This window comes from Platichthys flesus, chromosome 23 (genome assembly GCF_949316205.1).
Source record: "Platichthys flesus chromosome 23, fPlaFle2.1, whole genome shotgun sequence".
Classification (NCBI taxonomy): Eukaryota; Metazoa; Chordata; class Actinopteri; order Pleuronectiformes; family Pleuronectidae; genus Platichthys; species Platichthys flesus.
The window spans coordinates 9,082,932-9,221,304 of NC_084967.1; the positions used below are offsets into that span (position 1 = coordinate 9,082,932).

A 138,373-nucleotide genomic window follows, 5' to 3' on the forward strand; every position below is an offset into this window, starting at 1 on the left:
AGGGTCAATCCAAGGCAGAACCACTAGTGCAAATGTCTATTTGATAAATGGCCAACTGGCAGGACCTCTAGATGGTCATTCTAACAGGATGCAACATCTTCCTGATCCTATTTATTCTGGGTATGAAGCTTCTAATATCAGTTCCAGAAAATGTAACCCAAGGGAGTCCAGCCTGCACTCACTGATGGACAACATCGAAATAAAAACTGTGTCATAAATGCAAAATTGATTTTGGAACCCATGGACAATGCAGACACTTGGTCCAGTATGCTCCTTCTAGGGCCAAATAGTCCAGGAGCATGATGATAAAGGGGGCAAAGTTAACAACAAGTCCTTTGTCCGAGTTAAGAGGGAAGTCGTCCCGTCCTTCAAACCCGATGAAATGGTTCGGGAAGTGATTTAATGCATCACTGAGAGCTGGAGCCAACGTCAACAATGCTTTGAAGCAGACTTGTGAATGGCTGAAGAAGATAGATAGCTCCAGACTTACTGGTAAATGTAAGATTTGGCTGTCAAAATATTGCGGAATGCCCAAGAGTCTTTGGCTTTGGACACAGACTTCTCCATGACTGCTGCAGTGGCCATTCAAGGGACTAGAAGAAGGTCAGTGTATTTAGCGAGGACTTTCTAAACTCAAAGGGGAGATGAGGTCAACATGGGAAGGAGGCTGGAGGTGGTGTTCTGTATTATGGTCATCTAAAGATCGCACAATATTTCTAGTTGGGCTGACAGTGTCATGGGAGAAGGATGCAATAAGGAAAAAGGCCACAAGCTCCTGTCCCATAGCTTGGGAGTGCAAGGAGTGCACTCCCAAGCTGTCTGGTCCTTGAGATGTCTGGTCCTTGAGAAGATTGGTTGTAGAGGCTTCCCAGCCGAATGAGAAAGTTGTTATTTAGCAATTAGGAGTGTTGCTGGCCAAAAGTTAAGTTTTGTGAAGTAACCGGAAAAGGCCCCCCCCCAACAGGTTTATGCCACAAGAATGTATATCTATTTGTCTGAATATAAATTGCATCTCTTTTTGTTCATCATGGGAATTTAAGATTCCAGATTGTTTTCGAAGGCCTAAATATTTCAGAGGACTTCTCTCATTGCTGATTTTCTTAACAAGTAGTGTATCTGAGCTTTACTGAAATAGGATACTATTCTTGAACATAATACAATGATGTTTCCTTCCTTTACACATGATTAACTATGAGTCCATACTAAAAGCTTAAAAAAAGCCATATTCATTAACGTCCTAACTGCATTATGTTACCTATGTATAGTTCAGCTGTGATGCTCACGCTTCCGGCACAGTGTTCCATCTATCTGAATTATTACACAGGACTTCTGTCTCTATTACTTCATCCATGCATGCACCCAGTCCGGCCGGCAAACAGCAGTCGAGCCAGCCTAGGCGCTCAGCCAGTCCAGATGGGTGGTCCAAGCCAATCACGGCTGCTCTCCCATGCTTTGGCCTGCCAGAGTCCCTGCTGCCCTGACACCCTCCTCTTCTTTTTTTTCTTTCCTTGCTCTCCCTCCCCGGCTCATGCATTCCTCCTATTCCCTCTTCTCTCCTCCTTCACACCAGCCTCGATTAAAATCTTTACTCTGTTCCCAGGTATGTCTTTAAACTCTCTCTCCATTTCCACCCGTGCACAAGCAACGACATTAGCTCCTCTTTCTCAAAGTTGCTGACCTCTTTGAACCGAGAAAGGTTTTTCCAAAGCAAGACACTAATTTGATCCCACTTTGAAGTCCACCATCAAAAATTCCACCGCCCAAAAAGATGGGTCTCCACAGTTAAATGTTTTAAATTATGTTTTTCCGTAACAAGATTACATTTCATGGGCAGAATGCATTTGTCAAACCGTCGCAGTTGTCTTTGATTGTCACAGTACACGCTGTACTCGCTGGCGGACACTGAAGGCTTGTCTCTGTTTCCACCATGACTCACAGGCTCTGCCACGGATATTAGACAAACAAACCTTGAGTTGTGGTGTCTAGGTATTTACTCGCAACCTTAACAGCAGTTTCAGGACCCACCAGAACCCACACTTAGGTCCCGGGGAGTAAATTAAAGCAAACTTTATCACACTGAACCTTCAAACTCCAGAACTACATTTCCTTGGAGTCTCCACAGAAAGCAGACCATTTCTCCCTTATCCTGAAACACTGGGTGAATTCTGAAAGTTCAAATAATCTCCTTTCCCATCAACCTTCCCCTGACCCTGATTTTAAAGGTCAAAAGGTCAAGGAAAGAAGTGAAGGAGAAGCGCTGACAGTTATCACAAAGTTTCATGTCAAGAACACAATCATTACCAACTCACAGGGAATAAAAACAAGGGATTGAAGTGAAAATTAAAATAAAACTGAACTGAAATCTTGAAATAATATAATATTGTGAGGAATGTACTTGAAGTAAATTCCTTTTAATGAGCATTATTTACGTGGCTTTGTCGCCTGCTGCCACAAATAATTATGGGGCGGCATTTTCTCCTTTTATAAAGGATGCTCTGATGTTTCCTTTACCAAAGGAGCTAAGCAAGGAAGCATTGAAGCTCCTTTCCTTATCCTTTGGAGAATTTGAACAGCTCTTAATATGGCGGCCTCTGAAATACTTCTGGGTCATTTCACACAGTTAAGAATGGCTCCTAAGTAAAATGGATTATGTGAGGGCAGCCATTGGTCTTCAACACTTGAGGTCAAATAAAGGGCCAGAAAGTCAGAGGAGGAATTTACCCCCTTCTCGCCTCCACCTGCATCTACCTAACCACTCTTCCTCTTGTATTGGGGGGGGGGGGCATGTACCTTGAGGCATTTATTGAATGCACACACAGACATCACACACAAGAACAGCTTTAGCACATGAAAGGCCTCCTACAGAAGTGAAAAACATACTGCAACAATGCTTTGAAGTCTGTCAGTCATCCATCTAATGTAGGGATGTTTTCTGTTCCTCCTCCTCTGCAAGTCTGATTCATATCTCCCCTTCCCGAAGCTCCCTCTACCAAGCCGAAGGAGAGAGCCGATTTGGGAGTCATTTGGCTTTCCTCACAACAGCCCAGACGTATTGCAATCATACAAAATTCAGTCTCACTTTTGCATCAAAGCAATGCAGGAAAATAGATGTGATCTTTCAAAATCCCACATGAGGCCTGCAATAGCTGTGCAATCTATGTACAAGAGCGCACAACGGTAGGCCCACCTCGAGTGGCAGACAGTAATTGCAGCGGCTGGTTATGGCTCAGTGATCTGTCAGCATATTGTGTGTGTGGGTCTTTTTAGTTGCCTGGACAGTGGTGCTACGATCCCCAGAGACAGGATTTCAGAGAAATGACCCCTAACACACATTTTATTCAAATGAACAACAACAATATACCCACATTTCGGCTGGTGCTGTAATAACACACACACGTGTTGCCAGTGTTAGCAACAATTGAAAAGAGTAATATCAATAGCATTTTCTTCAGCAGTGATCACATCCTGATTTCATAGTTAGTTTCCATGGCCTTTATCCACCCACCTCCCTCCTCATATAAAGTCCGTAAAAGGCAAATTCTCCGGACTTTTCCGATTTTACCTGTTGTAGTTTACTCACAGGCCTCCTGACAGCAGTGATGAATAGACTACAGTGTGCCATTGATGTTGATGAGCGGAGGAGGTTCACCTGAAGAGGCCTGCTGGCTTTACGACCTGACTGGTGTTCACATTTATGAAAGCGGACCCATGTGATTGGGCTCCGTCATTAAACGTGACAATGATGTTAACATATTAAATGTTTCTAACCTGAAGGCTCAGTAATTACCTGTGATGAGGTGAGGGCTATTAGTAGGATGCATGTGGACAAGAAGAAGGGAAATAACCACATTTATGGTGTGTCTGTTAAACCAGAGGTGTTAGTTGTTTATGTTGTGCCCCCAGCTCTTTGTGTGATCGCCATATACATGTAACGGGGGGGGATTGAGGGGAACAAAGGGAGTTCAATGAAAGCATTCTGCTTTTGATCTTTAGGTTTTTAAGCATACATGTAAATGTAAACTAATATTTGAATATCACACAGGTGGAGACCTTTCTGTTTTCTGTAGACAAACCCTGAAACAAATGATCTGAAATGCATCTTTTTCTGCCGTGAGTAAATAGCTGAAAATAAATGTACCTGTCAGTGGAAGTAAAATGTTCCTGTTATATATGGTAATTTTGTTCCATGGCCCCTTGACCTCCCTTGGCTTTCCCACCATGATGTCGATATTTTCTGAATTTCAGTGGACTGTCTCAGATACTCAAGCGAAAACCTGATGCCATTCATGTTGCCCTGAGGATGAATTGTAGAAAATGTTCCTTTAAGTAAACATCTCATTAGTCGAGAATTTCAATCTTTTTAATATGAATTCATGAGTACATGTTTATTTCAAAGCACTTTAACATCAGCTGTGCTTTGTTGTTGTTCTTGCAAATGTTAGCATGCAAAACACACACATTTTAAGGTAGGGAAAATGTAATGCAAGTATTAGCATTAAGGCTAATATAAATATTGTTATTGTAAGGATGATAGCATGCACATTTAAGCATCTAGCTAGATGAAATGCTGTGTCAATGCAGAGCTGTATGACTGTAGACCCCGTTTTCCTGGTCGATGATTGAACGACCAATATTTGATCCTTATTTATAGATTTGTTTTCAACAGTCTGATGAGGTGTGACCATGATAATCTGTGTCTATTCCTACCTTCAAAGTGTTCTGAGATTGACGCCAGGCGCGGGACTGTGTTCTCTCGTAGCCTCCAACGTAGGCATACTGGGTTGGAGATTGGTGAGTGGCGCTGCCGGGATGAGGGTCACGGAACTGAGGCCAGATCTGTGGATATGGTGCTGAGTTGTACAAACGCTGTCTGCCATCTCTCGGGCTAATCTCCCACTGGTTGTTTGGGCCGGACCACGAGTGGAACATTTTCTTACAACCCAAAAACTGTAAGCCAAAAAAAAAAAAAAGAAGGAAATAACAATTAATTAGTAAGTTAACCAATTATGTAATGAAATTGTTTTATTATCTTTATTAAATCAAGATGTGCTCTTTAATTTCTCAGTGGATAACTGATTAAGGAGAGGGAAACGAGAGGGCAGAAGGGAGTTGCATGGCAGGATGTGTTTGTGTGTGTTTGTGTGTGTTTGCCTGGATGTTCATCGGTAAGAACTGTGTCCTGCAGTGTGTTGCAACGGTTGCCATAGTTTCCGGCTGCTAATTTTGGTAGCTGACCAGTTTCAATTAAACACAAGCGGAAACATCGGGAACATTGAAAATATCAAACTACATTAGTACACATTTATCACAGGGTGGCATGTCCATGTTACTTGAAAAGGATAATAGCAGGTTATTGTTTGGAGAATTCACAGGGAGCGAGTGGGAAGGCTGACAAAGTTTCTAACAGATGCTAAACTGAAATACCTTTGGATAAAAAATGTGTGTCATACACATCGAAGATACCAAATAAAACTTAGACAGTTAGCAAGATTTGAGAGCTTTGGAAGACAATGAGCAACGTCAGTGTCAAAATACAAAATGTCCCTCCTCCTGCATGCTCTATCCATATGCTATTCGGCACCTTAGCTAAGATCATTCTCTGTTTTGAATCTAGACAATCTCCTGCTACGTTCTTCATGTGTGAAAGGAAAAACCTTGGAGAATGAGCAGAACTATTTGTCTGTGCATTATCCAGAGTTCATGTCTATAGAGGGCTAAACTGGTGTATTCACCATCAATGGATAACCAAAGAAGTATAGTATCTACACAGACTGTGCCGTTAATTCCTCTTTTTGTTGGTACTTTCTCCAGGTAGCCTCACTGTCTGCTGTCAGGTTGGAGAACTTGGGGAGAAAAGAATGAACCAATTTCCAGAAGAAAGTGGCCTGGAGCTGCATTAGATGGCGAGAAGTCATCAATGGCCGATGGTCCCAGGGGGAAGCCAAGGACGCAAGTATGAAAGTAAGTACTTCACATCCAAGTTACAATGCTTGAGTGCAAATTAGCTGTCACTGTCACTGGTGTACTAATGGAGAGTACATGCGAAATAGGACACACAGAAGTGGTTGAACACGAAAGGAAGGTAGGTATAAAAAAAGAAAGAAAGAGGAGAACGTGTGTGATTATAATCTCGGTGTCCTAGTTTCTGCCCCTCTCTCTTCTTCTTTCCTCCTTCCCCTATGTGTGAGGTTAATTGGCAAGGCACATGGCTGCCAGGCTGTCTATGCACGGTGCAAACAGTGTTTAATTGCCTTTATTCTGTCACCAACAGTGCAGAATTCCTCCGCTGTACAATTCACCAGAGCCCTGGTTTGTCGATGTGGAGAAAGGGTTTTGTCCACCGAGCTGCATTCCTGCAAGAATTGTCAATTGGAACAACTGGATTGTTTGTGTGGGTTTACCCCTGAGTCTTTGTCTTGTTATGTGTGAGCTTCTCTGTCAGCCCATGAGCAAGGCATTTTCCTTAAATAACAACTGATTGTTTAGACACAAGAGGAGTGTTTTATGGGATTTGGAAAATGCCACTCGGCCGGACCCCTGTCATCCAGTTTGCCCCTGCACCATCACAAACCCTGTAATGTATTTAGGTAATGAAACAGACATAAAAAAGTCCCACCTTGAAGGATTATATTTGAATTTCACACGTCTGAACTTAAGCAATCGATATGTAGCTTTGGCCTCTAGGGGTCTTTCAATATTTAACAATTAAAAGGTTACTGGTAAAGACTATATGATGAATGTACACTAGGCCTAGTCTTTTTATAGACATGTTTTAATTTAGGGTTGTTGCGGTGTTATATCTGTAACTGCAATATTTACTTCCAAATTATCTTTTCATTAAATGCATCAATTCAGACACTAATCCGTCTGGTTATAGCGGCTGGAAGCTGAATGTGATTATTGTTGCTGATTTTCCTTTTTTTTTTGTAGCTGTCATCGTAATGACATTAAGTTTTTCTCATGTTTGGGGGACATAATACATCTTGACCTAATTGTCTGTGATTAGAATAATAAGACCAGTGTCCATGAAGAGGATCAAACTTACAGTATCTGACATGACTGGCTTGTGGAAAACTCTGAAAACAACTTCAGTAAAAAAAAAACAGTCTGGACTTTGTTATAATTAACAAAAAGGGGGCTTTTAAAAGAACCATAGTTTTAACTACTGGTTATTTATCATCTCCAGTGTAAAGCCTTGCAGTTTGCCTCGGTTTACTTCTAGTTCACTGTCTGGTGTGAGCAGTTAAACGCAGATGGCAACCTGAACCTGTGTTCATTATCTCACGTCGTACACAGGGGGATTGTGTGTGAAAGTGTTATAAGTGAGGAATGTTAATCCACTGTTGGCAGCACTGGAAGAGGCAGCTGCCTTCCAAATGTCATTTAGCCAATTCAAATCCTTTCTGGCGAGGGAATTTAGACGTCTTAACTTGAGTTACTTAAATTAAAGGTTTTAAATAGAGGAATTTCACCTTGTTTTTAATGGTACAGTCAAATTACACGTGCAGGAACTGTTTTTGTCTGCAGTTCTGTTTTTGCTTTAAGCTCTTTCTTGACAATTAGATCAACATCCCTTCACCACAGTGACTCTGTGTAGCTGTCAATACTTTGTTAAGTTTTTGAAGCATTCTGCATATAAATGTGTTTATTTCTGTTTCCATTGATTAGTCTGTCTTTACTTTTCTATTTTTTACCAAACTATGAGCCGCCGGTGATGGTCTCACATTACTTAGGTCACTTAGCACTTGTTGGAAATGATTTTCCACCAACAAGTGTGTGTGTGTGTGTTTTTGTCTGTCCTTTCGTCTCTCTGTGTGTGTCTGTTTTTGTGTGGCTGTGTGTGTCAGTCATTAAGTGATTGTCTGTTTGTACGTCACTCGGTGTGTGTGTGTGTGTGTGCATTTGTGTCTGTCTGTCTGTGTTTGTGTGTGGCTGTCTGTGTTTCTATGTGTGTGCCTGTCTGTCTATCTGTCTATAGGTGTGTGTGTACGTGCATGTGTTTTTGTCTGTTCTTCTGTCCATGTGTGTCTGTCTGTTTGTGTCTGTGTCTGTGTCTGTGTCTGTCTGTATACGTGTGTGGGTGTGTGTCTGTCTATGTCTGTCTGTCAGGGTTTGTGTGTGTGTGCGTCGGTCTGTATGTCTGCCACCCACAAGGAGACAGGAAGTTGAGAGTATCATTGGTGAGGACTTTCTGAGTGTCTGTGTCACAGATGAAAAAACACACTCTCACACACACACACACACTGACGTTGGCCTCATTAAAAGCTCTCCCATAGATGTACCACTTTGTACAGCTCTCCACTCATCATCACCTCCAATCCGCTCAGCCCTGCCTCCCTGAGAGCTCCACTATTTATTTTCATCAGGGCCTCTCTCTCTCCCCTCTTCTTTCTCCTCTGCCTCTCGCTCTCCCTCTCACCCACAGTGGACTTTGTTGCCGGGCCGTCATGTATTGAGCCTCCTATTTATTTGCTCTTTTTACTTTCCTCGCCGTTAATTCTCTCTCATTGTCCCTCCCGGTCGCTCCCCGGCGCGTCGGGAACAAGGCCGCCGCGAGAGCTTTTTGCTGCCTGCGCTCAAGACATGAGTCAGTGAGCCCAGATAATGATGAAGAGCTCAGACACACAGGAGACACACAGGAGATCCAGTCTCTATCACCGATCACACCACAAGTCTCCTCCGAACACCTGACACCTCTCACACAAGGTCATTATCCCAGAGAGCTTTCAGTGTGTGTGTGTGTGTGTGTCTGTGTGTGAGGAGCTGAGGTCATCACTGGAGCTGGACCAACACTGTGCGTCTTTACAAACGTTGTTAAATCCGACCTCACACTGTGCGACCAAATTGTCTGCGCTGAAAAGGCGATTTACGTGCTGTCACTGAACGCTCCGCTGGTCTGGCCCGACCTCACTGATCGCACAGTGCGTTGACGTCGGTTCCTCTGGACCTGTTTCCGATCAGTGCTTTGGCCGAAGAAGAAGAAGTCGAAGTTTGTTAAATAACAATTCTAACAAGGAGGAAAGATGCAGCCCTGATCATGTGGCATTTTAGCCATTTTCAGAGATGACTTGGACAAAATTAGGTCTGGACTTTCTGCGGAATTTTCCTTTCACTCGTGCACAATGCAGCAAGAGACTCTCTGCTCATTGTCACGTGTTTGATGAATCATCATTTTGTGTTCACACATACATCCCCTCTGGAGAAAGTCAGGAGGATCTCTAGAATTGAGTGCATTTCTGAAAGCAGCTTGTGTTTCAAAACAAAAAGAGGTATCAGCACATGGACACGCTGGTGCATTTGATCGTTCCTCGCCCCCCCTTGTTCACTGCACATCAACCTATCCTTTACCCTAACCCTGGAGAATCGATCCGTTGGTTTACAATGTTGCGGGACACACATGCAACGTGTTTTTTGTGCGTTGCCACAACGAGACAGTTTCTATATAACAGGTTCTGTACGCGTCTACTCCACAAGTCATTCAGATCTGCTCTGTGACTTCAAAGAGCATCTATCAGGAAGATGCCATTGAACCGTGGATGAACATTCATTTTCCCCTTTTCCTTGGTCAAGGGAGCACGCCACCGCTGAGAGGACGTAACCACCGTCTGACTTTGAAGTCAGGCCTCGGAGCAGACAGTGTTTACATTCTTCTTCCTGCCCACTGCGTCTTACACACATCCCTCTATCAGACTGGGGATAGTGGGAATGCTTAATACTGAAAACTGATATATTATTATTTTTTATTTTGATTATTACTATTATTATTATTAAGTAACAAATAAATGCACTTCTCGGGAAAGGGAAGCTGTCATTTCCAGGTTGGCCACAAGATGGTGCTGTAAACACCCATTCAACATCTTGAAAGACACGCGTTAATGCGTGTGTGTGTGTGCGTGTGTGTGTAAATATATGTGCGTGTGTGTGTGTGTCTGTGTGTGTGTGTGTGTGTATGTGTGCATGTGTGTGTGTGCATGCGTGTGTGCATGCATGTGTTTGTCATCTGATGTTAAATTACATCCTGTCGGGCCGTGACTCACACGAGATCTCTCACCATTGCAAAACTCTCGAAGTGCCCAGTGCACAAACCTTAATGTCAGAGTCCCACTGGGCACTTCCAGCTGCTGCACACTGCACCACTCGTTGCACCCCATCCTCTCATTATACAGCCGTAGACATGGCACAGAGAAAAATATATGTCTTAGTCATCGTGGCTGTGACTCATCGTCCTTTACACACGTCCACCCCAGCTCATTCTGTCTGCACGGTCCCCCTACCCCCCCACCCCAATCCCTGAGCCTGCACACGCTCCACTCTCCCGTGATGCAAGATTGGAGAAGTTCACAGGGTTGTTTGGTTTTTTTCCTCAGTATATTATAAATAATATCAGGTGACTCAAAATGAGGAAGTGCCCCATGAGGAACTCTGGAGATTTTATCCTGCTGTGTCATTCTGATCTTTAAAACAAACACAAACTCAATCAGCCCACTCCAGGAAGAGACATGTGCAGCTCAGTGGCAGCTAATGCAGCGTGGTGCTCTATTACAAATGTGACTAAATGAAATGCTGTTAGAGAATAGCCACACGCAATGACCTTTCATTTTATAGACATGCAAACATAAAGTAGCAAATTGATATGGCATCGATTGGGAAAACTATTGTTATATAGTGTTGGAAAAGAAAAATAACAAAGCAATATTTCAGATTCATTAAATGACAGATGTTTGTCTAAAATCTCCTAATCCAGAATCTCAAATATAGCATGTGTCCCACTGTGAGAAAAGTAGTTTCATTCCCTTTGCAAATTTTGCATTATATTGAAATTATTTAATGACAGTTGGAAAGCAATGCATATTTATAAATATATATATATATATATTTATATATATATATAAATTATACATATACACACTTTTTTTATTAGTAAATTAGATCTTTTTAGATAAATCAATCTCTATTTTCTTGTTTAATCCCTATTGGATGACTAGCAAAGTACGATTTTTATTGTATATTGCAACTCGTGCTTCTTCTGCACATATGACAACTAAGAATCTTGAATCTATATATATATATGCACTTCCTCATATATATATATATATATATGGGAAAAAAATATTTTGTCCAAAAACATCCCAACCTTGCAGTTATGTACTTCTTGTGGAAACAGGACGTTGGAGTATGGTGGTGAAGGGCACCTCATTGTAAATAGCAGCAGTTATAGTCACATTATAGCATTGCACATTGTATTTGACAGATAAAGTATAAATCTCAAATTCTCAATTACCTGCAGATTGGTGGTTAAAGAAGTCAGGCCCACTTGACACATGCACAGTTAAAGTTTGGTTCTGTGTCAAAGATCGATATTCAAATGAACCTGCTCGTGGATCTGCCTCCTCCTGATGCTCAATCCTTCCTTGAAGCCCAGGCGGCAGTGAAAGGCCTCCAGATTTAAAGCAAGTTGTGTTTCCTCTTTTCTCGCCCTGTAAGAGCGGGGTGCAAAGGGAAGCTTTCGTGTCAACGGCATGCTCCTATAACCAAAACAAAGATATATACACAGATTCTCGCAAGTCATCCTATTGCATCATCTGTGGGCTTGTAAGAAAGATTTGAATGTTTTTAAATGTTTAAAAAATAAGCTCTAGCCTTGAAATACAGTCCGTTGCATATAATTTTTGAATTTTGGACACTTAAGCTGATAACTGGACACTCAGGACTCGCACTTTCATGTTGTTTTCAAGGTCGATACTAAAAATACAGGCTTGACTTCAAGTGTGGCCTGAATGCTGCTAGTTTCATGTTCTTGAGACAGTTTGTCCGCACCTGATCAGCGCCGCTCAAAATCCCAAGAACAAAATACACACACACTCACAAGTGTTTTCGGTCAGCTTCATGGACCGGTGACATTTTTTTCCGTTCCAGTGGGGGGAAAGGTTCTCCGGTGCTGCATCCACGGTCACGCCGCAATCTGCATAATGACAATGATGAGCAAGCCTCCCGATTCCTCCTTCACACGCGCGTTGATTGTGTTTATTCGCGGCAGTTAGGCTGATGAGGGAGCAATATGGAGGAGGCTGGATGGACACTCGCCGCGCGTTACCGCTAAAATAGCAGACGTCTCTCGACAGTGAACAAACAGCGAAGGCCGGACGAAATCAAGGCGTCTGCGAAGGCTCTCAGGAATGCAAATTCAAAAGCACTTCATTACTTTCTCTTTCCCTGCAATCTCGTGTCTGAGAGACTGAACTAAGTGGTTAATCAAGCCAAGAAGGATAAAAACCCGTGTCTGAGGGGCCAGAGAGGAGACACCTCTGCAAGGCCAAGTGTGTGTGTTTGTGTGTGTGTGTGTGTGTGTGTGAGAGAGAGTGTGTGAGAGTGTGGAATGGGCACTTTGTGTGATTTCCCGAAATCTTTATTTTTATGTTTACAGGATTATATGTTTATTGTGCATGAGAAAATACACAATTGTGGTTTGGATATAGATCTTCACAGCTAACAGAGAAATTCCCACTCATGGTTAATCATTTTGAAAAGCAGAGCACATACCACCAACAGTAATGGTAAATGGACTGTATTTTAAAATGTGTTTTCCAGTCTCATCGACCCCTCGAAGCGGTTTACAGCGCAAGTTGCATTCGATCTTCTATCACACATCCCAACGCACATTCTCTCTTTACACAATACACAATATGTTTCCTCATTGTGACATATTTAGGAGCAGTTTAAATAGAAAAAGATTTATTGGGTGCAGGGTTTGTTTTTCAGTAGCTTTCAAATATACTGTTCAAATTAAACATTTGGTTCTAAACCATTTAAAAGGCACTCCTATAAAAAACCCATTGGTAGAAAAAGAAACACAAGATATTTAAAGGTAATAGCGTCATGAATACAGAATGAAAACATTCACCATCTGAGAGCTGAAGGGGTCGGAATGGGAACGTTACGAAGATCCAAACCAGCTGAATGGTTAAGGTAGCACAGAGGCCCTTTCACAAATAACACGACATTCCCTGGCATTAACTTAATAAATTGTCTGAACTATTCTGGTCGAGGCAGCAGCTTCTCTTGGCCTCTCTTGTTCGCAGAAGCAGGGCCCTAAACACAATTTCTCACTCTATGAGGCCATTGATGCACCAACACCCCAGCCACTGTGCTCTGTTTACCCAAATTAGATGCTTTTTCCATCCGTGTTGGCTGCTGTTGTGTATGTGGTGAGGCTTTTCTTGAGATTAGATAAGATAAAGAGGGCAAACCTCCGCCAAGGCCTCAACAGTGAAATGTAATCAACCGCGACAAATTTCACACACAAATAGATAATAGTTCCCTAAATGTGCTGGATTTCAACATCAAGATCCCAGTATCATGTCCTGGGAAATCAGTGAAAAGGTTACAAAATCCAGTATCTCAAAAATGTTCCCTGATTCACCCTTTGATCTGGACCTGGACCAAAATTTAAAAAGGGGGTTCCTTCCTGACCTGTATCGCATCCTTCCACCAAATTCCCTGGTAATCTGAAATTCGCTCGGGTAGTTTGTTCCTAATCCTTTCTACGACCAAACGGATAGGGGCGAAAACATAAACTCCTCGGTGGAGGTTATTTGATAAGAGACAATGCGATATGAAGATATGAGCTCTACAAAATAAAGAAGGGCGTGAATAACCTCAGCAAAGACCAAACCTCTGTCCTGCCACGATCTGTCCATTTATCCAGATCTGCTCCTGAGGCCATGTCACACCCCTCGGCAAAATAAATAAACAGCAATGGAAACATAACCACTTTGGCAGAGGTACGGATTCCCAGCTAGTATCGTATCATCACTGAAAACAGAGCAAACGTGCAACTATTAGCATTTTCGAGACTAGATCCAGTATTTCTTGTCATATTTGCCTAAAAAGATGAGACAGACAAATGATGGATTGTGAAAGTTGCTGCCGATAACCGTTATCAATGCACCACTGAATACGCAGCCTTGTAGTTTTAGCTCTAAATCAATTCTGTCTGTCTACCTAATCCAGATGTTGGTGGGATTGTTGTGGGTTTTTAAATAATAACTTTTCCCCGATGTCTGCTGGGCTCAGATCAGCCGACCGCTCCCGCCCTCCCTCTCCTCACTCGATGAACGTCCACGCTTTCTGCCCATGACGTAGGGATTTCTCTCCCTGATCTTGTTATTGTTCAGCAGACGGAATGTGCAGAATGCCGAGTGTGTGAGTGAACTCTGCGGGAGCTGACACTCGACATTAGTTTTACGGGTGGAGATTGTGACCCGGGGCGCTCTGGCGAGAAAGGGAGAGGAGGACGAGCGAAAGGCTGAGGCGCAGGAGAGGTGGAGGGAGAGAAAACGGGGAGAACAGAGCGGAGGCAGTGAAATGAAATGAGGTGTTTGATCTCGGCGGGACAGGTCAGGGCTCTCGCTGGCGCGGCGTCTGGTCTGATGTGCGGCCTGTGAACGGTTGGAGTGTTCATTATAATAGGAGGAGAGGAGAGCAGCTCTTTGTGATCTGTGTATTTATTTGTCACAGCATCATCTTCTCTGTATGTCGCACGTTTCCACCTTTTTATCCACCAGTTCTTTGAGAAAAAGTGGAAGAAGGCTCGCCTTTGATTGACACTTTCTGTCCTGAAGTTTCCTTGAGTGCCACATGGTTTTTCTCTGGGCCTCTGTTGTATCTTCAAAAGGTCGCCTCTCTCTCTTTCCCCTTGATTCTCGTCGATGCTCGCCGCTCAGTGAAACCTAGCAGCTACACCAGCAGTCACAGAAAAAGATCCTCCGGAATGCCCTCTCCCCCGTTTCCTTGTCTTTTTCAAGGTGCCGATTGTGTGTCGCTGTGTCTTGCGTCTGGTTTTACCTGCGGTCCTTTGATCATGACAGCATTTGATTCCTGGGATACTTTGACAGTTTGCAGGGCTGGCTAAAGAAAAAAAAAAAGAAGGGATTTGGGGTGTCTGAAGTCAGATCAGAGCGAGACGGGGCCCTGAAAAGCAGGCGTCCAGCTGGGAGAAGATCAGAAGAGACACAAACTTTAGCGGGAGCCATTGTGAGGTACACACAGTGGCTGCCGGCTCCAGGAACTTTTCTCCTTGTGTGTGTGTTTTTTTCCTCCCTCTCTTATCTGCCGCTCAGAGTGTTGAACGACTCAGTTTAAAGGTCTGTGAGGTTTTATCTGATTTAGATAAAAAAGAGAAAACCTTGTATTTGTCTCTCGGGGTTTAAGGGTACTTTTAGAATAGTGCAAGTGCACATTCAGAGCGTAAGCATTATTCCATAGGGAGAGTGGCAAACACCAATTAAATCAAGGAATTGAATCAGCAACATTTCACGCCACATGCTGGACAATGACCTAGTGTTTGTTCCAAAAGCCTTTTTTTCCACTATTAATAAAGGAAAGACAAATATTGATTCATGTGTGTGAGGTTTTAGGAGGTAAAGTGAAATAATGAATTCATCATTCATTTAAGTCACCGTAGATACTGGTCAAAATAGTTCATATATATCATTATTTGATCATGTTACTTCTCCGTCTCATTTCTGAGATTTGAGGAGGCAGGTAAGTGTGGTAATGGTGCCTCCTTGTGGTTCATTGGCAGAACTAACAAAAGTTTTGGCCTTCTGAATTTCAGCTCAACAAACAAGTGGAATCCAAGTTTTTTCCTTTTGATAATTCCATTTCCACAAATTATTTGTGTTTTATCGTGTATGTTTATATCATATATATTGTTATAGATTCCAAACATCACACAGCCATAAACCAGCCATACAGGGTAATAACATATGCTTTGCCAGGAACTTAAGAATGTGAAATTACCTTTGATTTTCTTAAAACTTCTTCTCACCCATTTATCGATCTTCCATAATAAGTATTATTAAATAAGCGATATTAAACGTGCATCGTTTGTTTGGGTCCTTTTTGTCCGTTCCCGGCACCTGTACCGTAACACCACGAATAGACGCGCGGCTGGTGTGGCGTTTATGTAGTGAGCACTTGACTCTTGCTCCCAGTCTCTCCCTCGTCCTCCGGAAAAATGGCTGCGACAGTGAAACTCAACACCGGTGCACATATGCCCACAGTCGGGCTCGGCACATGGAAGGTGCGTATTGATATCTTCATTAAACTCTCTAAATAGAATTAGCCGGTGAGCTAGGTAGCTGGACGCGAAGCTCCGAGTTAACGAACCAGTCGTCGAGGAATCTGTATTTTAATGGAAAATCACACGCAATTGCGTTGAATTTGACACGTTACGAGTGATGGACGTTTGACTTAATGGTAACAATAACTTCAGGCTGGATCTAAAACTGTGAAACCTTAATGAGTTTTTGCAACATGACTAAAGTTTCTTAAAATATCTCAGAAACCTGATGTTTCATGCTTTACGGGAAATAAGCGATTAGTATCAGCAGTATTATAGATAAGTATGTGTATAATAGTAAAAACTGGAAAGTGAATCTAAGCTGTAACATACAGGTTTGATACTAAAGGTATGATTGTGAAATCCCCTGCTTGGAGACAAAAGTAGAAAAACTTGATCCGGATCTGGATCCGCATCAAAACTGAATGTTGATATTCATATGGCTATTTCTGGAGCTGATCTGTCATTTGCTCTTTGATACTGAAACTATCAGTTTTCCCCCCGGACAAGTATTAAGTAACTAAACAAATGTCATGTCCTCGTTCAAGTGAATTATCCCTGGTCCTGAGCTGAGAAACACAATCACCAGGTCCCTTTCGAATCACAAGCATGTCACAATGTCGATGTGCCGCACAATCATGAAAAACACGCCACCAGGTACTAACCAGTCCTGTTGTTCCAGTCTGCCCCTGGTCAGGTGACAGAAGCAGTGAAAGCAGCCATCAAGGCAGGATACAGGCTCATCGATGGAGCGTTCATCTACAAAAACGAGGCGGAGGTGGGAGACGGTGTTGAGGCCATGATCAAGGATGGCGTGGTGAAGAGAGAGGATCTGTTCATTGTTAGCAAAGTGAGTTGTCGACGAGCAAATTATTCTTGTATATGTCTGGGTTTTTTAAACTGCTCTCCTTGACCGTGCATGCTCCGGCCTTTCACACTGCAGCTGTGGTGCACTTTCCATGAGAAGTCCGCGGTGAGGCCGGCTTGTGAGAAGACCCTCAGTGATCTCCGGCTGGAGTACATCGACCTCTACCTGGTGCACTGGCCCATGGGTCTCAAGGTAGTTTATAGTATGAAGCTCCCTGTCACGTCTGAGGGTGTAAAACCTCCTGCTCACATTCTGCTGGAAGCCTCAGTGTTTTTATTCTTCTGTCATGTTACAGCCCGGCGATGACGACTTTCCTCTGGACAGCGCAGGAAAGCTGATCAGTGGTAACACAGACCTACTGAAGACGTGGGAGGTGAGAGTTGATCAGAGAAACACACAAACAGTTCAAACTCCTTACAGACGTAATTCTTCATGGAAGATGTTTCGTCTTTTACTTTTATATTTTAGTTTCAAAACTGAACAAACAGTTTTAGCCTGTGAAAGTAACGGGAATCGACAACTAAGTGCAAGTTTGCAGCCTTAAGTTGTGCGTGCAATCTTTTGTCTATACTATGTTAAGATTAACAATATAGATTTCGTTTTCTAAAGATCTCATGTAATCTAAACTCAATGCGTCATCCCTCTTTTTATACAGTTTATAGTTTAGACTAGTACAAGCTCAAAATCTGACACCAGTGGGATGTTCACCATAGGAACAGAGTCAAAGTTAATTAAAGCTACGATATATTCAGGAGGTTTGGATGATTTTGACGGAACTGATATTGGTTTACATAGCCACAGTTGCTAAATGCTAAGTTTAGGTAATCCTAATTTCTTAATGGTTGTTTGTCTCAGGGGATGGAGGAGCTGGTTGACGCTGGTTTGGTGAAGGCCATCGGTGTCTCCAACTTCAACAAGGAGCAGATTGAAGCCATTCTCAACAAGCCCGGCCTCAAATACAAGCCGGCCAACAACCAGGTACGCTACAGGACCTCACATTGACATCACTGCTGGAGAACACCTTTTATTCTGCTTACTGTAGAGACGGCCTACATACGCAGCCTCTTTTAGAACTGACATGTTCGAGTCCGGGCTACTGGGAAGAAAGAAAACAGATGCCTTTAGAGATCACTCTTCTTAAAGGGCAACAGGCCATAATGCCATTATCTGTCCCCTGACGTCAGGTCCGAGAAACAATTGTCTTAATTCTTAAAAGGCCACAGCCGAGTCGCCTCGGGCCGGACCCATTAGCTGAGGGGACCTTACCTTTCTGCTGTTTACTCAGAACTTTTGTTCCCCATAAATCTCCTGATTTTGTTTGGTTGTGTTGTTTATTAGGTTACAGCAACATTATCCTCCTCCTCTTTGTAGCAGTACACAAAGAGCAAAACAATTGAACATCAGTGAGTTAATCCCTGAGAATTGCTCTATATTGTTGTTTTTATTGTTGTTGTTGTTGTTTTTATATTGTTGTTTGTAAAGTGCACCAACCACACCAAGGCAATTTCCTGTATGTGAAAATATACAAGGCAATAAAAAGAATTCTGATTCTGATTCTGATTCTGATTCTGAGAATGAAGCCAATGAACTGAAACCATTTCTGAGAACTTGTGGAACATGTCTAAATATAAGTACAAGAAGTAATAGATTAGTGAGAGTATTTTTTTAAACCACAAATTCAGCTTTAATTCTGACTGATGTTGCAGTTTGGAGCCGACAATACAAGAAAAGATATTGGAAAATATGCATTCAGACAAAAATGAGACACTGCACTTTCTCAGCTTGTCTCTGTACAAACTATATACTTCATAACTTCAGATCTGTTACTTTTGATCAAACACATTCATCAAATTAACCGATGGATACATGGACACCGGATACACTTTGAAGTTATTCTTTGGTTTAGGCGTCACTCCCTTGTTTCTGTACTGCTCCTTAAGAGCTGTGTGCTTTTGATCCACTAGGTGGAGTGCCACCCCTACCTGACCCAGGAGAAGCTGATCAACTACTGCCACTCCCAGGGCATCACAGTGACTGCGTACAGCCCGCTGGGCTCCCCTGACAGAGCTTGGTCAGTAACCTAATATCTCACCAATTAAAACGGTTAATGAGAAAGTGTTTAAGAGATTTTTGACATCATGACACCTATTCTTTTTATATTCATTTGTTTGCCATCTTCTGTTGCTATGAAAAAAACTCTTGTAAAGTTATTTGAGACCAGTTTCACAACAGTTCAGCTTAGAATAAAGTTGTGTGTTTTATCTTTAGATGATGAGGGATATGCATTTTTTTAATTACAGGGCTTCAGCAGATGATCCACCACTGCTGGAGAGTCCCATCCTGAAGGCCATTGCAGAGAAGTACAAGAAGAGCACAGCCCAGGTACAACTTTTACACTGGATTGAACAAATCACCAGGAAACTTGAAACAGTTCCATTTTTGTTGCGAAGTATGATTCTCATCAATAATCTGACTTTTATTGTCATCGTCCGTAGTAAGCATTAACAAGGATGCAAAAAAAAGAAGTGTGGTTGATTTGAAATTCTCTGTATCACTGTTATTACACTCAGACCTCTGATCACATTCACATGTCCTCCCCCCCCAGGTCCTGATCCGCTTCCACGTCCAGAGGAACGTGATCGCAATCCCCAAGTCCGTCACGCCTCAGCGCATTCAGGAGAATTTCCAAGTAATTAGCCGACAGAGTGTTGAGATGTTTTCTGGGATTAGCTGCTAGCCGAGCCCTTTACTTGCTCCGCCTGTTGGCTCGTGCGTGAAACTTTGGTTTGAATCGTTGCAGGTGTTCGACTTTGAACTGAGCGCAGAGGAAATGAAAACTATATCTGGATTCAACAGGAACTGGAGGGCCTGTCCCATGGAGTGGTGAGATTCTGTGCACTTACTGTAAATTCTGACCACTTAAATATGTATTCTCCTGATTTTCTGGATAAATTATTTTCCTGTTTTTCTCTACAGGGCCACGACCCACAAGGACTTTCCCTTCAAAGCTGAATTCTGAAAAGGACACGCTGGTTTTTCTCAAGGTTTGCATTGAAAGCTGGGGTTTGCTTTCTTTCAACTCCCTGAACCTTTAAAGCCACTTGAACTGTCGGTGCGGTCTTGTGTTAGATTTTAATTTTTATGTTACAGGAAATGCAAGGTATTTTCAGGTGCAATAATACATTTCTTTAGTCCCCGGTCTCATCTCCATGGTCAGTAGACGCACTTGCACTCAAGATGTTTCCACTCGTACAATGAGAGGTAACTGTCTTGTCATCGCATAGTCATTACACGTCAAGAGGCCATGCACAAACAACTGTTTAACCAGAGTTAGCGGTATAGCTATCTGCATTTCTCTTTAAAACTGTTACTTAAATGTAAAAGGAACAGATTGTCAAACTCAAAGATAAAACATTCAGGTCAAAATGTCTTTTAGTAGCACAGATGTAAGAATTCTGTTTTAACAAACACTCCTCATGGCCTGAAGCCTTCTTTCTCTCCAGATTAATTTTTTTCAAAACTCCAGTTGTAGCTTCCACTTTGTTTTTCTTTCTTTTCTTAAGTTTTATTTCTGTGACTTGGGCTGAGGTGTTCGTGACTGCACAATAGATTTCCCCAATCATGAATGACAAAAGTACTCCCCCCCCCCCCCCCCCCCATGTTGTCTAAGTCATGTGGCACTTTGTAACCATGTGTATTGATGTTGTTATGAAATAACCACTCTCACTTCCCCTGTCAGCTGTTTTTATTTTTAATAAAGTCCTGCGGCAGAAAAATAGTTGGTGCAAGTTTTTTTCAGATTCATCCAGCAGATACAGCAATGAGCTGCCGAAACCTGCAGTGGTGGGACCAACACACACGAAGGTATAAACATACACACAAATATAGCCAACATAAATGTAGTACGATAGGGAATGCTTCACTTTTAAGGCACATGAAATGTAGTTTAGAGGGCTGCATGTGTGAACGTAGAGATTAGTCATATTCTGCTGTATCTCCTAAGAGCCCCCAAAGAACTCCAGAGAATGTCCCAGCAAGTCCTTATGAGAACACAGCAGGAGATTACGTGGAGATGATTCTGTTGTGAACATTTCTGACCCAGAGAATCTCCTGCTGCGTTCTTCATATGTTTGGAGTTCATGTCTGAAAAGGTTTATCGGCAGAATGATCTTGAGACCCAAGCTTATGTCATGAAGACGTAGGAGCACAGATGGTTTAACCCCAAAAAATGTCATCGGCTCAAATACTTCATTTGTATTGCTGTAGTGGTATGGTCCAATTCAGATTTTAGGCAAGTTTATTATACTGCAAAATGCCTGCAGGAAGTTTTTTTTTTTACAGGAACTTCAAAAGATCAATTAATACAGCATAAGTACCGGAGTCTGACAGAATACTTGTGATAACAAAGGATGACCACCTATTAACAAGCGTAACAAATAATCTGATCTTCTTCTTAGCCCAAACTGTCAGGCTTTGATCATCACGATGCAGCTCACATAAACGGTCCACATTCCCAAATATGTGCACATCGCTCGTGTTACAAGCTTACAAAAAAGGGAAAGTTGTGAAAGTGTCATTCAATTTGTGTTTTACTTTTGTAGAGACAACTTCCACGCCCCGTTTGTCCCTTGTAAACCTAACCTACAACCATTTGATAATTTAATGAGAGAGGAGATCATAGATCCAGCTAAAGCTCAGTATAATTACGTCCTTCTTCAGTCTCTGTCTTTCTAAACAAGTTAGTTTGTTATCACAACACGTAACATCTGAATTATAAGAATAGATGCACAGCAGAAGGTGCCGTCCATTGTATTGCATGTTAGTATTCTGTATTCAGGGGGAAGTCTTTGTGTTTGGTCGCCCTGTAGGAAAAGAAAAAGGTTAATATGCTTTACCTGATAACGCATACCATCGTCTTACTGTTTACTTACCATGGCATTGGGAATCCTCTCCAATTCCTGTCCAAGCTCAGCATGGTCTTCATGTCTTCTTCGCTCAACTCAAAGTCAAACAACTGAAAAGAGAAGATGCATCTGAGCAGGTCAGGCAAACCAGAGGCAGACCAGACATAAAAAAAAGTAGCTCAAAGTTGAACAATCACATAAAAGCAGAGATGAGTAGAAGTTGACGCTCAATATACCTGGACATTTTCCTTGACTCGATGGGGCGTTACTGACTTTGCGATAACGATCACATTCCTCTGGGTGTGGAACCTCATGAGCACCTGGTTGGTAGACGGTGCAAACACTTTAGATGTTTTATTATGTCATCTCCTGTAACATTCCATCATATTTTGTGATTCACCCGATTCAAACAATGGCGTACTGTTAAAGTTGCCATGGTCCGTTTCGTAACACACATTTAAACACCATGGGACAGCAGTGGCTTTCTCCCTGTGGTTTCCTGTTATTTAACTTTATAAACAAAGCCATTTGGCTCATTTCTCTGTAGGTCATAAAACAATATCTGTTTGTTCACTTGTTCATGCTGACAACTTGTGCTGCTGCTATCTGGTATGGGATCTATGAATATCCAATATAAAGTGCCTTTTATAAAAGATTCAAATGGCAAACGGCATTTACTCATTTTATGCATTCTTCCTCAATTTTGAGAAGTTTAACGAAATTTAACATGTTTAAAGGTATAATATTTCCAGGGAAAAAGAGGAGGGGTGAGACATCACAAAGATGTGTCTTTCTCACCTGTGCTGGAGTCTTGTTGTACTTGTCAGCGATGGCCTTGATCTTCGGGTCCTCGAGCAGAGAGGCTTCTTCAGTTGAAGCCCTTTTGTAAATCAGAGCCACAAATGACAGATTACAGTTACAGATTGTTGACATGTAAAGCTGCCAATACCCGTTTGTATGATATGTGTTATTTCCCCTCACCAGGGTCTGTCAGGGGAACCCAGGGGGCTGTAGGCCGTCACTGAAATTCCCTTCGAGTGGCAGTAGTCGATCAGCTTCACTTGGGTCAAGTACGGGTGACACTCAATCTGGGGAAACACTCAAAGGCTTTATCTCAAATTTATTTATATTTTTTCCTCCCACTGGAAATCCTGTTTCTCACCTGGTTGTTGGCGGGCTTGTACTTGAGGCCTGGTTTGTTGAGCAAGGCTTCAATCTGGTCTTTGTTAAAGTTGGAGATGCCGATTGCTTTGACCAACCCAGCATCCACCAGCTCTTCCATAGCCTTAGTGACACATTGCACATTGGTATTAACGATGTATCTTCCATCGCATAGATCGTCCATTTGAAATGTCGATTGCAATTACCTCCCAAGTATCCAAGAAGTTGCTATCATCAGAAATGATCTGTTCGTGTTCATCTAAAGGAAAAAAGTTATCACCTGGCTGCAAAAAAGAAAAAAAACAACTAATATAAGCAAGGAAGCATTCTACCACACCAGAGCAAGATTGAGAACTGGAATCAACAAGGTATAAAGGAGAACCCAGTACACACTGGAGATCCCACCACCGAGGCTCCGAAAGCACGAGGACCTCCAATGTGTTAGAAACCACAGATGAGCACGCTATCCTCACTTTGACCATCGAGGTTTTTTGGGGAAGCCAAAATAACTGTTTATGCAATAGCTGTGAGTCCGATTTGCCATTTGCCTTTTACTATCAAAACATGCCACCATCATACTTGGATTAGCAAGTAAGACCTCATCCATCTGCCTAATGTGCATGGCAGAGTTGATTTCCCTTGGTGGGTAGGTCGTTACTGAAATGTCTTCACTCATGATCCCAAACAGGAAGGATTCTCTCAATAGCACAAGAGTGATCCTGTTTATTAACCTCCCCTTCACCTCCTCTCCTGCCCTGCAACACTACAGCCTTTATCCAACCTTCACTGGTGCACAAAGCCTTCCTCTTTACCCGTGCTTCGACATCGGGGCACATTTTACAAATTTGACCTCTTACCATGCCAATCAAAGACATTGGTTGACAACCCAGATTTTCTGGTTGTGCTTCCGTTGCTCTTTGCTTGTTTTCTGGTTTATGGTAGATTAACAAACCAACCGACAATACTGCCTATGTAAAAGCAAGTAAATGGACCAACTCTTAAACTATATCTGCCTTTTAGGCCAGTTAGGCTTGTTAAATGTGGCTTACACATTACTCAACAGAGATAAAAGTACATAAAATAGGCTACTGAACAGAATGGCAGGCGGAACCGGTCTCATGTAGCATCAAAGGATCGGTTGATCTAACATATCTCCCGAGGGCTATAAAGAGGACCTCAAATTCAGAGTTCATTTCAGTTCAAGCTCAATGTAAGATGAGAATGAGTAAGAATAAAATGAGGCACGGGACCAAACGGCTTCAGTAAGTGGGACGAGGCACAACCAGTAGCCGGACAAGAATCGTGCAACTGAAGAGACTGGTTGCTCTGCTTCATTGTGGTCCTCTCCACCTCTCCACCATTTCTAGAGGGGTTCAGACACTTCTGCTCTTCTTAAGGCTAATTTAAAAGTCTAAGTTCCCACACCCAGATCTTATTCACCTTAACTGATCGAAAATAGAAAATCCTTACTAGAAACAACACAAACTGGAAAAAAGGGTCATTCAAATTCCAAATGTCTGCGATTCGATGTGAGTTGGATTACTTTCTTTTTATGGGCATGAAAGGAAAGTGGTGTCCAAACCTTGGCTCCCATAGGGAAGTGCATGAGGTACAGGTCCACGTAGTCCAGTTTCAGGTCTCTCAGAGTCTTCTCACACCCTCCCTTCACAAGAGATGGAAGGTGGAAGGTGCACCACAGCTGTGGAAAACAAACACAACTACTGTGGGTGTGATGGGGGTGATAGTCGTACATGTGATGAATTACACAAGGGAGCAGGGGGGGGGATGAAACGTGAGGACCATTCAGGTCTAATCTGTTTCCCACATGTGGGCTTACACAACTCATGATGCCAAGAGTGAGCGGATGACTCAGCAGTTTCTGCACTGACCCACGTGTTTGTGGTGATTAAGAAGCCTCTGTGTGTGTGTTTGTTAGACTGCAGTTTGTACGGCACTTATTTGAATTGCTGCTCAAATACTTAACGATGTATGTCTCAGTCTTACACTACATCAATGCAGGGGCAGATAGGTGTTGGGTATGACCAGGCATGCACCGTACCTTGCTGACAATGAACAGGTCTTCCCTCTTGACCACTCCTTGATCAATCATTGCACGGATCCCAGCACCGACTTCCTCTTCATTCTGGTACACCAGGGCGCCGTCGATGTGCCTGTAGCCGGCGCTTATGGCCACTTTTACTGCCTCGACCACCTTTCCTTGTTCCGCCTGCGAAGATGGGGAGATACATAAAAAGAAAGAAATTGCACATGTAGATAAACATTAGATGTGCTGATCTAGTTTTACACTAACATTCATTCATCATTTAATGGTAGGGAATGCCCATCAGGGCAACTTGTAAAGCCACGACCACTCTAATCTTGTCAGGCAGAGGTCAGTGGACAGTAACATGTTAATATTTACCCTCAGGCAACAGGTAATGCTTTCAAAAGTCAACAATACACTTCATTGCACCACTTAAATACACAATCCCCAGTGACCTACACTGCAGGACCAGTGGATTCAGGCCTGTTAATTCTAACGCTACAGTCGACACACTGCTACAGCATCACAGCCCGGTCAGCTGTTATCTCACATCCAGTGAGGGGCGGGGGTCTGCCCGTCTGCACAGATCTGCTCCTTATTATAAAACTGCTGAGCCTCCTTACCCTCCAGGTTCCCAGACCCACAATGGGCATCTCCGCTCCGGTGTTGAGCTTCACCGCAGATATCATGTTGACGACGTTGCTCGTGCAGCCCCTCAGCAGGTCGTGGCAAGCGGACAAGTCCTTTCACTACACGGGGAAAGGAGGCAGCCTCTCCTTTAATAATAAATGCCACGGAGAGAGAGAGTGAGAGAGAGAGAGGAGGGGTTAGCGGGCAGAGAAGAGAGAGAGCCGCTGGCGGTTCGATTAGTCATGTCTTGCCTTGAAAGCCAGATGGTATCCAGGCCATGGAATTGTTTCAAGAGGCAGAGCGGCGATCAGCACAAATGTTGTGATTGTAACGGATGGGTTGTTACTTGGATTACAGTCTACAGAGGGGAACTAAGGGAGTATCGGACATAAGTAAATAACTGCTTTGATTCAGCTTGAGCAGATTTTCTAAAGACTGTGTGACTGGGAAAGAGTTAATGAGGCCTTCCCATTGGTGCAGACCAGGAATTTGCCCTTTCATCATGGGAATTATAAAACACACCAAAAGAATCAATAGATTTTACCAACATTAAAGGAAGTCAAACTTTAATATTACTCACTTTCACTCCAGCAAATGAATTTATCTTAAATGCAACCTTTGGTAAGGGCATTACATTCAGGTGGATTTCACTGAAACGTTTTACTTTTGTACATAAACGTGTCAAATATGTCAGAAAATGTAAAGTTACCATACAGATCAGTACGTACTGTAGATTATTAATCATTAGCACTGACATTGAATATAGGGACAATTAGATTAGAAATAGCAAAGACTATTATTAGTCTAGCTTTGATATGATAAGACTATTAATCCAGAAGGATATTCTGGTGCCGCCGGCTCTAAGGATCCATAACACAAAATACAATAGTTTACAGAGAATAGAGTATTACATCCAATGGAGTACAAAATATTATAATAAAATTAAAAAGTGTATTATGAGCTTAAATAAAAATACAAATGTTATCATAAGACATAAAACATGACATTAAAAGTTCACATACAGACAAGGACAACACAATAGCAATAAATTGCTGCATCACAGTGATACTTATTAAATCTTTGACTTTTGAGGCAGTATGCAGAAATTACACTCGTGCTGTCACAATGAAAAACATTATGCGTCATAGAAATTCTGAATACTCCCAAACCAGTGGAATATGCTCCCAGTCACTGAATAACTTGATATACTGTCCTCGTGTGCCCTCTGTATTACTCTGTCAGTTGCTCTATTCACAGAAGCCGAGAGGAGCATCATGAGCCGCCCCTCTCTCTCTGGATGAATTCTGGATTGAAGAGATGGTTGGAAGCTGTAAAAACATTATTACATTTATTGAGGTTTAAGTATGTTTTGATATACCGTGTGCATGTTATACAAATGTCCAACTATGCAGTACAGTGTTGTCTTTAGTCCATATTTCTGTTAACTGTGTGTCTGGTATTATGGTTTGCATGTTCTTACAATAGACTGCATATAAAGATGGACGTCACGTCTTCTCTCCCCACCCCCCATCATCCAAAAATGAAGCTGAAATTTCCTGGGTATGAACGCCGCCATCGAGGGATGGAGCGACGCGGTGGACCACTTTGAGCTGTCTATCAAGTCAGTTTGAAATAAACTTATAATTGTTGCAGGTGTAATGGTGATGATAGTAGTATTAGTGGCTTAAATAATGCATTGTATCCTACATAAACCAAACCACACACTATATAAGTCATAGTGAAGTACATGTGATGAACAGGCCCCAGTCGAGCAGAGGGCATTGGGAGTGAACCTGGATTGATGGTTTGCATGTCTCCGCACAAAATTCAACTTGATTAAATATTTGGAGCTGCACGACTCGTGAAGCAGCGCGCGACCTAGTCTGACCTCGGAAACAAGTTCCAGTAAAAACAGAAAATGAAGTATCCACATTTTTGGAAATTGTATTGCTCTGACAGACACAGTTGTTATGTTTTTAATAAGTCCCTGTGGGTCCATCTGATTGCATTTTGTACAGAGATTTTCCAGTTTAATTGATATTAATAGATTTAAACAATGACCGTACACATTCATACACTGAAGATGCAACATCAGGAGTGTTCCATATTTGCTGGCCTGATGTGCAATGCGTACATCTATTCTTTCACTGATCTGATCATGTTGAAGTCTGACATTCTTTTTTAAGTATACATATTCATACATATAAAGTAGGTATGATAACTAGACCCCATCTGACATATAAATTGCAATCTTATTATTTTATTTTTAGCAACTTAGCCTTGTCCCTGTCATGTGCTTTTCACCTAAAGGTTGAGAGTGAATGTTGCAGATGAACACTCCTCATCTTAATCCTGCCCTTCCAAACATGAGAGAGAACCTGTGGTAGCCTTCAGTTGTCATCAAAACTCAAAAGATGTTTAGTTTGTCTGGGATACTGTAACAAACATGGTGGCCTTCGAAGCGAGGACCTACTATAGATATAAATATAAAGTATTTAAATATAAAGGGACCTTTCTCAGGTAAAGAAAACAATTCATCCAATTTAGACGAAATACACAAGTGAAACATCACTAGGGTTATTTTATATAAACTTTTTGCCAAAAGATCGCTTATACCTAAATCTTAAATCTGAATCACACTGAACCTTTAAACTAAGCCCTGTCTTTTGATATTTCGCCCTCTACTGGTTGTTAATGTGAACAATAGCCTCCTTTAAGACGGGTGAAAATCACTGCTGACGTGGGGCTGACAAAATAAGTTACTTTTTAAATTGAGAATTAGGGGGAGTTTATTCAGTTCTGTGTAAAGAGTTGTAAGTTTTACGCTATCAGCAACTCCATATATACATATGTACACCATATTTCATACTTTGTCGCATTATGTTGTCTTCTGAGGAGCATGACAACCCCCACAAGACCTATGTCACTGTATACTATGTGTTTAACATTAATATTTAGATTATGGCCCGGAGGCAAATTTCCATTTCATACTCTTATTTATTTCTCACAATATTCTAACTAAAGGGTAAATATCAACTTTACCTGAAATAATAATTCATAGTTCTGAGACTAAATGATCAAAAATAAACACACCTTTTTGCAGTCGTAACTTTTTTTAATTGTTCTCCCAACATTGTGAGGCAAATCAACATTCAGGGTCTCTCATCACACGCACACATACACACACACACACACACAAAGTGCGGCCATCAGACAATGACATTATCATAGCACTGTCTATGAAAGATAGGCATCATGAAGAGCAAAAGGTTAGTAAATATTGCACATTATTATTGTCAGTTCAGGAAACTTTTCCGACCCTTCGGCCTCACTGGTAGACTACGCCAGGATTTTGTGACAGTCAAATACAACTGGTCAAAGAGCTGAGATCGAGCGAGAGCACACAGACGCTGCCTGCGGCTGCCCTGACTGAGAGAGAAGGTAGATGCAGCTCTGTAGAAAGAAACAGAAAAACGAGGTAACAGTTGATTACGTCCAACCTGCGCACATCTCGGGATGTGAAGGTTCCTTTTCACAGCAAAATTTGATACAAGTGCTACAAATCCAAATGTGTGTAATTTAATCATTAAGATGATGATCAAAAGCAAAGAAGACTCTTCAGCATGTTCTTATATCGGCAAGATGTTGTTGTACAGTATGGCCTAATAAGCTGCAGAACTAATGTTGCACGAGTTTATTACTGATGTTTGATCAATCTTATTGCCTCACTGCTCACAAAAGAAGAAGTCATCTTTTGACTTTAGGCCATACCTGAGTCTCGTCAATCAGGAAACAAATGAATAAGTAAACAAAATGAAACTGGCAAGCTAAATAATAGGGAGGTATCTGGGTGAGACGAATACTAATGCTTGTTATTGCTTGCATGGAAGCAGCTTGGATATTTGTTCCTTACATACGGGAAATTACACAAAAAAAGCCACACAAAACCATTCTCTATTCCACCGAGTGATAAATTAGCAATCAATTCAAAAAACCACAAGTAAACGCCCAGCAGTGTTCTGAACGGCTGCCGTCTGTGAGCAAGCCGTGTTCAGCCCGCCTCAGGAGCAGTCAGTGTAGGTGGTCACCATGTTCCCCCTCCGCTCCGTCACTGTCCTGCAGTGCTGCTTCCCCGCGCTCTGGAATCCGCCGTCAGTCCTGGCGCCGTGGGCGTTGAAGGAGAACATCTTCTCCAAGTCCTCAAACATGTCATCGAAGAGTCCTTCGCCGAAGGCCTCCTGCTGCTGGAACTGTCTATTGTGCCTGTTCATGGCCTCGTGGTGGGCCTGGAAGTGGCTGTCAAAGTGTCTCTTCTGGTGCTCTTGGTTTTGAGCGAAGTTGTGCGAGTGGAAGTGTTGCTGCTGATGATGCTCGTGATGCTCTTTGAAAAGGTCGTCAAAGTTGAAGGACTGGTAGTGCTGTTTGAAGTTGTAGGCGCCTCCTCCTCCTCCTCCGCCGCCTCCTCTTCCATGGCTCTCCCCTGCTGATGGGCCATGGCCAAACTGGTCATACTCTCGCCGCCTCTTATCATCAGACAATGTCTCATAGGCTGGAGGAAACAAAGACACATGACGTCACATGTTGGTTGCCATGACCCTGGCTTTGTTCACACATGCTAGTTACACCCCTACTGTGAGATGCATGGTGGACAGCATTAAGGAAACACCTGGCATTAAAATGTTCTGAATGTGTTCCCTGTGACCACTGATCAGAGCTCTCTTCCTGTTCTCTTAACAATTAATCACAACTGTCATTTGTGTTTGAGAAGACCAGCCTGTGTGAGACATCATGTACAAGTAGGCTGTCGCTCCTGTGTTGCCTCGGACACATTAACCTTCACAGAGCTAAAGAATGTGGCCAGACAGCTTCCCAATTATATTTGAGTGATCGGATTTCAGGACCCATTCATGACACATTCAGGTGTGTTCAGACCTGTACTCCATGGTGACCACTTGTGATTGGATCCCTCAGGACAGATGCTAATACCAAGTTCGAATGGGGGTCACTGATGCACATTTCTAGTTCAACTTTACGAAATTAAGCAATGTTTGTCATCTATTCATTGTCAACAAAAGCTGGGAACCACGATCAGTTTCATTTCCATGTATAAGCTTTCCCAGGGTGGCCTTGTGATCGCAGGACGTGTCTATAAATAGCCTCTTGAACATGTTCCTTCAGGTTTTTAACACAACAAATGTCACCTGACAAAACAAACAGGACAGGTTGTTACAGGTGTGAATGTGAGGATCGTCTTTCAGAGATTAACAGAGAGACGCTCCTATTGAAGGTTTTATCCTGAAAAACTGGCTTTTCTTTAGTTATTGAACTTTATTCCTAAAAAAAAAAAAAAATCAATAATGTTACATCACAGGAGAGATATGATGTTTAAAATCTAACGGGGTGTACCCAATCAGTAAAGTGACTTGAATATCTGCCCCACATTGTTTAGAAATGATGCACATGTCGGTCGCACATACCCTCCGCTATGTCTCTGAACTTGTCCTCGGTGTCCTGGCCCTTGTTGCGGTCCGGGTGGTACTTGAGGGCCAGCTGGTGGAAGGCCTTCTTGATCTCGCGGCTGGTGGCCTCTCTGGGAACCCCCAGGATGTCGTAGTAGTCCCTCTTGGCCAGGATGAACTCGGAGATCAGGAGGACGTGCACCGCTAGCAGCAACACGGACTGAGCTGCGGCCATACTGCTGAGTTCTCTCTTTTCTTTTGGCACCTCTGCAACTGTGAGGAGAGCAGTTTGACACCTCGGTTAGGGGACTGGTCCCACACCTCTGACACAAAAACGGTTCTAAAGCTAGATAGTGGGTTCCAAAACAGCCTGGATGTATGATAGGGAGCTTTGCTTGTTAGCATTACTTTGTCAGCAAATACAACTAGATAGTGGATTCAAAAAAAGAGATAGTGGGTCATATAGCTTTACTTGTTAGCATTACTTACCATCTTATAGAACGAGATAATGGCTCCAATAACAGCCAGAATATACAGTATATGGTTTATTTGTTACCATTACTTTACTAGCAAATAAAACTATACAATGGGTTCAAAAACAGCAGCAATGTGATTATAGAGCTTTATTTTGTATTATTACTTTCCTAGCGAATTAAGCTATATAGCTATACATATATATATACAGGGTTTGATAACAGAATGTAGAATGTATGATTTATAGCTCAATTTGCTTCCATAACTTTACGAGTAACGAGACAATGTTTTCAATGACAGACATAATATGTGACTCATAGCGTTACTTTGCTGGCGCGTCTAACAAACAAGCAGAAACAGGCGACAGCTCGGGATAAAGGCCACTCACCGTTTGGAAGCAGCTTCCCTCAGCTCTGCCTCGTCAGCGGACCTTCAGCTGGTAGATGTGCGCTCGACGACATGGATGTTGAACGTCCAGCAAAACGTCAGCTCACCTGGAAGAGGGTCCTGCACTGTCTCTGCGGCTCCAGCTGATCCGAGGCTGACGCTTGTTGACGAGTCGCATTCCACAGCCCGAACACCACGACTCGCAACGCGATTGGTCCGCTCGCCGGCAGCAGTGATTCGCGTCGCGCTCATTGGAGGAGCCGGCGGAGCATGTTGAGGGCGGGAAGTGGGGCGCGGTGAAACACGAGCGAGAGGACGAGCCGCGCTTTACTTCCGCCTTCGCTTTTCATTGGAGGCGCGGCACTAAAACATCGTTTTCCGTTTTGTTTGCAAACTTAAGCCCCATTCCCTAACTCCTTTTCATGAAATTCATTGTGAAGGATTAAAAAACGATGCGTAACTAATGTTATTTCACGTAATCGCTCACATTCCGTGCATCCTTAAAAGAGTCGTGGCGAGCATGTTAACGCTCTTGACGACAGAAATCACTTCCCTTTAGGGGGGGCTACAAACCGGAAGTGTTAGTATTTTGAAGCTATTTGTGTGTGGACGTATTTCTCGATACAGACGTGCGAGAATCAGGTGTTTTCATGCGGTTCGGCTGCAGACATGCCGCGGTACTGCGCTGTGAAGGCTTGCAGAAACCGCGGGGGGAGCTGGTCCAGACAAGACAACAGGAGAATTAGCTTCTACCCGTATGTGTTTGCGTCTCAAGATAATATTGATCATCGAGGAGTTAATATTATGTTAGTGGAATGAAACATCTTAGCTATAATGGGATAGCATCTTCCTGAAGAGTGCCAGGAGATTTATCTCTACAATCATTGTAGAAGTTTGTACTCTCTGTTGGAAAGTGCTCTACAAACAAGCTTGGAAATCCCTGTGTTACAGCAGCAAGGGACAGGCAGTGAACACACTGAACAAAATATACAAACCAAAGATCATACCCCATTTAAACCATTCAAAATATTCGGAATAAGAATGTACTAGAAAATCTTTGTTTTAGTTTTCATTTTATCAGAACTTTACTTTACACTTCTCTTTCTTCACCCCCCCCCCCCTCCAGATTCCCATTACATGACAAGCCCAGGCTCCAGAGATGGGTGGATAACATGAGGCGGGAGGAGTGGGCCCCGAGTCGACACCAGTGCCTGTGCAGCGAGCACTTCACAGAGGACTGCTTCGATATCCGGTGGGGCATCCGCTACCTGAAGAGCACGGCAGTACCGACTGTTTTTCCTTCCACTGAAGAGGTGTGCACCTGCTGTCTTCTTTAGTCCGGGTCCACTCTTTCTCTTGCAGGAAAAAGTCAAGACGTTGTTAGTATGGAACAAGTCTGTCCTGAATTTTCCATTCTCTTGCATAGCTTGTGATTCTGCAGCGTCTGTCACAGTTGTACAGCTTTCTTTATCTTTTTCGCTTGTTAGTTTTTTTTGCCTATGGTGCACTTTGCTGACTTTTGCATTGTCTCATTTAATAAACTGTCCCTTTTGTTTTTATTCTAAGGATGGTGAGAAAAAAGTGCGGAGCCCCAAGACCAGTCCCGGGACCTTGGACGCTGCCATTGAGCCCACAGGGTTTGACTCCGCTCCCAGTAGGAAGCCACTCATTTTGAGGAGAACCAGCACAAACTTTGAGTCAAAACCAACAAACAACAATCTGTGTGTTGTAGAACACACAGAGATGATATTTGATCTGCCAGACACTGGCATATCATGCCACGCAGACCTGTCAGAGAAACAGGAAGCTGCTTGTGTGGCACCAGGTGACAGCGAAATGCCAACAGCGTCTTGCCTCGCTGTGCCTCCATGTGACCAGACCCACGCTGAAGAGCCAGGTGACGCTGCTGTGACTGTGTTCTGCTGCGAGGCGCTGAGCTCTTTCTCAGATGGAGAGGCAGCGGCCCTCCAAGCAGCTTTGGGCCAGGTTTTCAGCTTCGCTACAGTGGAAATGGTTAAGGACAAACCCACGAGCTGCTCATTGGAGGAGAGGGGACCCGATGAGGGAGAGCACGTTTCCGTTGACGAGCACTCGTACTGCAGACTGGACACGGACGAAGATCAGCTCTGGAGCAGGATCCTGAGTTTGCATGCAAAGATCTTGGAGCTGGATCGCAGGGAGGAGAGCACTATGGCTAAGATCCACGCTCTGGAGACGGAGGTGGGGCTCCTGAAGAGGGACGAGGGGGTTTTCAAAGAGAAGCAGAAAGTTTTAGAAAGTTATATTTCCTCCACGTTGCTCTGATTTTGGACAGATATTGTGGATGTGTATGCACTTACATTGTTACCATTAAGTCCCTTTTGCAAACATGTTGCACCTGCTTCTATAGGTGCCATTCACAAAACACAGAAATACTGATTGTACCTCTTTTTTATACAACTTTATTGATACCTGTTGGTCTGTGACATTTTCCCTGATTATCTTATGTCCACATGATGGCACTGTATGCCCCCTTTATTGTTTCAAATCTTATTTCCAGTGGCTTGTTGCTATGTATTCCTGACTTTCTGGACTGTGGTGTGATCGCCACCATGTCCTTTCTTATCGAAGGCTCTTTTGCTGGTTTCCTTTAGCAGTTCCATCTGTTGTATTTCATCGTCATTGATGGATTTTCAGTGATCTGTTTCAATTTGTGACGCCTATCCTGATTTATGTTCTATGAATTGATCAACTCCACATCTTATTAACCGAAAGGCTATTTTGCAGTTTTTGTTATGCATTGTCGTCCGTGGTGTTTTATAGACTTCGCCTTTGTTACCCAGTCGATAATGTGTCATGTTGTTGTGACGTCATAAATGTCAATTTTATGATATGTTTATGTCACCAACCTCTGCCCAGGTAAAATATCATGTAGCTTTGACTGTATTGATTGACTGATGAACTAGAGTCGTGAAAAACTCATCTTTACCACATCTTATAGAGCACATATTGGGGATTACTACGACCACAAAGGAGGGCATGTTTTCATCAGCGGTTTTCTTTTTGTTAGTTTGCAGCATTGCACAATGGTTTACTGTGAAACTTGATGAAAGGCTGTAGTATGGTTCAGGAAAAAAAACAATTCAATATTTGTGTGGATCCAGATCCGGGTAGGGATCCAAGATTGTATTTAACCCTTCTCTTTAGGGCGTATTGTGACATTCTCACAGAATTCATGGATATTGATGGGGAAAATAAAACAGACATGTTGAGGATATTCATGAGTTGGCGCAGATCCAGATAACAGTGGGCGAATAATAATGCAGAATTCATGGGCTCAGACTGTTTTCAATACAAATATGTTTGGTTAATTATAAAGTTGTTTGTCGACATCTAGTGGCACAAACAAAACATCGCCCCGTAAAACAGACCTATCGCGTCACTTCCGGTCTACTTCCTGTTTATGTTCTACGTGCAGCACCTCATAGAATGAAATATTTCGGCTACGGTCTGAGTCGTGAAAGGTAAGAAGAAGTGTAGTTTCACAAGTGATATTGCTTAGAGAACACCGCATTCATTCACGAGACTAGCAGCGGACAATTAGCATGGGCTAGGATTTGTTAGCCGTGTGGTTAGCAGGCTACCATCAAAACGTCACGCTTGAGTGCTGTGTCATTTAAATACGCTTGTACGTAAATCTAAAATGTGTCTGTCCATGAATACGGTTGGTGGGAAACTGTTGGGGAGCTCGCTAACATTTGACGGTTCAGTAAACGCGAGGGAAACAACTCAGAAGCTATGGCAGCCAGCTGGTCCTCATCATGTCAACAGAGTACTGGTTTGAGCTAACACTTGCTAGCTGGATTTGGCTCTCCGGGCTGATCAAGGTGCATCTGTCGCATGTCGCAGGGCAGTCTTGCTCTCGATCACCTCCGCCAGCCACTTCTCTGTGAACCGGGTGGCTCCGGGCGTGTGCACCAGCTTGTTCGACTCCACCAAGAAGCCCACTTGCACGGCCTGATCCCGGGCTTCGACCTTAGACTCGCACATGACGAAGTAGACGGAAGCCGTCCCCTGGATCGGCCTGTCCGCCGTCGGGCCGCTGAAGCGGGCCTGGTAGTGGTGGAAGGTGTGCCGCTGCTCCTCGGTCGTGCAGAGGAAGTACAGGCTGTGGAGCCAGCGGGGCGGCAGCTCCCAGGATCGGATGTACTCCCCGATCTGTCGCTCCCCCTCGTCGACCGTGAAGTCCTCGCTCGACACCCAGTCCACCCTCCTCGTCACGGGGCTTCCCTCCTGGTCCCCGGCGACGGTGCGTCTCTTCAGAAGGATTTTCACAAGCCGAGCTGACTCTGCTGTGAGACACACATCGGACGGCGATGCGAGGTTTTCCATATTCAGATCCAGCGACTTATTTCTGATCTGCTCTGTGGAAGCTGGTGTCACCATCCGTTTGTGTTGCTAGGCGTTTCTATGGTTACCCAGGCTATCCGATGGAGCCGTCTGTTGGTTCTAGTTCCACTTGCACTGTAGAAAGAGATCCAGCTGTTTGGTTCTTATGTGATGAGAGAAACTGGATTTACTGAAAGACTGTGTGCACCTGCAGTGTGATGCAGCATGTTAGATGAGAGACCACATGAGAAGACAGCAGTGAGGTCGTGTAAGGAGGTATGAGACCAGTTAAGGCCTTATTGATAAGGGCAAGCTCAAATCGTGGCAGCGGTAGCTCGTAGAGGCACTTACACGTCAACAGAAACTGCCACCGACATGTAAAGACAGCTGCCTTTGTTGACAGACTGTTTAAAGGCAGCTGCCTCTCTCCAAGGACTCTTAATTAAATACACAACATCCTTACGAAAAAATTACTGTTATTTTTTAAATGCAGTTAAAAAAACATAATTATTAAGAAATATGGGTAAACAATACTTTAGAGAAAAGAGGAACATCTTTACCGTGGGTAGCCCAAGGGCTCAGCTACATTATGGGCTCACTAGTTAACTTTTTTTTTCCATGGAGACTGGATTTCTTTGGTTTTTACGAGGAGCAGGTCAGGAATATGGCCCATTCGGACCGACAACCCAACCCATGTTGCTCTGTTCCAAATCATCTTTGCCTCCTCAAGTGCTCAACATACCATCACAGACATTACAGGGCAAGTCTCTGCTCCATCTAGAGCTTGGCACATAAACAAAAACACTTAGTCCACATGGCAGGTAGGCATTTAAGAGAATTTGATTTAATTATCACTTTTAGCTCGACACAACATAACATCGCTTTTATTGTGTTATTGTTTTTATTGATAATGCGTGTTTTGTCTTCTTTTACTTGCCCTAAACCAAATTGCCTTGGGTAAAGTTGTAGCTATGGAAAGATCAATAATCATAATTACCTTCCAAACTGATTTGACACTGTAAACCTCTTATTGTTCCCAGTGAGCAAACGCATGTCTCGGATCAGGACCACGCTGGACAGCGTAACCAAGGCAGTAGGCAGCACCGACCTCATCTCCAAGTTCTCCCGCCTCAAGCCTGGTGGCGTCGCAGTCGGTAGCACCAATGCGGAAAAAGCCGAACCCGTTATGAAAGAGCAGGACGGAGGTGAGAAGAACACAGCAGAGGAAGAGTTGGACAAGCAAAGTCACCAAGTCATAGAAGGTCCTTTTGTTGCCACCAATAAGTCAGCATCCGGTTTAGCTAAAGTGTCTGCCCCAGGCTCGTCCACCACTGGGGCCAAACCATCTACGCAGCTGTTTCACCCGACTGGTCTTTCAACCAACATGGACGAGACCTACAACACTCTGGCGCAGCACATCAATAGTTACTTTGGCACCAACACACAGGGAGAGGATGAAGAACACACACCAGTGCAGCAGGACAGAGGAGGCGATGTTCCCGTCTCCGAGCCTGTTCCTCACCCTGCCCCTCGGAGAACAGGGGAACACACTCTTATTTTGTCTCCGGTGGCGGAGGCCAAGAACATTGAACCACTAACTACCTCTCCATCAGAAAAGCACAGTCCACCAGTGGGGGTGCACTCCTCTGACACCCCTGCAACAGAAAACATAGCTCAACCCATCCCAGTGCCAACTACCTCTGCTAAAAAGGGCTTCACCCGCTACCTGTCCTACCCTCGGCCCAGCGTTCAGGCTTTTGTTGGCAACTACATTGCACCACTGGTCCCAAAATTTAGAAGTGAGTCCAAAAGCGCTGCAGCCGAGAAAGAAAAGGCTGCGGCAGTCGCTGTGGGAGAACCCGCTGCTGAGAAAAGAGAGGAGAAGACAGATGTTGAGGAGAAAACGGAGGAAAGGAAGCAGGAGCTGTTGACTCAGAGGCAGAAGGTAAGAGGCACTGATGCTGAGAAGAGTCCAAAATGTTAAAACATCAGCAATATCAAAATTCTTTCAAAAGGCTCATAGGTAAATAAGTGAGGTCCCTTAAGTAAAATGTGCTGGAGGCTTAATATCTATAAGATGTGTCTATTTTTTGTTCATGCTGTGTATTTGTCATGCAGATAATTGCCAGGGTTAGTGTAGACAACAGGACCAGAACTCTGGTGAAAGGCCTGCAGAGGGTCACGGACGCCAAACTCCTTACCAATCGCGTGGAGGAACTCAGCCATCATCTCCAGGAGTTCCCGGAGACACGAGGTGTAGCTATCAAGGTTAGTGAGAGTTCCGTGAGATGTAATGGGGTTCACAGTCCTTAAATGTTTTTACAAAGTTGGAAATGCAGTTGACACCATGTTTGTCCTTTAGGCGAGTGCGTTGCCCTGCCTGCTGCGATTGCGCCAGGCCAGAGACCTTCCTCTCCAGTCTGCTGTGAGAGAAGCTCTGGCTCTGGTCGGCTACACAGAACCAGTCAAAGGCAGAGGAATCAGAGTCCTGGCCATCGATGGAGGAGGGACCAGGTACAGCTTCTGAGACATTCCCCATCTAAATCGATATGACAAACAAACCCTCTACAGATTAATATAAAATGACACAACCTTCCTTTGCAATCTTTACTTGGGCTACAGAAAAGAGATGTTGACCATTTTGCCGGGGTGTGCACTACTGAAAATATTAAAGCAAGACTATGCAGTTTTTTAACCTTACAACAGCAGCTTCAAAATTTGTTTGATGATTCACAGACTTGAAGTTGTGTACCACTCCTCACCCTGAATGTCTGTTCTCTCTCTGTAACTTTGGTGAGTGGGTATGATCTCCTCTGAGCAGTATTGACTGTAGGTTGGAGCATAAATTGTCTGAATAAGATCAAGCAAGTTCAAGAGTAACTGAACAGTGGATCAGTTAAAAAGAAAACATTTTTATAATATCAAAAATTTAAAACAGAGTTTTGAGCAGGGGATCATGGGTAATATCTACTTTTTCAGTTCAGTGAGTGGGACTAGGCTTTATCTCTTCTGGACCTGAAAACCACTTAATCGCTTTGACCAACACATGTCTGCAGAGGGCGCTGTTGCTCAGTAAAATGTAGTGTGTTGCTTAAAACTAATGGGGTTCTATTGCACCAGAGAAAAATTAACTAATTAATTGCTATTTTAAACAAAACAACTCAGCAATCACCACATGTTTATTAGTTCTAATGCAATATTATTATTTGTTTACAGGGGACTGTTGGCACTTCAAACTCTACGTAAATTGCAGGACATGACCGGGAAACCAGTCCACCAGCTCTTCGACTACATCTGTGGAGTCAGCACAGGTAAACTGGCACTGCTTAGTAATCTGTTGAGTTTAATTATTTTACTGTCTTTGATTCCACATTTAATTTAATGTGAACTTCCCTTTGTACAAAAATTCTTCTTCTTTCCTTTAGGTGCCATCTTGGCCTTCATGTTGGCCATGTATCGAATCCCCCTAGACGAGTGCGAGGAGCTGTACAGGAAGTTGGGCTCGGATGTGTTCAAGCAGAACGTAATCGTCGGAACCGTCAAGATGGGCTGGAGCCATGCTTTCTACGACAGTGAAATCTGGGAAAACATCCTCAAGTTAGTCTGCAAGACTTGTTTTTCATGTCATGACATCTCCTCCCTGCTGCTCAAATTAAGTCATTCAAATAGCTGCATGCTGGGGTAGTTTGAATTCTGCTCATTTCTAATCAATGCTTGTGTTTTCTCCAGGGAACGGATGGGTGAGGGGCATATGATTGAGACTGCCAGGGACCCAGACTGCCCAAAAGTAAGTCACAACTGTTTATCTTCACTCTGTTCAGACAAATACTAATTGTGCATGGGTTAATTGTGTTTGTGTTTATTTTATATGAACATACAGATGTTTAAACCCATTTTATTTCAGGTGTTAAAATGTATTTTTTTACCACTAGGTGTCAGCAGTGAGCACCATTGTTAACAGGGGATTACCTCTGAAGGCCTATGTGTTCAGGAACTACAGACTCATGCCCGGAGTGAGGTCCCACTACCTTGGAGACTGCCAACACAAAATGTGGCAGGCCATCAGGGCCTCGTCCGCTGCTCCGGGCTACTTCCAGGAATTTGTCCTGGGAAAAGACCTTCACCAGGTACAACACAAAGCAGAGCACTCTGGGAGAGGTATCCAGGGATGTTAATTTAAATAATAAGGCTTTAAAAAATAGAAGAGGTTGCAGAGTCGAAAAAAGCAGAGCAGTAACATCATTGGTCACCATGGTAATCTGGGAAGTCAAATCTATGCAACCACTATTCTTCTTCACAATGAGGCCGTGTCATTGAAATAACTGGTGCCAAGGGGCAGAGAGGCCCTGTGTGTCTGATGTCAGAATTACATAGATGTTTAATATGTGATTTTAGTTGGACAGTTTAGTTTAAAGTAGCGGTTGCATTATGAGAACACAGAGTATTATATAATTATTGTTGCTGTTGAGTCACAGAGACGGACTATAAACTGAATATAAAGATGGATGAGACTGGTTCCCGATTCGTCCTCAATGGCTCAATCCTCCCTTGGGTACTGTTTATACTGTATAAGTTCAGAGAATGGTAGATTAGGGTTAAATCAGTGGTCAGTGAATGACAACCAGGCTGCTGCTGTTCCTTTACTGTTGCAGTGACTACAAGTCATTCTGGACAAAAGTGTCTGAAGTAATAAAGCACTTTACTTGTGTCCACTATGATCTTTATATTCCTCTTGGGTTTGCCTTTCAGGAGCTGCTCACACAGTCGGCTTAATGTGTTATTTGATAAAGTTCGATTATTAGGTCAGATATCTTTAGATGGTCTTTATGAGCAGCAATTATCCTCAAGGCTTAGCTTCATTTTGATAACCTACTTAGACTAAATTAGACTTATCCCTACTTCTTACCAGTATAACTCTCCCCTTCCATTTCCTAAGGCCAGACGACGGCCCATAGCCCGGTTTTAATCAATAACAGAACCTTAATCTCTAATCCCACTCTGCATATTTATCTACTTTAGCTACGATTCTGCTGAATCAGATTTAAAATAAATGACCCAAGAGTTTTTTTTGTGTCTGAGAGGCCATTATTTCCATTTGCTTGCATTATATGAGCTGGTATCTCTGCCATTTTTCCTGCAGACTCGGTGATGACAGGACAGCATGGAATGAAAAGATGGGGCATGAATGAGTCGTGTGTGTGTTGTTATCCTCTTTTTATCGTCAGTTTGCGCTACCGTCTCCACCCGCCGGTCTCACTCCTACTCTAGTTTTCAGCTGTAGCAGCGGTATTTCTCAGGACAAAATTTCCCATGCACGGCACCAAAAATACACACACACATTCTGTACATAAATACAGCGACGATAGAAATTGAGCTCAGCAGCATGAATTGTCAAAATCGTTTTCTAAAAAGAAGCCAAAAACTATATAACCACCCAAGCTACACTTACCACAGGCTATAGGAGATGGTGAAATGCTCCTGTACAAGCCACAGGTCCATATGAAAGGAACTGCCTACAATCGTTAATTACAACGTCTCTGATTGGTGGAGCTATGATAGGATGGTTACCCTAACCACAGAAGAACCATTATTTGCCTCTTTACCATACTGCAGTTGTGGAGAAGAGTCGGAAGGGATGAAAACTTCACGGGGGAAGTCATTGGAAAGGGATCATTCTATATGGTTTATGGGATGCATAGTTCCTTCACTTTTAAGATAATGCAACTCAAATGTGTTAAGTTCACGATTCACCTCGTAGCTGGTCGGCCAGGCCTTTTTTTCGTATGGATTTTTTCTGTAATGTCAATAGAGAAAATGTATTTCCGGATCCACAGCCCTTCTAAAAGTGGGCGCTCACTGTTTAGCTCCATTCACTTCAATAAGTTTCTCTGTTTTGCAGGCATTTTGTTTACCAATCAATCATTGTGCAACTACGCAATGATTTTCCTGCATTTGATTATTGATATAATATACACACAGACACACACACACACACACACAGTAAAGACCCCTTAGAGAGCCCCCTTTAAGGGCGAGAGGTTGAGGGTCAGCACTCAGCAGCAGCTGGGTAATTAACCTGCTGTCTCAAGAGTGAACACACACATTATGCCAAATAATGCTCCATTGTTCCAGTAGCGTTCACCTGAGGGTAGAAACAGCCTCGTAATCAGCAGAAGAACGATGCTTTAGTTTTGCTGTATTGTCCAGAAAAGATCCCGGAGGACAAAGACAGAAGCATGAAGCCAAAAGAAGTCTCTCAGAGCTAAATGTTAAAGCTATGCAGGTGTTTGTAACTGCATGATCTTGCATTTAATTCATAAAAACAGACATTTTCTACTGCCCTGCCCCTCCCCCCCAGGGGCATGAAAACGACCTTTACCCCAGCTCTGCTCTGCAGCATCAGACCTCTTGTGTGCCACACTCTCCATCTCCGCTACTCCTCGCCAAAAGCACTTCAGCGGTTGGAGAAGTTCCAGCGCAGAACTGGGGGGGAAAGACTTAGGAGTGTTTAGCTCTAAATCAGTTCCCGGGCATCTATTCAGCCTGATTGTGCCTCTCTCTCTCTTCGTTGTCGGCATCGTTTAGGTCAGAAACACTGTTCAGTGAAAACGACCGCACATGACCAATTAAAAGAATAATTAATGGAAAGCGTCTAAATTGAATCAGTCAGGATTAGAATGGGAAAATGCAATATCACATTTCGCTCAAGCTGGGTCGCAGCTATTATATTCATTATATAGGTCAATCCTGGGCCAAATTACCCCCCCGCGCAAAAAGAGGTATTTTAGCTGCTGATTCACGTTTTTCTAACTTGTTTACTCCTGAATAAACAGAGCTGTTTGCCAGCGCAGCACATCTCTGGCCCCTGGAGTTTCTTTTCCTCCGGCCTGAAGCTGTGTAGCTCAGGGACAGCGTGTCCTCCTCACCCTCATTTGTCCCCTGCAGGCTGTCACAACCAATATATTCAAACCAGAGGCAAAGTTGGCCTTTTATGCGATGATGTGAGTAAACGTATTTTCGTGAAGAGATGCTGAAGGTGTGTCTCTGTTTGTCTTCAGGATGGAGGACTCTTGATTAACAACCCCACAGCGTTGGCCATCCACGAGTGCAAGTGTCTGTGGCCCAACACGCCTCTGCAGTGCGTGTTGTCTCTGGGCACCGGACGCCACGAGACGGCGGGCAAGAACAACACGACCTACACCAGCCTGAAGACCAAGCTGTCCCACGTCATCAGCAGCGCCACAGATACAGAGGGTAGGTCCACAATATGCAACAATTCTATATTCAAATGTCTAAAATCAAGTACACTTATGTTATATATTATTGTGTACTTACATTATCCAAAATGTTTCCAACAATGTTTCATTAGAGAAATCTACAATTTTATTCATGGCAACAGGATGTTTAATTTTCGTGGCCTTTGAAATTCTGTTATATCTGCTTCACCCATCTCGGCTATAACATCTGTGGTACAGAAAAATAAACTGCGGGCCAGTAAGCCGTTTTTAGCTTTCACTGGTTTTATTGGTCACTTTGTGTAACGTGAATACAACAACTCCCATGATCACTGCTTCGTGGTGCATCATACTAGGGCTGCGTCTCAATTCTCGTGCTGCATCCTTTGGAAGACCACTTGCGCCACAGCGTCAGGACTTAGCTGTCCCATATCGAAGACTTTGTTAAATGCGGGAGAACAATGCGTTCATCCATTCCCAAGAAGCGAAGGGTCCAACGGGTGTATCCTTCCCAGACCAACCTATCCCAGGGTTCATTGTGGCGAACCCCATTGGGTTTTCAAGAGCCAAAGGCCCGGAAACGTCGAGACATGCAAACAGCTAACAATACACATGTTAACCAGGCAGCCTTAAGTCCTTAATTGTTGTTTTCATAGAAAAAACCCTAGAGGTGAAAGTTATGTATTGTATGTAGACCAATAATGGACATTTAAAAATGGCCTGTGATTAGTTTTGGATTTTGACAGCTTTAAAACTCCCCTTGCATCCTGGTTGCAGAGGTGCACACCATGCTGGACGCCCTCCTGCCCCCAGACACCTACTTCCGCTTCAACCCCTACATGAGCGAGGACATCCCGTTGAACGAGAGCCGCAGCGAGAAGCTGAACTTCCTCAAGGGGGAGGGCGAGCGCTACCTGGAGAGAAACGAGGCCAAGCTGAGGAAGGCGGCGAGCGTGCTCTGCCAGGAGAAGGGCACTATCCAGAGGCTGGCCGAGTGGGCCAAGCTGAAAACCGACATGTACGAGGGTCTGCCCTTCATCTCCAAGCTGTAGTGGTTAGCCTGGCAACAGAAAGACCACATAAGCGTTTTTAAAGGTAGGAGGACCCAGAGTGTCAAAACACTACCAATAAACAAAAGGACCTGAGCTGGATTTATTATTTTTTTATTTCAATGGGAATCAAAAATGAAATCTGTAAATATTTAATTTCCCAAACACTAAAAGATGATATTCATAGACAATTCAAACGGTAGTAATAATAATATTGTGAAAATGTCTAAAAAATATATAATTTATTGTTTGTAAGATCGAATGTAGCAGGTTGGAGCTGGTGCACGATCCAACCACATTTATCGTTGTGAAAACTTTATGCCAATTTTGTAAAGACTGATGCTCTTTCATTTCATGTAGTTTAACCCTTGATTGCACAGTGAGAACAGAAACGTGACTGCCTGTTTCTTTACACTGTACAGTAGAAAGACCTCATGCACTTTTCTTAACTTCCAAAATGTAAATAATATTTGAAATAATATTGAATTTTATGAGTGTTATTGTGAGGAATGGAGATTAAGATGGAAGAAATGCATTATTCTGTATTGACACATACACCCACGCTGAAATCTGCATAATAAACTATTAGAATATAATCCATGTCATCCTCGTGTGACAAATCTAATCTGTAGATTAATATGTTACTTAGTGTTTTTTCGATTAAGCCTAAATTCATTTTTGATGCCACACCCTTTGTAAATTTGACACATGTTCTAAAAAAGATTCTCCCCTCCCTCATTCATTTGTGGAATGCAAAATAAAAAAAGTGTCATGAAATAATAAAACTTGATCTCAAATGCGATGACAAATTCTGTTCTTTTGATTTCTTAACTGTAATATGTATAAAAATGTGAGGGATGATAATATAATTAAATATTTCATTTTGCTCATCTTTATCTGCTTTTATATTCGTCTGCATCGCAAAGCGTTCCACAATAGAGTTGCCACATATGAATGCCAAGGGTCTTCCTATGATTAATTGCCCGTCCCCCTCCCCCTCAATTGCACACAATGTTTTTCTGCTTTATTGTTTTGATCCCACTGAAGATCAAACTAGAATTCCATCCCGTCATTCCAATAAGTGACACTCGTCGTTGCCCCAATCAACGTGAACAATATGCCACGTTGGCTCTCGCCCACATGCCACCACGACACATGTCAGAAGAAACACAAAACAATATGTCGAGCGTTTCACATGACTGGTGCCTCGCTCCCGTCAGTCTTACAACTGGTTTGACTGAGAGATTGATGGACCAGGCTTTTTTCCACCCACCAATGCCAGCAGGAGCTTCACCCGCCCAGCGGTCAGTGTTTTGGCTACCTACACTTGGATTTGCCCTCATCAGGTCTTTTTAGTGAGTCAACTGAGACTGAGGGGTCGAATCGCTCAAATCAATCTGTTGCAGTGTGACTGGAAATATTTCTTCAAATTTCTTAGATGAAGATGTGTGTGAGAGTTTTTTTTATTTGCCGTTGCCATGGGAATCAAAAAACATTAGTAAAACACAATGCACCAGGTAGCCAATGAATTCCTCAAAAAGGTCACCATTTAAATGCATTAGTTAAGCATTTGTCATAGAAACTGTGGTTTTGTACGATCTTTATTAGATGACTTGATTAATTCGCTGTTCAAAATTGAATTAAATGACTTCTATAAACCAAATTAACAATCCAGAAAAGATGTGCATTCATGTTTTAAATCCACCAAAAAAGTTCTACATATTTGGTTTTACTGTTTGTGTTTTCTTTTTGATAAGATACAATGTATTCAAAACTGTTGTGTTTAGTGCTAAACATGAGTCATTGAGCCTGAAATCCAATTAAGCCATGAAATTGCTAAGACATATCTCAGTTTTTGGCCAATTATTTAAAGTGACTTATTACAATGTTTATGCTTAGGAGTAATCTCTAGTAAATATGTTTAGGCCCCCAAAAAATCTACCCCGGTTGGACTCTTACACCAGCAGAAGATAAACACTCTGGCCTGCTTCACACTGGGAACCAGGATGAACATGGCCAAAGTGTTTGACGGTTAAGTGAAGCCTGTCGGACTGTGATGACATGAAGGAGTGACGAATACGTATACATATAGAGAGAGGGCGATACCGGAGATAGTTTGTGCCGCTGCGTGTTATTAGTTGCTTGTTGTGGCAGGAGCTGTCCGTCTCCTCCTCCTCCTCTTCCTGCTCCTCCTCCTCCTCCTCCTCCTCCTCCTGCTCAGAATTAGATAGTCTGGTCTCACGGTGTTCCCTAGCAACCATTATAGTTGCCTTCTCGTTTATAATCTTCCCGATGTGTGTGAGCCAACATTTGCCTAAATTTATCCCCGATCCTGTAGACGTGTTACACAATTGACCTAAAAAAAGTGATCACATTGAACTTTCCTATCGAGCGCTGTGTGTTTGTTTTCGTGCTCCCGCAGTTGGCACACACACAGACACCCACCATCAGCCTAGCGTGTGTCATCTTTCGTGCACAAACAGTAAAGGGCACGAGGAGAAGTTCACACAAGTTCTCATTCCTTGTGTCTGATATTAATTTTGTAATATCTGTGCCCGGACTGAATGTGATGGGTTGCAGCTGCAAATATGGAAACACGGTTACATAAGAAGAGCCATCGAACAGGTCATTGCAACCAAGGAAAAGGTCACTCAGGGGTTAGAAGTGTGTGTGTATGTGTGTGTGTGTGTGTGTGTGTGTGAGAGAGAGAGAGAGAGACGCTCACTCAGGAATAAAAACGAAGGCGAAGGAACTGATTCATACGTCTCCATCTGTCACTGCAGAGGGCTCAAGGAGGATTCACATATAATGAAAACCTTACTGATCCTCCCCCCCTCCTTCCTGCCTGGGTCATACCAGGAGAAGTTGTGCGTGAGAAACCTGTCAGTTTGCAACATCCCTCGTTAGATAGGCTGTTGTGCAAACAATAACAGTATCTGGTTGTTATCAGAGAGGCCATGTCTCGCCAAGGTAAACTCCGGCCTTTATGAACTGGTTTTAAAGTACACAGCTCCCAAGAGAAGCAATAGAGTGGATCCTAAAGATGTAAACTCTGGAACATGATGAGGTTTTTTTACACAATATCTTTTAAATTTTGCTTTGAGTAACAATGTGGGGATGAGAGAGACAGAAGACTCACTGTTTCTTGAAAATATGTCCAAAGCGCTGGGGAGTATTTCACACTCCACAGCGCCATGTTGGTAATGTCACGGAGCCAGAAAAACATCTGTCTGTAGTCACGCCAAGGAATGGAAAAGCAACGGCTGAGCAGTTTGCACAGTGGTGTGGCTCTCCACAGGTCCCTGCCAGTCGGTTAGCGAGGGGACACACACACACACACACCTGCACACACAACCCTCCAACTGCCCTGCATAGAGTCCTTTATAGCAACGTCTGTGCATCATCTTGCACATGCATGTACAGATCGTATCAATACTGCCTATTCTTTAAAGGTAGGGTTGGTAAGTAGATTCTGCTGATAGCCAGTGATAAATAAAGTTGTCTGGAATATTAAAGCCGGTGTCTGTAGCCCACTGTCAATCACTGCCATGCACCGGCGAAGCAGAGACAAGGGCCATAAGTAAGCCAGCCAATCAGGGAAATGTGGGCTTCTGCCATTGTTTGCTTAGGGGGCTGAACTTTGACATGAAGGCATGGTTGGGATGTTTCGGTTACATTCTGTTTAGCCGGCTCTTGCTTTTCCAGGATAACTAATCCTATCACCAACTGTTAATAGTTACAAAATACTATATCATTTATTTTGTAATCCTATTATTGGCTCTGTGTTTCCCCATCATCTTGTACATACATATACAGAACCCCCATCACATTGTTTATCTGGTGTGAAAGAGCACGTGCAATGACCAGAGCTCCGTCTCCCAGCTTTGTTTTGGCCTTGTCACCATTACTCCCAGCAAACACCACATGACTCACTTGTGAACGCTCCTGCCCCTCGGCCTGGACGAGTGCTACTTCATGCATTTATCATGTGCAGAAGCAGTTTGTGTTTATACCCTCTTTTTTTCACACACACTGTGTCGGTGAAAACGCCTCACAGGGAGACTCCAAGCCCTAAAAGCCAAGCACACACATTTTTGACGCTTGACATTTTTCAACGAAATGAATGGTGGCGAATGTGCGGCTGCAGTGTAAACACAAGCCTGTGAGTCGTGGCAGACGAGGAGAGTGGAAACAGCGTATTGATGACTTGATGGATGGATGACAACGTGCGTGGAGGCACCCCCGGCCTGTCACAGGTTGTGAGTAATGAGGGGGTGAGGGGGCGCTGACACACGGCTGACATGTGAGATGAAGGTTCTGCAGTTCACAACGGGATGGAGTCGGGTGTTTGGAAAAGAAGCCCCTGTCTCTTTGCCATCGGGAAATGTTTCGATCAGATGTTACCCCTCAGGTAGGTAACATTTAGCAAAATGAAAAATCTTGTGGAAGCATCACCATCACATTTCTTGTCTTTATCAAGTTCAGATGTGCAATGCTCTTATTTACCTTCCATCTAGAACAGGCAATAATGAATAAGTATTCGCAAGTGAATAAGCTAATTATCAATAACACGTCAATCAACCACGTATAAGATGACATCAGCAAATCAAAGGAACGTATTGGTTTTATATATGTACAAGTACAAGTGTAAAGACAAAAGAAAACGCTACGCTGACAAACTTTGCTCCAGGCGACTTTATTTTGAAACACGTTAACAGCGTTGTGCAGGTCTATTGTTTATTTCAGTGGGTGCAGGTGGACCTGCTGCAACTCATCTAAACACCCCCCCACCCACCCCTCCTTTTTCTTCCTGCACTGGATTGGAAGCACACATAGATATGGGGTGAAAAAGAAAGAGGTCTCACTCTGATGGTTTTTTTCATCCAACCCACTACAAGTATCTTAATATAGTGGAGGGACAAGAACAAAAATCAATGTTTGACTAATTGATTTAAAGAATAACTGTTGTGTTAATTGGTTTTTGTAAACCAAATTTCATGCAAAAATTTGAAACATTCACTGTTTCGTGCATTTCTGGATCTTTATCACTGACAAATTAATTTTATATCATATCGTTGGCTTTTGGTTTCTTTGAACATCGAAATTCTTCATTGATCAACATTTTTACATGGATATTAATTAATAAAGAAACAAAAGTGAGTCGCAGCCCTAGTCGTCTTCTCAGTATAACAATGATGAAACTATTTCAAACAAAGATCGATCACATGATGGCTCGCAAAGTATGACCCAACTAAACTTTCGCTTCAATTGTGAAAAGTGAGAGGAAGTGGAGATATGTCGTCCATCCGTATATGTCAGGAACAATTAGACAAGAATTCACTAGTTCAAGCATTCATTGCTTTTCTTCTACATATATTTTCATATAGGGCCATGATATCTTATCATTTTCATATCTTTAGCTTTTTTATGATTCTTGATGCAGAACAAGAAACTGCTTCTCTGTGACTTGTCAATTAATTCCTCTGCAATTTATCAATAACTAAAATAACAGGCACATCTGTCCTTTCAGTGGATCAAAGATGGAAGCAGTGTATTATACTCTATGGTCTTCACTCCAAATAAATCCCATGCGTTAATGCCACATGCATGCAAGCAATGAACCCCGCCACCCCCCTGCGCATGCGCTCTGACTTAGCCCACGGTGGCGCAGTCCCCTCCCGCAGCAGAGTGGGCGCTCTTCACCGGGGCATAGACGATCTCGGGCCGGAGCTGGTTTTGACAGCAGCGGGGAGCTGGTGAGGAGGAGAGCCGAGGATCCGTGTGGACCACAGCTTGCTGCTGCAGCGGCTGAGGGGGACGGACACACATACTCACACACTCACACCGGGCACGGCCAGTCAAGACACGCACATACACACACCTCATCGTTCTCTACAGCATCTACACACACACACACACTCACACACACAGTCAGTGCTGCTGCTGGGGGAGGAAACAGGAGCCGGTTTGCAGACGGTGAGTTTGATCTTTTCTCTTTGTAAAGATGGAGGGATCTGATTTGTGTACTCCTCAGTCATCATGTGTGGTTTGAGGAGAACGCTGCAGTGCACGAGTGGGAAATCGGTGCGGTTTTTTCCCTTCACCGCGGCAGCCCGGTGGTGGTGGTGGTGATGATGATGATGATGATGATGATGGTGACCAGGTGCAAATAAAGCAGCAACATGGAGGCGCCTGTCGCGTTTTCCTCTCTATTTTCCTTTGATCCCGCTGAGCGTCAAACGCGGTGGGAGCGCTGCAGCCCGAGCGTCTCCCTGCACCGCGCCGCATCCCGAGGAGCGAGCATCGGGGCAGAGCGATGTGTTGTGTGCTGATGCATTGGATCGGGTTTGTTCAGTTGCAGCAGCAGCAGCAGCAGCAGGGTTATTGTTGCTGGTGCCGGCCGGTGCAGGCAGGCAGGCGGGCAGGCCCCTCGGCTCAGAGGATCGCTGGATGTCTGCCGGTGATGAAGCAGTGGAACAGACTTGCAGGCAGGTTGAAAGGACAACCTGCTGCAGGGCCTTGTTTTCACATATTCAGATTCAGATATGCAGATAGGCCGGTCAGCAGGTGTCTATTGATTAGCAGGGGGGGGGGGGGGGGGGGGTGCATGCAGCAGCCTCTTTTCTTTATTGTTATTGATCAACATCTCTCATTAATTGTTGCATAAAATATAACTCAGGGAGATAAAATGGTGTTTTTCCTTCCTTCAAATGTTGCCAAACCCTGAATAAGCTGTTTGTCATCGAGGGGGAAAACAACCATGTGTCTAGATGAGCAGGAGGAGGAGAGAGAGGAGAGGACAGCATCTGAAGACTTGGTCGCCTTTGGATTGGTTAGCAATTCAGAATGGCTTTATCTGTCACCCTCTTTAATACATGTTGCCGCATACGTGGAAGGCCATAGTCCACAGACCAGGGTCAGAATCAAAAACATCATAAGACCCTATCCATGTAACATAAGAAGGTTAATAACATAAGAAAAGGGAGCAGCGTTAAAAACCTAGAATCGGATTGGGGATGTGTATTTTAGATATTAAATGAACAAAAATCCCAATTATTCGCAGTCAAGAGTAGAGTCAAGGCAGTTATTTGATAAATTGATTGATGAAACAAACGACAAATCTTGTCATGATGGTGAGAAGGGCAATTTCACTATTACTATTTACTAATTTTACTTACCATTTTAGACCAAATTAAATCATTTTGAGTATCAGTGCATAGTGATGTCCACCCATTCAGCTCACAATATGAATGTGTTTCAAAGAAACTGGAAATGAGGTCACATATGATGCCATCTGCACTGGTGTTTCCCAGGTTAGGTGTTGGGACTCATAAGGTGAGTTCCAGAAACACAAATACAATAAAAAAAAAAATCATAATTCTATACTGTACATCATATTTTACCTTTACTTTGATGACCTGTCCAGTATGTGCCCCATCTCACGCCTCCAGGTAAAAAGTGTCACAAAAGCTTAAACAAAATGCTAACCATTCAAATAATCACCAGCCGTCTGGTTTTCTTTGTCTCCACATGAGCCCTGAGGTGATAACAGATTAGTGACAGCATTGGTTACAGCAGGTTCATTTACAGCACCACAGGAAACTTGCTACATGAGCATGCTGGTGGTTTATTTTATGTTTTTGTAAACTGGCTCAACATCCTTTGGGATAATGGGGCTCACAAGGATCTGGCCCAGTTATTTTGGAGGTTGTGGATAAAACGCTTGGGAAACCCTGATCTAAAGTTTAGTGGAATACCTTGTGTGTGTGTGTAGGTGAATGTGTGTGTTTGTGTGTGTGAGGGAATATAGTGGGTAAAGCTCCCACATGTTCCCACATTGTGATTTTAATGAAATGTTAAATGCATAGTTGCATTGTCCTGGGTAGCTTGTTGTTTATTTCCCATTGGGCCCACTAGTCACTGTGATACAAACTGCCTTGTGTTGTGTTGTTTGCAGTGTAGCCAGCTTCCCACCTGACAAAGGGACAGTGAGTAGGAAGAGTCAATATGACGGAATGACAGTGTTATTGTGCGTTACTTTATGCAGTGATAATATTTGCAGTCAGCATCTGCTGCTGTTGTAACACAATGTAATGAGTTCAGTCTGAGCCTCATCAATCATTGCAAGTAATTAGACCTTACATTATTTATCGTTCACAGATATATTCCATGTAATGTTGTGATATTTTTCTAGGTAACACAGAACACATCTGCACTACATCAGGAAAGCTGCTGTTTGCGCGGCACGAACCTCGAGCTGCACGAGAACATTTCTGCCCATTAACCTACATTTTTTAAAGTAGCTGTCAGCGTCTGGTACCTTGTTCTTTAGTTTACAGGAACACAGCGAGAGCCGAGACGAGACAGTCCACCCATCTCGCCGGCTCCCTCTGATTTCTATCTGTTCCTGTCTGAGAAACCTTTAGATGATGATGATGATGATGATGATGATGTGTGGACCGTCTGCCACAGAGAAACCAATTATAACGAGACATCAAAAGGCATTTAATCAGCAGGGCGGTGAAACAATATCAATGATTATCGCAATGTAATTGTCATTAAAAGCAATATAACAATTGTTTGATGCACAGGGAGGAGGTGTAACACAGCATTGATCAACCTCAGATTTGTAAAATGTCCATAAAGAAGAGGTTAAAACCACCGACCTCACCCAAGAGCAAAAATCGGAAAAAATTATTCGGAGGTTGACTTTATCGCCACCTACTGGCCCTGCACGCATGCTTTTAGCCTATAATAAAAAGCCTATTATTCCATGACCCTAATTTAACTAATTGTATCCAATTAAGAAAAAATATGAATATTAATCGTTGAAATAAATGACACTCCAGAATTGACACTTTAACAAGCCAAATTATCAGGATTTTAAACATGAGGAGTCATTTTCTAAAACACATACAATTTTTTAAAGAAATAATTTACCACGATGTCATTCTGTGGCATGTCATGTCATGGCAGCCAACTCGACTGCTGCTGTTGCAATGACTCGAGTGTCCTGTGACGACTCCGCAGACTGCCGGCGCAGGGCTAGCGCCGAGCCATTACTCACGCCGGATGCGGTGTCATCGTCACTCTCCCACTTATCCACGGCCCATTAGACACGAGTCAGGTGATGGAAATTGTGACCGCTTTAGGTGCATTCTCTCTCTGCCCACTGTCGCCTGAAGTGAGGGCACGGTATTAAGATAAGTTCTGTTTTTGGGATCAGGGGTTGAAGTCAGCTCTTGTGCCTTATCGCTCCTTTAACTACTTTTAGGCTGTTTTCAGACATTTAATGAAGTGGAATGAATTAAAAAAAAGCGAGGCCATAAGCGTAGAAGACGTCTACAGAATGTAAACTTGGACAGATGATGAGATTAAAGAGCTTTAGGTTATAAGGGCTGACACCAGTAACGACATGCTGGAAACAATAACACTGGATTTACAGTCAACAAAAGCTGTAAATATCTGCAAATCCTCTAAATATAATCAGCTTTTAAAAACGTTTCAATATTTTTTACCGCAGATGCTGTGTAGCATCGTTAATGTGAGAAAATGTGTTTGCACATCTGCATTCACCCAGTTACATAATGTTATTTATTTCTTTTACCTTGCATACTTTACTGCTCACGTATGGTTTAGATTCTCGATCTCCTCGTCACTCTGCTTCGGGGCACAACAAGGAAACAAAGCTCTTTTATTGAGACTCATCCCCAGAGGTCGATAAGCATGAATTGATGAAACCACAACAGGAGCATTCTCCGTATGTAGATTTATAAACTCCTGCCTGACATCTGGTCAATTTCAGACGTGAACTCCAGAAAATGAACCCTAGACACGGATCTAGTTCATGTCTGGAGACATGAGCTCCAGAAAACAGTTTGGAGTTTTTCTTTCTCTCCTCTGTGCACGTCTGAAATCTGCTAATGAGAACACAGCAAGGGCCTCATGCTTCAGGGTCAACAGCCTCAGCACCCTGACTGTACCCCCCCGACTCCCAGCTGGACATGTTTGTTCTGCGGTTTTCCTTGAAGGTGCGGGGACGTGTTAAATTAACATGGATGGCTGGACGATTGATGAATTGGAAACGGGGGGGAGCGTTAAAGCTGAGGCTGCGGTGTGACATTCTGCTGCTGCTGCCGGCTGATTCCTCAGAAAGCAGATGCTGTTGTTCTACCACAGGAGACAGATGGTTTTTTGTTATGGTGGGTTGATTCTCTCTTCGAGGTGATATTATTGGTTAAAGATAGAAAAGACCCAGTTTTTGGCACAATGAAGCGAGATGAGACGTCTTGTGTAAGTCGCACAGATTTGATTTCAACATGACAGTTTAATCTCCGCGTCATACTGCTACAGCTAATTGAATATGAGTCATGGACGGGTATTTAAATAACATGTTTTTTGTGGGTTTTTGATTGTTGTTTGAAAAAACATTCAACTTGAATATGTAATTTTGGACTCTCTGAAGTTGAATGTACATTTTTTCGATGATTTACAAAATAATTGTCCTAGGAATCATCTATAATAATATAACCTTTTGGATCTTGTCTCATTGTTAGAGTGTGTGCTGTCTTGATGGAAGGAAAGGAAAGCACAGGAAATATGGGTAATGGTAAAACAGGGAAAAGGAAGGAAATGAGAGAAGTAAATTAATGAAAGGTGAGGGAGGGGAGAAGGAGAGGGTAAGAATAGAGATGAGGAAAGTAAATGAACAGAAAATTAGATACAGAAAGGAAAGAGGGAGAGTTTAAGGAAAGGAAAGAAGTAGAGGGTAAGGATAGACAATAGGAACGAAGAGAAGCGTAGTGTAAGTATAAAAGAAAGGGGGATGAGTGAAAAGAAAGGGAAGGAAAGATTAGAAGAGGGGATAAAGGGACTGATTAAAGCTATAGGAAAGAAAAGGGAAGGGGAGGAAAGTGGAGTGAAGCAAAGGGGGAAAGAAGAGGGAGAAGAAAGAGCAGAGCTTGGGGGGAGAGGAGGAGAAAAATGAAAGCACGATGTTGGAGAGAAGTCCAGAGGAGTGGGTTAGGAGGAGAGAACACTTAGTTAAACCTTTATTCATCTAACATCAGGCTTTTCCTTTTGATTGTAACATCTGTATGTTTGCGTGAACGTAGCCTGTTTGTAAAGATGGACGACATGAAGCCAGATTGTTTCAGTCGCCCCCTGTTGGCTGGCGGCAGTATAGGTCATAAAACCACCTCCTCCATGTTAGCAAATGGACCAAACTAGAATGCAGATCACATACGTTTTTTTCTCAGTTTCTGTCATTTGAGGTGGCTTTTGTAAGTTTTACGTTTTACCGTAAAATATGGTTTTAATAAGTTGTTTGTGTATATTCTATATATTTAAGTTTGCTTGACTGATTTTAACACCGCCTCAGACTGGGGAAACCGATCTGACAGAGGATGACGTTTGACTATTTGCCAACATGCATATGGTCTTATCCTTTACATCCTCCTTTTCTATAGGGAAACAAAGGAGGAATGTTCAAATCCCAGCGGTGGGAGCTTAACTCGTTGTACAGTAAGGCTTAAAAATAATATTCCCCCCCATCCGCCTCAATCTTTGTCACAGCTCTAACGTGATTAGTGAGGATTTAGGTCAAAGAAGCCATTAAAGAGCTGCTCTTATCACACAAGCATCCGATTGGTTCACGGCGCCAGTGTCACATGACGGATGGGAACCAACAAGCTTTAACAACCATTACTAAAGATGTTTTCCCAGCATGAAATTGGACCTGGCAGCTATGATTGACTTTTTAAAAAACTTTGTATGCTGCTGAGGAGTTGCTTATTTTGTAAGAATCACAATTATCTTGCCCAGAATTGAGATCACTACTTTCTCTCATGATTTCTTTTTCCAAATAAATGTTTATTGGACTCATGTCACGGCAAATGGAAGCGATAAAAAGTATGATCGTGCCCATTTGTGTTATCACCTGACATTTTCTGTGGCCTTTACATCTTCAGTCTTCTTGCTCTTTGTGATGAAGTCTTTAATATCAATTTGTGGCCATGTGTCAGGAGCAGAGTAACACAAACTCAGTACAGTTTAGATGATCTGCATCGTGGTTGGCTTTGGTTCAGACGCAAAGAATTGGATATCTATTGGTTTCCGGTCGGGCCAAGTTTTCTCCTGGCTTGAGACTTAAAACCTCTTCTCCGCTTTCTTTCACACGCTCCAATTCCCTGTCAGTTTTATGCTGCTTGGCGTCATGTGGGCCAACGCTGCATTGTCACTGGTTGGGGGAGAAAGCAGAAGCACTTTTATTGATACAGCCGAGGTCCCTATTTAAAATGCAGCAGAATGGTTGCCAGTTAGGAAAGATATTGCATATGGTTGGGAATCGAGATCACAACTTTAATACGACTAATCATGCAGCCCTAGTTCATACTACACTTAACTGGTCATTGACAGATTGGCGTCAAATTGATCGTATTAAGTGTAAAAGAAATAATGATAGACTGTATCATTATCACTGTCTGTTCATCATCAACATGTGCATGGAGTGGGAATAGCGGCTCCAGTTCAATGGAGCCTCGACGTCTGGGTCCCGAGTGAGGGCTCCCTCGGGGGCTGGCCCAACTTCAACCAGAGCCCTCCGCTCCCACTGAAAGAACCCTGTTGTTGGAAAGAGAAACTGTCCAGTGATCAGATGAGGAGCACGGACAACAGAAGCAGTTCTGTGTGGAGAAGTCATCAATCTGCCCAAGATGTGTCTGCTCGCTGATAAACCACTTACAGGCAGATGTTTATGGGCCTTGAAGATTGAACGTGGGATAAAACATCCGCCTCGTTAATCGTGGTTTAATTTGCGGTTTATTCCGACTTGTAATTTTTATTTGAACTGTGTGATCCACATGCTCACATGCCCCCACTGTGTGCTGCAGGGGAAACGGAAACCCCCGCATGGAACAACTCAGATCTTTCATTGTCGACACTGTAACCCACATAAAAGCCTTTTTATTCGCAACTATAATACACATTTCACATTTTTATCAGATATATCATTAAAGATAATAACATTGAGCTGCTTAAGAGTCATGTTAATGATGCATGTTACTTATGATCCCATTAAATATACAGCTTCCAAATGTTAACATATCGGAAATATAAATTTCGGTCAATTTCTGTTTTTCTAGCCAATTCAAGAAATAATTATTCAAAGCAAGGAAATTCTTATTTCCTTATGAATCTACCAAGCGTTGTCAATAATTTACAGTAATTTTGGGAATGTTAACCGAACCTATAATATATTGGATTTTATTGGACAACACAATACAATGTGTAGTCCGTCTTTTTATAGTGTACCTATGGTTAGGAGATAATGAAAAAAACGAAACAAGTGTGTGTGTTTTGGGATTGAAACGACAGAACATGAACCCATTCCAACGTTGCTCAGCACGTGTCGCGCTAGACTCAGACCAGGCTGCAGGGATGATGACTTACTGTGAGAACTACTCACTTCCTGTTTGTTCTTACTCAGCATCATTTCATGCTTCTGGATGGCGGCCCATAAAAGTCAATGGGGTTTAACATCAGTGATAAAGCCCCTCCCTGTCACCCTGTCCTCTCTTGCCCTTGCTCCCTCTCTTTCACCCTTTAAACTGCTGAGCTGGGCTTTTTGGAGGCGACCACACTCTCTGTATTGTCCCGTCAGAGCCAGATGCTGCTTCACTCATCTTGTCTGTAGCACTTCAGCTTATTACGGTTTGAGGTGAGATGCTAGACAAGTGCATTTCAGTAGAAGATGTAGATTATCTCTCAAGAGCACTCCTCTGTAATCATAGTGGTGAAAGGAAAAAGTGTGTAAAAGCAACTTTCTTTCCTATCCTCTTCGAGTTGATTGTTCCCACTCAGTCAATTCTGTGGTGGGCCATTTTCACCACAGGATAATGGATCAGCTCAAAAGAGGTATTTTCCAAAGGAAATATACAGTATTATGTCCATATTCAAGTTCATAATTTTAATTTGGATCATTACCTCCTTTTAGATGTGCATTATGCAAATGTGAGGCGTTATGATGTTATGTGACATCACATTTCCAGGAAGTTATCAGCTGCCCTTCTGACCTCTTTCAGAAGCTTCAGGAGTAGCTTTCTGTGGGAGGAGAGGAGCTTCCTCCTGCCTTGGACTTTTTAACTTTGCAGACCTTTGACATAGACAAATACTATATAACACTCCAGAGGAGGAAAACTGAGAGAGTATAATAGGTCTCCTTAAAAACTGTCCCACATTTTTAGAATAATATCTAAACTATTGTGTCATGAGGCGAACTGTATTATTAACAGCTATTGCTTTTTGGATTTAAAACAAGCATCTATCTCCAGAAAGCAGGAGCGTTACACTCATGTCCAAATCTCAGTTAACATAGTATATTTGCATATTTCACTTAACCCTTTTTTCTTAATAATAGAACGGTTTCCTCCCAGCTTCCTCCACAGGCGCACAGATAATTAACTGCTTTAATGACTTGGCCGGGAGCCATTAGCTATAGTTTAGGCGAGACAGTCGTATGATGAGCATTGACTCCTTCCTCTTCTCGTGGAAGTACACGGTGAAGGAGAGGATTTGTCCGGGGTGTGAGTTTTTCTTTTTACGTTTTTTTTTGGGGATTGAAACGCTATGGACGCAAACTTGTTGTGCAATAAAACTGTTATTTACAAACATGACATTTAAACACATCCACAACATTTGAATTGTAATCTCATCGGAAGGCTCTTATTACCCCCCCATCTGTGTCCTTCCCATTATTTTCCCACCGTGCCCACAATCCACTCATCCCTCCTCAGCTCTGATCCATGAATCACAAAGTCCATTTAACCTTTACCCAGCTTGATGCAAGACAGCACTCACTTGCTTCCCACTCGCCATGGGACGGATCTAGGTTTTTTATAAATCGAGGGGCCACAAAGGGGCCACAATTTACACAGAGGAGCCATTTATATGTCCAGGATCCATGCACAATTCCTGATTCAGAAGGGTACAAGTTTCATTCATCGTATACTGTTAGCTCTATAGCTTCACCCCTTAAGACCAGATGTGATGTAGGTGAAATGCATTATAGGAGATGTAGTTTGTAATAAATTTCATGTCTCTTTCTGCTTCAGAGGTTGAGAAATTAAAGTTTTTGGAAACATTGGCCAGCCTGTCAGCTCTTCAGAAAATCCCTTGTGTTTTAAGTGGTGGTTTTTTAAACAACGCTGAAGGGCTCAATTGGTTAAGGGGCCAATCGGATTTAAGCTGGGGCCCCTTCCCCTAGATCCGCCCCTGCACTTGTTGTCAGTATTGACGATTTTGTTGTTTCTGCTAGTTATTATAGAATTGTTGGGGAATATGACTCTTTGTCTTCTTGGTCTATTTCATGTACTTACCTGATTTCTCTTTTTTTCAACCTGTAGTCCCTGTACGTCTTTATGTATGTGCTGTGTTACATTAACCCTGACACACCTTAAGATGAGAAACAACACTGAGGCTGTAAGACCCCCCCTTGTTTTGACTGCAGTGCCCTTTCCAAAGCACAGGAAACTCTGTCACACTATTCATTCAAGCCACTCATCCATTACAGCTCGGTTACGTGATATATACACGCTGCCAGATATTCACTCCACAAAAGATCCATTAATTTTAAGTTCTGCTGAAACGGGTCTGGAACACTTTTCCCACGCTCACATAACCTGGTAACACAAGCTATCAGGTGTCACGGCGAGGGAGTGTCCCGCACTATCAGAGCACATAACTCGTTTGGTCAGCAATTGTGAAGTGAATGCTCACTCTGGTGTTTTCCTGCATTTTGAATGTGTGTGGTTTCCTCATACACTCTCACACACACACATACTTGTCTGATTAATGTGGCAACTGCAGGTTATGTGCGACTTCTTCTCTGATACTGTATAATACACTCTTTCCGTACATCAGTCTCTATCACCCTCTCCTCTGGGACCAGAGATTTCAGGGATGAATGTGTGTGAGCTGCTACATTAAAAGTAGTAAATCAAACAGAATATAACATAGGCTGCATCTTTTCTCCTGTGCCCTGGAGGCTGCATGTTGTCTCATGAAATGTTATGATGCTCATAAGTCATCCTTCTCTTACCTCTGTCTTCATCTCTTCTCTTTCTGTGCACAACAAAGTGCAACACAAAGCACTTATTTTCCAATGTGTGAAACCACATCATAACCATTTCATCCTGCCGGTTTGGAATGGGCTGTCTGTTTGGCCTTGTGGTGATGATGGTGGCAGGACAGAAGCCTGCAGCTGCTACTCTATTACTCCGATTTCTCTCTCCACTGAGATTGAATAAATCCAGATTTGGGCCCTGGCTCAAGGTCTGTGATGTTGGTGTAAATCCAGGTTAAGATAATGCATCTTATTGGACTGCCGGGTCTTTTCAGCCATGAGAAATGATACAATTCTGGATTATTAACATCCTCTTACTTATATATGCCAAAACGTTTCGTATGTCTTTTTCCACCACTGCTTTGGTGCATCAAATCCAGGCCATAAAATATGAATTATTGAGTGCTTTGCCCCTCTTGTCACTTGCACTCACAATCTCATGTGGAGCAGGGTTGAATTTGGGATAATTGGGGGATGTGCTCTCCTTGATCTGTCGGAGGATGGGGAGGGGGATGCAGGCGCAAAAAATGAAGGTTTTGGATTTGTTTCTAGTCGTTTCATCATCTTTTCTGCATCACCTTTTTTACGTTGTTGAATTTTCCCAAACGTGTGTTTTGTCTTTCTAGACGGACACCGAGCATTCGCATTAACCCACTGATTGATAGTGGGTGTATCAGGTATCACAAATCCATACGCGTCAGCTCAGGGGGTTGAATTGACACGGAGATTATTGATCCAGGGGATTAGTGCTGGGGGAACCCTGAGGGCGTCTGTGTCACAGAAAGCTAAAAGAATCCCCCCCCCCCCCCCCCCCCCCGTATATTTTTTAAGACAGCTGCGTGATCCCTCACAAGCTCATTAACTCGAGCGGGATGGAGTCGCGTGGGTTAAGTGCGTTTATCTTTGCAGAATCTCAAGATAGAGATAAAAACTAAATGCACCCTACCAGGCCATAAAGACTTACTTTTACCTAAATTGAATAACCGGTTTGTGTTGGCTTGAATGTATAATAGTAGATAATAGAGTGGTGGACTGTCCCAATGTAAACCCAGGGCCTGCTGTGCTGCTAGGTACATTCATTAGCTCAGACAGCATCTGTTTTTAGAAGCACCAGAGAGAGTGCTGAGCGGGGCCTTTTGTACAGAGATAGCTACAGCCTCTGTTTTCCAGCTGGGCCTGTGCGCTCTGCCAAGAGCTCAGCACCACTAACCAACAAGGCAGAAGAAGCCTGTGGGCAGCAGTGAATGGAGTTTGTCCATGCATGAAGACAGATCGCAATGAGCGAGAGCGAGCTGCTAGGGTCTGCTGCTTCGGTGGCTCCATTACAGAGACTCGCTTTACATCTGAACGTGTGGTTTTCTTCTCACTGTCAGTGTGCTTGGCTTTGATTCATGACCTTGGCCTAGGTTAGGTCTTTGTCTGTTAGTTTTCAAGATTGCGGAAAAAACAACCGGATGGATTACGCAAAAATGCTTGGTGGAAGGATGATGGTGGGTCAGGAAAGAACAGTCCAAATTATGGTTCAGAATGAATCAGACATGTCAGAATGAAAATCCAGATCTAGTGGATTTAGATGTGGTTTCACAAGGGGATTGAACAATTATGCATTCTTCTTCTAGAAAGTACGGAGGAAAATCCGTTAAGTGACACTCCTGCAGGATTTAATGCGTTAGCTCCTCACATCATCCAGATCTATGGTTGGCTATTAGCCCTGTGGCTGGAGAGGTGACTCTTTCCTTTCACTGCAGAGGAACCAAGCCTTAGGTGATGACCTTAACTGAAGAAACAGGGAAATGCTCAAGTTGATAGGAATGTAATGACCTTCTGTAAATCACAGCAGGATGCTAAATAAGTGATGGGACTGGATTCAGCCCAAATGATTTGTCGGTGGTGTGACGAAAAAATACTGTATTATTGGACCATATAGCTTAGGAAAAAGAAAACTCCTATACCTCTATGGCTGTTGGTGGTTTGTATCATTTTTAACCATTTGAGTGTTTTGGCAGATTATAATTTCAGACATTGTGATTGTCACTCGCCAGAGATGAAGAGAGGTCGTGTTGTTGATAAATGGTGTCAATTCTCGTGATGGGTGTCAAATAATAAGGTTTTTGGGCCACAATATTAGCATAAGAGCAGATGTTTGTATCCACTGGGTTGTAGAAGTATGATAGTAGCATGTTGTAAACCTGAGATCTTTGCTGCTGATGCTGTGGTCGGTTTTGTTTGCGTGATTGTCCTGCACGCAATGTTCTTTCATTGTCGATTTGTTTAATGAAAATCAGGGCAAAGATGGGAGGCAAATAATGGTGTGCGTGTGGGTGTGTGTGTTTAAACGGCACTATTTAGATCCCTGTGTGTCGGCTCCTGCCCACCGCAGCACGGAAACAGCATCATCCTGCGTCACCGAACCGTGACATCATCCAAATGGGTCCGACCACGCTTTCTATCCTCTTCAGGCGAGGGTCATGAATCACGGGTGTCACATAACACTGCGAGGCCTCTGGAACATTTGCACGCTGCCGCCGATGCATCACGAAGGCCTCCTTTTTTAGCCTGCAGAATGTAGCCGAGCGAAACGCCACGCGATGCGTTATTGAGTGTTTGCTTGACCTCGAGGGCCAAAAACAAATATGAAGCACTTACAGATGCAAAAAAGCGAAGCTCAGGAGGACGTTCATTCAGACAACACGAGAACTACAAGCGCACAATGCTGTTGTTTGGATAGCGCTCCATTCTTTTTCTACTCTTAGCCTCGAGTTCACACAGAAGTGGACTGTAAATGTCACGTTTGAGCCAGTGGAGTGAAGTGCGCGGTTCAGAGCTTTCACTTTCAATCTAGTGGGAATTCAGAGGGGAAAGTAATTAGTCACTTGGAGTCAGGCAGGCACATCTGACTCACAATCGTGCACATTTGAGAATGTGTTGAGGACCGTCCTCTAAATAATGTATCAATATGGCACGGATTAGCTTTTTCGAGATTGGATCTTCTTTTCCAGTGAGTTTGATTTGGAGATACTGCTCCAAAGTTACTGGGAGGAGATTGAAGTCCAGAGCGCTTCAAGGCCTTTTGGGGGCCCAGCATCAAGCCAAACCAAGCCCAAGAAAGAAATGATACTAGCCACATTACAGAGCTTTTGGCAGAAGGCTAGTTGTATGGGGCCTTGTACTGGGTTTCCAAATAAGCTGAGCCACGACCCAAACACCACAGGAATTCTGTTATGTGTCTGAACGCGACCTGAACCCCATGTTTTCCCCCATAAAAGGCACATGCAGCATAAAAATAAACATTAAAGCTGAACCCTATCCAATTTCAAAAATGTTATACTAATGGAAACTACTAGCAATTTGTTAAAACATAGAAAGAAAAAAATCGACCAAATCAGACCAAAATCTTACATTAGGTCCATAAGGCCAATGTGTGCTGCAGGTTATTGCACAGCTTTATGGCCAAATTTGATGCATGATTTAGAATTAATGAACATTCATATCCAGTCATTTTAATCAGCTTTCATATTTCATACAAATCTTTTTGTTTTACTGTTTTACTGCCAACTAGGTTGGATTAGGATATACATTTCAGAAGAAAGTGTTGGATATCCAGGCGACATACTGAACTTTGAAAAGATGGTTTCCACTAAGTTTGAAACCATTTCTTTGTTTTGTAGAACCATTAAAAATAAAAATGTTGGTTAGTGTAAGAGGGCTTATTCTGTGTAATATTGTAAAAATGTAATATTTGGTGTAAAAATATATGGATCACATTGGCTTTCTTAGCGATGCACTGACTGTTGCTTCAAATAGAGGCTCTGTCTTTGGGGCATCCCTGGTGTGGTCTGGACGGTAATCAGCCCGTGTAGCAAGGTCATACTTTATGTGAAATTACTCCCTTTCATCACATGTGTCTGAGGGAGGCTCACCTTGGGCTAACCTCATTAACTTTGATCAGAATCCTGACTCGAAGTATCGCGATTAAATCTGATCTGATCCACATCGGCGCGCCTTTCCCCCCTGAGGGAAGCTTGTAGACGGAGAGCACAATGAAAACTCTGATATGTTCTAAAAATAGCAAACCCCGCCATGACATCTCCTGCTCATTCCCAGTTCTGATCTCCGTTCACAGCGTCCCACAACTCGCACAGCTGTGAGGTGCGAGACGAGTGGAGGAGTAAAGAAATAAGAAGAAGTGTCGTCCTTTGTGTGGCGAAGCTGCAATCTGGCTTCACATTTCAAGCTGAGGCTTTGTTGAACCATTAAGGGAAAAAGTGAGATCCTCTTCCCAGTAATCTCACTGGGTTTACAGCGACACATGCTTAACATGCTGCCGTGAGTGTGCTATCAGTCCTGCGGCGCCTGTGCAGCCTTTGTACTGTATTTGCTCGTCTCTGCCTCATCACAGCTTAAAGCCTGAGAACCATGTTTTCTGAGGAGTCTCAAATGTAATGAGATCACAGGGAGAAATCCCTCTCCTGGCATCGTTTATATCAGGAGGCCTCGATCTGTATGCAGTCAATATTAGACGTCTCCCAGGCGTCCTATAGCTCCGTATACCCTGCGCTGTTTGCCCTCCCTTGTCAACAGCCTCCTTTTGTTCCTCGCACTCATTTCCACTTTTCTCTTTCTCTCATTGCGGTCGTCCTCGTCTTTGTCTTTCCCTCGCCTGTCCCTTTGTGCTGCTGCTTCAGATAGGGCGATCTCACAGGCATTTTGCAGCGTGTTTCTGACATGTGTATGTCACAGGCAGCCAAGCGCTCTGGACATTATTCTGCTGCTCGACTCGTTCTCAAAAAAGTGGCAGCCACTCAGATCTTGGTTACTCCAGTTTCTTTGGCAACGTAGGGAAACCTCAGGTTGTTGTAATAAAGATCGAGGCTTGGATCAAACAACTCCCATGATCCCACGCTGCTTCATGACATCAAACTAGGTTTTTTTGTTATAGTTTTGATTGAGAGATCCCTAGTAGCCAAGGTTGCATATTATATGTCCCCTATTGAAGCCACGTTTAAATTCAAGAGATCCAGATTTTTATTTGGATCTTCATTTGGATCTGTCCCCTAAATATGCCTGATTGTTTTTCCTCAAGATCCATGAATTGTGGCAAATCTGAATATGTTAAAAGAAAGGTTCCAATGTTAAAAAGGGTAAAATTGCTTTAAATCCACCCCCAAAATGTTGAGGGTTCAAATCTGCTCAGTAGTTATTGCGTAGTCCAAAAAATTAAAAACAGAAAGGGGTAAAAACATAAACTCCAGTATAAGGCCAGTGCCACTATAGGCGCCAAACAGTGTGTGTATTGCATATTTGTGTTAAATGAGGTTTCCTAGTCCACTCCCCCCGCCACCAGTGTAACCTTGGGTGTCATCCCCGTGCACAGCCTGCACAAATCCTGCATTAACATAGAAATCAAACTCCATGTCGGGCTTCTCTCTCTCTCTCTCTCTCTCACAGTGACTGACTTAATGGAGCCGAGTATCATATACAGTGTATATATATATAAATAAAAGTATTTCATCTGCACTGTCCCTCTCAGTCATCAGCTATTTCTGCAAACAGTCTGTTCTTCATCTTGTTCCTCCAGACCTCCAACTCTACTGCTGGTTGCTGTCCTTCTCAAGTTTCCTCTCTCTTTCATATCCGAGTTGAAGCTGTAGAATGAGGAGCTCTCACTCAAATCTTGATTTTTACAACACCCTCCTTTCCCCTTCAGTTGTAGAGGATCAGAAGCAGAGGAATGCTGTTTCCTACTGTTACTTAATCTGGATCCCTCTCGCTCGGCCCGTCTCTGCGTGCACGAGTGAAACTCCAAATGACTCCATTGTGCAGTGGAGACTGGGAACAAGGGGGTCGGGAGAATCGTCCCTTTTAACCTCTGGAGGGGAAGAAAAAACAACTTTCGGGAGGCAGTAAATCTCTTTGATTAAACCCAGCTCTGTCTGACTGCTCTTTTTTGTGTGGGACGACCCTGTGTGTGTGTGTCTGTGTGTGTGTGTGTGTGTCTGTCCTCTGAAGGATGCTCAAACCTTGGAATAGCCACGGCAACCAACCCCCCCCCCCCCCCCCTCTCAATCTCTGTCTCCAACACACACACAGTCAGACACGTATACAAACATCAGAAGGGAATGTATGGGTTTAGACCGCTCAGCTGGAGAGGCTGCAATAAACTTGTGGCCTTTTACAGTCGAGAAAAAAAAAGGTTCTGCAGTTAAGAAGTGTGAAAACTAGTAAGTTTATTAAACCTGAGCGAGGGCTGTGAGCTTTTTTAAATTTCAGTGAAGCCAGGGATGTTTAGAGCAACTCAAGGACTCAGTCCAGGGACATTCAACTAGAATGGCCCTCAGAGCCTTTCAGAGGAGTTTTTAGAGATTGTCTCATTGTGTGCAAAACATTGTCTCCACTTTTCAATCTATCATTCAGTCTAGTGGGATTTTAATTTCAACACGCCAAGGGATTTGTAATGGCAGAGGAAGGTTGTATCTATACAACACAATGACACGGTGCAATAAACCCAACCTGGCGACCATCTTAATTAGGCCATTTGTCATTTGGTGTGACTATAGGAACATGTAGACAGATGAACATGAGCACACACACACGCACACACAAACACACACACACACGCCTTGTGATAAATAACCCTAAGGCCTGCAAAGAAACCTTGATACACAGATGGTTTGTCTGATTCTTGATGAACAACCTTCAGGCCCGCAGACAGGTCCAGGTGGTGCCGTCTCCATCAGGGAAAGCCTGGATGTCGTGGTCGTGCGTTGCTACTCCGCCAAAAACATTTACATTTTTGAAATGCAGAGCCCGGTTGTGTGCTTCCTCTTTTGTTTAAGTGCTGCTGATCACTCAGAGAAACCTTTTTTGCCCGAGTGTTGCTTTGTGTTTTCTGCTGTTTGCACGGCCCCAGCTCCAGGGCAACTGGTGTGTAGAAATCTAACGTGGTCTCAGGAGGGAGAAGCCCAGACCTCATTCACGGCAAACCGGGCTCGGAGCGAAAACAAGCAAACATCCTGGAGACATGGGTTCTCTGTTGCAAGGACAGAATGGGCAGAGAAATGAGGGAAGAGGCCGTTCAAGGTGGCAACTCACACCCGCTAATAAGTGAGCAGACGTTCAGGGCTCCAGCTGGAACACATGATTTGTTTAAAAGCTGCTTCTCTTAATGATGGCAGTAAAACCATCAAAGCTACAGGAGACAGCAGAATGTGTTGTTCTACAATACACTGACTGTAATAAAAGAAACATTCACTTGTATTTATTATACTTTTATTTTAAAAGGCTTTAACATTACTTTTCTTCCTGATAGTCTTCAAATTGTCCTTGTCCGCCCCAGGGAGGTTATGTTGTCGCCCCTGTTTGTTGGTTTATTTGTTTGTAAGCAATATTGATTTATCTATTAAAAACTCCTGGACTGATTACCATGAAACTTGCCGCAAAGATAGCATATGGCATGAGTAATTTTCCACTCTAATGTTACAAGAAAGGGTGTTTTTTGGCATTTTCACTGATTTTCCATGGGGATAATTCATTCATCTTAATGAAATAACACTTTGAGTAAGGGTGAGACAGAGGAAGAAAGAAAGAAGCCATTCATTCTTGGTGTGAACCTGGTCAACCATGAACATTGAACATGAACGTCAATCAACTTGAATTACAGTTGTTTGTCTTTTCAACCCAGTTTGAAAGTCATGTCCGATTACGTGTGTATTAATCCGCGAATGCACAGCTGGGCGAAGGGGTTTGTTTGAAATGTACCAGTATGTGTGTGGTAAAGCATTGGTGGAATCAGATGAGGTTAGAGGTGGAGGCCTATGTGTGTGTGTGTTCAGTGTTATTCGTGCAGCTGCTACTGTGGCTGATCACCGAGGTGCCTCAGCCTCGAGGGATCACCGCGCACACACACGTGCATCCACATTTCTATTCATGCCTGGGGTCAGTTATTCTATCGTTGTCTGCCTGCCCCTCCCTCCCTCACCCACCCACCCACTGAAACATTCAGACTCACCATGTCCCAGTGGATGCATAAGCTCTGGCAGCTAATTGAAACAGGACAGAGATAGTAAATCACCAGGCTTTGGGAGACACAGACAGTGATCAAACAGTAGTGGACATTTAGAGTAACGTGCACAGGCCCAATTTATCCAGATCTTCACATTCACACTCTTACTTTAGTTTCTCGTGACATTAACAGTTCAGATGTATTTTTGCAGCATGAATTGCTTATTTAAAACTCCATACATTTTTCCAATAGAGTGAAATAACACTTTCTGACAGTTCGACCCCAGCCCAGTCCAAACCACGCCATGGCCACTGTTCCGAAACAAAGCCAGCAAGCTTGAATCAATATGCCTCATGCATGGTTTGTATTCGAACGCATCAAAATTAACTCACAAGCGCAGCAGTTAAACACTTTGCTCGCTGGTGGATTTTTTTTACTTTTGCCGCTGCTGATTTAGCTGTGAAAAGCTGTGTTAGACTGCCACTGCCTCTCTGTGACCCCTGGGAGTGAAAGACAAATGTTTAGTGTTTTTTTTCATCAGTGAAAAAGGGGCTTTACTGTTGTGTTGGGTCGTTGGCGAGACAGCACCCACGTCCATGTGGGAAGTTCAATGAAAAAGACCATCCTCTCTCTCATCTTTGTTTTTTTACATTATACTGTGAGTTCAAACGGCTCGACCTCGGCTTATTAATGGCTGCCCACAGGATCGGCTGCCTTTCTCCTCTGAGCCAACTACGGGTTTAAATGACCTCGCGTATAAACGAGCCCGGTGTTTCTTTTGTCCCTTGCATTTGTTTTGCTAATGGAAGATGAATGGAGCACCTCTCTCTGGAGATTATCATAATGCATTCACCGGCACGGAGGGAAGGAAGCTCGTCTACCGGGTGGAGGGGTGGGCTCCCTTCTGTCTGTGGGCCTAAAAGTAATAAAAGTGACCCGAGACATTTTGGTTATTGATTGAAGGCGTTGTGTTCAAGCACGACACATTCATTTACCGCGTGTTCCCTGGAGATTTATTTAGATAGAACCATGAATTCATTGCTGTGACATTGGGTTGATATGCTGGATGAATTAATGTCTTTTAGCTCTAAGGGCTGATTATGTCCATTTATCAATTCTGTTTTGAATATCGCATGCCGCTGCTTTTGAGAATAATTTCCATCTCATTATTTTGCTCGACCAAGGGCCAGTGCTTAATGTGGTGGTATAAGTTGGACCTTCAATGGCAGAGGGGGGCTGTCCCTGAATGTTATCAGATCGAGCTTGTTACTCATCACGCAAAGTGAAAACACGTGTTATCCAAGGATGTAGACTTCCTGTCAGGGCGCGATGCCCAAGTGTGATGAAAAGATGAACAGCTCTTGAGATATGTGAGCCACATACACAGAATTCTGGAGTTAGTAGATTTACGTGTCATTTATCTGCATCCATGTCCTGTTTCACCTGATGCTTAATGAGAGGACACTGCTCCAGGTCTGCACGAATAAAAGCTGTGCAAGCCTCTGCCAAACGAGTTGTTATAAAAATGTCATCGCTACATAATATCACAGGAGATAAAGCAGTGGTAAAACAGCTTGGAACTATTAAATGAGATTATCCCTCATCTTTATCCCTTTGCGTAGTAGCGTGGTTTTCAGAGCAGCCTCATTAATGGCTCGTCCTCTTCTCTCTGATGCAGGTTTCAACTACCTTCTGAGGACCGACAGTGGCTGAAGTTAAATCCTCAGAGGTAAGTGACAGACGCTAATGAACCTCCTCTGTCTGATTTAATTCAACCCTTATTTCACTCTCGGTAAAACACTAGATGAGGATTTTTAACTGTTTTGTGCTGATTGTAAATGACTCTGAATAAAAGCAATGATGTCATTTTAGTGCATGTGCACAAGGCACCAATCGATAACAACAACATGTGACCTTGTGCAGTGTGTATGCAGCTACTCAGTGATACACAGCACGTGCACTATATGCACACTCTCTGGTTGGATTCAGTTGTGCTCTGAACTGTTTGTGACAAAACTTCAAATATCCCTGTATTCGAAATAGCACTTGGGGAAAAAAGCCATTCTGTGAATATAAGAACCTTGTGTCAGTGTGTGTGTATGAGGGGGCGGGGCAGCCGAGGAGATGAGACACACAAGCTAAATATTTGAGGCACTGATGCGGCCAAGGAACCTTTTTAGTCACACTCCACAGATTTAAATTGTCGCAGTCTGAAGCATAAGAGGAGTATTGCTATAATAATATTCTACTTTTCTCTCAAAATCCCACGAGCACATGTGGACACCATTTGGGAACCACTGCCCTAGAGGTTCCATTCAGTATCACCCATAGTAGTAGGCATAAGATGTGAAGAATCAAAACTGCCATGACTCTGGACTCTTGGATAAAGGGTTACTGTTTTTCTTGACTCTTTAGTTCATGGACTTTTACCTGTGTGTCCTTGTGTTGAGGTTTTTGTTCAGTTGAGTTCTCAGTTTCCTGCTCCTCGTGTGTCTCTAGCTTGACTTCCTGTCTTTGTCCTGCTTCCCGCACCTGTGACTGTCTGCACCTGTTCCTCATGTGGTTCACCTATGTTTAATCTACCCTGCCTCCCCCCCTCCCTTGTTTGCAAGTCTCTGTGTTTCTCTTTGTCAGTTTGTCGTCTTTCACCCGTCATCGTTGGTTTGTCATGTTCCCAGTGTCTACCTGTTCGTTGTGTTTTCTATGTTTTTTTAGTTCAGCCTTGTGTGAGTCATTCCATTGTTTTTTTTCTGTTTTTGTACTTTGGGCTTTTTGTTAGTACCTTTTATAAAGGAGACTTTTTGTTGTCTTAATGGCTCAATAATGCAGCTGTGGATAAAAAGCATATATCCGACGTGGTTGCTATGTTTAATTCCTTGTTGCAAAACATAACTCAAGGAGAAGAGATATTATTGGTTCGACATGTATAAGCTGGAACATATTTGTAAGAGTTCTTTTATGTATATTACTTCATACTAAAATCCTTAAACCTACATTTAAAAACTAAAGTTGAAAGTAACATGTCCGCTCCCAGAGAGGTCGATAAAATGACCCAGCATGTGTTTGGTCAGGACTTAGTTTGAATGTGAGTGGAAAAATAGGAGCCACATGACCTGGCATCACCTGCTGCTGAAAACACACACGCACACACAAACAGGGGGAGGAGGGAAACAGATTTAATAGACTCAGATGTTGTAGGTTATATTGCATATTTTGTGCACGACTAGAAATCAATGCACAAGTTTTGCAGAGATCTAAAAATACAGAGCTTTTATATCATCACACTTGTCAGAGAACCTAGAGAGGAGCGACATTATACACACACACACACACTCTGGCACTGCTGTAGACCTTTTTCCATTTGAATACCGAGCGGCCACACACATAAAGACTGTAATAATGTGCACAGATTGCAGGCCAGAATCACTCAGCATGCTGCATCTGCTTGGTGGGAAGACCCATAAACCATATTTGTCTGTAGGGAGCAATGTCTTAGTAGCTGGAGCAAGCCAGCGTGTGCAGCAGCACAGTGTTGCATAACAAACCACTACAATCTTTCCAGCGCTCTTTACCATCATCGCTACCTGAATAGCGCCACGAGAGCACTTCACGTTATTACCCTGAACCATGATTTTAGCGGTGAGTCATTATCCCGACAGTTTATTGAAGTGAAATCAGTTATCGTAGGTTGTCATGACAAATGTTTTCTCCTCCCTCAGTCCTTGCCCTCCTACCGTTCCCCCTCTCCTCCTCTCTGTGATTAATCCCGACGAACAGATGGGTGGAGGAGAGAAAAGGGGACGTGCCAGCTTTTTGCCGGTGCTGTAACACCGTCAATCAGGCCCCTCCCCCCCACTCTCACCTCCCGCCCCTCTCCCATCATGCCCGTCTCTCTCCTGTCACCGCTTCAGCCCGCTCTCCCTCAGCGTTACATCCCTCCATCAATTGGTCCGACCATCCCTGTCTGCTTTAATATTCATCAGTAGCATGTTAAATAGTAAGTGTACATTCAGGGTCCCAGGACAACAAACTATTGCTAGTTCTGACACCACATGAGCTTCCTGTATGGAAAATGCAACAACAGGATCTTCAGAGATGCATCAGGACTAATTAAATGGAACCATAAAGGTATAATAGTCCTTCCTCTAGGAAACACAAACAGGCTTGCTCTGACACACACACACATACAGACACACACCGTAACTCATGTCACAGTAAAGCTCAGAATCGTGTACCAAGGCCTTGTGCATGCATCTCCTCATCAATACCTTTTACCTTGAAATAGGATCCAGGAATACCAATGAGGCTGGGCTCGTTTACAAGCCCGGCTGGATTTACGGTCACCTGGTTTCACTTTATGAGGATGACTCTTCAATGACTGTTATTGCAAGGTCCATTTATCATAACATGCATCGTGTTCCATTCCAAACACTTCAGCGCATCTTGAGGGGTTATTTATGCTGCGTTTAGGAGATGCGTCCATTTCAAGCGTCACGGCTTCCTCGCGTCCTTTACGTTGGCATGGTTGTTAAGCAATATATCCACTAGAGGGCAGCAGGGAGTCTAGAGCTTTGGACAACAACAAACTTGGCGAAAGCGGCTTTTTGTTCACATGCAAAAGTTGTTTCTTCTTGTCCTATGGTCGTCTCTCTTGAACTTTGGCAACAGAAAAAAATAAATAAAGTGATAGGACGAAGGGTTTAGAGGAAAATGAGTGGATAACTATAAGGCTATGGAGAATGTGGGAGAGTAGCCGATATTAAGTTAGTATATAGTTCCGCAATTCAGTTTTTTTTATAATTTCAGATTGTCCACCAGTCTCCTCTGTTTCCGTTGATTATTCTTCCACGTTTGCACAAATGCAGCCACACAAACACATGCCCTTATGGATTTAACCAGCATGTCCCTCTTCTCTGGCTGAGCCCACAGCTTTTGATGAGATGGCCTTAGACAGGCGAGGCATGCGGCTACACACAACCAACCCACAGACACACACATACAGAAACATTCATGGGCACACACCCAACACCCAGTCCAGCCCCCGGTAGAAGACAAGCCGGGGCGTACGCCTGGCAAAATCTGTGCAATCGTCCATATATCACAGCTTTTTAGTTGGACGTCAGATGGAGCAAAATTAGAAATGGCTTTTGACGACTTACACACGGCTGGTTCCAGTGCTTTGTTTGAGAATTAGTAGCAGCTATAGTGTAATTGTGTTCTCTTGAAGGCTTAAGCTCAACCAGAATTAAAAATTTGAGTCGCTGAATTTTATCAAATGTTCACCACCCATATTTTAGATAATACATTGCATTTTTTGTGTGTGTTTTCAACCAGTTGAGAATAACAGTTAGTGTCAGTAGTTCTTTAGAGGCAGCAGGTGTGACGCCTCAGACAGAGGTACCGACCCTTCACGCTCTCTCACCTTCTGAGAGAGACTCGCTCTGTTACCCGATTGTGCCTGGAGCAGCGCTGTTAAGATTCAGTTCAGATAAAGGCTGGGATGCTCTCTTTTCCCTGAACAGGGAATAAAGGGAAAAAGGAGAAGAGGAAATGACAATAAGCAAAGTCTGCATCGAGGTATTCATATCAGGGATTTAAGAGTGCATGGAGAAGCATGGGAATTCACTGCAGGGGTGTTGGTTAGAAACAAATGCAGTTATAAAAACAATATTCAGTATGTAGTATTCATATGCAATTTAGAGCTACACCCAGTCGAACTGTTGTTGCGTCTCTCATCATCGGACGTGTCACCTTGTGTAGACCACCCCTGCCGTGTCAGCATTATCGCAGCGGTAAACAACATGAAGGACAATGGCCCCCCATTGGGTGGCGGTGGAGGAGCGACTGGCCGGGGCACATGCTGACTATCAGCACTTCACAAAGCCTCAGAGAAAAGCACGCGCTGGGGGATTCTGCGGATGGTGCGAGAAAAACCGACCCCCCGAAATGGGAAGCCCCCCACCCCCTCTCGTGTGTGTACGTGTGCTAGCAAAAAGTGGTTTGTTTTGATTAGGGGGCTGTGTGTGATCCGGTTTGGGGGTTATTGGACACAAAGAAGCTGCCAGTGCCGTATTTTCCCTGCAAAGAAGTGGTGTTTGTGTAAGAGAAAAGAAAAGCTCCTCTTAGAATAACTTCCAATGTAGTTGGCAGGTTCATGATGGAGTCAGCAGTTGAATCATGAGGCACACTAAAATGAAGCAGTTAGAACCCGTGGCTGGAGAGTTGCGGGCTCCAATGCTCCCAAGGAAACTTGGGAAGGAGTCTTCACAGGCAAGCGTCAAACGGTTTCTTGGTCTGGAATGTAGTGTAACATATCCCTGGAAATAACAAAAGTAACACAAGTATGCTATTACCTCATCCATACTAGAGCTTATTGTTCTTTTTGTTGTTTTTTTACACAATGAACTCCACACCTCTCGTCTGCATTTCCAAGTGTACGACAGAAAACACCTTACACCCTGCACAGATTCACTTTAGCTTGAGTGTACGCTTTATTCCTGTTCCTCATATAAAGTGTCCCCTTCCCTTCAAAGGTAATGAAAAGCGCAACATTATCCCCCTATTGTCTGCAGCATAGTTGTCCTTAAGTAAGTAATACTTAACTCAGTACAAAGATATGATCCCCATCGATCACAGCGGATTGGGCGAGGCTATGCAACCCCTTAGTTTTCCGTCCTCATCAAAAAGTGAAGTCAAGGCTTTGCCCCAAAGATGTAGGGCCATTTTCTCACCTTACAATGAGCTTTGTTCACCTCAGACTCGCCACACAGGGTGAGGGAAAGACAAGAGGAAGAGAAAACAGAGCAGTAGGCCTATAAAGTGATCAAGTGGACAGATTCATAGACAAAGGCTGAGAGAAGAGGTTGGAGTTTAGCTCACAGGGTCAGAGCCCTTTCTTCCACGTGTTTACACAGAGGAGTGGGACATTACATAGATGGCCTGTGCTTTACATTCTGCATTCCTTCGCTCTGTGTTCGGCTCCCAGTCCCAACTTGTGTCTCAGTTATACACCAATTTAATGCGCTCATAATAGTTAATATTTCTATATAGATCCCATGACTTTTTTTATGTGAAAGTGGTCACTGAAGAAGTTTTCAGACATTAACCTTTTGGGGTCGGGTGTTTGCCTTTCACACGTGAACGATTGCCGAGGATATCTTCCAGGCCAGACGCGTTGACTACAGGAAAATGTCCAGAACATTCAGACGAGTGGTGGGGCCTGGGTAGAGCATGCATTAGAGAAGGATTTGATGTTTGCTTTCTGCACAATGTTTTGTTCACAGCACATCGACACCGGTGTCAGCCCTCGTCACCAAAAGCTCACAAATGTCGTCCTTTCAAATTTGATATCGATGTCAGCGTCTCCTACGTGTATCGCATGATACTGAGATATTTGTATTCTTTCAGTTTCCCACCCGTCGCTACATGCCCACTCACTTCACTTAATGTATTGGACAGCAACCTGACCATATTGGTTCACTCCTACGGTTCTCATCAGTGTTGTTATTGTCATATTAGGAAGCTGTTCTGCAATGGTCTGTGTGTGTTGCCTGCTCTGTGTTGTCAGGTTTTCCTTTACTACTGTGTTCACCTTTCAGCTTCTTGGGCTCTTTTGTTTCGACTATCATGTCAGCGGGCAGATTCCTCTCCCTTGAAAACTCACAGTGGAACAACAAATGGGTAAAGTCTGCCTCCTCAAATGCAAGCGGTCGTTCCAGTGGCCTCACATTTTGGCTGCACCTCTTCTCTCCGTGCGTCTGTGGGAACTCTCATGGCTCACAGCTCCTATTCTAGTGACCTGGTTACTAGAGACGCTCAAAATTGCAAGAAGCCAACTGGAGATCTTGCACAGTAAGTCATTGTGGTATTTTTATGTATAAAGTAGTGTTCTGTGCGTGCGCCCGGATGCAAGAGAGCGCTCAGTCTGTTGTCTCAGAAACCTCTGTCACTGTGATTTGATGTGACTGCAGATGACAGTTTAACCCCCCCCCCCCCCCCTGCTCTCCTCCTGCCTCGTCCCTCAGCTGTCATCCCTCAGTGTGACTCAAGGCTGCGGAGTGTCCAACCTGGCACTCTGCTGCAGGGTTTGCAAACTGAGAGGAAAGGAGAACTGAGTGTGTCGATGGACTTCTCTTCACTCTGTGTCTTGTTGGCTCTGGATTAGTTTCCACTTTTATTGATGTTGCTGCTCCGGAGCAGTTTAGCCGTTTCCATGGTGCTTTTCCTTGTTTACTTCGCAAGACTGAAAACCCAGAAGTAAACCTGAAGTTACCCCAATAACACAAATCCCACTTTGTAGTACAGGCCTTCGGTCTTTTGTTATTGTTTTGACTGAGAGAGCCCTGGAGGCTGAAATCCCATATTGTATGTTTAAATGTAAAAAGCAGCTGTGTGCGTGAGATAACAGCAAATTCTCATTCAGAACTTCATATCTATTAATGAGCCTCAAACTAAGGACATGTGCCCAAAGACAGACAGACTTCACAGAGCTGTGGTTTCTTTTCACACACAAACCCTGATACACTCTCACTCACACAGTAAAATGACATAAGAATTTCAAGGTTTGATTGAGTGTAATAGCCCCTCAGCCCCTGAGTGGTCGGCTCAGTCCATTTCCACTCTGAATTACTTTAATAGGGGCCTTTATGTGTGCAGTTTTAAGGCTTTTATTGATTCATCCTTTATTGAAGACTAAGTATATGATTGCTAACTCCCACTGTCTGCCATTAGGGTGCATTAAAATATCATTTTTAAAACTGAAAACCTCGATAGCTCTGCAGAAAGTGAGCGTGTGATCAGTGCGACAGCCAGACTGCGTTTGGTTTGAGGGTGAATCACAAAACGACTGAGTGAAATTGATGAGGTAAGGCAGGAAGTAAGATAAAGAAGACTGGACTTGCTATCTGACTCCATCAGAGCTGCAGGCCAAGTCGTTGACCTCTGGGCTTTGACCCCTGAGTCAGTGAGAAAGAAGAGCAAGGAGGATGAGAGATGTCCTGCCCAGTAGCCAAAGTCATCCCACTCATCCTCCCTTGGCCGTCATCATTTCTGTTTTGTTCATCTGTGCCCTGCAAGTAGGGAAATGGTTGTTACATATTTAGCTCTGGGACAAATGTAAGGCTGGGTGGGTAATTGTGCTTCTATTCCATGAAAGTGGTGGAAGGACCAACAGACTGATGCGAAGATACATCTGGCTTCAAAATACTAAAATTCAACATTAGCAATGGCCCTCAAAACTGAATATTATCCAGGTTTATTTGTGTACATGCTGAGTCAGCATTCACCTGCATCACCTGCATTCCATTTATTTTGGTGCAACTCTCCACCTCTGACAGAAAATCACCAATTTTCATCAAAACACATCAAAACGAAAAGTCTACATATTTTAATTTTTTTAGATGTGAAATTCAAGCTGAATGTGAAATTCAAGCTGAACATAAGAAAAGCAGAATTAGCAGAAGTCTGTCTGTCCTTCACACTAGAAGCTCCCTGGGAAGCCTCTGAACTTCGTTTTCAAGAAGTTTATTCTCACAGACAACTCTGTCATCTCTCGAAGAGTTTGCCTCTCTGATCTTTTATCATTTCGCATCGCAATATTTCTTGTGGAGCCGAGGTTTCACCATCACATTTTTCTTTGTTTTGCAGACATCCTGACCGTGTCGACCACCGTACCTGCTGTTAGGATCTGGAAAAAAGGGTCTTCACCACGATGCATCCGACCACGGACAGAAACAGGAAGTGGCTGCCTGGCTTTGGAGCTATGCTGTTGGTGCTCTTGAGTCGAGTGACTTCAGCGCTAGAAGTGCCTCTTGATCGTAAGTACCATATTTAATCTCCAAAATAAGACTTCCTTCAATTAGCTTCAAGCGTTGTGGAAATTACGTTGAACTTTTGTGGGGGCACAATGAATTTTTAGCTTCAGTGGCTTAAGACGTTATATTTTCGCATGTGTCAGCATGGGTTTGGTTGTTTTTCAGTAAAGAAATTCAATTAAACTTTGGACATACTCTGTTTATTTTGATATTTCAGCTACTTTTCTTGCATTTATTGCACCTGCCTCAGTCGGGCAGGCCAAATAAAATGCTTAAGAAGTACCTGAAAGCTAACAGTACCTGAACCTGCTGTTTTTTTTCCTCCTCCACAAAAAACTAACACCTTCTCCTCAATATTCTACCACTGTGGTACGGCGTGTCATGATGGACAAAAAAGCTAAAGTACTGGAAGGATGTAAGTTGGCCGTTGACTTCTAGTGTGGAGTTTTTGCTCTTTGTATGGAATGGATTATTATGATTTAGATGTGCATGCAGTTTTCTGTTGCCACATGCTTGTTTTGGAATAAGTTTTGTCCGTCTACGGATGGGGGGGGGGAGGGGGTTAGGTATTTGTTTCGTGGTTTTGTTTGCAGTGTGTGTTTCTATGTGGAATGAGATTCAAATGAACTTTGTGCGTGTGTGACCTTTGCTCTCGGTTCATGTTTCTCCAGTGCCCCAGCCCCCCACTATAACGCTACAGTCCCCGAAGGACTACATCTTTGATCCGCGGGAGAACATCGTCATCCACTGTGAGGCCAAGGGGAAGCCGAGTCCCAGGTGAGACAACCGCTTCGAGTCATGTTATCAGAACACGTGCAAAAGGTCCATAAAGTACGTGGACGTCTGTCTCCGTTAACCACCACGTTAGCATAGTACAATGATTTCTTCTCCGACAGCTCCTGAAACCCCAAAACATTTTAAGTATAAACTGAGTCAGGAGTCAAGAGCAAACATTGCCACGCTCCCTCTGTGAAATTATAGATCTGTTTCCGGAGGGCAACTACACCCGGAGCGGTGCTGAAATATGGATCACCATAGCAACCGTATTCATGGAGCGCGGCCGCTTGAGAGACAGCTGGCAGAGTGAATTAGCCACAGTTTGGATTTGCCGACAGTCTCTGAGTCAAAGGAGTTACAATCAGACAAAGTCCTGCAATAGAATCAGTGATCCACATCAGTCTGCACAAATAGTGCACAATTAGTTGCAGTTTTAGAAGTAGCCACTCACCTGTATAGTTTAGTTAGTTGTGATAATGGTCTACGATAATATGATTATCATGATTGTTAGTTGCTCTGCTTGATGCTAGCTTCTCCTGGACGAGAAACGGCACACACTTTGACGTGGAGAAAGACTCCAAAGTCCTGATCAAGCCCGGCTCAGGAACCCTCGTCATCGACATCAGCGGCGAAAAGGCGGAGGCTTACGAGGGAACGTATCAGTGCACAGCCCATAATGAGCACGGCACGGCTGTATCCAACAACATCGTCATCAGACAGTCCAGTAAATCTTCATCATATTTGATCACTTTATTTCCAATTGGGTTTTTTCCTTCTAATAACTATTTGTTATCAATTATTAGCAGGTGCTGGAACAAATTAAACCAAAATGAAAAACCTTGTTTGTGACTCACAGGGTCCCCCCTCTGGTCGAAGGAGAGAAATGAAGCCATCACTGTGCAGATTGGGGTCTCCGTGGTGCTGCAGTGCCGGCCCCCTGCTGGGCTGCCCCCTCCTGTCATCTTCTGGATGGATAACAGTGAGTCTTCTGCTCGTGTGCAAATCTGCACTAATCATGTAAATACAAGGATTTCATAGTCACAAACACATGTACATATCGTGTATGACCACTTTTAACCGTGACTTTAACTTTGAGTGTACATCTGTGAATAGATTTAATAGAAAATGTTTAATGGAAACCAGAAACCATTTTCCAAGTCACGTTTAAATCTGATAAATTGTTTATCATTTCCACTTCTGACACTCTCTCCCACGTCTTTTAGATTTCCAGAGGCTGCAGCTGGACAAGCGAGTGTCCCAGGCCCTGAATGGAGATTTGTACTTTTCCAACGTTCTCCAAGAAGACACCAGGAGTGACTACATCTGCTACGCCCGCTTCCCCCACACGCAGACGATCCAGCAGAAACAGCCCATCTCAGTCACCGTGCTCAACAGTAAGAAATAAACCTCTGCCTTTTACTTCTGGTTCTAAATTCTAGTTTTTCCCCCCGAAATTATACAAATTTCAATCCAAATTTTTTTTTCACAAATTTATATTTCCAGGTTTATATAAGTTTGTTTTTATGTTTCTCGTACTAAACTGTCTGAAGTTTCTTTGTTCTTCCTTTACTCCAGCCATCCTGAGCTCTATGAACCATAAATAGAAATGTTTGATTATTACAGTGGTTGTATGTCAGTGTCCCTATGACGTTACTGTATATATACAAATGCATTTTCACAAACTAATGCATTTGTATAAACACAGGGGGGTTAAGCTATTGTAAAGTAAACCATTGCCTGTTTGTTTCCTTGGTTTGCATGTTCACAATTTTCTGTTATATTACAGTGGAAACAATGAATGAGACTGTGGCTGCTTTATACAATATCACTGAGTTCTATAGTGGTGAGTGCTGCTGAATTCCCATCAGCCCCTTCAGTGTAATCCCAGTCCTGTTTTTACCCTTTGGCATAACCGCACACTCACCTGTAACTCGGCCTCTACCCAGTCCTCTATGGTATTTTAACATAAATGTCCTGTGTGTGTTGGTTCATTTGTTCCCTGCACCAGGTTATGTTCTCATTCTTTGTTTAAACTTGGAAGAATTATGCAAGAACTGCTAAAGTGATTTCTAACAAACATGTTTGAGGGAATGTGGGGGAGGAATAATCACGATTTTGATTTCCGTGGGCTGATAGATCTGTACGAGTGTCAGTTCAGCTGTCTCCATTAATTGCCTGTATCCCATTAAGCTCCGAGCTGCCTGAAAAGCAACATAACATTAAATATCGGCTGGCTGCATCTCCCCTGGCATCACACACACAAACACACGCCGATCTCACCAAGGGATTATCCAAGATGGCTGCCTCGTATGTCATATTATTTTAACATCAGTTTAGCTCCACGTTCTACAGCAGCTAGACTTTCTGAGGAATGTGTGTACGCTGAATTTTGTGGCTGCAGGGCTGCTTTCAGCTGAGTGCACCCATGTTGCCATTGCAACCGCGCTTGGGGAGATTCCTCCTGCAACTTTACTCTCGTCCGTGCTCACGCTGTATGTGATGAGGCGAAACAGAAACATGTCCCATTACATTGAGTCTAGTCATCAGTCATCCATTTTCGATCCCTTCTCTCCACTAAACAAATCCCTTGATAAACTGTGTATCTTTGACTCCGTCCCCCTGTTCTCTACCCCGACCTGAACTCCACTCGGGGAACTCAAACCCTTCAGTCCTTATATTGCGGCCTGGTTCTGATCTGGTCCCGTGTGGTTGTGTGTTCAGACAGCCCACAGGGGGAGCGTCGTCCAGGGTTCATGATGCCTCCAGGCCCCACCAGTACCAAGATGGTCCTGAGAGGAGAGACTCTGGAGCTGGAGTGCATCGCCGAGGGCTTGTAAGTTCTGCTGCAATTTGTCAGTTTCTCATATTCAAGGTCTTTACTTTAGTTATTGTTCAATATGGATTTTATGCCTCTGCCCTTGCCATCAGTGTGCTTCAGAAATATGCCACGACCTAACTGCAGAGTTAAAACAAACATATCTCACCCAGCTGATCTGTAATGGCTTCTATAACAGGCCCACTCCAGAGATGTCGTGGCAGAAGGACGGAGGTGAGCTGCCAGGCAGCAGGACGTCCTTTCAGAACTTCAAGAAAACGCTGAAGATTTCCGACGTGAATGAATCAGACGGAGGCAACTACCGCTGTACGGCGGAAAACAACCTGGGCACTGTACACCACATCATCAAGGTCACTGTCAAAGGTATGAAGATCGACAGTGATTTGGCCACTTTGAAATCAAGTGCACGTGTTATTCCTTACTTAAAAAATATTTGAAGTAAATGATTTTATACTTAAAGTTCTGACTCATCAGCATATACCATTTTTGCAGACCATATTCACAATTAATAAGGCTTAACAAGGTGCGACATCCCTTGTCCCAAATCTTCAACTAGAATTAGGAAAAAGTCCCATTTACAGTGGGACAAAAAAACTGAGGTTAGCTTTTACAAAGAACTGTTTTGTTCTTGTTCGTCCCCAGCGGCTCCTTTCTGGGTCAGCGCTCCCAGGAACCTGGTCCTCGCCCCGAATGAGACCGGCATCCTGACCTGCCGTGTCAGTGGAGAACCCAAACCCCAAATCAGCTGGTTTGTCAACGGAGTCCCAATAGAAAGTGAGTCAAATGATAAATCCCCTTTAGCTTAGTGTTCCTAAAGGTTTGAATAATGCAAAAGTATTGTTATGTGCAAGTTTCATCATATGTCTTATGGTGCTGTTGTAGAACTAGCATTGTTATTAAGCCTGCTGATAACAGTGGGGCAATCTGGATACCTAAGCATGCAGATTACAGTTAAGAGGTCATGGTACAAGTGTGCAGGCTTTATTTTGTGGTTACTGTTGTAGAAGTTACCAGTATATGTTGGACAATGTGTCCTGTCCCGCGCTAGATGCTCCTGAGGACCACACTCGGAAGGTGGAGGACGACACCGTGATCCTCAGCAATGTGCAGTCAGGATCCAGCGCCGTCTACCAGTGTAACGCATCCAATGAGTTTGGCTACCTGATGGCCAACGCTTTTGTCAGTGTCCTCGGTGAGTTAGACCTGTAGCTGGAAATATATCACCCCCTGCTTTTCCTCAGGTAAAATGCGGCCCCTTTCCAAATTGTCAGTGTATAAACTGGCACTGTTTACGAGGCGTAGTGAGCGATACTCGAGACAGAAAGTGCAGATTTGAATAATATTTGGCTTCCTCCCGCAGCTGAAGCACCGAGAGTACTCACTCCCCCCAACCGAGTGTACCAGGTCATCACCAACAACCCTGCACTGCTTCACTGTTCCTCCTTTGGCTCGCCAATACCAACCATCACATGGTAAGATTGACATCCGCTCGTTCGGCCAATCCTCTTTCTCTGAAAAACCATGTTGTCACAATGCCAAAAAAGCGATATCAGTAATGTGACAGCTCAACCAGCAGGGGGCAGAGAATGTAAGAATTCTTTACATGTTCGGTCTTGTTTTTCGTTTTCACTCAGGTTCAAAGACAGTCAGACCAGCATTAAAAATGGCGACCCGTATGTGATCCATGAGAACGGCACGCTGGAGATCCACGTGGCCCAGCCGCTCGACAGCGGGAAGTACACCTGCATTGCCACCAACAACCTGGGGATCAAGGAGAACCACGTGTTCCTGGAGGTTAAAGGTCAGATAAGGACCAATCGCATCTCAGACAATGAGATAGACAGTTCCACTCTTAGCTTGGTAATAGTTCTGATACAGCTCCTAAAGAGAAGAGATGCTTGGTCCATATGTCCCAAAGTAAGTATGTGGTCATCAAGCCGTTTTTTTTCTCTTCCCCCACCCCAGTTTCAACTCGTATCCTGAAGCAGCCGGAGTACAAGGTTGTGCAGAGAGGAAAGAGCGCTGTGTTCGAGTGTAAAGTCAAACACGACCCCTCCCTCATTCCCACCATGACCTGGCTCAAAGACAACGGAGAGCTGCCAGATGACGAGAGGTACAACACGATATCTTCCATTCAGCCTGTGTCATACTAGCTTCAGACAGACTGAGTAGAAACGTTCTGAGCACGCTGCTGTCGCCAAACCAAGTCAGAATAACTCATATTCTTTTATGCCGTTTTAGGTTTGAGGTGGACACAGACAGTCTGACCGTCAATCATGTGACCGACGAAGACGAGGGCACCTACACCTGCATCATGAACACGACCCTGGACCGGGACTCTGCCAGTGCCATGCTGACTGTCGTCGGTAGGTTCACACGCTTACTATTAGATATATAGATTTTGCATGTTGATGGGACACGGTGGACGTAGAAATGATACAAGTGACTTAGGTTGAATCTAGTTTTTTATCTTCTTTTACAAAAGGTGAAAATAAATCTGTCCTTTTCTCCACTGTCCTAAAAACCTCTCTTTGCTCCTGCTCTTCTTCTGAAACCCCTAACTGTTTGGATTTTCCTGCTTCTCTGCTGTTTGTATCAAATGCCTGTCACTGACTTTTAACCCTCTTCTTGAACTCTACTCTTGCTTCTCGCCGGGCACAGAGGCAACGCCTGCTCCGGCTATTGTCCACGGTAAAAAACTAAAACAAGTGTAGCATTCATTTATTTATTTTTTTCGCCCTCGTCTTGAACCATAAATTCTGTTTGTGAAACCTGTGGCCTCCATTTCATTTCCTTTCTTTTGTTTCATGCCTGTTCTCTGTAGTTTGTTCAATGTCAGCCACGAGTGATGACTCCTTAGCTTCTTCTCTTAACACTCCACATACTCCCTGCTCTGTTTTCATTTAAATATTATTAAATGAACAGAAATAAGACACTAAAGAAAAAGGAAACTAGATGACCTTGACCTTTGAAATCTTAACAGTAAGTCAAAGGGAATTGTGCCAGATGGAATGAAATTGTCTTGACCTTTGACTTCCAGGAAGCAAAATCGAATCAGTACGAAAACTACATATCCTGTAGTGTAATTTTGTTGGAGAATGAAAAGTTCCTGCAAAAAGTGCTTGACTTTCTGTAAAAAACAGATGTAACAGGCGAGAGGATTCAGTTCTTTTTGGTCTGACAGTATCATCGTGTTTGCAGAAAAACCAGACGCTCCGACCGACCTGGAACTGACCGACCAGACGGACAGAAGCGTTCAGCTCAGCTGGATCCCTGGAGATGAACACAACAGTCCCACACAGAGTAGGACATATTTATGGTCACTGCAGCATTTCAAAATACCTTTTGCCCACTGCCAAACTCAAACCTGGACCAATGGATGTCAATGGTAGCTGGCATGATGTGCCATGATGGGCAAATATACTCATAAACATTGATTTAACCCATGGAAGTTATAAGAAATCTTTATTATTTTAACTCTTCGATCTTTCTTCATCTTCCGTAGAGTTTCTGATCCAATACGAGGATCTGCTCCACCAGCCGGGACTGTGGATCAACCTGACGGAGGTTGCAGGCACTGGCACAACAGCCCAGTTGAAGCTTTCCCCGTTCGTCTACTACTCTTTTAGGGTACTGGCTCAGAACCTCGTGGGTTACAGCGAGCCCAGCCAGCCTTCGCGCCAATATAGGACCAACCCAGCAGGTAAGAGAATTTGAACACCCAGGCATTTCATCAAATGATCGGAAATAGTCGGATTGAGCTTCGTTCTTCGGTTTTGACAGCTCCTGATGAAAATCCATCGGATGTTCAGGGAGTAGGAACAGAATCTGACAACCTGGTCATCTCGTGGACAGTGAGACATCTTTGTTTTTTGTATTTAGCTGGAGTATACTGTTAACATGCCATCCACAGTGTTGTACCTCTGTGTCCTGCACTTTTATTCTGTCTGGAAGAACCATATTGGGGTTGGGGTATTAAAAATGTAAATATACAATTTGTCTCCTTGCAGCCACTGACTGGTTTCCAGTCCAATGGGCCAGGTTTGGAGTACAAAGTGCTGTGGAGACAGAAGGACATGGACGGGGAGTGGTCGTCGAAGAACGTGGCCAACGTCTCCCGTTTCGTTGTGACGGGAATCCCAACGTTTGTGCCGTTTGAAATTAAAGTTCAAGCGATTAACGATTACGGCAGCGGACCTGAGCCCGAAGTGTTGATGGGGTACTCAGGAGAAGACAGTGAGTGGGACCATTATTACTTTACTGGTCTCCTTCAAAACACTTAGTAATCGTTGGTCAAAATAACTACGCTAAATAACAGAATCATTTAGCGGCTCTGTCAATATGAATTTACCTTTTGTGATGGAAAAATTCACATTTTCCACTTTAAACCAACATTTGACTCAGGTCCTTTTCAGTTGTCTATACATTTTAATGAACGGGTGCAACAGCTTTTACATCTAGTCACTTCACGATCATTGTAGGATTTGGTCATTCATTTTTCTTTGTCTGACAAATGTAGCATTGCCATTACTATCTCAAACTTTTTCTGTTTCTTTGGTTTTGCAGTGCCGCTGTCTGCTCCTGAGAGCGTGCAGGTCATGGTTCACAACAGCACGCTAGCAGAAGTGCATTGGGAGCCTGTGTCTTTCCCTTCAGTAAGAGGGAAACTACAGGGATACAAGGTATTGTTTGATTTGAAGTGTTTCTGTTGTTGCAACCCTCTTTCATGTTCCAGCTTTTGCAACCACACAGTAAAATGCATAAACAGCTGAACTAAACATTCTCCCCTCCAAGCAAATGTTCCCCCATTCAGTGTCTTTTACAGAATGAGCACTATCACTGCCTTTATATACCCCCCACAAAATGGCTGCCACTTTAGGTGATCATCCAATCAGGAGTAAACAATGGAGGCCAGCTTCCTGGGGACATCAAAATAAAAGAGCAAGGCATAAGGGGACAACACAAACTCTAACTACAACCAACAATTTACAGTCAAACAATGCGAGGAAATTAAAAGAACATAAGAAAGGTCTTACTGGACGAGTGAATGCATATATTTCAGTAAAAAGCAAAGCATAAAAACAAAGAATGCTTTACTATGGCATGTCTGTCTTGTTACTCGAGCTACCTAAGGGGTTGGCCATGTATGTGTTGACTTCTCATTGGCTAATTGCTAAAGAGTGCGCCATTTTCAAGGTGAGTATAAATAGGCAGTGTTGGTGCTCACCCTGTAAAATCTGTGTTGAGGGAAGCATTTTGAAGTTGGGGAAAGTGCTCAGTTCTTTGTTGGTGCTTTTGAGTGGGGGGTATTTAGATGCATGACCAGTTGTGTGCGTCTTTGTGTGAAGAGGAGTGTATCATCAAGCAAGATTAAGTTAAATCTGTTTTATTTTTCGGGAGTTTTGTGCATGAACTGTTTTTAGATAAATGCAACCCAAGTATCCAATCCAAATATATCTCTCCTGAAGCCTGGTCCCTTACAAGACTTACGCCAGATGTTTATTATTAAGTATAACCCAAAGTTTGTGGAAACAATTTTATTTTATTATACTATCTCAGTGTAACGTGATCTGCGCTTGTCCATATCTGTATTTTGAAGATCTGATAAGTTTACACGTATATGACCAAACTGTCATACGTTCTATGTTTACTGTCATATCAGCCTGAAATTATCAGACTCACTCAATTCCAACTCCAACTGTGCGTTACCATGTCTGTGAGATAAGATCAAACGTGTCAGCGTGTCAACACCACCCTGTGTCTGCTCCAGGTGTACTATCAGCGCGAGCGCGGCTTGCATGAGACCGAGAAGACAACGGATGAAGAGGAGCAGGTTCTGACGTTCAGTGGGAACCGTACCGAGGGGCGTCTCCCGGGCCTGCAGCCGTACAGCCTCTACAGACTCTTCATCAGGGTCGTCAATAGCAGAGGAGAGGGGCCTCAGAGTCCAAGCAAGACATTTGAGACTCCCGAGGGAGGTGTGTATGTCAGGAGAGGTGTTGGCTGACATGGTTGGGGGATTGTCACTGCAAAACTGTAGTCTGGTTCATTGAGAATAAAGCCAAGACCAAAAACTTTCTCCCCGGAGGTATTTTTAATTACCTCCGGGGAGAACGTTTAAGGTACCAGAAACCTGAGTTAATCTTTTACATATGAAGAACAAAGTGAATTGTTGGGGTCACAACATGACAATGTCTAGCATACAGGCGAGGGTTAGAGCTTTTTCAGGCCCACTTGCTTACTGTATCTAATGTCGGAACTACTGTGCATGTGTGAAAGCAGCTTTAAAGATTTCTTATGAAGGGGCATTTTGGAAACAGACCCTGACTTGGCTCTGGTTTTTGATTTTCAGTCCCAGGTCCTCCTTCTTTTCTGAAAGTCCTGAACCCCAGTCTGGACTCTCTCACCCTGGAGTGGGGCCCCCCAATGAACAATAATGGACGCCTCGCTGGATTTACGCTGAAGTTCCAACCAGGTAGTTTAAACAACAGCAGGCGCACAACCTGTACTGGGGAACAGTATTATGCACAGTTTGCTGAAAAGGAAATTAAATATTGTGCATTCCTAACTCTGTCCGTGCAGTCAACACCACCAATGAACTGGGACCAGTCAAGATCGTGACGCTCCTGGCCAACGAGACCACGATCACCCTGAGCAGCCTGAACTCCAGCATGCTCTACAAGTTTTACTTAAGTGCAAAGACAATCAAAGGCTCTGGCCCCTTCATCACAGAAGAAGCCTTCACAGTCATGGACACAGGTGAGTCAAAGTTTCATGCGCAGCAAGCCACAAGCACAACATCCAATAATCGAATGATGGCAATAATGGCTGTTAGCTCTGAGCTGTCAAATGTTTTTTCACCTTGAAATGTGGTCACAGGTCTGGGTTTCTAAACCTGGACCATAGCAGTATGACATTATTCTGCTCATAACTGAATTTGAGATTCCCACCCTTACCGCCTTGAGGAAAATGGCAGCCGTGGTTATATAGGTCAAAAGAAAGAAAGAAAAGGTCAAAGTCATAAGCAACCAGAACACAGAGTGCAGTGGTGAGAATGACACTGCCCTGACAGATATGAAGGACTCACTCAATCTCTATCTCTTTCTCTTTTCTCTTAAGCTCATTCTCAGCCCGCTGTAGAATCGGGCAAAGGTAACGCAAGTTTGCCACTGGAAGACCCTGCATGCTAATTATATATTTACATCATATATAATTAGCCTAGCATGGATATTAGCATTTATCCTACTTTTTCCTGCATGTTACGGGTTGGCATGTTTACATACTCCCGACGAGTAGACTTCCATGGTATTAGCAAGCAGCTAAGCTTGTATCCTATTCAGATGGAATAGGCTGTGGAATAGGCTAAAACTTAGGATGCTTGTGCATTAGAATCAGCTGATTTGTTTTTATTAGACCCCTACCATGATGCTTGTGAATGCGTTTATGTGGAACTAACACATTTTATTTACCCCCTGATCCTATAAACCGATGAACTGTGCATATAAGTTAAAGTAGAGTTTGGTTTGAACCAAATAATAAGCATGCTGCAGTGATGTGATGTATTTTTTGGGGGGCCCATCTCCTATTGTGCTTTAAACTCCAGCATGTCGGCAGCACATGTCTATGTCAACAACAGCTCTTCTGCTCTTGACTTTGCTTTGGCTAATGTTGGTGTGTGTGTGTATCCTGTCTCACTCTTTTCCGTGTTCTTTTCAGGCCCCACAGAGCCCCCCACAGAGCCCCCCACAGAGCCCCCTCACCCAACTATCCCCATCACTCAGTCTGTGCCTCCCCCGTTTCACAAGGGTACAAGCAACAACTGCGCCTCCTTAGATATCAGCCTTACGAGCTAAGTGCTGCAAAAATGATCCACCTCAGCAAATGTTTCATAAGAAAGAGAAACAGAGGAAATATTTGTCTCTCTGGAACTGTCTTTAATAACGGTGATGTTGGAGTGTTTGCAGAGATGGACAATTTTGTGGCAACTATACTTTTTTACTTACCTGTTTTACGTTATGGTGAGATCTCAGGGCATTTTCACACTTAATATCCGGCCCAAGGTTCATGTCTGAATTACAGTTTTTACATTTGATCCGGTTACTTTTAGTTTGACGTTGTAATTTAGGGACTTTTGTCTGACATTTGTACATCTTGTCATCACCTAGATTGAAGTTTGGTCCGTTGGTAGGTCTGTGAAAGCGCCCTAAGGCTATAATGGTTATGTGTAACAAACTATACTTTTTCTCGTTATATCATTGATAAAACAAACTTATAACAATAATAGATTTCTAATTTGACATATATTGCCTCTCTAGCAATGTTTAAAAGGTTACATTCTTTTTGAAAAATCCAAATAACATAAAATGGTACAATTTGCATTTTGAACAAATGCATTCTCTTTCTCTCTTGTGTGCTCAGCGCCTCCTGTAGGCCCTGCGTTTGGCAATGTAAACACGTCTGTATCGGAGGATGGTGCGGCCATCAGTTGGGAATACTTTGGACACCATAAAAATGTATTTGTGGAATATATTGTAGAAAACAGTAAGGCTTCACTTTGTATTAACAGTCTCCACACTTATGCCTCAATCGAAGTGATTAGAAGAGTGTGTTACCTCCGCCAAGGCCCAACGTGCGCCATTTAAATTCACAGCATCGGCCAAATAATACACACTCATAAATATCAGCCTCGTAAGCGTACCTGATTTATTTCATCAAGATACGTGAATTATTCCCTTTGAAATTGGGGAAGATGTCAAAAAGACAACAAGGTGATGAACATAAAATTCCTTCATCTGAGCAAAAATTGAATATGTTCTTTCTTGGCTGATGTCCCATCCTTCCAGCAAGTTTTTATGAAATTCTGCTGACAATCTCTCTATGAAAAAAGAAAGTGATAAAGATATCATGAATCAGCTTCTTTGTTTGGATCCAGCCTATAATAGGACTTCCTTCTTGACCCATATTCCATTCTTAAAGTTTTGTTGCAATCTGTTAAGTAGTTTTTGCATAATCCTCCTGAAAATCAAACTGGGGAGAACCTCCTTGGCGGAGGCAACGATGATTTATCCTTCAAAATTACCAGGCAGAAAAATGTAATTCAAATAACGTGTTCTTTTTTACCTGAATTTCACTCTTCTCCAACCAACACTCCACTTCTAGGTAAAGATGACTGGGAAAAGGAGTTGGTAAACAGTTCACACTCTCATATGATAAAAGGTTTAAAGCCCGGGACGTCCTATAGGGTGCGTGTGGTTGCTAGAGACCCGGCTGACCCGACGGTCCACAGCACAGACGAGGTGTTGGTTACGGTTCCAGGTGAGGCGGCATGCCTCGGGATGGATCGTCATTGTGCTTAATTATAATTTTAAATTGTTTTGCCTGACTGTCATCACAATAATAAATTACTGCGTGAAAGGTGGCATCCAGTTGTGATGCATGTCGCTTAAAGTCATCACTAAAAAGTCCATTCATTTTACTGTCCTGCCTTTTTCTTTTTCTCTTCCATCGATCATTGTAGATTAACCCATGTAAAAATTCCATTTCAGTGTTTACAGCCTCTGTTAATCTCAGCATGAAGAAAAACAGACTCCACACCACTTAACCAGCCTGGATTAAGGTTTTGACCAGGCAGTTGTGCTCACCCTGTTCGTGTCTGTCTCTTTCCGTGCCTGTGCAGCCGTGCCCAGCAGACAGGTCGACATCGCCACCCAGGGCTGGTTTATCGGACTCATGTGTGCCATCGCCCTCCTCATCTTGGTCCTCCTCATTGTGTGCTTCATCAAGAGGAACAAAGGTGGCAAATATCCAGGTAATGCACATATCGGTATGAACTGTAAAATTCAAGCCTTTTTTGACCTGGATGTGTAAGAAGAAAGAGAAAATAAACTGTTGTTTACAGTGAAAGAGAAAGAAGACGCTCACCAAGACCCTGAGATACAACCTATGAAGGAGGACGATGGGACATTTGGAGAATACAGGTGAGAGAGAAAACCGCAGCATTCTTCCACCGTAGAAGTCCCAACAAATAGGTTAAAGCAAAAAGTTTAATCAGGAGAGACTTGAGAGAAAGTGATGATGTCAGCATGGTTGAAACAGCCTGATGTGCATCTGTTAAAACTATGGCAGCTGAGAAGGCTTTTCCGGGTGTAGTTGTGGAAGAAATCTCGGAGGTAGAGGACATGGTCTGAATGCGTGCGGAACAAAATTTGCTTAATGTGGGTCTGTAATGGCAAAGAAATAAGTTCAGATAAAGCTCATTGTATTAAATAACCCAATTGTAAAATACAAATGTCTTCTTACATCTTAAATTGATACCAACTTTCAAATCCATAGTGTACACTGCCTGTCTGATACAGTGAGGTTTATATACACGTCGCTGCTGATTGGGAAACACGTCTGCAACATCCACCAAATAAGAAAACATGTCATTCAACAAAAAAAAAAACTTTGCAAAACACTTTGAGACATACCCCAAATTTATAGTTTGACGGCAAAAGCTGATTGGTTGACTGTAACATCCAGCTGGCCTGAAGAATCAATGGGTCATAGAGTGTCCTCCTCGTTGAACTTGCGCCAAGCTTCATTCCAGATTAAGATTAATCGTCCTTTTCCCTCGTTCGTTGTGTCCTGACGTGACCGTTTGTATGAAGAACAATTGACCAGGCCGCAGAGACACAATCCCCAACAGACTCCATTACCAAACACTCAATGGAGGCAAGGTCAAAAGTGCTGATCCTTAATAATCACGAATTGTAAACAAGCTGTTCTAATCAACAATAACATGTCATATAACAAGTAATCGCATCTCTTTAACTCTATCCTGTCTTAATGCAGGTGGAAGGAAGCTTTCATTAAGTTTTTCGTATTTCATCACATTTAAATAGATCAATTGCTGTGGTGTATTTGTATTTTTTTATACTTTTGGAGCTATTAATATTAGAGCCCGGCCAAGCCCCTCTGCCAAGGCCCAACACTTTATTTGGATCTGCGCCAAATTGCACACATTCATAAGTCAGCTACACATGGCAGATTTATTACATCAAGATCCATGAATTATTCTCTGAGAAATCAAGAAAAGGTTATCAGACAAGTAGTTTGTGTAATCTTGTTCACAAACCAACATTAAACGTACGGGGTGAAAACGTCCTTGGCAGAGGTAAAAATTAAGAAAACATTTACGATTCCATTTTCAAAACTGTAAATAAGAGTGTGCTTATTTTCTTAATTTAAGTTCTGTATCTTATTTGTATGTAGTGGTCAATGGGATTTAATGATATCCTTACGAATCCAATTTTCCAATTTTTATATATATTGTCAATATATCGTTATTGATATTTTTTTACTCCAAAATTCTATATTGGTCGGGCTCTCATTAATATGAATGTCATTGTGCTATTTTGTATGCATGCTATCCATATATAATTGTGCACTCATTGTCTGTGTCTATGAAAAGCTTTTTGCTCATAAATTGCTTTTCATGTGTCCCTCCATTTTTATCTTTTGTGTTTTTTGGGGTTTAGGTCTATGGAGAGGTAAGACGAGTTGCCTTAAAACAAGCATGCAATTCACGTAACCTTCTAAAACGAGAGATACGAATGTAACTATGGTTCTATGAATGCTGGATGACCACCAGGCAGCGGTGCTTTTGCATTGGATATCTCGCATTGCCTGTGGGCAATGCTGTTTTGAAAGAGGTTCACCGGTCTTACAGGCCTGATAGTAAACACAGCAGCTTTGTCGCTCCCTCCGGCACCTTGGAAAAACCTGGCGTACTGAATGCTGACAGATAGGAGTATGTAATGGGGAGTGCGGCCCACTTCACCATATGGCCATAGGTGACATTGTTGGTAGAACTACTCAACCTGCACATTTGCGAGATGGACATATCCAGTGCGAAAGCACCGCTATCTGGAAGAACTCAAGTAGAGCATCTTTTTGTGCCTATAAAGCAAATATAGTGTGCACATTAACATATCTGGGTTACTGTGTCATGTTATCATTAAAACAAATAAATAACATTTAACTATAATCGCGCCCCCCCCTCTTCATCATTTCATTTTCAGTTTCTTTTAAATGCAAAAAGTTAAACTGTGCTGTATGATCCTGACTGTAGAGCTTGCATACTGGAGAACTGAGTAGATGAGTAACACAGGATTGAAATGGTTCCAGTTGCATTTTTGATGACTGCATGTAACCTTAAAGCAAGTGTAGTACTGCAAAGGACTGAGTGGTTCACGTTTGCAAAAACTCTTTAGCAGTGGTCACTAACCCTGAATCCCTCAACCTCAGCACCCGGGCTGAAGCAGTAAGACTGTAGTAATACTGTAGGTTGTGTAGCTGAGCTGCTCCACTGTTCACTACCGTGAAGTATAATCCTCCAGGCTAATATTTGTCATTGTGCCTCATGAGAAACCTTCCATTAGCAGATGGAACATTGAGTGCTTGTGTAAATTTTTGTTAATTTGCTTTGCACCTGAGAAAAACTGCAAAAGACGTCATAAAACATACTGCTTGCTCTTCGCTCAGGACATTATGTGTGGCAGCGTACAGTTGTGCAGTGGAAAGCCAAATTGCTAATGCTTAAATGAGGCCATGTCTACACTACTGCAGATATTTTACTCTCTGTCTACATGAGAACACAAAAATTACTAACAACACTCAAACAAGGCCATCCCAGGCCAGTAGATGATAAAGTCTACATCGACGATCTGTCAAAAATGCAGAGGAACAAGTTTGTTATTCAAAATATCTGCATTAGCTCGGACAGGGTGTAAGAGGATACTGACCACTGCAGAACAAACACACCAAAAATAATTGTCTCAACAACCCTCACTCCGAGCTTTTCTCCTACCCCTTTTCTAGTGACACAGAGGACCACAAGCCGCTGAAGGGCAGCCGGACGCCGTCCAACGGGACGGTGCGCCGTGACGAGAGCGACGACAGCCTGGTGGACTACGGGGAGGGCGGGGACGGACAGTTCAACGAGGACGGCTCCTTCATTGGCCAGTACAGCGGCAAGAAAGAGAAAGACACGCACGAAGGCAACGAGAGCTCAGAGGCACCTTCGCCCGTCAACGCCATGAACTCGTTTGTCTAAGGGAGGGGCCCCCAGTCCTGAATGCGACAGTTGCTGCTGCCGCTCCTGGTCCCCCTGGCAAATGTAACCATCCCTGTGGTGACAGGTGCTAAGGTGACGGTGGTGGTGGAATTTTTACAATGCTGACCCGCCCTCATCTCCACACCTGCCAATCCCTGTCCCACTGTGACATCCTCCGATCAAGACACACTCAGCAGAGACCAACACCACATCCCCCATGACCACTGGAGGACGGCATGAAGCGAAGGGATGTGAGGAAAACGAGAAGAAGAGGAGGAGAGAGAGGAAGCAATATGGAAAAGCAGAAGGAATGTACAAGAAAGAGAATTACCACTGAGACTGAGCAGGAGAGTGGCCAAGTGTGTGTGTGTGCGTGTGGTAGTGCCATTTAATATCCTTTCCAACACACTTAACTTGATAAATCCATATATATATTTAATCAAATTTGCCACAGACAGGAAAATATGCATCGACTCACATTCACAAACATCTGCATGGCAGCATTTTAACCTCGTCCTGTCACTTGATGCACTTGTTGACTCTGTATAAAGATAAACGGCATGACTGCTCCCCTAAAGTGAAGCCAAAGTGTCTCGATCGCCATCTGGTGGCCGGCTGCAGAATATGTCATAAACCCCGCCTCCTCCACGTTCGTGAATGGGACATGAGCAAAACAAAAAATTTGAAGTACACGTCAAATACATTTTTCTCAAAGATGGATTGCTCCTTTTAGGTAGTTCTTATCACACTGATGTTTGTCCAAGCGCTCATTTTGCCAGTAAGTTTAATTTTCATGAGTTATTTTATGCTATAAAAGACCGACTTGCAAACAGTTTGTGCGCGTGGATCAGTGGGACCTTGCAAACCTAAGGTTCATTCCGTAATCTTAAATAGGGATATCCAGGTTTCACTTCTGGATTTTTGGAGGAGGCGGAGATGAGTAATATACAGTTGAAGTTGCAAACCTACTAGTGACATGATTTTCTTTTTCAGTCAGAAAGTGTTAATGGCATCTGATATACAGAGAACTACTGGCATCGGTGTCTTCGTGGACACTACATCTCGCAGTAGAAGCTAGAATGTCTTTTTGAGACAGAGGAAATGTTTGTACATATGTGATTGAATAAGAAAAAAAGGTATATTTCGAGGTCAGGGACTTCCATTTGCAGTCATCGGAAAGCTGCTGTAGAAACACTTTGAACTCAGAGTCGGGTCACTCCTCACACCAGCCAGCCAAAACTCTCACACTGATTTGACCTTTTTATCCTAGGGATTGCACTTTCTGCTTTTCTTCTCACCAAACCTACGTTTCTTGTTAGCCAGCTCTAATGGAACAACAGCGCAGGTGCAGTTTATTCAGTATCGTCAAGTGCTTCCACCCCTGAATCCTGGCCACTGTGCAAACCTGGGTTTAAGGCAATCACGGTGTTGTCCAAAACTGTTGTCCCCCGCTTTGTCTCCGATAGCATCTCTTCTATCCTATCTGATACATGCACTGGCAGAAAAAAGAGAAAAGCTTATTGCATGTTGAGGTTCACTGAGAGTACACATGGTAGTTTCCAAGTATTTAGATGTTGATGATCAAGAACCTGTTAGCATGGTTTCTAGTGCCTTTGTAGAGAACAATGACTTGGATCCATAGCTATAACCCTCTTCATGCACAGCCCATGAACGCAAGACATAGAAAAATACCACCCCACTTTACCGAAATGGCAGTTGCAGAGCATTCAAAGCGCTCACTGAAAGTAAGCTCCACATTAGGCAGATGTAGAGCGGGTACTGCACTAGTGTCATCAACAATGCTACTTCACTAAGACCCAGGTACAAACTCTCTTAAGAGGTACATTATCGCAACCTCCTCCACCATTACCATCTTTTCTTGTTGGAAACTCTTGCCTCTGGGCTGCCCTCTAGTGGCTGTATTGCTTTAACAACCATGCCAACGTAAAGGACGCATGGAAGTAGGCCTACGTAGGCAGTGATGGCTACATCTCTTCTTGTATGTAAAGGCAACATAAGTAAGCCTTAAGGGAATATTCAATTTAAAGCCCTTTATTTTGAGCAGTATAGCCTCTTTGAGTCGTATTATGGGGTCCAGGGTTCCTAAACAGAACTGAAACTGATCTAACGGAAGAATTATTGACAACATCTTTTTTCACAGGTACTTCTGAGGAACCATTTTCAACTAAAGGTTGTTATGGTCTCGTTGACAATCATGTTAGCCAGCATTTGTCAGCCCATTTGCGAAGCGCCCAACTCATACTTACAATGAAGACCGAGCAAATGTGCAGAATATTAAAACGCAGGCAGCCTGAGGTCACATCACGGACACTGAATGAGATGCCTTCACGCATTAATTTCAAACATTCTCCTTTCAAACCCATTCACCTTAAGGAGGATGTGCAACTGTGCTCAGCACCAATGCCAGCGCACTCACCAGGTAACTGCCAATGGGAACCAGACTCAACTTTCTGGTACAGACTACTATAAAAAATGGGACTCACTGTCACTGGTTGCACTTAGAGAAGAAGGGGTTGGGAAAATGAATTAATGATAACTGAATGTGGAAACAAGTGGATCTGTTTATGTGAATGAAAATATTGCTTGTTTCACTTCAAATGGTAGACACACTGGTGACTTTGGTTTATGCATTTAACCTTATATCTATGTATGTCGTCACGATCCGAGCGCAGCACTCAGTGAGTTTTATATTACTGTAAAAGAACGAAGCTTGTGTGTGAATGTTTGGGTGAGCGACTGTGTGTGTGTGTGTGTGTGTGCAGCACATGCATGCTACAATGTTAAAGCGTGCGTCATTATAATATTGATTTCTCATTCCATGAATAATTCTTACACGAGACGAGCAGTCTGTGCCCATTCAACAGGAGACACACGACTCCCCCCGCACCCCAAGAACACTTCCATTTCTTCATTTTATCATAACTTGCATCAAGTTTTTTGGTTGCAATGTGTCAGCTTTCCACATGTAGATATTTCTGTTGTATTCTGTGAACAATGGCTTGAATTGAGCATAGATGTGTTGAGGTCAGAGGTGAGAGCTGGGCCTCATGCATTTGGGATAAGGGAGGGTGAAAAATGGTTCAGTGTGACATGAGACCATGCACTTACAGTTTTCACTCTTTTTCTTTTTATTTGCCGTGAAATTTTACTATTTATTTCTTATTTTTTAAACTTGTCAGGTGAAATTGCTCATTGTGTAGTTGTTCAGGTATGAAAAGGAGATTATTTAACTTGTGACTGGGCTCTCGTTACACCTGTCCCGTTTCTGTCTCTGACCGTTCATGCACCTTTTCTGTATTATTTTTTTTTATATAAAAAAAGAAAAAAAGGCACACACTTAAACAGGATTTATCATTTCAACTAATTCCTGCATCTAATTTAGGACAACATCCAGTGTGTGAAAGCAGAATGTTGGAAAGCTGTCGTCTTAAATTAGACGTCTCCTGAAACTGACACATCCTTTGTTAAGAGTGTACAAAAAAAACACAAGTGTAATTTGGAGCATTCTGAGCCGGCATGGACAGATAATCATACTGACCCAACAGGGTGTGAATAGTGACTGAACATGCAGTAGGATATACAGTATATGATATGGTATAATATGACATTCTGGTTAATGTTGAAGCTACATGAAAAGCATGAAAGGCTGTTAAAATGGTTTACTCTACAGTATAATATTGCAAAATATTTTGTATTTTAAATGAAGTTAAAAAAAAATGAAATAAATGTTGGTTTCAGGATTTCAAACCGGGCCCTGTTTTCCTTCATGACCGTGCAAGCAGTGCTACATGCTAGTGTGTAACTCCAAGTTGTGTATTTAATGAGGATGATGTATATATGTCTGAGAGAGATCTCAAAGCAGATTGACTACAAAGCAAAAGCATGGTGTTCCTTTTGTTGCTGCAATGCTGTACTTACAGAGCTTTTAAAGTTTATAAGTTGTGAGCCTGGGTCTGCAATGTATGAAAAACATCCGGTGAACTTATTTATAAGCCAAACAAAAAAAAGAACATTCAGTTTACTTTGATGAAAATGTTGACTTGGAAATTGGTGGAAAAAATACATTACAGATAAACCAGGTGGGATGATCGAAAAGTTTTCTAACTTCACTCGGCAACATAGACTGCTTAGAAAAATATATGAACACAATGTCCAGCACATAAGCAAAATAAAAGTGAAAGTATAGAAGCCCCGTTTGAAGTAACTCTGAAAATTATAATAAACCTGTATTATTCACTATATGGAAAGGGGAGATAATATGGAGACCGTTTTGTTTTCAGCCTAAAAGTCCACAGGAGGTGGCTAAGCTAGCAGACATTAATACCGATCGTCCGTGAAGACACCTCATAGGGAGATATCAGCGACTTTAGGCTAAATACTCTGTGTAAAAGACCTTGTTTCAAGTTAAATTTGAACATGGGAAACCAGCTCTCAAAGGTACCTCTCAAAGACCGAACTGAAGACACTTATGCAATTTTACTTTGATCTTTTGAAATGATTTTTCTTTGTTCACTTTATTGTCAGATGGTAGAATCTAACTCATTCTAGATTAAAGAGCCTTTGAAAGGAATAAAACTCCAAAGAGAATTAGCTAAAGTGTCTAGAGCGGCTTTCTGATACAAACCGAACAAATAGTTGCCACCAGCCAATAAACCAAACTAAGAATCTGAAGAAGCACAGCTTGTATCACTACACAGGACTCTGTTTGATCATTATAACAAGGCGACAGTACAGCAATGCCCGCAACGTTCAATGGTATACACAAGTACATGAATGAAACAATGTTTTTCTGGCGTAAAAATAGAAGTCCCCGGGGGTTCAAGAACAACACAACGCCTCCCGAGGACGGCAATATAAGAGAGGCAGGACTAAGCAGAGATCATCAACATGTCATGTTGGATGGCCAAATGCAGGACTTGCAGAGTGAGTATACGCAGCTGAAAGACATGGATTTGAACCAAAGGCAACCCCAGGCTAAAATCGTCTTGGAGGAGAAAAAAAGGAAGGCTGAAAGTGAAAGGGAAATCCTAATCCAAAGAAACGATTTGCTCCTTAAACAACTTATGGCACTACGAATGCAAGAACGTGTTCAAAAATCTATTGAGGATGAATATAAATCACTGAAAAGAGAAAACGAAGCTCTGAGCTGTGAAAATTATAGGCTGGCTGAAAAGGCTTGGCTCCTCCATCATAGACTCTTGCATGGTAAGATTGACAAGAAACTCAAAGAGGCATTCAGGGAAAAAAGTGCTCTCAGGTCGGACGTCACCACCATCCGACACGGGATTCAAGTTTTGACCCAAAAAATAAATGATGCTCTAAGGATAAGGGCCGACTATGAAGCCCTAAAAGCTGAGAGTATGTCCATGACCCATACGTATTTCCAACTTCAACGCACATGTGTTAAAAAGAAAGAAGACTATACACATTTGGAAAATGCCCTCAATGCTTATAATATGCTTCAAGATAATGTTGCTGCCACTGCCACCAATGTCACCAGCCTCACAGAGGAAATCCAGGAGCTTGAGAACAAGATCAGAGAGGCAAAGGTTACGAGGGATGACTATGAGCGACTAGCAGGCCACAAACAGCACTCTCCATCAGAATAGGATTCTCCAGGACAAAATCAAGAGCTTCGCAAAGACCTTCAACATTTCGAAGGCGTGAAGGTTAGACATGAAGCCATCAAAGCAGAGAAAGACGAGGCAAGTCAAAAAAACATGAACTAACCCACAAGCTTACAAAAGAGGCGGGTTAAGGGCCAAGAAACTTAACCTGCAACAGCTCAAGTGGGGAGAGAAGGAGGTAACTGTCCTGCCAAAAGGATATGAAGAATGGGCCAAGCAGAGACAAGCTTGATTCACACCTGGACCAATCCAGGACCCGTTTGACCTGACTATGCTAAAGGAGGTTGCCGAGTTCTATTGTAGCTTCTTTACTCCTGCCTGTAATCTAACTTCTTACTGCTATATTTTTCTCTTTTAACTGCTTGTAATTGTTTTGACCCAAATCCCTGATAACCGAGAAACCAGCCCTGATAACAGAGAAACCAGCTCTCAAAGGTATCTCTCAAAGACCACGCTGAAGACACTTAAGCAATTTGCTTTGATCTTCTTTGTTTACTTTATTGTCAGGTAGTAGAATCTAACTCATTCTAGACTAAAGAGCCGTTGAAAGGAACAAAACTCCAAAGAGAATTTGCTAAAGTGTCTAGAGCGCTGATACAAACTGAACAAATAGGAAGAAGAAGACACATTCTAACCTGGTATTGCACCTTGATGTTGTTGTATATCACTTCAAAGGACTCTGTTTTATCATTATAACAAGTTGACAGTACAGCAAAGCCCGCAACGTTCAATGGTATACACAAGAACAGGAATGAAACAATGTTTTTCTGGCGTAAAAATAGAAGTCCCAGAGGGTTCAAGAACAACACAACGCCTTCCGAGGACGGCAATATAAGAGAGTCGGGACTAAGCAGAGATCATCAACATGTCATGTTTGATGGCCAATTGCAGGACTTGCAGAATGAGTATATGCAGCTGAAAAAGGACAGACAAAAATACATGGATTTGAACCATGACCTGATATATCAAGTGGCCAGGTTGCAAAGGCAACTCCAGGCTGAAATCGTCTTGGAGGAGAAAAAAAGGAAGGCTGAAAGTGAAAGGGAAATCCTAATCCGAAGAAACAATTGTCTCCTTAAACAACTTATGGCGCTAAGAATGCAAGAACGTATTCAAAAATCTATGGAGGATGAATATAAATCACTGAAAAGAGAAAACTTAGCTCTGAGCTGTGAAAAGTATAGCCTGACTAACGAGGCATGGCTCCTCCATGTGAGGCTCTTGCATGATAAGATTGACATGAATCTCAATGAGGCATTGAGGGAAAACAGTGCTCTCAGGTCAAACATCACCAGCATCCGACACAGGATTCAAGTTTTGACCCAAAAAATAAATGATGCTCCAAGGATAAGGGCTGACTATGAAGCGCTTAAAGCTGAGCATATTTCCATGACCCACACACATTTCCAACTTCAACGCACATATGTTAAAAAGAGAGAAGAATATGCACATTTGGAAAAGGTGCTCAATGTTTATAAATATGCTTCAAGATAACGTTGCTGCTACTGCCACCAATGTCACCAGCCTCACAAAGGAAATCCAGGAGCTTGAGAACAAGATCAGAGAGGCAAAGGTTACGAGGGATGACTATGAGCGACTAGCAGGCCACAAAGAGCACTCTCCCTCAGAAAATTCTCCAGGACAAAATTCAAGAGCGTCGCAAAGACCTTCAACATTTGGAAGGTATGAAGGGCAGACATGAAGCCATCAAAGCATAGAGAGATGAGGCAAGTCAAAAAATATCTGTCCTCACAAGAAAAGTTCATGGACTAACCCACAAGCTTACGAAAGATAACCTGCAACAGCTCAAGTGGGGAAAGATGAAGGTAACTGTCCTGGCAAAAGGGTAAGAAAACTGGGCCAAGAAGATAACCTTGATTCAGATCAGGACCAATCCAAGACCTGTTTGACCTGACTATGCTAAAGGCAGTTGCAGAGATGTTGCTTCTTTACTCCTTCCTGTAATCTAACTTTTAACTGCTATATCTTTCTTTTTTCAACTGCTTATCATTTTTTTAAGCACAGAAAATGTTGCTTTCTGGCTCCTTTTTGTTGTCCTCACTGTGCTCACAACATGTTGCACCTGTTTGTAAGGTTATGCCATTCTTACATTTTCCATTTTTGATTGTGGTCCGATTTACTAAATTAAATGTCTATGACCTTTTTTAGGATTTAGTGATTGATAACCCCCCCCCCCCTTTTTGTCATTTATTCCTCTGTGTCCTGGTATTAACCAAAGTTATAACAATATTCATATTTTGATGTGTATAGAGTCTAAAATATCTCATGAACTAAATCTTTCCTATTATTAGATGGAAATGACTAATGACAATAATGCTGAGCATGAATCTGTACACAGACACACTTTAATCTAGATAAATGTACTGTGGTTATCCCAATCTGGAAAATTCAGAGCAGCCAGAAACCATGCACATAACACAAGTTGAAATAAATTGTTTACTGTTAGCTCTATAGCTTTGAAAAATGTCACACATCACTGAACATATTTTGAAAATGTATTATTTTTTAAGAGCATTGAGTACTTTTCTTCTTATAACAACATTTATTTAAGTTTTACTCATGTTTTTATTTATTGTCAATGAGTCGGGGCCAGTGCCCCCCTTCCGGGCCCTGCCGCCGGATCCGCCCCTGAGCAGCATGACGACGATGATGGTGATGATGCTGGCATCCTCGCATCCTCCCTCTTTCATGGACCAATCGCAGCCAGCCGCAGCCTCTCTGCCACCCAGAGGTGATGCTCGTCCCCTCTCATCCAATGGAAAAGTTAAGCAGAGCTGGACGCCCCGGTGGGTGGAGGCGGGTTGCTGCAGGACGGTGCGGTTCGGGTGCAGGTGCGCCATGCGGACAGCGCTTTGAGATCTCCCCTCATTTCGCCGCAAAGGTAAGAGCGACAACGCCATGAGAGCGTGTTCGTGAGCAAAGTGGCTCTTGTGTCCGCAGAGTAAAGTGATAACGGGGACGCGTGGAGCTTCGTGGTGCAGAAATGGACCGGGCGGGGGGGGGGGGGCGCAGGAGTACCGCATTGCAGACCAGTGGATTACCGGTGCCGCTCTGTCGTCATCGGTGCTGAAGTGATGTAAGGAGCTGTAGAAGGGAATTCTGTTTGAAACAAGCTGAGCTGCACATGTCAAAACAAAGGGGACGCAGGAGGGAGACGCAAGGTGAAAGTGTCCGATTTGGGATCGGTGTGCAAAGTGCGCAGGGAGGTGCTGGATGCACCATGGGCATGTTTTGGGTAAAGGCCGAACTGTCCTTCATGGGCAAGAGAGCAAAGGCTTTAAGATTTGTATCCACTGTATTCAATGATATATTTATTGACTCATTAAAGTTATCATTAAGTCTCAAATATGATTGATTCAAGACTAAGTTAAATATTGCAGCACCGAGTAATTCACATATCCCTCAACATCAATTAAAAAAATATGTACACAGTCTTGTACCTTTCATCTTTTTTAACATTTTCCCATTTCATTATGTGCTCCAAATCAAATGTTTCATGGTTGCGATTCATCTCATTGCTGGTTTATCTTATCTTATCTTGAGAATATTGTGAATCCTTCCTCTCTTACATCCTCAACATCAGGCCTGAGTGTGTTTGTCAGATTCAGACTCTTGTGTTGCAAAAAAGATGCACATTTGCGTAAATAAACCTAATCCAACCAAACAAAACAGAAGAGATTGATGGGTTTCCCTATATGGCGGAATTCAAACACGACTTTGAAATTATCAAATGCAGTCACAAAACCACAGCATACCCTGTTTATTCAATCACCCAGACCAAAGGGCTTAATGCATGTGCTGACCTAAATTTTCGGTACCAAAGAGGATCTGTGATGGGATTACTGGCCAGGGGGAGACACATGAAAACCCTCTCTGATGAAGTGATCAGAGTCACTGGTGGGACAGATTGCTGCTGCCACTGTAATCTGTGTAAAGCCAAAGCTGTGCATAAACGTGCCATGGAGGCTTCCGCGTCTTTTGAATTTGACCTGGGATGCGGTTCTCTTACGCCATTTTCCAAAACACAGCCGTGACAATGCAAGATATTTGCAGCCAAGTTCTGGGAGACTGTACTGATGTTAGTGATGAGTCATCAGGAGTGCACATGAGGAGACAGCGCTGCAGTCTCTGCATGACAATGCACTGTACACTGCCTGTATGCCTTTGCCTCTCTCTCCCTCTATACATAGACATGGCAGTCTGGGTGTTTATATATATATATATTTTTTTTTTTTTTCCTGAGCTGTAGCCTGTAATTATCATCCTTTTCTTCTCCCTCCTCCTCCTCACATCCAGGATGACTCAGGGAATCGCCTTGAGACTTCGCTGCAAGCTTTACTGCAGAATGTAGAGGCACTGGTTCTAGTCGCAGTATTTGTTGTGTCAAAGTTAATGGTGAATTTAAGTGCATTTTCACCAGCAAGGACCACGCCCCAACTATATGTGATGCAAAGGTTTGAAAGGAACCTGATCTGATCCTAAATTGTATGCGTTCTTCCTTGTATCAGGCCCCACCTCTACACAACCTTTCATGGTAATAAATCGGGTGAGTCGTTTTTGTGTAATCCTGCTCACAAACAAACCAACCAGCAGATGGGGGTGAAAACATAACATCCACATCTAGATTGTTGAACTGTTAGCTGTATTTGGATGAGCCCTGCCTATGCAGTTTAAGTCACTGTTGAATTCAGAATCAGGCTTTGGTATTGGGGTCCCATTCATGGTTGAGAATGAGCATTTGTCACTTTAGTCAATGAGGCCTTACTGTGGCAATATGGCCCAAGTGGCACAAAACAAATTGGGTGACCTTTGGGTCATTTGGTTGACATGCGGTATTGCCATGACTTTCTTGTGGACTCGATCTGGCAAACAGAAGTGTATTCATTCCTACTCTGTGTGTGGGCCGTGTGACAGTGTGGTATAGTGTGTTGGCCAGATCTGGGCCAAAACAATGTTGCTGTGAGGGATTTTGGTGACCTTCGCTTAATGCATAGTTTCAAATAAATACTCACTTATCATAGTTGGTGTAGAAAAATAGCAACATACTGTATAGTTTTATACCAACATGAAAAATTAGGTCATAGGTTAATCAAAATGCAATTTTAATGAAATTCCGACTCACAATTAGTTTTTCAGTGTTCACAATCTCCTCCATTTCCTTTTGGGCATTGAATTGTGGGAGAAAATGTCCATCCACTACACACTGAAAAATCTACCGCAATTAAGATGCACTCTGTCTTGTATGAGGAACTTGATCGGAATCCCAGTGTAGCAGGGTACAGCCGGGACACAGGGCCAACGTTGTGTTAATGTCACGTCGGACATGAAGTGGTACACATCTTAGGGCTGCAAATTCCAAGCGTTTACCAGATTAGAATTCATGCATCCAAATTATTTTTGAAAAGCTCTTGTATGTCGTGCCCTCTGTCTCTCCCTGTGCATCCTGTTTGATGGTGCAACGCTGTGGCTGCTCACGTTCCCTCCCTGCAGAAGCGATGTGTAAGCATGTGTGACAGACACAGCAGGGGCTGTCTGCTGCAGAGTTGCACGTTGCGTCTTTGCCCTGATGTGCACGTACATGCATGCAGTGAAAACTTGTTCTCCTCTGCAGGTGCGCGTGCGTCCTTGTGCCTGCTCTGCTCACACTGTTCGCTGTATTCTGCTGAGTCACTCACATCCTGAATCATTCATAGGCACAAGAGGGTTTTCCAGCAAGTACTGCGCTCAATTTGTTTTCTGGTGTGGAAAATCCATATACTGTCGACACTCTGGTATTATATTTGAAGGATCACATGTTTTATTTACCTCTGCAAAGGCGGTTATGATTTTGTCTGTGTTTGTTTGCAGGATTATAGAAAAACTACTTAACTAGTTCCATGGAATCTTTTGGAGGGGTGGGGCAAGACTTAAAAAAGAACAGCTAAAATGTTTCCAAGTCTAAAATCGTTTTGTCTTGTCTCTCCAGTTCATGCCCGGTTCATCCACGTTTTTGTCCGTGTCCCTGATTCCGTCCGCCTGACTCGTGCGGCTGCAGTAAGCCAGTCCGTTGACCACCATGGCCTCCGCTGGTTTGCTGCTCCTGGCCCTCTGCTCCTCCATCTCCATCACAGGTCAGACTGCTGAAGATAGAACACCTTCTCCTCAGACTGCAATAATAAAGCTGTGCTATTCTGAACGAGTGGGAAGCCTTGAACGCCATTGACAGATTTTTCTTTTCCACTTGTAGAGGCGGTTCTCTTTGGTGAGCCAAGAATTTATGGAGGTGAGTTCATTTTATTCGCCCAGCCATATCTGGTGAGCACCAGACACTTTGATTTAAAATTTTAAGGGCCCATGCTACCATTTTCTTAAGAAATAATTATTTAAAATGTTCTACTTACTCAAGGATTAACTGACTAGACTTGGATGGTCAAGGTCATGTGGGCTTCACAACCACCAGGCGGTTATTCTAGATATGTTTTTTTCTAGTTTGTACATCGGCTGAAAATCATTTGATTTTTCCAGATGATGCAACCGGTTATGGTCCCATCTTTGAGGAGGAGCCGGTGGATGTGGTTTACACTGAGGACTCACCCGACAAGAGAATCTCCATGAACTGCAGGGCTCGGTCAAACCCACCAGCTTCATACAGGTCACACAAAGATTTTCATTCATGACAATATATATATATATATGTTACTGTGCCATTAATTTTACACAATAAATAGATCATGTGCTGCTGTGTTTGTACCGCTGCTAGGTGGCGTCGTGATAACTGGGAGATCAAGCTGATGGAGCAGCCAGACGAGTACTACAGCCTGGTGGGGGGGAACCTGGTAATCACCAACCCCAAACAGAAGAAGCACGCTGGCACGTACATCTGCGTGGCCAAGAACATCTACGGCACCGTCATTAGCAAGGAGGCAAGGGTCAAGTTTGGATGTGAGTATATAAACCTTACTTCTATCTCACAGGGGGCTGGTACTCGGTGTTCCTCTTCGTCTCATGTTTTCGTCCTATGGTTTAGGCTTTCATATTCTCTTTATGCACTCTCAAAGCAGCTAGAAAAATGTCTCTTTAGTTGCCCTGGTTATATTTCTTCATAAATCAAAGGTATTGGCAGAAATTACAGTGTAAAAAACCTGTAAAGGATCTTATAGTAAAAACACTTTCCTTAAAATTACAGCAACAGTAAACTTGATTTTTGTAATTATTTACACATTTATAAAATTTGAGCAATTTAAGTAATCCTTTATAAATATCTTTAACTTCCTGTTATATTAATTTCCGTATTGCACTTTAATGTTTTATAATAATGATCCTTATCTGCTGTGTAGTTTTGGAGGAGTTTCCTGATGAGGAGAGGGATCCAGTCTACGTCAAAGAAGGACAGGGAGCAGTTCTGCTGTGTGTACCTCCAAAGGCCTGGCCCCGTATGTGCCTATTTTTATGTCTTCATCACGTGACTCCATCTTTTTTTCTGCATGCAATAATTTCTAAAGAGGAAATGCCTATTGCAAGAATTTAGTTACGCGTCCACAAACATTTTCCTCATTCTCCTCCAGAGGCGGTGACCTACCGCTGGATCTTCAACGAGTTCCCAGTTTTCCTGAACACAGATCGCCGCCGATTTGTCTCCCAGCGGACGGGGAACCTGTACATCTCCAAGGTGGAGGCTCAGGATGCAGGGAACTACTCCTGCTACGTTTCCAGTCCCATCATCGGGCAGAGTGTCTTCTCCAAGTTCATCCCCCTCATCCCCTCACCCCCCGATGAGGGTTGGTGATAGAAGCCGCATCTAAAACAAGTCTCAGAGTCCTTTTAAAAAATGTGAATGTCATTTACTGTTTTTGTTGGCTTTAGGGGAGGAAAGGAAGTACCCTGCAGACATCAGGGTGAAGTTCCCAGATACTACTGCCATGTTGGCCTCTAATATTACATTGGAGTGCTTTGCCCTGGGAAAGTAAGTCATTTAAGGACAAAGAGTGCTTGTGATTCATGCTTTGACGTAGAGCAGGGACCTATTAATGTGATGATGAGCAGTGACTTGTTGCTCTAATGCTCCTCTGTCTGTTCAGTCCCATCCCTTATATTGTTTGGAGGAAGGTGGACGCCACAGACCTCCCTGCAAATCACGAGATCAGTGAATCCGGAGCCGCGCTTCATTTGTACAATGTGCAGTACGAGGATGTGGGAGCATACGAGTGCGAAGCCATCAACACTAAAGGGAAGGACTGGCACAAGGCCTGGCTCTATGTGGAGGGTAAGTTAAGAGCATTAGATTCTGCTAAGTACAGTTTTATAACGACCAGCGATATTTGTTACTCCACTTAGAATAAGAACTGTGAGATTTTTTTTTATTTTTTATATAACTCTCTTGGCTATAGTTTGGGCTCCCCCCATAGGTAGGATGCGTTATTTCACAAGATGCGGTATTAGCCTGAACAAGCAAACAAGCAAAAGTTATGATAGTGCATATTGTAGCACCAAGCCTCCAGGGGGTGCTGTGGCAAAGATAGACACACCATTCTCCCTATTATATGTTTGTATACCATCAAAATGATTTTGAAGCTTATATTTGAAGGTATAAAAACAACTTAGTGTTTCTTTAAGTTGAGCAAACTTTTTATATTTGTCTGTGACCAATGCAATTTCATTTTTTAAATTGGTCCAGCTTTCTGACTTCAGAACACATTAATTAATGTTTGATTTCCCAGATTAAAGGTTGCAAAGATCTACATGATGCTTCAACATTTGCCAAAATAATCCAAAGTTTGTGAGAGTGTTTAAAAACCTTTGTGAAAGAACGTAAATGTAGTCTGTTCATTCCAGCCCTCATTTTTACAGCAATTGTCCCAATAGGTCAACACCAAGGCAAGAGGTGGAACTTAAAGAAATGTTAAAAACCATATCAATGTTATGTTGACTTTAGCTGCCCCAGAGTGGGCTGAGACCCTCAACAACACTCAGATCGACATCGGCTCCGAGCACACCATGCGCTGTGTGGCCTCAGGGAAGCCCTACCCTTTCATCCGCTGGTACAAAGACGGATACATGGTGAAAACTCAACATTTATACTTTGATTTAGTCTGCCTCTGCTTGGCTTTAGTTGTGTGTTGTAAGTATTTCATGTTTTTTGTTTTGTCGCAGTATGGTAAAGGTGAGCTGAAGTTTTCAAGTTTGACTTTTGATGACTCCGGGATGTACCAGTGTCTTGCTGAGAATTACTGGGGCATCAAATATGCCAATGCCGAGCTGAGAGTCATCGGTGAGCATCTAGACTCATAATGTCTTATTACATACTACTTTAAAAAAATAAAGTAATCAAAGCTTTTGCCAACTGAATGATCCTTACTCTCTAACCTCCCTCCAGCCTGCGCTCCCACATTTGAGTTTAACCCCGTAAAAAGGCAGCTTCTTGGAGCCAGAGACGGACGAGTGGTGATCGAGTGCAAACCCCGAGCAGCGCCCAGGCCTCGGTTCACGTGGACAAAGGACAAAGAGCTGCTCTTTAACAATTCACGGTCAGAAAAGTCATAGGAGGAAAGATTGGACATAATGACGCTAGAATAATTAGAATTTAAAACAGTGTAGCACTGGACAATACTTACTTTTCATTAGTCTTATTGCTTTTTTTATTACATTCATTTTTAGCATTTCCATCATGTTTGATGGGACTCTGGAGATCTTGAACGCCACCAAAAACGACGAGGGCACCTACAACTGCTTTGTCGAGAACGACAGAGGAAAGGCCAACAGCTCTGGTTATCTCACCATTACAGGTTAATGTGCTCACTTTACATACTTCACTTTTGTATTCTCAACATATTTGATAAAAAGTTTGTACATATTTCTGCATATTTAAACATAGTACTTTTTTCAACACTTAGAGGCGACCATCATCACGGAGGCTCCTGAAGACACTGACGTCAAGGTTGGCGATGAGGTCATTCTCAAGTGCACTGCATCGTACGACCCCATGCTGGACATCACCTTCATCTGGGCCATGGATTTCAGAGTCATCGACTTCGATTCGGAGTGGCAACACTATGAACGTGTTATGGTAGGGTGATGGTTCCTCCTCGCCCCATTTTTTATCTGTCAGATGTCTCACAGTTGGGAACATGACAGATGTGTTTCCTTCTTCATATCTCTCTCCCTTCCTCTTCCTCCCGGTCGTCCAGACTGAAGATGGCACTGGTGACCTTAAAATAAACAACGTCCAGGTTTGGCATGAGGGTCGTTACACCTGCACGGCTCAGACAGTTGTGGACAATGATACGGCGTACGCTGACCTTAAGGTCGTAGGTCAGTACCAGCAACGTTTTCCTTCGATCACAATCAACCCCAAGACTGTCTGATTTTGTATTTGGTTGAGATGTCAAGTAATATTTAAAAAACATATCGTACAAGAAAGCCTTTTAATGTCCAACTTTTTAATGGGTGTTTGTTTTTTCATATTTTCTTTAATCCTATCATCAATCTTGTTTTATTACCATGTATTTTGTAAAGGACTTTGTGAACTTGTTCAGATAAGTGCTATAGAAATACATTTGTTTATTAACATTCTGTTATCTGCTCTCTCTTCTCAACCTTCTTCTAATCCAGGTGTTCCTGGTCCCCCTGGTGTGATCCGTATCGATGAGATCGGGGACACGTGGGTGAAGCTTTTGTGGAGTAAAGGATCAGAACATAACAGCCCCATTCTTTACTACACCATTCAGACCAGGCACTACTGGGCTCTGCATGAGGATGACTGGAGGGATGCCAGCACCTGTGAGTACTGCTCTCAACCAGTAGGGGGCCTGCTCGCTCCACAGTTGGAGCAACCTTACCCTTCAATCTCATATCCACCTGCATATGAAACAGATTTTTGTTTAGTACATAATTTGTCTTGGGTGCCTCTCGTGTCTCTTAGCTCCAACAGTTCTTGACGGCAGCTTTGAGAAGGCAGAGGTGACGGACCTGTTCCCCTGGATGGAGTATCAGTTCAGGATCATCGCCACCAATGAGTATGGTTCCGGAGAGGCCAGCATCCCCTCCCTCAAGGTCAAAACCTGGGATGCTTGTAAGACAAAATAAAAATATTTGATGTAATTTATAATCAGGAAAGTTGTGGGGGGAAAAACTAAGATAGGTCGTTTTCTCTTCAGCTCCAGTGGTTTCACCCACTGATGTAGCAGGTTATGGAGGCAGAAATGGCGAGATTGTGATTACATGGACAGTAAGTAGCCCCTCACATCATTTGACACTATTAAGATTTAGACTTTTTCATGTGCCAAAACTAGTTGATTTTCTCTCTATCCACTCGCAACCTTTAGCCTGTGGATCCGTGGTATTTCGCCGGCAAGAAGTTTGGCTACATTGTCGCCTTTAAGCCTCACGACGCATACGACTGGTGGTACGAGACCATCTCGGACCCTGAGACGAGGCGTTACGTCCACAGAGACTCCTACTTCATTCCCACTGAGGAAGACTTCCAGGTGCGGGAGTTTCAGGTGAAGGTCAAGTCGTTTAACGTGAAAGGAGACGGACCGTACAGCCTCACCAAAGTCATCTACTACCCACGAGATGGTACGTTTTAGTTTTGTTTGCTCCAGATTTGGTTCCTCAGATTTATTGGGGACACTAAACCCTGAGCAGATGACCAACTTCTTTCTTTTCCATGATTTCTCCAGTACCTATAGAGTCTCCGACAGATGTCTATGCCAGGCCGGTGTCCTCCACTGAAGCCCTGGTGTGGTGGTTACCAGTGGTCGATACTGGAACAGGCCTGCAGCAGTACATTGAGGGATACCAGGTATACAGCTATAAGCAGCCCATAAACCAACTGAAGATCTCTACCTACAACTTTACACATTTACATTGTTAAGCCCAGCTGACTTTGATTCTGTGTTCCAACAGAAATTATACAACTTTAGTGTGGCTACAAGGCTGCTGAAGTGTTGGCATATTAAGATGTTGCTATGTTTATTTATTGGTAAATATCAATTAATCGTTTTTAGGGGGTTTTACTACCCATGGAGGCAGCAGAAAAACAGCTAAAAACCTTTATCTAAACCAAATAAGGAAAAACTGCATTAACGTATTTTGCAATCTGTGCATTATAAACCATGCTCTGGGATTCCTAATATTGCAAATCCATTCCCACGGATTGGCACAGATTGCCAATCAATGTGCACGGTTTGTCACTGGAGACTTCGTGTTTGGCTCTGTACAAATTAATTATATCGTCCTCTTGGTAAAACTAAACTAAATCTCAGCAAAGAAAAACCAACATTATGTCTCTGTAGGGAGAACAACCCAGTAGTTAATACTGCCAGTCAACATGCACCAAAGAACGTTACATTGTTGTATTAGTAACACATTTGCCTCAATGGGCTAATTTGCGGGCTAGCTTGATTAGCAGTAAACTGATTACACAGAAACTAAATTAAGGAATCCCAGATCGGTGATCACAGTGGGGGAATAGATAAATGATGACTGTTTATAATAGTTTCGTCAAAGATCAGACAAAACCCTGGATGTAACATTATCAGTCTGCTAAACTGCAACTGCTGTAAAACTGCTAGGCTAATAGCAGTATAAAAGCAATGAGAAAAGGATCCACATGTTGGAGCCTTTGTTGCTCTGAGATGCAGGTGTATTCATTTGGAGGAGCTAGCTTATAGAACAGACTCATCGCGACGCTGTGACGCATCATTCTTCAAATGCAGCCTCTGAAGAAGGCGTGGCCCCGAATTGGGACACAGCTAAGATTCGTCTCTTGACTTAACAGACGTAACCGGTTTCCAGTTATAGTTTTTCTGCAAATTACACTGCCAACACATCACCACTGTACTTTGGGCATGATGCCAGTGCTAGATAGTTTCATGTAATTCTCTCATTGTGTAAAACATCATGGGTCTTGTTTACCAGGTCAAATACTGGAGAAAGTACGATGACCCGGAGCCGGGAGCCCATCGCATATTTGTTACAGCTGCAGTCAATACGACCAGGCTGGAGAACATGCTGCCAGACTCGCACTACCTCATCGAGGTCCGTGCCTTCAATGGAGCCGGCCTCGGGCCACCTGGTGAACACTGCGAGATGTTCACTAAGAGAGCTCGTAAGACCCATTACTCACAACTTATCACAATAAACAGCAGCAGTCAGAGGTATCTCAGTGTGATGATTTGCAGACGTGGTGTTGATAAATACGTTTTTGATTCCAGCACCACCAGAGCCTCCCAGGATGTGGCGCTATATCTCTTGGACAGGAAAGTGGCTGTATGTGTGGTGGGATCACATCTCGTACGACTGGTTTGGCAATATCTCCTTCCCACTTTACTACAAGGTGGGTGTTCAAATCAAATCAAATCAAAGTTTATTGTCACATGCACCAATGACAGCGTCATCGGAGCAGTGAAATTCTTATGACATGGCAGGAAAACATCTACGCAGTAGGCGACTTTACAAAATGATAAAAAAAAGAACATACTATGTAACATAACATTGTAACATATAACATATAACACAGTCAGGTGAATATTAAATTAAGTAATATGAATATATGTATAACATATAGCATAGTCAAATAAATTCAAACAGTTTTCAGGGTGAAGAAGTGGGGAATAATAAATAAGATAAGTACATGTGAAGTAAGTGTATTTGTATTTGTATGATTCGGGAGCAGAATGTACATGGTGACTATTCAGAGGAAAGAAAAAAACAACAACATGCTATCTAACATAACATATAACATCACATCGTAGCATATAATGTAGTCAAGTATAGCAGTAGTTTACAGGGTGAATGGAGTTTTAAATTAAATAATATGAATATGAATACATGTATAAATATAACATAACATAATGTTGAAGGTTTTGCTTCTATCTTTTTAGCCTAATGTTAATAACATCTAACACTAATTTACAATTCAAGATGACAATAGCGGATTGTGTTGAAACCCCTCTAATTTTTTCTCAGGTCATGTTCAGAAAGTCAGGCTACATCTACGGGAAAGTCTACATCACTGGCTGGCACTTCATGGACTTCCCCATGCCTCAGGTTGGCGACTATGAGTTGATGGTGCGTGGTCGTTATGAGGGAGGAGATGGACCAATCAGGACGATTAAGATTCTGGGTGAGACTAAAACCATTTTAATGTTTGAGATTTCTTCGTCTTTGTATTCTTAGTCCATTCATATCATGATATCTCTGTTTCCTCAGGCAAAGCATCGATGATCACACCCAATCTAAGCCTGGCATCTTTGGTGCTGCTGGCGCTGTGCATTGTGGGATTGGAAATGTAAGCCCTCCTTAAGTGACATGTATATATAAAGACTCTGGGAAGCAGATAAGGGGATTTAATATCCTTATTAAGATAAAACACTCTTGTTAAGATCCAACATCGTGCGTCTGTTCTGCTGTAACGCCACATTCGAAGCAGTTGTTTCACAGAAATATAATTAATTGAGTCTTACACTTTTTTAGAGATGTTGACTTTAGTACAAGAACTGCAGAACACATGCAGTAAACATGTGACCCCTGCATACGTGTGTTTGCAATTCAGGCCACAACCACACTACTTCTGTTTTTGTTTGAAATCGCATCCAAGGTGCTACAGGTACGCTCACAAAATGAATGAAGACATGGGATAATGATGTGTAATTTATCTTTCTGCACACTGTTCAGATAGATGGTAAAAGTTCACAATACAATGTGCCCTGTACATCATCCACCATTACCATTATTTTCTATTTGCTCCTACCTGTTTTAATTAGTTGGACAAACATTAATAATGTAGAATTAGACCCAAAGAGTGTTTTTTTTATTTTATTTATAGCGATAAGCAATCACTCAAATATTCAGAATAATGAATACTTTGTAAAGAACTGCATTATGTATTTTTCATGTTGTTTTATGTGTGTTTATTTCTCTTTGGAGCACATAACTCGTTACCACTCACAAATTTACTAGATTCTATAAGTTGGTTTCACTATTGTTGCCAGGTGCTGGGTACAGAGGATGCTTGCACGATATGAATTTCTTTACATCCTCACCAGAATCATTAGCAGATGCTATTTGAGTTGTAGCTGCACCAGTGGAAGCCATATCACTCTGTTATCTCAATATGAGACCGGTGATGGTTTTGACAGTAGAAATGTACTATTTTAATGAAACTACTGTATTACACAAGCTAGGTTTTTTTTTGGTCATGCTGCAAAACCATTAAACGGACCATATTAACCAAATGTGTATTGTCCTATTGACTTTTTTCTCAGAGCTCGCAAAATGAAATGTAATTTTTTTAATCAGCAGATGGCAGTATATCCACATGCTATTAGCCATTAGTCGGTAATCTATCAGTCCAGAAAATACAGTATAATATACTGTAAGATTATCTTTTTAATATATAATCTGAATTGTGATAATGTCCTTAGCTTATATATTTTCTTTCCAGTAAAAGCTATCAAAACTACATACCAGAACATAGCTCATTAACTTGGGGAATTTGTCTTTGTTTGCCTTGTATTTGTGCAGCATCATAGTAATGTTCGTCTTTTTCACACGGAATGCTGCTGTTTTATGGGTTTTTCATTTTGAATTAAAAACATGTGCATATTTAATTTGTACGCCTTTTATTAATATTTATATAGACAGAAAGGGGATTTTTATGTGTGCTTTCCATGAAAACAGTCATGTGAGTGGCTTTTATCTCTCCTCTTCCCTCCATTACCAGTGTTTTACCCCGTTTTACCTCCTTCCCTTTCAAACAAATTACTTGCACCTGCTAAATTCCCTGTGAGGGTGAAATCAAAGCTGCCGTGGTTCATGCACCGTCTCGGCAGATGCACTAAAGGTGCGTCCTTCCTTGAGGGAGAGAGTGTTTTTCTGGAGAAGGATATTGAAGGGCCTGTTGTTGTGACACAGGTTTCTTCCTATTCTCAGTTACATGCTCGGTAACAACAGCAGCATCACACTGTGTGCATTTTGTCTGTCTCTGTGGCTTAGACAGAAGTGGACCTTCCAGATCTTTTTATTGTATGACTGAGAATCTCATAGTTTTTCTTGATACTAATTGAGTATTTGAATATAATACATTGATACATGACAGAATTTACACATATGTAACTCACAAGTGTCAATCTGAGCACTTATTTGCCATGTTGACCCCCAAAATGTGATTAAAACTAGTCTGACTTGTACACCAATCATGCAATGTGCCACAGAGCAAGGCACCGAACCACAGGATAGCTGTGATCGTGGTTGGTTGAGGTGAATGTAACGTTGGATTAATTGGGTGAGGATCCAAATAAAATATAGCTGAGTGCAATTGTAGTTTGTCACTTCATTTGTTTATCTGGTTGATATTGTGGTAAGATATGTGCAGGAGGCACCTTCCCCCTCCGGGAGTGCTCCTGTAAATAAGAGAGGTGGTGCTGTCAACTCACCTGATCAAGGATGCATATGCAAACTAAACTCCTGCACCGGCTGTGAATGATAAACTGGGTTTAGGAACATTCCTCATACGTTTCTATTTATTTATTTTTCAAAGGGACAATGTAATAATAAATGTGTAAAAAAATGTCATGTACCTATGATCAACAACTTTTCATCAGGAAATATTTTACTTCTGTGTGTTCCATATGGTTTCCAGCAACTCAGAGTACGAACAAAAATGATTACTTGGTTATGAAATATGATCCTTTTAAAGATGAAACTCATCTAAAAAATAAACTAAACACTTCCAGGAGCTACAAAATAGAAAATGCAGCTTTTTCTCTGTCTTATAAACTTGCTCTGTTTCTGACAGACTAATCCCAGGTGTCAGATAAAGTAGGAATAAGCTCCCAGGATGCAGCTGATTAATAACATTGGTTATTTCCTTTCCATCTGATCGGAGGACGCTCTCTGGCTGACAGGTTAAACCTGTGGTGGAGGTGGTGGGAGCGCACGCTGATAATAGACCTGATAACAGAGCTGCCGGGGTCCTCGGTGCTCAGAGCCACTTCAGCCTGTGTGATTTCCTGCCCCTTGCATCTTCGCATTGCATTTTTTAATCCAATCCTCTTGACCCTTTAAGCCCCATTCTCTGAATTAACCCCTTCTCACCTCCAAACCAGTGGCTGTATTTTTTTCTATTTTTTGCACAACAGCACATTATGCATGGAGATAGAGACATGTTATATTATTTATTAGCAGTGTTGCAGCTCATAAAGGGGCGGGGGGGCGCAATAGCTTCAAGTGCAGTGGAGTTACAAATGAAAAAAGCCAACACGGAGCCAAACCAGGACATATGCAAAGCAGCGTACATTAGCCTCCTCACTGGCCCATAAATCACAAACATCAGGCAGTGCACCCCCCCCCCCCGGATCGCAAGCTAGTTAGCCCACACTAGAAGAGCCACTCCTGCTGGTCCTGCGCGGCAGAGGAGTCTACAGAGCAACATCAAGTGGCTCCCGGGGTGTGGAAAGAGCCCCAGTAAATCTCTAGGACCAATTTGGCTTGGCAGAGCCGGCCCAGCGTTAGCAGCGCAGCTAACCTGGTTAGCAGCCTGTAAGACCGCCGCTGAAGGCCCCTCCCGCTGTTCGATTGGCTGAGGCGGCTTTCGGTGTCAGATCAGCAAGTAATTGCCTCTTCTATGGATGGTTTATGACCCTGTTTGCGAGAGGGATGGCTCCTTCACGTGTCCCTCTCTTCCAGGGGTGCTGCTGCCGATGGTTAATGTAGGTGCTCTCTCGCTATTAGCGAACAAAAAGAATGTTCACCTCGAGGCCGAAAGAAACAATTTGAGCTGTATTGTGCGGCTTTGAGGGAGAATTGATTGCCCACTGTGCGTTGTTTACTCTCACTAAAAGGCTTTTCCTCTTCATTGGCTAAATTGGGGAACTTCAATGTGGAATTGTTCCCAGGAAGCCAGCCGACCACCGACAGCGTTGTCTCAATTCAGGAAAGAGAAAACACAGGTTGTTTTGTCTGGCTCATCGTATTGTTTGCCCTCCTGCCAGATTTGTGTTCACATTAAATCCTCTCTCTTTCTCTCCGTCTCCAACTGGCAGACTGGAGCCTCGCTGGTGCCAGTCAAACAGTTTCCAATCCTCTTTGAGTTCTCTTGAGTCCAACAGAATGGCGTCCGCAGAGCTCATCCCGGGTGATTGCTGCAAATTGGGTAATGGGCAGTCCCCCATAAAACACACCAATAATAGGGTCATTGGTCTTCGTCTCTAGCAGCAACAGTAAACAGAGCGGACAAGGGTGTGTTGGGCTGCTGGGTTACATTTCTTCAAAGAGCCAGATGCAATACTTCACTGAAGTTAAACAAGGGCAACTGCATAAAATTCCACAACCACTTTCCTTCAGACTGAAATATCTCCACAACTATTGGAAGAAAGTTTATGGTGCCCAGTATGTAGCTCAATGCAATGCTGACTCTCATTTATGATTCGTGGAAGAGTATATTTGACAAATCAGGACTCAGCTATCCTGGTGTAATCCATCCCTACTGGTTTCAATGGGATAAGGCAGTCCCTGCTTCTAATAATCATTCTCCAGTATTTATAATTATCTAGTCAATCAGGTAGAGAATTAAAGAGTGTACTCGTCAAATGATTCATCGCCTTTATTGTGCTCACTCACTTTACCCTCTTATTAACAATTGAAACAGCTCAAATACGATGTATTAATAAAATAATTAGTCTAATGTTTGAATAATTCCATTAGGTAAAATGTAATTTCCAGTGCAGATGAATAGTAAAAGCCTCTAAGGTTTAATAATACTCGATATAAAGATTAAGCCGAACAAGAAGGACTAGCATTCATGCCCTGTCCAAGAGAATATTTTCTAAACCCTTCTCTATTTATGACGAATGATTTGTATTTTATATTTTTAATTGTTTATTTTCTATTAACCAATATAAAGTGTCTTTGAGCTTTTGTTTAAAAATGCTATAAGAAGAAAATGTGTTGTTATGATTATATATTCCTCCATTTGGGCCTCTCGTCCACACGCAAACAGCTTTTTAAGTCATGAAAAAACTTTACATCAAAGATGTTGATAAGTTTAACGTGTGAAGAGAAGACATAATGTCATGTTGGAAAATGTTGCAAAATCCAAGAACTATGGGTTGCTGGAACATCCTCATTATATTATCAACAGGGCGGTAGCATAAAAAGCATTGCTCCATTATCATTATACTTGATGTCTATTAATAGACACCTGTGCCTCCTATGACACCTGTTCCTCCTTCATTATCACCCTGTTTGTAACATTTCAATTTCGACTCTCTTGATCTGTCGTGGTTTTACCACAAGACAGGTCCTCTAGAGCCAAATAAGACACTGTTTTCACCTTTAGTACCTTGAGTGTGAGTTTGGACAAACATTTCAAAACGATATTGGATCGGGTTGAGACACAAAAGAGAAAGCCTTTCGAGTTCGGGTTGTTACTTTTCTTCAGGAGTCAGACGAGCTCAAACTGTTGTTGCTCAAACTGGAACCCAGGTAAAACATAAATTAAGCCACATACTTAAACGCCCACAATGTATGAGAAATTAGCATTTTAGCCTCCAGCTACCGGCAGTAGGACGTGTGCATGTAAGGTGAAAGTGCCTCAAGAGTTAACATGTTATCACCTTAATTGAGACAGATGCATTTTTAATAACCGGTCCTAGCTCAAAGCTAGAGAGGCATCAAATTATGCTAAGTAAGTGAAAAATGCTAATGGCTTGGCTATGGCTCGGGGTCGCTGCTGAAAGACGAACATTGCAGTTTTTAATGTCCCTTTTCCCCCTGGTGTAATTTCTGGAAACCCGAAAGTAATCTCGAGCACTTTCAAGGATTCTGGAGTCGTTCAGCTTCGTATGCAAATATGTACGCCTAAGCAATATGACATTATTTAAAAAAACAATTAAATAATTTCTTTCTGTTTAGTATTAAGCTCGTGGCCTGTTCTTGTCACTAAAACGTTTAGCAAATAGAGACTGCTCATTGCTTTATGATCCATAATAATATCCGCAATCACCCAACAAAACATCTGCTCCCCCCCCCCAACAGTTCAGCAGTGTTTATCTCCAAGCTTCAGCTCTGACTGCTCCCCTGAGGCGTTTTTTTAACTCTGTTGTGACACCTGGAGAGAATCTGGCAGATATCAAATCAGCGACATTTCAGTGTCGCCGGTACCAGTCTGCCCACTGTTGCGAAACATAGCTCTGCAGACACCGGTACACAACATTTGTTTGTACATATGTGGATGCAGGAGAACGTGCAGTCACAGTCGGGCACATATTTAGACACGCATGCAAATGGAGTGCTCCCTTCGCTGCCATCTGTCAGTTGTCGACGCCTCGGGAGACCTTCAGGCGGCTACAGACAGTGCCACAGTTGGGTGCTGAAATGAGCAGCACAACAGATGTTTGGGTTGCCTTTTTCAGTAAGTTTCCTATACCAACCTCCATAAGGGGACAGCCTGTTTCACTTCACATGGAGATGCTTGTTGCGCCCCCGTCATGTAATAGTGTCACTTATTAAATTAAAACCCGTGGAAAATGATTGGAGCAACATCTGCGTGCTGTTTGTGGTTGTCTTTGTGATGGACGAGCTGTGGAAGCTGGAGGAAGTTTAAGTGGAGACCTACAGAAGAGAACCAAATAAACAAAATACTTCTCTCTGTAAAGAACGCCTTCCAGACAATAGGAGCCACGTCCTGTCATTTCCCGGCAGAAAGTGATTCCACAACCTTGCATTAGTCATTGCCGGATGACACAGTGAAGCTCCACTCTCTCCATTGTTCCTGAACATAACACAAATTAGCTGCGTCTCTAAGCTCGCTCCTTGCTGATGTCACCAGAGCTCCTCTGTGGGAGTAGATTAGTTGCTAATATCATCTGTTTGAAGGAATAAGCCTTTAATAAGCCATCTCTTTTAAGAGGGATACACGTTTCCACTTTTGGATCCGCCTGTTTGGTTGCATAAACCTTGAAGTCATCAAACACTCGGGGTTTTTTACTTTTGGGATCTTGAATTTAGCTGTCGCCCTGATCCAGACTGAGGGTGTTTGCGCGCAGGGATTTAACGTCTTACTCAAGGACAATTCACAAGGACACCTCGTTATTTAGTTTTTCCCAAGATGCAAAGAACTTTGGTTGAATAACATAATTGGACAAAAGTTCTTTACACCTGCTGTTATGAATATTTTCATATGAAATAAGGATCAAACGAACACATGTACGTTTCTAGCACTTTTCCTGTAAGCGCCCTAGTAAACTGTCCAGATAATGACTGAGTGAGCTCATGTGAGAATACAGCATAGTATAAATGGGTGTGTTAATGACAAACACGCATCAGATAAAATAAAAAACATCAATATATCAAGAAGAAAGAGAGGATCCATTTATGCAGAAAAGAAAGACAACAAGCTTTTAGTCAAACCAGCCGACGCTGTTGTCAATGTGTTGTTAACAAAAACATGTGATTTCCACTTCTTAATTTTGTAATAGCTTTTATGACCAGCCAGATGCAGAATTGGCACCAGCCACTTGCTTGTGAACAAACACAAGAGGAGGATATTTCCTTTCAATTAAATACTGGCCGAATATTATGAATACATTTGTTGGGTGATCGGAAATGGCTCCAAATGAATGAGTGGCCCCCATGTGTGCGAGATCGTCAGGATGAGGTCAAAGGTCAGAGGACAGAGGCTTTGGGGTAATACGTTCCGACAGTGACACATTACTGTAGCCTGGATGCAAGCAGCTCTTCAATAACTGATGGAGGCAAAGAGAAGCAGGGAGGACGAGTATTACCCAAAGAGATACAGGGTCAGGAATATGTCGACAAGAGAAGCCATTATGTTGGTCTTCCTTCTCACCTATTATCTATTTACAAATCACATGAAATACCATGTTTCCGTTTGACGAGAGGGACGATGGGTGGAGGAGTTGGGATGTATCAGTTGTATGTTTTTAAAGTCTAGCCCGCTCTTATAGCTTTTCCAGGATTATAAATAATAAGCCAGTATTGACAGATCCCGCTACATCATACATTGTATTAGCCATTATCTCATCATCTTTATCACCTCTGTCAAAGAGGTTATGTTTCCATTGCTATTTGTTTGTCCGTCTGCCTGGGAAGGAGGATTTCTCCAAAACTATTGAAAGGTTGCCGTGAAATGTATGGAGCCATGACCCGAGGAGGAACACATTAAGGTTTTACCTTTTTAAAAGGCAAGATATAGGAGGTTAGTCTTGGCCAAGGTATCCGCTCCCTGAGCACCCTTTTAGTTTTTATCTGCATCCCCATTAGCTTCCATAAAGTGGTCGCTAATCTTCCTGGAGTCGTGTGATTTTATTATCTAAAATGTAGCATCGTCATTCATCTGAACAGAATCTAGCATTACTGAACCTTTGCAACCTCCCACATTTACTTATTTAAAAGAAAACTACATGAATGTCTATGGGGAACTACGCTTTTGACATCCTTAGATTTAGACCTTGGCCCTTTCTTTAGGTGTGTTTTCACCTTGACGTAAAAGAAGCCCTTGTGGTTCTTAGAAGGACAACACTAAACAGAGTGTGACGATTATCCCCTGACCTTTGACCTTTTTAGAATGACCCCAATCACAGCTGAGTCAGAGGTTTAAAAAACAATAATGACTAATTGTGGTTGTTAACCGAGACCCGCATTGATCCATCTTTCATTGAATGGTTTGAAAGGTAAAGGAGCTTTAATGGACAGCGTGTTAATATACTGTATGTCACGCTTCACAGACTGCTTTGTCTCGCTGCATATGCTCAACACATTGTCACACATAAGTCCTTTAGGGGGGGATTGCTCTGTTATCTGGAGCAATCTGCCAAAAAAAGCAAAAGAAAAGCAGAGCTTGTCACTGAAAGCGCTGCAGAAAGCTGATAGATCATATTTGGCTGCTGATGGGTGCAAAGCTGTTGTTGTGCGTCTGGAGGCTTCTGAAACGGTCCTTAATTGGAGATAACATCTGGCTTAACCAGCCTGGGACAAAAAAATAAGAAATATATAAATGTCAGGAAAGCTATGACAAGCTTTACTTAAGAGACAGAGTACAGTGCAGCGATGTTGAACTAAATCCTTCTGTGCGAGTCACACGGTCCAACCTTTTATTCTGAAGCAGAGGAGGCAAATGCAACATCTAATTAGGAAAAGTAGGGAAACAAGGAGACAACTTTGATGTAGGATCAACGAACGTTAACGTGCCGTCTGGCCTAATAATCCTAATACTGGTGCAGAGAAATAGGTGGCGACATTTTCTCCTTCCTTTCACAAAGGATGATTCAATGTTTCCTATGTTAAAGGAAACAAGTAAGGAAGCTTTGAAGCTCCTTTCCTTATGCTTTAGAGAATTTGAACTTATTATGGCGACCGCTGAAATACTTCCTGTCATTTCACTCAGTTAAGAAGGTTCCTTTGTAAAATGGACCATCCCAATGTACCCACAGGACAGTTTCTTTAAACCCATGTCTCCCAGCCTTTTATTCTAACGTGTGAAACTGAATAGCCTCTGAAAAGAGTGTTGCTCTGAGAAGAAAAACAATTTCCATGTGTATTAAAGAGTAAGCCCATGACACGAAAAACCCCAGAGACACAGGAGAAAGTACTGGGATCTGTTGTGAGCGGTACAGACTGACAGGCCCGCGCACGGGGAACCAGTTCCTCAGACAACAAGACTTGTAATTATCTCCACCGGAGGCCAATCAGACGCACTACGCCGAAGCAAGAAGACTGCAATCAATCTCCGACGCTTATAATGAGAAACATATTTTTCTTCCTCTCCGCCAGAGAAAAGATAATCAGGAGCCGAACAGAGGGGTCAACAGGTCCTCTCTTCGAGGATGTAGCGAAGCAAATAACACAAATCTCCATCAGCCTAGGCTGCTCTTTCGGTGAATCCTCCAACAAGGTAACCTTCAAACCTGCTGCACCATAACACGGTTAGTTTCAATCAGTGTGAGAGTAGCTTTTTTTCGATGCTCTCCAGGAAAAGCACACAGGTTTTTGAATATGTGAATCGCTCAATCCACTTCTTTCCATGCATCCTAATGTGATGTCAAAGAACGGAGGTTGCTAAGTGCTGTCCTAAAGTGCTGAAAGGAGAAATACATTTTCATGTAATGACTGAGGTAATAAATGCACTGAATTTCCAGCCAAATTTTCACATTTTGGTGCAAAAGGCTTTTTAAGAATCACCTGAGGGAAAGGAAGAGAAAAATTGAAAAAAAAAAATCAAGAGAATACATTAAGGCAACGAGTTATTGAATGTTTTGGTTAGCTCATTATTCATGTCAGGGCCTTTTGAAGTACAAGTGTGCACTGTGCTGTGCTGAGCTACATTATTTAATACTTCATTATTATACTATGGGAATGTACAGCAGGCAATATTCAGTACAACCAGGTATCATGTATAAATGGCCCTTGCTGGGATTCTAATTTAATATTATAATACTAAACACCATATACTGGATATAAACATAGATAACGTGTGTCCACGTACTCCTCTAGCGTGGAATGATACCGGGGCCGCCATCTTGCGTGTGTGATGTAATTTGGAAAGCAGTAGTGATCGCCAGTAAAGCCATACTAAAAACTGAGAAGTATCAAATTTTGTCATCTAACTCTTGACAAAATAGCAAATCCATGTATTTCCAAAGATAAATATGATGTTTGAGTACTTCAAACAAAACTTCTGTATCCAATTGTTTTAGATAATTCATGTAAGTGTTGTATGATTGCAAACAAATCTATTTTCCATTATTTAATACCTGTAAGGTTTACTTTAATTTTCTAAAGTTCACATTCCTGTGGAGTTTCTTTGTGCCTTTGTGTATCTGTTTGAGTGTGTGCCGACCAGATGAAGTTAATGGAGGTTCTTATTCCAACAATTGTTTGTGTGATGGAGGGGAAACAAATTTCAGATAATTGGGGACAGTAATTTAAATTAATGTTGCCACTTAAATCCCCTTTTCCAAGTTGTATTTGTCCAATTAGAGAAATGGATGGCGGCTCCAAGTTTTGAAAGTATGAAAAAAAAAAATCCTAGAAAACTGGGGCAGAATAACATGTTAAATAATATAACAATCCATTAATTACACGCTTGTGTCTTTTAATTGGAGGGATAATTCAATATCTCATTTCTCATTCCCTGCTGTGTGGCTTTTTGAAGCCTGTGTGGTTTTTGTTCATTATTGCAAGTTTAAGTCTACTAGTTTTGAAGTTTGTCCTCCGATAATATTGTTGCTTATGAAATCAACTGTGCCGAGACCTCCGCCAAGGTATGGCAATATTTCATTTAGGTTTACTTTTATTCACAAAAGCCAGACCATTGTCATAATCCACACCCAATTTCAGATGTTCATAGCTATTAGCAATACACATGCCTGATTTCCTTCATTAAGGTTTTTTTTCACTAAGATTCCTTGAAAAATACACATTTATCTCGCAATGTTAAAGTGAAACGATAAGTCCTGGATCAGCACCTAAATGAATGGGTTCTTCCCTCGCCCACACCACATTGATCCACCAAGGTTTATTCTCAGGTTTCAGTTCAAATATATAGTTAACGCATGTGAACACACAATTAAATGGGTTCTTCCGAGCACCATGATCCACCCCTTAAGAAAATTAGTCGAGTAGTTTTTGCGTAAACCTGCTAAATACCAGACACAGAAATGAAGACAAAGTTATAATCTTGTTCGTTGAGGAATTACCTATCAAATTTTTCATTTTATATAACTGGGGGTTAGACTTGAATCGGGTCCCATACTCAAAACTGTACTTTTTGCAGGATGTGACACAATTTGTGAACCATAGATAGTTACAGCTGTAGACACACACATGCACAACAAATACAAAATGGTGGAAGGGTGTTTCTAGGTGACCTCTGTGTTCATCTGACCTCTTGTGATTTAGTTTATGACCTGTGACGCTGCTGAAAGGACACAAAGGCTTCTGACTAGAGACATAAATCCATATTAGCCACTGTGCAGGGGATAATTGGACCAACGCCATTATTTATTGTTAAATACTGGCCGAGTTTAAAGCCCCCGAAAACCTATTTACTCCATCGGTTAATATTAGGAGCTATACGGTCCCACTCTGTGATGCTCAGCTGGATAAAGATAATGTAAGGGGCTCTGAATTTATAAATTAAGCTCTGATGTGTTGAACTCATTAGAGTGTACATGAAGACGACGGCTGCCCAGAAGTGAAACCAAAATGTTTTGACCTTCCCCTGGTGGCTGGCTGCCGTATCGGTGGTTCGATGCCAGTCTTTCCCATTGGGCAAGACGGTAAACCCAAATTACCCGTGAACAAATTTGGGCATTGAACAATTTTCAAAATATATTCAATGATGTATAGCTTTGCTCAAAGCTATAGAGATAACAGTCAACAAGGAATGGCTGAAATGTGCACCATACTAAATCAGGAATTGTGCATGGACAGCGGATATATAATTGGCCCCTCTGTTTAAATTGTGGACCCTTCATGCCCCCGTTATTTGGAAAGATCCTGGATCTGCCACTAATTGAAGAAACTCTCGCCAAACGACCATCACCACCACATTTGTTTGGCAACAAAGAAAACGTACAAATAGCCCCTTTTAAGATTTGAAACCAAATTTTCAGGCGCATTAATCCTGTTGCACAGCGGTTGAAAGAAGATCCCGAGAGATACAACAGCGAGAGACACAGGGCCACTACGCACAACAAGACACAAGGGAACTTGTTGACAAGTTCCGTTCTGTGCTGCGACAGACTGTCACGCAGCCTCGTTTTTTATTTTCCACGCAGGCTGGAGCCGGATAATTGTCATGCATTGGAAGCGGGGGAGCATGACGGGCACAAATAGACAGGGAGACGCACCATATATATACCCCAGTAAATACTGACAGAGCCACAGCCATTTGTCTCACTCAGAGCGGGGCGCGCCAACCCTGTCCTCTGATCAATGCTATTTTCATCACTCTACCTCTCACACCTTTTATGCCGGCCTCTGTCCATCTTTCTCGCCTAATGGCTGCCTCCATTTTCCCTCTTTATAAACCACACTTTTACGTCTTCTTTTTCATATCTGTGTCCACTCTCTTTTCTACGTTTCTTGTCAACCACTCTACTTTTCCCTGTATTATTTCTAAACTGTCGGACACAGTGGCTCTGGTACCAGCTCTTCTGTGAACCACAGTGGTCGGAGAGTTTGTTAAGTACCTTGTGTGAGGTTCTAAACCAAGATTTTAAGTGACAGAGACGGTTTAGAGGAGATGATTATGTTTGATAGGTTTGAATTTTGACATTGACTTAGATTTCATGTATAGGGATAATGTGGCTGCTCCCCAGACGTGAAGCCAAAGCACTACAATCACCCCCTGGTGGCTGGCTGCAGAATGGGTTATAAATCCTGCCTCCTCCCTTAGTTGACTTGAATTTTAAGTTTTTCTCAAACATGGTTTCTCTCCCTTTAGCTAGTTCATATCTTAATAATGTACACATTTCTTTTAATTTTCTTTAACGTATCGGTGGGACCTCCCCACTGCAGCTCCACTCCTTGGTCGTTACTGCGCAGATTCTGGCTCCGAATGGAAAAGATGGCTTTATTTATGGTAAGAGGGAGATGGTGGAGACGCATCGTTCGTCTATTCATGCAGTTTATAATTCCGAGATGAATAATTTTGTCACAATTTTCTGCAGGTTCATCAGTATGGATGAAACCTGTCAGACAACTGTACTTATTTGAGCCATTGTTCAAGGTAAAACAGTGACTATAACATCTTTATGTTCAGTTAGTCATCTTTACCCATTTATCTTCTGACACTCTTTCATGTTATTTAGTAAGATACGACTGATGGGACATTGGTGGTGTTATATGAACACGCTATATCCTGTTAGTCAGTCGCAGGATGACATTGCTCTATATTAGCATGACAGCTCTGGTGCAATAACATTTAATCAAAATGAATTTGATTTGTGCCTATTCTTTCTCTCTTTATATATCACGCTGTAAAATAAGTAGCGGTGAGATCAAGAAATGGATGGATATCAGGCCGCAGCATTCGAGGAGCCAGGAAAATGAGAGGCGGGGATGAAAGAGTAAGTGGAACATAGATGTGTGCGGTTAAATGCTCCTAACAAGGCGCCATTACCTCCAGCTGAGACTTTGTTTGTCACAATTGGACGCTGGGACCTTTCGCCGGGCTCTTCGTGTTTTTATACCTCGCACTCTAAAAGCTTTGAGTGGTCTTGTATTTCCACCGCAGCACTCGAGGACACTCGTGGATGCTGGGAGCCCCAAGATGAAATTATCATAAAATCCAAACACGGCCTCTTAAGTCAAGTAACCACACAAATGACGCAGATGCTCATTAACGTGGTCGGAAAACAAATCTGTAACTTTTAATCTGGGCCCTTCAAACTTTTATATTTTGCCTTTATTATATTGTGTCACAGCACACATGTAAATTCTTGGTTGTTCTTTGAGTGTCTACGTTTCTCACGCCCCCCCCCCCCAAACTGTCTGTGTGTTCGAGCATTCAAGTGGTGTCGGAATAATCAGAAAAATGTGTTACCGAAGAGGACTTGCCGACGTCATCGGTTATAAACAAATCAATTAAATGTTTTCACATGCAAACTGCAACTTTCACACTTTTGTCTTTGCTCTTCGATATGATGCAAATAATGGAGAGAGGTGTTAAAAATGCTCTAAACACATAAATCCAACACACTTTTTTTTTTTTTTACCACATTATGTCTTCAAAGCACATAAACCCACCAAAGTGGGAAAAAACAACTTCACAACTTGGCGTGTGTGTGTGTGTCTGTGTGTGTGTGGCGCAGCTTCACTCACCTGATCACCTGATTACCTGCACATCTGCTTCCAATCGACTCATCACCTGCAGCTTAAAACCACGCCCGACACTGCCAACTCATGTGTTCATCATTGTTTTATCCCAGCCACCTGCAGCTGATCCCCTGCTCCTCAAGTGCTTCTCCATGTCTGCGTCCGCTTTTGGGATCTGCCTCAAACCACCATGTACCATATTGCTTGCACCAGTGGTGGAGAATGTATGTAAACATTTAAGCATAGTAAAAGTTGAAATAAATTCAGAAAAATGTATTCAGTTGTGTAATAGATATTGAAATATATGTAACAATATTGTAAGAAGGTAACAGAGAAGGTATGTGCTGAGAAAGGAAGGAAGGAAGGAATAAAAGTGAAAAGTACAATGAAATAAATCTACTTGGGTGGAGATACATGAAAGTATACTCAAGTAGGATAATAAAGTAAATGTGCCACTGGCTCACAGGTTTTATGTATATGAATTAAAAATCTATATCTCCCTGTGAGATGATTCAGAACTAATGTACTTTATCTTTCCATGTACAGTACACACAAACACAACCAAGAACAATGCAATGTTGAACATGGCTGAATGTGTTCACAATACTTCTATGGTTTGTGTACACGACTGAAGCCTATAGAAAAACATGATGAAAAAACCTCACTGCATTGCACCGTTGGTTCTCTACATTGTGTGAAATGGAAAAACACAGCAAGAGTGATTGTCGACGAGAGGTTTGAGTCCACAGAGACCAGTTGAATCAGACCTGTGACTGGGAGCGGTTCACCATTCCAGTAGCTTCACCCAACCCTTTGCGTTACTGTGAGCACAACCTCAGGGCTAAACTCCAAAACCATGTGGCATCTTTGAGATATAATAACTCTTTCTTCTCAAAAAAAGTTTCACCTGGTCAGATGATCTTTTTCACAGTACTTGGGAGGAGAGGAAAGAAAGCTGAAATGAAAGAGTGAAAGGTTTGGTAGCTTCTGAAATCCCACACGTTGCTGACCTTGTGGCTTCGTGGATCCACTGGAGAAGCTTCCCTCTCATGAGAATAAGCCTCTTAACCATTTTTGATCTTTTGGACTGAAGAGGACCCCCACTGGGACACAGGCTGACCCTAATGTGCCCTCACGCTTCGCTCTGATGAATTGACCACTTAAGGTCAGCAAAGAAGAAAGTTCTTCACGGCCTGAGAGGGTCAGATTTAACCAAGTCAAAAGAGACAACCGTTCAATAAACACATGACGCACAGATTTTTTTGAAGGCAACAAATGAGACTAGTGTGTTTATAAAGTTGTTTTTTATTGTGTATGTAAAAAGTCTGCACCAAAAGGAAGTTCCTGTTTCACACAGAAAACACTGCTGAGCTCTACCTTCTCAAGTGATGACCCAAATCAAAATTACGAATCTAAATTTGAGCCAGAATTAGTCTCACTTAGGCGACAATACATAAAAATACTTCTCATTGGAAAACAAAGCTTTTGTGCAAACCTCAAAATTTTGGCTTCATCCGAAAGATGGCCATAAAACTAAAGTAGGCCATATGCTTTTCTGAATAAAGATGAGACATGTTGAGACACAAATTTAAATAACATTAACCACATTAGCATTGGGCACAGTGTATTTAAGCGCCAATGGGAGTTTTGGCGTTGGCAACCAATGCAGTACATAAACAAGACCCTGTAAAAATGTGACTTCCTGTTTGATGTAATTCAAATTAACATATTTTGTTCCAAAGCATGCAACCAATGGAAACAACATTTACAGAGCAACCGCTGCCTCGAGTGGCAAGGTAGTGCTACAGGAGAGCTAACTGCCATTTGTCCACTTTGTTCCCATCTATTGTAGACGTCATTATTTCTCAGCTGGCCTGTTGTCTTGATTTTCTGTTCTGCACAGCTTGATATTCCTCCTCTTTTCTCCGTTAGCAAAGAGAACGATGGCCAGTAGCCTCGTCAACAGTGCATACAGAGGAGATGGACACCTTGCCCCCCCCCCCACTGAGGCACAAGATGTAACCTGCTGTTTTAACAAATAAAACATGTTGTTAGTAGCTCTACTGATAGTTAAAACTACAAATTAAAAGTGACAGCACTAAACCCTTAGCAGCAACACAAGGTTTACAGTACACAATGAATAGATTGGTGGCTGGTCACATACACAAACATAACCTCCTTTTACGATGACTGAGAGCTGGAAAAGAAGGCTTCCTGTAGGTTACTTTATTCCTACGACCCTGACTTTCCGTCAAGTACGATCGAACAGAAAACTCATTTAGCTTTTGTCCGCTATCAATACACGACACCCTCTCCAAACCCACTTGACATGGCCTCTTTGTCATGTTTGTGGTGGGAGGAGATCGACTACTAGTCTCGGGTCCAATCAAACCCTAAAATGATTTGACTTTTTTGCGGACGCAGCAGGAGAAGAAGCGATGACATGTCCAAACGTGTGTTTATTCATTTGTGACACCCACACTCTTTCTTGTTTACACAAGACACACAAGTGTGTGCAACTGTCCTTGTTGGGACACTGCGTTGACTTCAATTCATTGTGGTTACCTAACCAAAACCTTATCCCCAACCTTAGATATGAGCAATTCATGCCTAACCGAATCTCACTACGTTCCAATAACCTTAACCAGGAGCTCGTAAATGAGGTCTAGACTCATTAAAACCAGGCTGTGGTCCCAATGACGGCTACTGGTCCTGACAAGGTCTGTGTTTGTACTAGAAAAGGTCCTACAGGGGTAAAAAAAAAAAAAAATCATACACACACGCGCACTCACACATAGACAGCCAGGTACATACATCATTATAACATGGCTCCACCATATGAGGCTATTCCAGTGACAGATCTCCACTTAGTGCCTCTCTGTCATCCGCCCTGTCATATCGCATGGTTTCTATGACAACCACAGCATGATGTCAAGTCAGGGGAAAGGGGAAGAAATAAAAAAAAAAGATCTTGTCTGACACCCACTATTTGCTAAATGAGAGTGATTGGATTAGAACACAAGGAACCGGCTGCACAGGCAGGTGAGCTGCGTTAATTCACGAATCCAATCACGTCTGACAGGCTAATGTGTCTTTAACAAGCCGTTAAAGTGCTGTAAAATGGCCGTGACAGCTTTATGATTTCCACATTGGTACAAATAAAAAACCCGACACTCTGACCTTCTGTGCTTTCCCCCCACCCGGTACATGGTGGCCGTAAAAAAAACAAAGGGCTTGATATTGCATCATAAACAATTGACAGGGCTGCTGCTGGATTAGGAAAACAAGCCTTTTTATAAGGTAACAGAGAGCAGTAAACATCCAGGGGGCTGGTTGCTCTCGTGGCTTTATCCTGGTGCCAACGCAAATGTTGAGACAAGGTCATACTAGCACTTAAAACACATTCTAATATATTCCTCTGTAAATTTAATCATTTCCAGATCAGGCAAAGTGAAAATAATGGTTTGTTGTTTGGGGACAAAGCAAAACCGAGCATATCTTTTGTGTCCAGGTCAAATTTGGTGAGTTTTGATTCTAAAAGCATAAAATATGGGGCATGCGGAAACTGCCATCTTGTGCCAGCAACGTCTTTTGGAGTCTGTGCAGAGGCGATCAGGGAGGAGAGTTGGTATTTTTATAATTATTAATACTTTATTGTGTTATGTTTTATATATCTGATACAATTTAACCTAATATACATTTTCTTCTTCTATCACTTTCTTGTTCCCCACTTATCCAGACATACATGCAAAGGTTTATATACTGTGGTCATATATGTGGCTATTGTTGAAAATAATTAATAATAATTTTATTGTAAGAAAAGTAATGGTGTGCATGTTGTGATTTGAGACCTGGTGCTGATGAAAGCGCTTCTGCCAAAACACTCATTAGAATGAGAAGCATTATGGTGAAGACTGGGGCCATCTTATCCGCACACCCCCTCCTCTTGACCTCGTGGGTCGTCATGGAGCCTGTGTCAGAGGTGTGTGTGTGTGTGTGTGTGTGATCAGGCTGGTTTGAACCAAGGAGCATTAGCCTCTCTAATCTGTGAAGTAACCTGCATGACAATACTAGTCAGATGGTTGAAAGATTGTTATTAATGAAGAAGAGACGTTAATTTGTTGTCTTTTTTCTTTAATGCAACATTTTCATATCACACAAAATCCATAAGATTCATCCTAAAATGAAATATTCACAACATCACATTTAAAGAATGATCACTTTTGTGATCTTTGTTTTGTTGCTATTTTATGTTGTTAATTTTAACTTTTTATATCTAAATGCTTGTTGCTCCACATAAATAGTGTTTACTGCCGAATGAAATTAAACCATTCCGTCGGACTGGGATGGGTCATCTTTCCCTTGTAAAGTTTTTTTCCTCTCCTGTACAGCCACCGGGGGCACAGTAAACATTTTTTATTGGTCACTCTGGGCAAAGATTGGGACCAGCAGGGTGCTTAAGGCGGTGCCCAGTCAATCAGACGATCAATCACATTTATTCATACGTAGATCATCTTTGCACAGCCAAAGGGAAAAGGCCCTGTGGCTCTCCGGCAGATGCAACAACAGTAAAAAGGGGTCGCTTAGATTTGTTTATCTGCTGATGTTTATTGCAGCCGTGGTGCAGCAACAACAAGTGTTAACCATTTGTAAGATTTCATTAGAAAGGCTTTATCCAACAATAATTTTCATCTTTACAGTAGGTCCTGAGAGATTTAACTTGGTGATAATAAAGTTAGGAAATATCATTTAACAAATATTTTTATAATGAATGTTACAGGATTGTACTTTCCTAATATTCTAACAACACAACATTTGAACAAAAACGACAATATAAATTTGTGTCTGACAATTATAATAGAAACTGACGACAAAACAATTAAATGTAATTAAATACTGCACTAATGTCAATCAAACCTTAATGTGTCATTGGGGATAAGTGTGATTAAAGAACCAACAATTAAATGACTTGTGAAAACACACATTTACATCTGAGTAATAATAATTCCCTCCTGACCCTCTATAGATTTTGCCCAGTATAGATCGGTTCCATGGGATTTGCCAAATGACTGTATGTTCTACAATCTGCACTTTATTGAGCATATTGACTTTTAGGGCCAACCGCTGCCAGTTAGCCAGCCTCACTGGCTGCAACAGAGGGCCTCGGATCAATACAGCTGTGCTTGTTCTCTACATGGGCTCAGGCCCCATGTTGTTATGGTAGCAATGTTGGCTCCTCCTGTCATGTAAAGGAATTGACGTCGATAAAATACTGTGAACGTGCACATGTCCGAGACAAGGTACATTTGGGAAAAAAAGAAACACAATTGTGAGTCCAACTTCGGTGCTCCTCAACATGTGTCCGTTACCTTTCCAGATGGAGCCATTGTTCCTCCAGCTCCGACGACACTTCAGCTTATTGGCACATCGACATAAGACGCACCATGATATGCAGACAGGGGGAGGCTGTGGGACACAATGGGAGCTTCCCTATCTTTCTGACAGGCAGTTGCTTGTCCTGCAGTTGGGATTAGACTGGGTCGGGGGGAGAAGGAACCAACAGCTGGAAGCAGGAAGTGAGTCGGCACGCGACACGGCGGTCTCCGCTGTGGGCTCAGCGGCGTATGACTAATCTTCTGTCCTCTGACCGAACTCGATCCGACTCTTACTCTGCTTTATCACTGTGGGGGGGGCAGATTAAAGCCACATTATTTCACAATAGGGAAGCCCTTTCAAACCCAGCTGGTGCAGTGATAAAAAAAAAAATCGAAAGGGCCACGCTCCACAAAGGAAGGAAGGATAGAAAAGCAGACTTAAAAACTAAAATTAAAATGAAAATGTAGTCATTCTGCATTATTAAAAGAAACAGATGATCGTAAACTGTTTAAAATTGTTTGCATTTTGAGTTTCAAATGGACAGTTTGGACACTTTCATTTCTGAAGATGTTTACGCAACCAGAGATTAAAGCATTTGTTTCTTATAAATATAATTTAATCTCCAGACAGACAACACAACAAACAAAAGTGTGTTTGCAACACATTCTTACAAACATACAAGTCAACAGCAAGTAAAAGTAGTTTTAATGACGAATTGCTTCATATTATATCTTTGATACAACTTCATATCCGTTGTACTTTTGCTGTGTGCATGTATTTGCAGTTGAATCACATGAAAAGTCAAAGTGCATAAAAAGACAATTAAATGGTATCACTCTCCAAAACAAATAGGTTTTAATTACTCGATATCATCTTCTGTTTATTTACCTTTTTTTTTTCTTCTTCTGTCAAGCCTGGCTCCAGCCGAGTGATGATTTGTGCTTGTGCTGCCTATTTGAAGTCTTAGGTTGTGTGTGTGTGTGTGTGTGTGTGTGTGTGTACGAGGCCTGACTTGTGCTCCTCTGTAATCCTGTTAAGCACCTGGACAATGGAGGAACAGCTTGCTCGACCTTCCTGCACTCTGTGGCGTGTTACGGAGGAGATGCTCCGTGCGTTCAGATGGAGAGATGGAAATAGATGGAGACAAATCTTGAGTATCTATTGATTTATTTTTCCATCCGTCTCCCCATGTGTCTGTCTGTCTTGTTGTTCCCTCCCTGCCTGCCTGCGGTCCGCTGTGGCGCTCTCTTGCCAGCCCTGGTGCTCCATCCATCCTCATGGTTCAATACTGGCACAGATGTTGGGGAAAGTTTAAGAGGCCCACTTGTGCCATTAGTCCAGCAGCAGGGCCTGGGAGCAGCAGGGGAAGACTTCTCTAATCACTTTTATTGAAGCTTGACGATTGGGTTAACACAACAGGGTCAGACCTGGAGTCCAGTGGCACTCCTGTGTAAATGTGTGTGTGTGTGTGTGTGTGTGGACAGGGAGTATCTGTATGTTTACACCCTGAGGCTATAGCACAGATAATATTGTCTCTCTACCTCTCTGTCACTTGTATACACACACACACACACACACACACACACACACACACACACACACTGAGACTGTGTGGCAGATGAGCTCCTGTTGATTTAGTGATCGAATAACTGCATCGGTTCACAACTCTCTGATAGATCTTTTCTGGAAATAATGACTATTTTCACAGGAATGACTGAAAGGCGACAGGACCAGCACTGTCTCTGCCAAAGTCAGTAGAATCCTTTGAGACAACATATTTCTGCATTAATGTCATTAAAATCCACCCAAAAGGCTTTGTTCAGACCTGCACTAAACTCCAAAGATCCTCAGTTTCTCTGAAGGACTTGGACATACAGTATGAGTGTGAATGCAAATGTCTGAGTGAGAGCCTCCTGGTTTTTCATCAGATTTTCTCCACCTGGCCCCCCGAGTATAAGGTCTGCAGAAGTCAATGTGATGCTGGATTCACAGCGAGAAAGTGTGTGTGTGGGGGGGGGATGACGCTCCTCAAATACTTGGTAATGTTGTAAGATTCTTTTGGTCTGCAACTGAGGAACAAAGCTCTTCCTTGCTCTTTAGAGTCACTTTTGTCTTGTGCGTTATTGTCAGCTGCTCAGTAATCAAAGCAAACCTATGTCCCTGCGTCTGAGGACAACTCCATCCTTACGGGCTACTTGACCCCCGCATGGCAGCTGTGGTGTGAGGTCAGCTGGTCAGACGCCAGGTCGGCTGCTGGCTTAAAGAGGCCGTCGCGGTTTCATAATGCCCCCTCTCCTGGTCACGCTGCCCTGGTGGTTACGTTGCTCTTCATATGGAATCGTGGAGTTAACCAGAGAGAAGGTAACACAGCCCCCGGGCGTCCGCTCACAAAGGATCCTGATACGTTGCTATTTGCTTTTCTAAATAGTTGTGTTCAATGGAGCAAGTGTCAGCAAACGATTCAGCAGGGATTCGACTTGTTTTAATGGCTGCCTCTGTTCGTCTGATGCTGAGCTCTGAATGGCTTCATTACCGCACTCTTTTGTCCCTTAGTGTAAATGTCTGTGTGTGTGCTTTGCCTGGCTCCTCAAAGGGGATATAACAAAGATTGGACGATAAAACACACTGTCGCTCCAACAACTCATTAATGAATGATTTTTGCCCAATTGGCAGCAAACTATGAACAAAAGGTCCCTGTGTGCTTCATTTGAATGGATCCCAGTTTAGTTATTTTCAGTACTTTTGTGGCTTGGCCGCCTTTCGATCCTCACATTGTTCAAATTTTGATAATTAAACGACTGGAAACACTCTGGCTCTTTTTTTTGTTGTTGTCAGTTATTCTGCTTGAACAATCAGGATCAGGAGACAATGAGTGGAAGAGAGAGTCATTATGAGGATTGGATCTGAACGTTGGCCCCCGTGTAAAGTAATTGGACAGTAATGAATAGTTACAATGTAATTACTATCGCAAAAAAACAAAAGGATGCTGCTTTTCAATTACCATCATGCACCATCATTTCCCCTCGGCCACTAGCTCCGTGCTGTAAGTAGCACTCCAATAGTGTTTCTACCTTGACGAGTGGTTTCCAGTGATAAATAATGTATGGGTTATCGCTGTTGAGAGGCGTGTGAGGGTTTTTGTCCTGAGGATCTTCTCACGCC

General features: G+C 42.8%; 8 protein-coding genes across 13 annotated transcripts; 5 read left to right on the top strand and 3 right to left on the bottom strand.

Moving 5' to 3' along the window:
- Positions 1-15,923: 15,923 nt before the first annotated feature.
- Positions 15,924-20,769, top strand: LOC133948876 (aldo-keto reductase family 1 member B1-like). Of its 2 annotated transcripts, none has more exons than XM_062382937.1 (10): positions 15,924-16,084; positions 16,806-16,973; positions 17,067-17,183; positions 17,287-17,364; positions 17,847-17,969; positions 18,956-19,062; positions 19,292-19,373; positions 19,597-19,680; positions 19,792-19,874; positions 19,968-20,769. In XM_062382937.1, the coding sequence occupies exons 1-10, from the start codon at positions 16,019-16,021 to the stop codon at positions 20,008-20,010; spliced, it is 951 nt and encodes a 316-aa protein (XP_062238921.1). In that variant the 5' UTR covers positions 15,924-16,018; the 3' UTR covers positions 20,011-20,769. The 2 variants fall into 2 exon arrangements, with proteins under 2 accessions (XP_062238921.1, XP_062238922.1); XM_062382938.1 differs by lacking the exon at positions 15,924-16,084 and adding an exon at positions 16,135-16,260.
- On the bottom strand, positions 20,719-25,922 carry LOC133948874 (aldo-keto reductase family 1 member B1-like). Of its 2 annotated transcripts, none has more exons than XM_062382936.1 (10): positions 25,724-25,922; positions 25,116-25,283; positions 24,639-24,755; positions 23,263-23,340; positions 23,058-23,180; positions 22,877-22,983; positions 22,694-22,775; positions 22,132-22,215; positions 21,923-22,005; positions 20,719-20,826 (listed from the first exon to the last, which is right to left on the bottom strand). In XM_062382936.1, the coding sequence occupies exons 1-10, from the start codon at positions 25,787-25,789 to the stop codon at positions 20,793-20,795; spliced, it is 942 nt and encodes a 313-aa protein (XP_062238920.1). In that variant the 5' UTR covers positions 25,790-25,922; the 3' UTR covers positions 20,719-20,792. The 2 variants fall into 2 exon arrangements, with proteins under 2 accessions (XP_062238920.1, XP_062238919.1); XM_062382935.1 differs by having other exon boundaries at positions 20,719-21,853; positions 25,724-25,921.
- A 3,267-nt stretch (positions 25,923-29,189) lies between these two features.
- Positions 29,190-32,214, bottom strand: LOC133948877 (dnaJ homolog subfamily B member 9-like). Its single transcript, XM_062382940.1, has 3 exons — positions 32,052-32,214; positions 31,208-31,462; positions 29,190-30,279 (listed from the first exon to the last, which is right to left on the bottom strand). The coding sequence occupies exons 2-3, from the start codon at positions 31,422-31,424 to the stop codon at positions 29,792-29,794; spliced, it is 705 nt and encodes a 234-aa protein (XP_062238924.1). The 5' UTR covers positions 31,425-31,462; positions 32,052-32,214; the 3' UTR covers positions 29,190-29,791.
- A 383-nt stretch (positions 32,215-32,597) lies between these two features.
- Positions 32,598-34,991, top strand: LOC133948873 (THAP domain-containing protein 5-like). The gene is made up of 3 exons (XM_062382934.1): positions 32,598-32,805; positions 33,177-33,363; positions 33,617-34,991. The coding sequence occupies exons 1-3, from the start codon at positions 32,720-32,722 to the stop codon at positions 34,352-34,354; spliced, it is 1,011 nt and encodes a 336-aa protein (XP_062238918.1). The 5' UTR covers positions 32,598-32,719; the 3' UTR covers positions 34,355-34,991.
- Positions 34,992-35,116: 125 nt separating this feature from the next.
- Positions 35,117-36,507, bottom strand: akap14 (A-kinase anchoring protein 14). The gene has a single exon (XM_062382941.1). The coding sequence runs from the start codon at positions 36,473-36,475 to the stop codon at positions 35,912-35,914; it is 564 nt and encodes a 187-aa protein (XP_062238925.1). The 5' UTR covers positions 36,476-36,507; the 3' UTR covers positions 35,117-35,911.
- pnpla8 (patatin-like phospholipase domain containing 8) lies at positions 35,466-44,759 on the top strand. Its single transcript, XM_062382933.1, has 10 exons — positions 35,466-35,553; positions 37,459-38,363; positions 38,537-38,686; positions 38,781-38,932; positions 39,635-39,729; positions 39,844-40,015; positions 40,148-40,205; positions 40,351-40,545; positions 43,477-43,672; positions 44,431-44,759. Exons 2-10 carry the CDS (start codon positions 37,470-37,472, stop codon positions 44,703-44,705), a joined length of 2,187 nt encoding a protein of 728 aa, XP_062238917.1. The 5' UTR covers positions 35,466-35,553; positions 37,459-37,469; the 3' UTR covers positions 44,706-44,759.
- A 5,493-nt stretch (positions 44,760-50,252) lies between these two features.
- On the top strand, positions 50,253-99,429 carry nrcama (neuronal cell adhesion molecule a). 4 transcript variants are annotated; one of them, XM_062382730.1, is made up of 30 exons: positions 50,253-50,678; positions 78,470-78,639; positions 79,308-79,413; positions 79,944-80,137; positions 80,270-80,392; positions 80,637-80,807; positions 82,135-82,246; positions 82,428-82,612; positions 82,892-83,023; positions 83,298-83,441; positions 83,610-83,721; positions 83,884-84,050; positions 84,215-84,362; positions 84,491-84,615; positions 84,911-84,940; positions 85,451-85,552; positions 85,755-85,952; positions 86,033-86,103; positions 86,260-86,485; positions 86,816-86,931; positions 88,020-88,227; positions 88,602-88,724; positions 88,832-89,008; positions 89,369-89,410; positions 89,987-90,055; positions 90,668-90,790; positions 91,409-91,564; positions 91,926-92,057; positions 92,148-92,226; positions 95,111-99,429. In XM_062382730.1, exons 2-30 carry the CDS (start codon positions 78,534-78,536, stop codon positions 95,343-95,345), a joined length of 3,912 nt encoding a protein of 1,303 aa, XP_062238714.1. In that variant the 5' UTR covers positions 50,253-50,678; positions 78,470-78,533; the 3' UTR covers positions 95,346-99,429. The 4 variants fall into 4 exon arrangements, with proteins under 4 accessions (XP_062238714.1, XP_062238711.1, XP_062238712.1 ...); XM_062382727.1 differs by lacking the exons at positions 89,369-89,410; positions 89,987-90,055; positions 90,668-90,790; positions 91,409-91,564 and having other exon boundaries at positions 95,111-99,428; XM_062382728.1 differs by lacking the exons at positions 84,911-84,940; positions 89,369-89,410; positions 89,987-90,055; positions 90,668-90,790; positions 91,409-91,564 and having other exon boundaries at positions 95,111-99,428.
- A 4,362-nt stretch (positions 99,430-103,791) lies between these two features.
- cntn1b (contactin 1b) lies at positions 103,792-116,599 on the top strand. Its single transcript, XM_062382261.1, has 24 exons — positions 103,792-103,895; positions 106,980-107,124; positions 107,241-107,276; positions 107,519-107,645; positions 107,754-107,935; positions 108,331-108,426; positions 108,559-108,771; positions 108,857-108,956; positions 109,072-109,256; positions 109,926-110,050; positions 110,144-110,261; positions 110,367-110,517; positions 110,648-110,775; positions 110,884-111,056; positions 111,178-111,301; positions 111,602-111,769; positions 111,912-112,061; positions 112,147-112,217; positions 112,315-112,567; positions 112,672-112,793; positions 113,912-114,101; positions 114,208-114,329; positions 114,962-115,118; positions 115,205-116,599. The coding sequence occupies exons 2-24, from the start codon at positions 107,070-107,072 to the stop codon at positions 115,285-115,287; spliced, it is 3,129 nt and encodes a 1,042-aa protein (XP_062238245.1). The 5' UTR covers positions 103,792-103,895; positions 106,980-107,069; the 3' UTR covers positions 115,288-116,599.
- Positions 116,600-138,373: the final 21,774 nt, after the last annotated feature.

Excerpts from the sequence above, each read along its gene's own strand:
- akap14 (XM_062382941.1), bottom strand. The coding sequence starts at position 36,475 with ATGGTGACACCAGCTTCCACAGAGCAGATCAGAAATAAGTCGCTGGAT.
- LOC133948874 (XM_062382935.1), bottom strand. The coding sequence starts at position 25,789 with ATGATATCTGCGGTGAAGCTCAACACCGGAGCGGAGATGCCCATTGTG. Across the intron at positions 22,776-22,876 it reads GGTTCCCCTGACAGACCCTG|GGCTTCAACTGAAGAAGCCT; the intron begins GTGAGGGGAAAT and ends GATTTACAAAAG. Across the intron at positions 22,006-22,131 it reads GAGTCAAGGAAAATGTCCAG|TTGTTTGACTTTGAGTTGAG; the intron begins GTATATTGAGCG and ends TTCTCTTTTCAG.
- nrcama (XM_062382730.1), top strand. The coding sequence starts at position 78,534 with ATGCATCCGACCACGGACAGAAACAGGAAGTGGCTGCCTGGCTTTGGA. Across the intron at positions 84,941-85,450 it reads TGCTCCGGCTATTGTCCACG|AAAAACCAGACGCTCCGACC; the intron begins GTAAAAAACTAA and ends TCGTGTTTGCAG. Across the intron at positions 88,228-88,601 it reads ATTTGAGACTCCCGAGGGAG|TCCCAGGTCCTCCTTCTTTT; the intron begins GTGTGTATGTCA and ends TTTGATTTTCAG.
- LOC133948873 (XM_062382934.1), top strand. The coding sequence starts at position 32,720 with ATGCCGCGGTACTGCGCTGTGAAGGCTTGCAGAAACCGCGGGGGGAGC. Across the intron at positions 32,806-33,176 it reads AGGAGAATTAGCTTCTACCC|ATTCCCATTACATGACAAGC; the intron begins GTATGTGTTTGC and ends CCCCCCCTCCAG. Across the intron at positions 33,364-33,616 it reads TTTTTCCTTCCACTGAAGAG|GATGGTGAGAAAAAAGTGCG; the intron begins GTGTGCACCTGC and ends TTTTATTCTAAG.
- LOC133948877 (XM_062382940.1), bottom strand. The coding sequence starts at position 31,424 with ATGGCCGCAGCTCAGTCCGTGTTGCTGCTAGCGGTGCACGTCCTCCTG. Across the intron at positions 30,280-31,207 it reads GTTCAGAGACATAGCGGAGG|CCTATGAGACATTGTCTGAT; the intron begins GTATGTGCGACC and ends TGTTTCCTCCAG.
- cntn1b (XM_062382261.1), top strand. The coding sequence starts at position 107,070 with ATGGCCTCCGCTGGTTTGCTGCTCCTGGCCCTCTGCTCCTCCATCTCC. Across the intron at positions 109,257-109,925 it reads GGCCTGGCTCTATGTGGAGG|CTGCCCCAGAGTGGGCTGAG; the intron begins GTAAGTTAAGAG and ends TGTTGACTTTAG. Across the intron at positions 114,102-114,207 it reads GATGTTCACTAAGAGAGCTC|CACCACCAGAGCCTCCCAGG; the intron begins GTAAGACCCATT and ends TTTTGATTCCAG.
- pnpla8 (XM_062382933.1), top strand. The coding sequence starts at position 37,470 with ATGTCTCGGATCAGGACCACGCTGGACAGCGTAACCAAGGCAGTAGGC. Across the intron at positions 38,364-38,536 it reads TGTTGACTCAGAGGCAGAAG|ATAATTGCCAGGGTTAGTGT; the intron begins GTAAGAGGCACT and ends TTTGTCATGCAG. Across the intron at positions 43,673-44,430 it reads CAGCGCCACAGATACAGAGG|AGGTGCACACCATGCTGGAC; the intron begins GTAGGTCCACAA and ends TCCTGGTTGCAG.
- LOC133948876 (XM_062382937.1), top strand. The coding sequence starts at position 16,019 with ATGGCTGCGACAGTGAAACTCAACACCGGTGCACATATGCCCACAGTC. Across the intron at positions 16,085-16,805 it reads TCGGGCTCGGCACATGGAAG|TCTGCCCCTGGTCAGGTGAC; the intron begins GTGCGTATTGAT and ends CTGTTGTTCCAG. Across the intron at positions 17,970-18,955 it reads ACAAGCCGGCCAACAACCAG|GTGGAGTGCCACCCCTACCT; the intron begins GTACGCTACAGG and ends TTGATCCACTAG.